This window comes from Lemur catta, chromosome 10, assembly GCF_020740605.2.
Source record: "Lemur catta isolate mLemCat1 chromosome 10, mLemCat1.pri, whole genome shotgun sequence".
Lineage (NCBI taxonomy): Eukaryota > Metazoa > Chordata > Mammalia > Primates > Lemuridae > Lemur > Lemur catta.
In genome coordinates, this window is record NC_059137.1 from 6,675,235 (window position 1) to 6,803,329 (window position 128,095).

General features: G+C 54.7%; 6 protein-coding genes and 2 long non-coding RNA genes across 18 annotated transcripts in view; 4 read left to right on the plus strand and 4 right to left on the minus strand.

Annotated features, from left to right (window-relative positions):
* Window positions 1–6,842: 6,842 nt before the first annotated feature.
* LOC123646370 lies at window positions 6,843–13,794 on the minus strand. The gene is made up of 3 exons (XR_006737884.1): window positions 13,761–13,794; window positions 10,589–10,720; window positions 6,843–6,982 (listed from the first exon to the last, which is right to left on the minus strand). It is a non-coding gene; the product is annotated as an uncharacterized LOC123646370 (long non-coding RNA).
* Window positions 13,795–17,103: 3,309 nt separating this feature from the next.
* On the plus strand, window positions 17,104–19,837 carry IER5L (immediate early response 5 like). The gene has a single exon (XM_045563222.1). The coding sequence runs from the start codon at window positions 17,312–17,314 to the stop codon at window positions 18,545–18,547; it is 1,236 nt and encodes a 411-aa protein (XP_045419178.1). The 5' UTR covers window positions 17,104–17,311; the 3' UTR covers window positions 18,548–19,837.
* A 16,906-nt stretch (window positions 19,838–36,743) lies between these two features.
* Window positions 36,744–66,062, minus strand: PTPA (protein phosphatase 2 phosphatase activator). Of its 4 annotated transcripts, none has more exons than XM_045563223.1 (10): window positions 65,446–65,799; window positions 59,895–59,992; window positions 57,555–57,641; window positions 52,662–52,787; window positions 50,476–50,593; window positions 48,180–48,279; window positions 47,092–47,216; window positions 45,973–46,073; window positions 41,190–41,297; window positions 36,744–37,291 (listed from the first exon to the last, which is right to left on the minus strand). In XM_045563223.1, the coding sequence occupies exons 1-10, from the start codon at window positions 65,474–65,476 to the stop codon at window positions 37,214–37,216; spliced, it is 972 nt and encodes a 323-aa protein (XP_045419179.1). In that variant the 5' UTR covers window positions 65,477–65,799; the 3' UTR covers window positions 36,744–37,213. The 4 variants fall into 4 exon arrangements, with proteins under 4 accessions (XP_045419179.1, XP_045419181.1, XP_045419180.1 ...); XM_045563225.1 differs by lacking the exon at window positions 65,446–65,799 and adding an exon at window positions 65,998–66,062 and having other exon boundaries at window positions 36,815–37,291; XM_045563224.1 differs by lacking the exon at window positions 65,446–65,799 and adding an exon at window positions 65,868–65,886 and having other exon boundaries at window positions 36,815–37,291.
* A 110-nt stretch (window positions 66,063–66,172) lies between these two features.
* On the plus strand, window positions 66,173–79,926 carry CRAT (carnitine O-acetyltransferase). Of its 3 annotated transcripts, XM_045563227.1 has the most exons (15): window positions 66,354–66,427; window positions 68,118–68,258; window positions 68,949–69,212; window positions 71,689–71,807; window positions 72,946–72,999; window positions 73,968–74,133; window positions 74,464–74,638; window positions 75,273–75,451; window positions 75,990–76,090; window positions 76,466–76,585; window positions 76,770–76,892; window positions 76,986–77,121; window positions 77,504–77,566; window positions 78,339–78,476; window positions 79,062–79,926. In XM_045563227.1, the coding sequence occupies exons 2-15, from the start codon at window positions 68,154–68,156 to the stop codon at window positions 79,275–79,277; spliced, it is 1,959 nt and encodes a 652-aa protein (XP_045419183.1). In that variant the 5' UTR covers window positions 66,354–66,427; window positions 68,118–68,153; the 3' UTR covers window positions 79,278–79,926. The 3 variants fall into 3 exon arrangements, with proteins under 3 accessions (XP_045419184.1, XP_045419185.1, XP_045419183.1); XM_045563228.1 differs by lacking the exon at window positions 68,118–68,258 and having other exon boundaries at window positions 66,173–66,427; XM_045563229.1 differs by lacking the exons at window positions 68,118–68,258; window positions 68,949–69,212 and having other exon boundaries at window positions 66,179–66,427.
* Window positions 79,927–82,854: 2,928 nt separating this feature from the next.
* DOLPP1 (dolichyldiphosphatase 1) lies at window positions 82,855–92,012 on the minus strand. The gene is made up of 8 exons (XM_045563230.1): window positions 91,834–92,012; window positions 88,195–88,295; window positions 87,872–87,956; window positions 87,674–87,773; window positions 87,363–87,461; window positions 86,700–86,828; window positions 86,131–86,220; window positions 82,855–84,345 (listed from the first exon to the last, which is right to left on the minus strand). The coding sequence occupies exons 1-8, from the start codon at window positions 91,907–91,909 to the stop codon at window positions 84,309–84,311; spliced, it is 717 nt and encodes a 238-aa protein (XP_045419186.1). The 5' UTR covers window positions 91,910–92,012; the 3' UTR covers window positions 82,855–84,308.
* Window positions 92,013–92,097: 85 nt separating this feature from the next.
* Window positions 92,098–96,143, plus strand: LOC123646376. Its single transcript, XR_006737886.1, has 3 exons — window positions 92,098–92,139; window positions 93,371–93,579; window positions 95,639–96,143. It is a non-coding gene; the product is annotated as an uncharacterized LOC123646376 (long non-coding RNA).
* A 1,617-nt stretch (window positions 96,144–97,760) lies between these two features.
* MIGA2 (mitoguardin 2) lies at window positions 97,761–121,164 on the minus strand. 4 transcript variants are annotated; one of them, XM_045563233.1, is made up of 16 exons: window positions 120,998–121,164; window positions 118,148–118,386; window positions 117,078–117,288; window positions 114,389–114,501; window positions 113,371–113,488; window positions 112,880–113,010; window positions 108,790–108,907; window positions 107,437–107,537; window positions 106,742–106,857; window positions 105,691–105,763; window positions 105,377–105,463; window positions 101,660–101,758; window positions 101,298–101,432; window positions 100,524–100,577; window positions 99,810–99,926; window positions 97,761–99,596 (listed from the first exon to the last, which is right to left on the minus strand). In XM_045563233.1, exons 2-16 carry the CDS (start codon window positions 118,241–118,243, stop codon window positions 99,390–99,392), a joined length of 1,776 nt encoding a protein of 591 aa, XP_045419189.1. In that variant the 5' UTR covers window positions 118,244–118,386; window positions 120,998–121,164; the 3' UTR covers window positions 97,761–99,389. The 4 variants fall into 4 exon arrangements, with proteins under 4 accessions (XP_045419189.1, XP_045419187.1, XP_045419190.1 ...); XM_045563231.1 differs by having other exon boundaries at window positions 97,761–99,635; XM_045563234.1 differs by lacking the exon at window positions 120,998–121,164 and adding an exon at window positions 120,815–120,991.
* Window positions 121,165–124,451: 3,287 nt separating this feature from the next.
* The window catches only part of SH3GLB2 (SH3 domain containing GRB2 like, endophilin B2), a 17,163-nt gene continuing 13,519 nt past the window's right edge, over window positions 124,452–128,095 (plus strand). For 2 of the 3 annotated variants that reach the window (XM_045563237.1, XM_045563238.1), the window contains exon 1: window positions 124,452–124,674. In XM_045563237.1, the coding sequence (XP_045419193.1) occupies window positions 124,612–124,674 (63 nt within the window). In that variant the 5' untranslated portion in view covers window positions 124,452–124,611. The remainder of the gene's footprint in view (window positions 124,675–128,095) is intronic. The other variant, XM_045563239.1, reaches the window with a different exon arrangement.

A 128,095-nucleotide genomic window follows, 5' to 3' on the forward strand; every position in this document is an offset into this window, starting at 1 on the left:
AGGTGCTCACCTCTCTGCGCCTATTTCCCCATCAATGAAAGAAAGTCATAGTATACCCACCTCATGGGGTAGTTCTAGCAGAAAAACCAAAGATGATGGATGTGCAGGGCATTTTACAAGCAGGAGAGGCGCCAGTGTGAGTCACTTTCCATTCCATGCCCTGATGTGACGATGTGGGACAGCCAGGAGCCATCTGTGGGCCGCTGCTGGGTGCCAACCAGGGCACAGGCTGCCAGGGCTGGAGGTGTGCAATACAGGAGAGAGACCCTGGGGGCTGGAGGCCCTTCTCCAAGGAGTTGGGGCTTCGTCTGAGCCCTGTGGACTCCCCAGTCAAGTGTCTGAGGTCACATGGAATGTGCCATCCTCGGCAACATGTCACAGGTGCTCAGTTTAAATAGCAGAGATTCAGTGCAAATCTTTTCACTGCAAATCACCGTTCCTGAAAAGCCATCGTGACTCCCTGCGGCCCTCCAGATGAAGTCCACACTCTTTAGCCTGACCCCTGCCTACTCCTTGGCTTTCTGTCCCCAGAATTCACCAAGATCTTCCCCTCTAGGGGCCTTTGCAGGACTTTGGCCAACACTCCACATTGGCGACCCAAAAGGCATTCCAAGCCCTTCTCCCTTTCCTCCTTCTGCTAGGGAGAGCAGATTTTAAAGCTGGATTTTCCAAGTCTCCTTTATAGGTCAAGGCAGCCATGTAACCCAGTCTGAGCCAACAAGGTAGAACGAAGTCCCCAGGGAGCAACTCCTTTTCTGAGTAAAGGGATGGAGTCCGGCAAGGAAAAGACCTTTCACCCTTTGCTCTTTAGCCTTTTGCTCCTTCCCCTTCTTCCTTCCTGGAACATGGACATGGGGCCTGGAGAGGTCCAGCAGCCACACTGTGACCATGAGGCAGCAAATGCGAGGACAAGGCCTCCATGCTGAGGACAGGGAAAAGCAAGATAGGAAGAGCCAGGGTGCCTGGTGGCATATACATCCACTGCACCAGCCCCTGACTACCCACCCACTTATTATTGGCTAAGTCAAAAATCCCCTGCCTCTTTAAGCCATTGTAGTAGTTTCTTTATTTGCAGTGAACTTAACGCTAGCAACACACAGCCCTTCATGCGGAGCCCTTGCTGAACTTGTATCCTGTTGCTCTCCAGCCGCTGCACTGGCCTCGTTTGGTTCTTTGATCACATTGAACTCATTCCTGCCACAGGTCCTTTGCACTGCCCACGTCTACTTGTGGCTGGCTCCTTCTTATCATTCAGGCCTCAGCTTAAACACTGCCTTGTTGGAAACGCCTTTCCTGTCCACCGCACAATCTGTGGGAGCCTCCCCAGGCACCACTACCTGGTGCTCACCCCTCATTGCTATCTGGTACTTTCTTTTCACTCATTTCTTCATTTGCTTGTCACATCGAATGTGAGCTTCCTGGGAAGCCGGGATTTTTGCCTGTACTATGTGCCTCTTTATCCCCAGCGTCTGGCATATAGTAGGTACTCCGTAAAGATTTGTGGAATTAATTAATTAATTGATGTATTAATTAATGCTACTCTCTCTGCCTGATGTGCTCTCTCCCCCTCTGCCTGGGAGCTGGAAATTCCCACTCTTTCCTCAGAGCCGCCCCCCCCAGGAAAGCCTTCCTGCCACTCCCAGCCCGGGCTGGGACAGCTCTGCATCCAGCGCCTGCGACTTTAGGTGTCTCTCCTCCTCTGCCCTTTCACAATTATAATTGCAGGTGGTTGGCGTCTTCATCTGTTAGATGTCATCTCCCCCTCCAGGCCACACACTCCACAGGACGGGGACCATCTTCTTTGTTCCCGGTTCCTTGGGCAGTGCCTGGCACAGATCGACGTGTTTGTTGAATGAGCAGATGACCAGAGCTACCTCCAGCCAAGACGATCTCAGTCCAGAGGGCAGGGGCCACCCAAGCCCCATCCCTCCCTACCCCCTGCACCCCTCACCCCTATTCTTCTGCCCCACTACCAGAAGAACTGAAGCAAAGCAACGTGTCGCCCAGTTCAGATCTGCCTGGCTCTGAACAAAGGGGCAGCTGGTGCTTCTGCCCAGAAGGAGCCTGCATCAGCACCGAGCAGAGACGGCCTCGCCGTCTGGGGCTGCTCCTCAGCCAGCTTCGCCCCCTTTCCCCCACCCCATCCTCCTCTTCTCCCTCTCCCCCAAATAGCAGCGCACACGCTCAGCCCTCGCGTGGAATTTTTCATCTTCAAAGCACTTTACAAGCATTAGCTCATTAGCAGAGCAGCCCCTTGACACCGGGAGGCTGCTCCCTGGGTGTCTTCTGAGTCATAGAGCCAGAGTTTACCGACAGAAACAAGTTTTTCCCATAGAGCGGATGCGGCGCCACAGCCAAGATCACTGTCTTGGAAAAAAGGAAGAGGGAAGGAGAGAAAGTGCCCCTGGCGAGCACCAGCTGAGTGCTGGGCCGGCGTCAGCTGGAGCGCCAGGAGCGCAGGGGATGCCAGGCTCAGGGCCGGGGCCACCGAGCCCGCCACTGGGGATGACACGTTGGAGCGTGGCCCCAACAGCTGGCACCTGTTTCTGCATCTTCCCCACATCTGGCTTTCCACCACTGGGAATGTTCCCCACCTCCCACCCCATCCCCACCGCCCAAACCTGGCCATGAGCTCGGCGAGCGGGTAACCGTTTGCCACTTCACAAAGCACAGGTGGTACCGGCCGGCCTGGACAGAGGCACTGACTCTGTCCCCATCTGTGGAATGGGGCCATGTTGCACGGCCTCCCTCAGCATCGTTTGTGGGCTTGTGGGGAGGACACAGGGATAGCCCCGGCACCTGGGAGTCAGCGACGTTGTCAGCAAAGGGGGCAGCCCCCGATCTGTCCAGGTCTAGGAGTCACAGAGGGGCTCCCAATTCAGAGGCAGGGCTCAGGGCCCAGTGTGGAGGGCTCAATTCTGTGCGTTATTTAAGGCCCCCACCAAAAGGGCGGGAGGGCTGTAGCCTTCTCCCTGGTCTCAGCCGCCCCTGCCCCACAGCCCACCCTCGCACCCACTGAGGAGGCATTTCACGGAGACCCAGACTTAAAGCCCACGTAAACCAATGCAAGAGCTAGACCGACTCACGGTAAATACACCGGACCTGCTTCCATCTAGAAACTCATCCCCTGAGTCCCAACAAATATTGGATGGGCCCCTGGTATGCGCCAGGCACTGTGCTGGGCACAGAATGCTACCTCCGGATATGGTAAGAGAGGGCTGGAGCTTCCTCCAGGGCACCATTCCAGCAACTTCCTACCCTGTACTACAGCAAAAAGGCCCAAATGTATGTGCTGGCCAGACGTGAGCTCCTTGAGTACAGAAAACCTGCTTGCTGGGTAAGAACACTGCTGGCCAACCGGACGTCTCTTTCATCTTTAGCTTCTTCCCTAACCGAACCCTTGTTTTGTCTGGGCAAATATGCCCAGAAGAAAATATTCACCTCCCAGACTCCTTTGCAGCTAGGTGGGCCACTTGACACAATTCTGGCAATGAGATGAAACTAAAAGTTTCCTACCGAGAACGTCCAAAAACTCAATTGTTTTTCTGACAAAAGGAAAACACCCCTCACCTGGCAGGGGTCTTTTGTCCTTTGCCCTTCACCCTTCCCCAATCTCCATCTCAGTTTTCCTGCTTGGAATGCTGCCATGGTAGCTGGAAGTGAAGCAGCCATTTTGTGCCATGAAGATGAAGGCCACATGCTAGGGAAACCAGAAAGACGTCTTGAGACGCTGCCCCAGCCCCAACAGCCTCCTGCAGGGCTGTGTGCTCCCTGTTAAAGCCATTGTAGTTGGGTTTCTATGACTTTCAGTTAACTACAAATCCTGACTCATCACCAGGCCACCCCGGGGACCCTCATGGTGCTCAGCAGAAGGGCCAGCGCAGAGTAGCTGCTTAACAAGCATGACTGCACCCAGGAGTGACTGCATGGACGAGGCAGACTGGGCCTCTGAGGTGCCCTGCAGCCCCGAGACTCCAGGACCTGAACTGCACGCTCACCCTAAACGGGAAGAGTGCTGGACAGTCCCGTCAGACTCAGGCGATGCCCCGGGCCACACCTTGTGACCCTGAGCAAGTTCCTTCTCCTCTCAGGGCCTCAGTTCTCCCACCTGAAGTTAAGTGTGTGACGTGGTGGTCTGTGAGGGTCTGTGAGGAATGTAGCCAAATTCAGGGTGGTACCTCCCATGATTCTTCCTCCTTCTGTCTCCGATAGGGGACGAGTGGGGCTCCTCTCACCTTCGAACCCACGTGCTGCAGGGAGCCAAATAGAGGAAGACGCTGCCGGGTTGGTCATTGCCCGGGAAGGGCTGGCACTGATGGAGCTGGCCCATGCCAAGCACCGCGTGTCATCTCTCTGCACACCCGTGAACGGGGTGCTCCTCTTTCCCTGTTTAACAAATGAGGAAACTGAGGCTCAGGGGTAAATAACTCAGCCTTGTGGCAGAACCGGGACTAGAGAACGGGAGGTATGAGGTGGGACTGAGCTGCTACCCCAGGTGTGAGGGCGGACGGGGGAGACCTACAAGAGGAGAAATCATTTTTCTCGAGGCCCCAGGGAAAACTGCCAGAGGCAGTCCCAGGACCGCACCAGGGTCTTTCTGCCTCCAAAGTGGGTGCCCCTGACCACTGCATCCCCCTCCCAGGAGGCGCCATGGAGGGGGAGAAGGACAGACACCAATGTCAACCAAGACCCATGGAGTGTTTCCTAAGCAGAGATGTTCAGGGCCACAGGGACAAAGAGCAGTGAAGGATGCTGATAGGGACATCAAGGAAGGCTTCCTGGAGGAAGTGGCATTGGAAAGGTTGGGAACAGAGAGGGGACGGTCTTCCAGTCACTAAGAACCCACAGAAGGACTGGGAGCTCACTGCGGTGTGTCCTCTGAGGTGTGTGGGGGAGGCAGCTCACCGTGACTTTGTCTCCTGTGGCAGACCACAGCTCCTCCAGAGCCATCCTTGGGGCTTGACGTCTGGTCTGCCCTGGCTCAGGGCAGGGAGGGAGGGAGGCTGGAGTCCCACCACACTGGATGTGACAGGGGAGGCAGGAAGTGCTTCCTGGCAGGGAAGGCGAGAGGAAGTCTGGATTAAACTCAAGTTTGGGTCAGTGTGACCTTGCCCTCCCTCCCAAGATTCTGGATGATTAACAAGCCCCGCGGGTGATTCTGAGATGCGGCCAGATTTGAGGACCACCGGCCTAATCTGTGCAGGTCTCCATTTCCTTATCTGGAAAATGGGAGAGTGTAAGCCCTAGTCTTGCAGCATAGCTGTGAAGTTGGTGAGCTGGTGCCTTTAACTTGGGGTGAGAGCCCCGCATATGATGGTGACTATTGTTCCACAAACTCCATTAGCAACTGGCAGAGCTGGGATGTCAAACTACTCATTACACCACAGCAATGAGGCAATTGTCTCTACATAGACCAGGAAATGGCCCAAAGACCATACAAGAAGCTGAAGGATCATTTTATTTGTGAAAAGTTCATTGTGGCCAAATTGTCTTTCAGTATCTCCCAGATCACTTTTAAAATGCAAATTTTATCAACAAAGAGGAAGGTGATAGGAGCGGTAATGCAGTAATTAGCAGAGGGAAAAGCAGAAAAGTGAATAAACCAGAAAACCAAAAATCAGCCTCCTCCACCCACCCCCAAACGTGCCCAGCAGGAGTCAAATATTAATTAACCGCTTCTTCCGTTTGGACCCCCCATTTTCAGGATTCATTCATGTTTGTTATAACAGTGCCGCAGGAGGCAACCAGCAGCCCATCTCTGCAGAATAGTCCAAAGTCACCAGTAGAAACAGACATCTGGCTGGGCTGGACCTTGGGGAATTTTCTCTTAAAACAAATGCACCCCAACTTTCAATTATTTGCATATGATACCAAAGAGCAGAGGGGAGTGATTACATTTACCTGGAATGTAAGTATTTGCAGGTATTTAGAGCTGTCCAAACCTTATACTCTTGAAAACAATAATCCCATTACTATGTTAAATAATGATCATGGTATTAGGGCACAAAGAAAATTTCAACAAGTTCCAAAGTAAAATACATTCTTAACACAGTGAGATGAAATTTTAAAATTAATAGCTAGAGATTTATTTTTAAAAATCTAACTTGGTGGAAATTTGAAAACTGTCTTCCAAGCAACTCTTGAGATAAAGAGAGAATTCAAAAGGAAATTACACACTATTTTGATGTTTCACACTATTTGGACATTAAATAAAATGAGAGTATTGCATACTACAACTTATGGGATGCAGCCAAAGAAATACTGAAAGGAAAATTCATATCCATAAATATACTTACAAGATATTAAGTTCCCAAGAAACAGATTATTTTAACAAAAAGTTGACTGACTTGGTAAATAGCTCTTGATAATGGAAGAAACTGCTGAGAATCTCTAGTTGTCTTGCCAAGCTTCCTTAAAGCACATACAACAGAAAAAATGCTAATATATGGTTTTCTCTCCAAAAACTCTCCATTTCCAAACTTGAATATGTGATGAAATGCCAGGAGTGTTCAGAGATGTGTGGAAGTACACTGGGTTTATTGTCTCCACTGGACAGATAAAGATAGCAAGCTAGAAGAAGTCCTGGATGCCTACAGAAAACCCCCTATTCCCAGTTCTGTTCTCATTATTGGCTGCATTTTCCTAGAGCCTCCAGTTAAGCATTGGATGGGGAGTCCAAGGAGGCCAAAATTCTAGACCCTGGCCCTTCCAGTCATTAGATGTGTGGCCTTAAACAAGTCACTTAACATTTATGTAGCAGTCAGCCTTTGCTGTAACGATGCTGTGTAACAAACAACCTCAAACTCTCAGAGGTTTCCTACACAAACATTTATTCTCACAATTGCAGGTTGACTGCGATTTGCCTGGTCCAGGCTGGGCTCAGCTAGGTAGTTTTGTTTCAGGTTGTAGATCAGCTGAACTGGGTTCCAGGCCATGGGTTGGGTTCAAGTCTGCTCCATGTTCCTCCGTATTCTTTGTGGATCTGAAGTTAAATGGGATATATTTTGTCATAACAGATAACAAATATGCCAGAGGTAGAACAGAAACAGGCAATATCTTCTAAGGCCTCCTCCTAGGAAGTCTGTTGTCTTTTCTACCCACAGTCCGCTGGCCAAAGCAAGTCATATGCCAAGACCTAAGTAAGTAGGATAGAGACATTTACTCTGTCCCACGTAGAAGAGTGAATAATTATTGAACAATATTCCAATCTACCACACTTTATGAGCCTTGGTTTTCTTGTCTGTAAAATGGGGTTGATGACAATTCCTGCTTCACAGGAACCTAATGGTACCTGAACTCTGGCTGGTTGGCTATAGACTTGGGTTATGTCCCACTGCTGCCCGGTGGGGGAATGCGGCTGCCATTCCTGGAACTGGGGGTGGAGCCAGTGCCATCCAAACCACAGGGCTATTCCCCAACAGAGGAGAGTTGGAACCTGTGTGTGGAAGTTCACACAAAGCCCTCTATCAGTGCTATATACATTCTTAGCAATCGAATTTAGTTAGTGGGTTTCCAAAATTGCACAAGGCCACTACAACGTTCACTACAGGGCTCACCTCCCATCACGGCCCCCGCCCCCAAGGCCTGGAAGCAAGGTCAGCATTGCTGATTTTATCAGCTGCCACTTCGGCCTCATCAGAATGTGATTCCTGCTGGGCCAAGGCTGGCCTGGTGGGCATTCTCATCCAGCGCCCTCAAGACGGAGGGGCTGAAACAGACTCTCTTTCCAGGTTCGCTCTCAGGACCTTTGCCCCATCAGTCCAGCCTCATTGTCAAGGCCATGAAGAAGCCAGATAGAGGAGAATAGAGTCATTAGCATTTGGGTTCTGGGGAGTGAAAAACTAGGGCTCAAACCCCAGCTCTGCCACTTTCTCACTTGGTAAATCTAAGCAAAGCAGGTAGGCTCCATGCACCTGAGTTCCCTCACCTGGGAAATGGGGCTGATGGCGACCTCTGGGGTGGGCATCTGCACAGTGTGGTGGAGGGATGACCCAGAAACGGGACTTGGGAACAGGACAGCACTGGGTGGAAGCCCAGCTCTTCCAATGAGGGATTCCAGAAAAGCTTTGGCCTCTAACTCTGTAAAATGGAGATGATACAAGTGCTTGTGAAGTGTTTAAAATCCATGATGTGAACCCTGAGCACACTGCCCAGTACGTACCCAGGTCTCAATAAAGAATTGCTCCCTTCCTTCCTCCACGACCCTAGTAGGCTGCCTTAACCAACATGGGGGCAGAACTAGTCACTCAGTGTGGGACGATGAGGTGCATTGCTTGATGTGCCTGCCTTATAAATGTTAACTAGTCCGAGTGAAACATCCAGAATCTGTCAAATCTAAGGTGCTATTGATGGTAAGACACTTCTCCATTTCAGAGATGTTAGATATGGGGGGAAGGTGGGTGCCTTAGAACAGATTAAATTCAGTGTGCGACATTGCAGGTGAGAATCAAGCTGTGGTTTTATGGACTTAAATATTGTCTGATGTCGTTTACCTTGTTCCTCTGAGTATACTGCATGCCATTGTCCCTTCCCTTTCTCTTATATCCTGGGAAGAGTTTCAGATAGTAGACACTCAACAAATATCTGTCGAAGGGGTGAATCAGTCCATCCCTGCAATCACCAGGGAATCAATGGCTGAATCAACAGTGAATGACACTTGCTGATTAAAGGACTGTGCTTGCCCCTCGTGGAAGGGCAAGACTGACTAAAACTTTTTTTTTAAAGAGGGACTTACATGCTAGACTGATGTTAAAATATATTTTGTACACATCTGTTACGTGCAAACTAAAAAAGTTGTTCACCAAGATCCTTTCTCACAGACAGTGTTCATTCATTGAGAAAACACTAATTGGGCATCTATTATCTGCCAAGGACTAAGGATACTGCCAAGCACAGAGACTTATGGCCCTGCCCTGAGGGAATTTACAGTCTAATGGGGGAGACAGACGGAGAGTTAAAAAAATAAACATTTTCTTAGTAACTGTGTGATGAGAACTCCCCGCCACCAGTGAAGAGCATCATAGCTTATTCTTGGGATCCACAAACCAGTCAAAGCTCCTCTTTCTCATTCTTCACGGCTTTGTGTCAGTAACAAAGCTGTGTATTCACTGAACCAGGACATTCGCCTCCTGAACACACCTGAGGACATTTTCCAGCCTCCCTTGCAGCTAGTTGGTGCCACATGGCCCAGCTCTGGCCAATGGAAGGGAAGAATGCCAGCTATGGCTTCGCCATGAAACATCCTGCATGACTATCCGCACACTTCCCTTGCCCCGTCGGCCAGGCTGGAAGCTAAGAGTTCTGTGAGGTGGAGCCACACAAAAAGGACCAGGTCTGACCCACACTGGACTGAGAGGTGAGAAATGAAACTTGTATTGGATCAAGCCTCTAAGAGTCAGGAATCATTTGTTACTGCTGCAAAGCATAGCCCAACTCGCAGTTCTTCATAGACATCACTCCTGTTTTCTTACGAATGAGGCCATAGGACTAAAGAGGTCTTCGTTACCATGTAGGAAAACCAGGAACTACAGAGAGACCCCGCCACTAGGAAGGATGGAGGCGGCACAAAGGGGAGACAAGACTCCAGGCTGCAGCCACTGCAGCTGTCCCTAGAGGAGCAGCGATGGGCAGAGACTAGAAATCAGTGAAACCAGGCTGGAAAGATGGACCAGAGCAGCATGGAAGGTTGTCAAGTTTACATGGACACTTGTGAACCTCATCTCCAAGAGTTCCAGAGGCCCCTTCTTCTTCCAGCCAAGTGCCTCCCTGGGAGTCGGGGTTTGAAGAGTCGGCTCTGGAGGCAAAGCAGTCTGGACTGCAGTCACTTAACCTCTCTGAGCCTCAGGCTCCCAGTCTGTGAAATGGGCACCATAATAAGAAAACTTCAGTGACAGGTTCTACTGAAAGGACTCAGTGAGATGATTCATGTAAAGCAGCGATCCCTGAGCTTTTTGTCACCAGGGACCCTTTTCATGGAAGATAGTTTTTCCATGGACCGGGCAGGGGGGAAAGGAGGACAGTTTTGGGATGATTCAAGCACATGACATTTACTGTGCACTTCATTTCTATTATTATTACATTGTAATATATAATGAAATAATTATACAGCTCACCACAGGCTGGGAAATCCTGACGTAAAGAACTCAGTGGCTAGTACACAGTAAGTGCTTAATAAGTATGCTAAGGAGAGGGCCCTGGGAGCCACCATGCAGGACACAAGGCAGAGACTCACTTCGCCACATCCTGGGTCAGTTCTGGGAAAGCCCTGCCCCGGCACAAACCACTAGGCTCCGCTCTCCAGCCTGTGCGCTGCCTCCCCTGCTCGGCCCCTCAGAGGTCACAGGTGAGGCTCCCTCCCTCCCTGAGGCCACAGCTGTGACTTTGGGAAGTTTGCTTAGCCCTGAGCATTGTGTGTGTGCTTGTGTGCATGTGTGTGCATGTGTGTGCATGCACGTGTGCGTATGGGCATGTGCGTGCATGTGTGCGTGTGTGTGCGTGCATGTGGGTATGTGAATTCTGCCCCCAACCCACCACTCATTAGTGGGAGGACCCCACCCAGAAGCTTCTTCCTGTGCCTCAGTGTGCTCACCTGTCTGACAAAGGTGGTACCGGTGCCTGAGCTCCCAAGGGGCTGGGCAGGTCGCTGAGGACAGAGATGTCGAGGGCCCTGCCTGGTGCCCTTTCACCAGCACAAAGTCCCAAACCAAAATCCCATCTGGCCCTATTAAAAAACAAAAATTAAACAAGAAAAGGAGCTCAGGAGCTGAACTGAGGGCAGACAAACAGCCCCCACTTGGCTGTCTCTCTCTCTCCCCACACACACACGAGAAATGATTTTTTGAGAAATGTTCTCAACACAGAAACAAAAACTCTGCTTTGTTCCATGTATGCAGCACTAAACATTCGCCAGAGTGGGGAACAAGAGGGACAAGCGCAAACCCGGGCACAGGGCAGCAGCGGGCGCGGACGCCTGGGAGACCAGACACCCTCCTCACTGTCTAGGCCGGGGCGAAGCCCGGCTCGATTCCTTCGTCACCCTCATTGCAAGCTTGTTTGTTTACCTGCTCACTTATTTCGGGTGTATTTCCTGTCCGGAAGGTGAGTAAGGTTCGTGAGGGCAGGGCCTGCAGTGGTTCTGAGAGCTGGCACAGAGCCCAGCACACAGTAGGCACTTAAAGCTTGTGCAAGGATGAAAGGATGAGTGAATAAATGAGCAAATGAATGAATGGCAAAAGAGCCAGGGTGCAGGTGGTCACAAACAGATGCAGCTGGTCCTGGCCTAGCTCAGCTCAGAGGTGGCACCAGGGCCAGGAGAGGTGTGGCCCCAGGAACCGAACTTCCCTTCTCTAGGCCTCAGTTTCCTCAACTGTAAAATGAGGATTGTAGCACCACGCCCCTCGTTAGATTGTTTGGAAGATTAATGAAAATAATTCTTGTTAAATGTAGTGCTGTGTCTGGCACAATGGTGTCTCCAGTTACTATTCACGGAGTAGGGAGGGAGGAAATCAAGAGGTACATATACCAGCTCCCACCACTCAATAAGACCCAAGGAGATTCTCACTCCTTAGAAACTCCCAACTGAGCTGGGGAGGGGACAAAGGTCTATACTAAGTGAGTTATAAAAACAAGTCTGAGCCAGGAACCACTGAGCTGTGCCACATACACACACACACACGTGTGCATGTGCACACACACATGCACACATGTCTACATGAACACACATGCACGCATGTGCACATACACATGAACACAATGCACACATGTATACAGGTGCACATGCACATCTGTACACACATGCATGTGCACACATGCACACGCATGTCCAGGCTCGGCTCAGGATTAACTCTGGGCTGCCCAGTGTGCTCAGCTTCTGGTAGGATTTTGAGAAAGCAGAAAAGAGGGAAATTTCCCGTTTCATTTCATTATGTATCCCATCATAGTGCCCCGCAACTTTCCAAAGCACATTTGAGTCATTTGATGTTCACAGCACCTCCTGGAGGGGTGACAAATTAGGAAACTGAGGCCCAAGAGAGGTGACGTATGTTACCTAGGTATAATAGGGCCAATCTGGAGCTGGAAGCCATTTCTGCTGGCCCCCCGGCCCCCACTCTATCTGAGACCACCCAGATGTCCAAAGTGCTGGGCAGACACTACATCCTCATCCCAGAAACGCTACCCACAAAGGCTCCAGCTGAGCCCTCAGCAGACATCACTAATCAATCGGGGCAGGTGCCAAATCCCTTCCAACCCAGGGCTCCAGGCAGACACTACCAGTCAATCAGATTTGGCCCAAGAGATTAAAAGAATCCCTCAGCCTGGCTCTGAGCAATGAGATCTGCCTGGTGAGATCTGCCTGGAGTTCTCCCCACAGCTCAGCACAGTGCCTGCACCTTGGCCAGCATTCATAGTTACTCTATGAATAAATGAACAAGCGGACACCCAGCTTTTGCCAGGTTCTTGGGCAGAGACCTCAGGTGTGAGAGATCACATCTGCACTCTACACACGTTCCACTGACAAGTAAGAATTTATCCAAAAGACCAGGGAATGGGAGCAGTGGGGCCTCCATTACTCCCCTGCTGCCCAGAGCCCTGGCACTTCTCCTTCCTTGCTCTGTGCCTCACTCAGTTGCTTCATCCGCAAAATGGGGATTATAACTGAACCTGCCTCAAAGGTTGGCGTGGGGATTCAGGGAGATTTGGCCCAGTGCCTGGCAAGAGCAAGAGCTTTATAAGAAGCCAAGCTGCTGTCAGTCTTCCTCGTTACACTGAAGGTCCTTGAAGCAGGGACCACAATGGCTTTCTGGGCTCTAGGCCTGTTGCTCAGGACCACGCTGGGCAAACATAGACGTTGGTGGGTCATAACCTCCACCTGGGCTGGTGACAGGTTGGGGAGGCTGCCCCAGCTCTGGGAACCCAGCCTCCCTCCCCAGCGCCCACCACTACAGAGCAGCTCCTGCCTCCAAATGCCACCGGCTCCTCCTCTACCTCAGAGAGGACTCAACAATGACCTGTGTGGCCAGCCATGCCCTGCCACATTCCCCGACACTGCCCAAAGCCCTGAGGCTCAGTATCACCCCCCACCCTGTCGCCAGCCACAGAGACAGCACCCTGGGACAGCTAGAGGCTGCACGGGGAGGTGGGGTGTGTGGGTTCCGGCGCAGGTCTGGACCGGTGCTCTGAACACATCCCTCCTGCTCTCAGGACCGAAGTTTGCCCATCTGGAAGTTGAGGGTGGGTGTGGCCTGGTCCCTAGAGCCCTTCGTACTCTAACAATATCTTCTGCATACTCACGTGCACCGTATACCAGGCCCTTTGCTGGGCCCCTTGCTGTTCTCTCTGCTGGAAAGCTCCTCCCCCTTCTTGGTCTCCAGGTCTTACTTTCCTGCCTTCTGGGACAAGTTGTGGGATCCTTCTCCCACCCTCCTCCAGCCCTGTATTCCTAATCACAGACCTATCTCTCCATATTGTCTCATCTGTTTATCTTGTCTGCTTCCCCGGAATCATGGCTTTCTGAAGGCAGAATCGGGTCTTACTCCCTGACCCCCACTCCCAGGGACTCCAGAGGAGGTTCTGGAAATATCTCTCAGACAAATGAACAAATGAGTGAATGCACAAATCCCAAATCTCCCTCCTCCTCCCTGCAATGCCATACCCCCAGTTAAGTTTTTTTTGACATTGCACCCTCTTCCCCAAACCAACCCCTGGGAGCCAAGGAGGCAAATCCCACCGCTGGCCCGGAGCCCTCCAACCATGCCACCTACCCGCAAGCCTGGGTGACCAGAAGGTGTCCACAGGCGTATGTGCACTTGTGAGGTGTTAGCTGCTCTGATGTGGGGCTGACAGCACCTGGGGTTTGACGAGCACCCAGGTCCCCAGTGGTTCCAGGCCCTGCTTCGTGCTGTCCCAGCAGACACTCGGTAAATATTGAGGCATTAATTAACTTCCTCCAGGGAGCAGTGACTCAGAGCCAGATATAATCTCCTCAGCCCCGGGGGAAAGGTGAGCGCCCCAACCTTTCTCAGGTGCCCAGAAAAATAAGGCCAGCCCTTTGTCCAGTGAGCCTTGTCTCATTCGTACCTGTCCCCCTTCATGGGGTGCAGATCTGAGGACCCCCTCCTCCCAACACGTGTGCACACAGATACTCATACACACATGCACACACTCGCTGCCCTGGACAGTCTGTGGTCCCCTGCTCTGAACCATCCCATGCATGCATCCCAACAGAAGCCTGGAGTGTGGCTCACCCATTCTGTAAACATTTGTGAATTCCCACTGTGTGCCCCCCAAGCCACACTGCTCCCAAGGCACCAAATAGTTCAGCTGCTCCTTTGCCTCCTTCAGCAAGGGTTTTCTTACAGCAGCTGTGCAACTAACTCCCTCTCCCATGCCACCCCAAACACGATCAAGGGTTTTTATTAAGCTAGACAACTGCTTAGCCCTCCCACCTGCCCACCTCTTGGTTCTTGAGAAAGAGGGGAAGACCACGCGTGGACCCCAACAAGAAGGCGCAGAGAAGGGGCCGCTCAGATGAGGCCGACCACTTCTCAGCCAGCCCCAGAGAGTGAAAGGGCCTTGGTAGACCTCAAAACTCACCTTGTGGCGGAGGTAGACCTCAAAACTCACACTTGGTAGACCTCAAAACTCACACTTCTGGCTGGGATCCACTTCCATCCCTACCCTGACTCCCCATCTGAGCCCCCAGAGTGGTGTTCTGGGGCACAGCTCCAGAAAGGCTGTGCATGACGAGCTGAGCAGGGACAGACACTTGCTTCTTTGTGGGCTCCTGCAGGCCCTGATCCCAGAGCAGTTGGCAGGAAAGTGCTGGGGCCGATCAAATCAAGGTCGCATTCACCATGAGCTGGGCCCTGAAAACTGGACTCCACTGCGCTGACAGCAGGAGCTGATTCTGAGGAACCTGTAACGAGCTCTGGCCCTAGAAACAGACAGGCTCGGGTTCAAATCCCGACTCTAGCCCTTTCTGGTGTGTGACCTCAAGCAAAGCACGAAAACTCTTAGTTTCCCCAGGCAAGGACAGAATGAAGGCCCAAAATCAGCGTTAATAATAATACATTCTGGAGCTTTTGGCTTGCAATATGCCAGACACCATGGGTCCCAGACTTGACTGTCACATACTGAGTCCTCACAGCTGTAAAGTCGGATAAGAACTCCCAGTTCCCTGTGTGTGCTAGTGACATCTCAAAGGTGAACTTCAAACATAAATAAGTGAAGCTTTTGTGGCACCAGGGAAATAAGGGGCAGCATATTTTCAATCCTATGGGCATTATCACATGAGCAAGTTCCACAGCCCTGGATGTCCCTGCCACCGGATCACCAACAGAATGTAGGTAACATGTCCTTTCTCTAAAGTGCCCCTAAAATTTCAATCCTGGCTTCTCTGGGAGGGGGCCGGGAGAGCTGCTCCTGGTCACAGGGGCCCAGAGCAGTTTGAGGTTGTTCGAAGATGCCATGCCAAGAAGGTGGACCTGGACCTGGAGCCCTGGGATCCTGGGCAAGTCTCTCACGTTGCCAGTGCCCAGGTTTCCTCATCTGAAAAATGGGATACACACCCCTTCACTTTGTGACGCCTGGCACTAAGTAGATGCTGAAAAATTGTTTAAGGAAACAAATCTTAGGAAATCTTAGGACTAAAGGGAGACCCAGAAACTGCAGGACAGGTTGGTGGGTCTCACTCCCACAGAGGGACAAAGTTGGTGCTAAGGGCACTCGAAAGGAAGCCTAAGGAAAGGGGAGACTCAAAGATCCCCCAGGAGGAGGTGAAACAGCAGGAGGTCTGCTCATGGAGCCCCCCTCACCAGGCCCTGCCTATCTCTGGGGGTCTCTTGGACCCTTCCAGGGCCACTCACAGGCCCTTCCTCAGGCAAACCTCCTGACCACTTCAAGGAGCCTCTGGAAGGGTCCGGTGTCTGGACCCTGTGCAGGTGCCTGGAGCCCCTCGGAGCAGCAGTCAGCCCCCTCAGGCCTCCGGTCCAGATGGGGAGACCCGAGGAATCGGGATCCTGTCCCTCTCTTCTGCCTTCCTCTCAGCCCCCAGCTGGAAGGAGGTGGCCTGTGAGTGGTTCAGGATAAGAAGGAAAACGGTGTGAACAAAAGTTAAGTTGAGCATTCCTCGGCCCCTGGTATCCACTGGTATCCACGTCCTGTCTGGAGCTCTCAGTGCTACCTGTGTGACCCCCAGGTCACTCCACCTCTCCGAGCCTCAGGCCCTGCTCTGCTACCATGCCCCACAGTGGGCCCATAATAATAGTCCCCATTGTCATGATCATTAGTTAGGCACGAAAGGAAAGGTTACAGAACTGGTGATTTAGGAAACTCAAGTCGGGCTCTCAGGACGCCTTGGGGGCTCAGCTGGTTGCGAGGTCCACGCCTTTCTGGGGCATGTCTTGAACTTTCTCCGTCAGAGGAGATCACAATTCACGATGTATTGGTTTTTCCCGTCAGGCAAATGGGAAGAACAGCCCTCCCGTGAGCATTCCCAGAGGTCCCTCGGCCCAATGACAGGGGATCAGGTCCAACATTCTCTGCAGTGGAGCGTACCCCCAACCTCTCTCCCTTGATGTCCCTCAGTGTCAGGCCGGCGGCCCCACCAGCAGAGGCCTTGGCTCCCGCGGGTCACCTGGGGGCCGGCAGGTGAGAAAGAGGAGGCGCCGCATGGCCGGGAGTGGGGAGCCGAGAGCACCTGCCGCAGGTGAGGCCCAGGCTTGCGGAAGGGGGAGGAGCCGTCGCCACAGCACTCAGGTGAGCCGACCCTCGGCTCCCAGGAGCTAAGCCGAGGGCAGCCGCGGGCTCTGACGTGGCTGCTACGAGGCGGACCCGTGTTGCAGACCGCGGCCCCGGCGGCTCCGAGTCCCGCGCGGCGCGGCGGCCCCGGGAGAACATTCGAGGCAGCGGCGGCGTTGGAGGCCCGGGGTCCGTTCGGTATTTGAATAGCACAAAGGAACCGCCTTGGTCTGATTGGCCAGCCGAGTGGCCCTGGGGCGGGCAGCGCCTGTCACTCGGGAGGCTCTGGGCACTCCTATTGGTTCATCTGATGTAGGGCGGGGCCCGGGCACCCAGCTAAATAGCTGGGGCCGGGGCCGGCCGAGGCTCATTGCTTTGGCGCCGTCTGGGGAGCGCGAGCCTGCGGGTGGCGGGCGGCGCATGGTGGCGGCGCCTCTCGGAGCGCAGCCGACCCGCTGACCCGGGCTCGGTTCCCCCTGCCTGGCGCGCCCAGGCGCCCGGCTGGAGAAAGAAACAGCAGCAGCACTAGCAGCAGCGGCGGCGGCTGCTTGGCCGCCGCCGTCTCTGCGGGAGCATGGAGTGCGCCCTGGACGCCCAGAGCCTGATCAGCATCTCCCTGCGCAAGATCCACAGCTCCCGGACCCAGCGCGGCGGCATCAAGCTGCACAAGAACCTCCTGGTGTCCTACGTGCTCCGCAACGCGCGCCAGCTCTACCTGAGCGAGCGCTACGCTGAGCTCTACCGGCGCCAGCAGCAGCAGCAGCAGCAGCAACAGCAGCAGCCGCCCCACCACCAGCACCAGCACCTCGCGTACGCGGCACCGGGCATGCCGGCCAGCGCGGCTGACTTCGGCCCGCTCCAACTTGGCGGCGGCGGGGACGCGGAGGCGCGCGAGCCGGCCGCCCGGCACCAGCTGCACCAGCTCCACCAGCTCCACCAGCTGCACCTCCAGCAGCAGCTGCACCAGCACCAGCACCCGGCGCCCAGGGGCTGCGCGGCGGCGGCGGCGGCGGCCGGGGCGCCCGCGGGCGGCGCGGGGGCGCTCTCGGAGCTGCCCGGGTGCGCCGCGCTCCAGCCGCCGCACGGCGCGCCCCACCGCGGGCAGCCCTTGGAGCCGCTGCAGCCGGGTCCTGCGCCGCTGCCGCTGCCTCTGCCGCCGCCCGCGCCCGCTGCGCTCTGCCTGCGGGACCCTCGCGCCTCGGCTGCCTGCTCCGCGCCCTCCGCGCCCCCAGGAGCCACCGCTCCGGCCGCCGCCGCCTCCCCGCCCGCTTCCCCGGCACCCGCCTCCTCCCCCGGCTTCTACCGGGGTGCGTACCCGGCCCCCTCGGACTTCGGCGTGCACTGCAGCAGCCAGACCACCGTGCTGGACCTGGACACTCACGTGGTGACTACGGTGGAGAACGGCTACTTGCACCAGGACTGCTGCGCCTCCGCCCACTGCCCCTGCTGTGGCCAGGGCGCTCCGGGACTGGGCCTGGCGTCCACTGCCGGCTGCAAGCGCAAGTATTACCCTGGCCAGGAGGAGGAGGACGAAGACGAGGAGGACGCGGGCGACCTGGGGGCCGAGCCCCCCGGGGGCGCCCCGTTCGCCCCCTGCAAGCGCGCCCGCTTCGAGGACTTCTGCCCGGACTCGTCCCCGGACGCGTCCAACATCTCAAACTTGATCTCCATCTTTGGCTCGGGCTTCTCCGGGCTGGTGAGCCGACAGCCGGACTCCTCGGAGCAGCCGCCGCCGCTCAACGGGCAGCTGTGCGCCAAGCAGGCGCTCGCCAGCCTCGGCGCCTGGACTCGAGCCATTGTCGCCTTCTAGGGACCCCCGAGGGCACAGGGACCCGGGGCCCCGCGGGGCTGGGGCCAGACAAAGACTTGGCCAAGGGGCGAGAGGAGGGAGCGAGCAGGCGCCAGGCCACTCGGGGCAGAGCTGGGGGCAAGCTGAGGGAGGCGGCTGATGTTTTATAAATTGTAAAATAAAAAAAGAGATCTAAAATCTTGGACTTTATTTTTGCAGAGAGAAAAAGCGCCTATTTAAGTATGCTTTGTGTTTCTCCTACTCTTTTTTTTCTTTTTATTGTAGTGATTGCAGTGGTGTTTAGCGAGGAGCCTGCCACGTGAGGGAGGGCTGCTGCCCGGAGGAGGTGCCGGGCAGCCGGGGGCGAGGCAGGGCGCCCGGGCCGCCGGGGCGCGCCGGGGGCGCAGCGCAGGAGGGCGCCGGGCCTGGGACGCCGATTGCAATCAGTTGTCAGACCCGGGAAGCCCAACGTTCCGCTCTCCCGAGTCCCTCCGTGGGGTGAGGAATGGGTCTTGTGAAATCCTGAGCAAAAACAAAGGCAAACTCTATCTCCGAAAGGGACGTTTGGGTCACATTTCCTCTCTGGGGGCGGACTCCAAAGTTCTCAAAATGAGAAGGCAGAAATGAAAACACTTCAACTTTTTTTTTCTTTTCTTCCCGGGGCGGGTGTATTGAACCCCGCTTCTCCCCGCCCCTCTGGCTGGGTTCTCCCCTCCTCCATCCGTCTCCCGGACTCGCGGGTGGCGCCTGACACCCCGAACACTCTCGGACACTGTTTGGGGAAGGGGTGGGGGGCGGGCACAGCGGACTACATTTCCCATCATGCCCAGCACTGCGGTCCTCACTAAACAAAAAAGGAAGTCGATTCCTTCACCTGGATCCCCGGCGGCCCCCGGGGAGGGAGGGGCCGGGACCGCCGACTGCGTTGGAGACTTTTCGCTAAGTTCCTGGTCAGCTGTGGTGTTTGTGTGTGTGTGCTTCCAAATTGCACTGCCCTCGTTCAGCCTTTGGTTGCATTTCACGAAACCAGCATTGTTCGAGCCTGTGAGAACCCTGTCCTGTGTCTTCAGCTCGATAGATTTTGTTTAATTTAAAGCCTTTTGTTGTAAAAAGGTGGGGTTCGTCGGTAGCCCCTGTGGTTCTCTGCCATCAGCACCATGTGGACTCCAAAACAAGTTGCCAACCTTCCTTTTTCGGCCCTTCTCCCTCATTGCCCTGTATTTTTGTGCATACTGAATTGTATATCACCGGGTAAAACTGTTCAGATTATTTGTTTAAATTTATAATCTTAATAAAAAGTCGACTATAGAGGATGGTGGTGCCTTGTTTTGAAATCGGCCTGGGGGCGGCGGGGAGAAATAGAGGGAGGTGGGGAGAGACACCCCCTCATGTAAACCCCAGCTCTCTGGGGCCTGGGTGGGCAGGACCTGCCCACATCCGCTGGGTTGGGGGTGGGAGAGGGAAGGAGGGCGATGGTGGTTGTTGGGGGTCCTGCCCCCCATGGGAACCGGTCGCCCCAGGGGTCTCCAGCAGGAAGCTGAGCCAGCCTTCAACACATTTCCTGCCCATCCAGGGGCGCAGGGCCTGGTCAGCCTCAAGTCTGAGCTCTCTGTGGCCAGGGAGAGCAGCTGGGGGAGGCCGGGGGGCTTCAGGGCCACCCACACTCCCTGCCCTGCGTCTCCACCCGCACGTCCGCACGTCTCGGGCTGCAACTTGGGGAAGTTTTTTTCCTTTTCTTTTTTCCTTTTTTTTTTTTTTAAGTTGAGTTTGTTATCACTGCTCGGTGCCACTTGGTGGTGTGCTGGCGGCGTCTCCCTCCCTCCTCGCGCTCCTCCCCTCTCCCTCCCCTCTCCCTCCCTCCCTCCCCGGTGGATGGAGGCAGGAAGGCTCCAGGCGCGCTCTCCCTCCTGACCACCTACGGAATGACCTCAGAGTGGGAGAATGTGCCAAGGCCCGGGGGAAGCTCGCGTTGTCCCCACTGGAACCAAATTCACATCTGCAGCCGCGACTCGGGCCCGGGGGCGTGCGGGGTGGTTCCAGCTTTGCAAAGAGGGGTTAGGAAAGAAAGAACGGAGGAAAAAAACAGAAAGCAAAGTAGCAGCTTGCTGGCTGTTCGTTTTGATAGTGTTTCTCCCGGCGTCTCCGTCTCTGGCCGCCTCCCCAAAGCTGCCTGGCTCTCGCTTAGCCCTCTCGCCCCCACACCCCACTCTCCGCGCGAGCCTCGCAGCGCCCCGCAGGACGGCTCGCTCCCCCCGGCCGGCCTTCGCGCCTCCTGCAGCGGGAGGAGGGGCTGCCGCCGAGAGGCCCCCAAGCCAGACTCCGAGAGGCGGACGCAAGCCAGTCCCAGGGGACCGCTCGGCTCTGGATCCCGGTGTCGCGCGAGGCGAAGTTCTCAGGGACACTGCAGAACGCGAGGGGCCGCGAAGGTCCGCGATGGGGGTGGGGGGAGGGGGGGCTCTGGAGGCGAGAGTTACGGGGAGGAAAGGCACCTTCACCCCCCAGGGCTGTTTCCTCGGCCTCCCACGGGAAGAGTCTGGAGCTGCTGAGGAGGGGGAACGAGCGTCTCTTCCCTCCCAGTCCCTGCAAGTCCAGGGAAATAGCTGTTGGGGGCTCGGTTCTGACTCAAGCCGCCAAGCCAGTTGCCAGAGCTCCCCCTAGCGCCGCTTCCAGGGCGCTGCAGCGGCTGCGGCTGGGAGTGGGCGAGGCACGGCCGGGGGCGGCGAGGCTGGTGGGGCGCTACTGCGCGCCCCTCGGGGGAGCTGCGCAGCGACGGGATCCAGCCCTGGCCGGAGCCGGGGCGCGGGGCCGTGTGCGTGCCCAGCCTAGACCCGCGTCGAGTAGGGGCACGTGGTCGGCCGCCTTTGTTGGGAGCTGGGCACAGAAAGGGACCAGCTGAAGGGTTTGGGAACTCCCCACCCGTCCTGGATCCCTATGGCAAAGGAGCGTGGGTAGTGGGGTGCGCAGTGAGAGCTCTGCACTCAGCAGGACCCTAGACTAGGGTTCTCCTCCCCTCTGCCAGGTGAGCTTAAGCCGCGCCTGGAGACTCAGGCATATTGAGACCTGGTGAAACCGAGGGCTGGGGATGGGGATGGAAAGCACCCAGAAGAGAGGTGCCCTCCCCCCCCTTATCTGTTCAGGGCCCAGGGACCTGGAGCAGCCACACAAAGGGTTAATGTCCTGAGTATAATATGCAGTGGCCGAAAACGCAGCCCACTGGCAGTCAATGTGGCACACTAAGACATGCCACACAAAACAGTAAGGCACTGGGGGAGGGTGATATTGCACCGTGAGGGCCACACCCAGCCAAAGGCACTGTCTCCAACACGCGGTGCTGTAAGCAGCATCCTCACCCCACGCACAAGGCTGGGGCCACTAGCACAGCAGGCAGCATGCTGCCCAGAACATGCAGAGACTGACACATGATAGCGCAAGGGAAAGGCTGGGGCCAGGAGCTGGGTGGATGGGTTGTCTGGGTGGGGGGATCCTCTGAAAGGGATGGGGTTAGGCAGGCAGCCAGTCGAGAGTCCAACCCAGGTCCACAGACAAGCCCCTCTACCTCCAGTGAAAAGACCAGGCAGGATCCCACAAGAACCCCCAGGCAGGACATGGGGGTGCTACTTGAAAGAGACTGGAGGCCCCAGGGAGGGCCGAGGGAGAACTTCCGGAGAGCAGAAGGTCTGGAGCAAGAACTCCAGCAAGCCCCTGGTCCTCCCAGGTTAACCAGCTCCCCACGCATACTTCCCTGGCTCCTAGGACACCGCGGGTCCGGCTGCCCTTGATATGTGGTGTAGGGCTGAGCCAGGCTCCAGCTGCACTCCGCGCAACGTGGAGCTGGGACGACAGCCCAGAGCCTTGGAGAGCTGCAGCCTGCTCTCCAGAGAAGTCGGGTGGGGATGCCCTGGCCTCCCAGGAGGGCCACTCCACAGGGCACTGCAATTTAGGCGCTTCTGTGTGTGTGTGTGTGTGTGTGTGTGTGTGTGTGTGTGTGTGTGTGTGTGCATACGTGTGCACATTAGAGCAAGGTAGAGAGAGTGTGTGTGTGTGACCGTGTATGTGTCCCTCTGGCACAGGGTATGCACACCGGTTGTGTCCATTCCTTCGTTCACTGGACACACACTTACTAAGCTCCCACTTGGTGCCTCGCCTGTGCAAAGCGCTAAGCTGACCATCATGAACAGTACCAGCAAATGGCAAGAACAAGGATGGTTACGGTGGCTCAGGCCTGTAATCCCAGCACTCTGAGAGGCCGAGGTGGGAGGATTGCTTGAGGCCAGGAGTTCAAGACCAGCCTGAGCAAGAGCAAGACCTATCTCTACAAAAAATATAAAAATTAGCCAGGCATGATGGTGCACGCCTGTAGTCCCAGCTACTCGGGAGGCTGAGACAGGAGGATCCCTTGAACCCAGAAGTTTAAGTCTACAGTGAGCTATGATGACGCCACTGCACTCTAGCCCAGGTGACAGAGAGAGAGACCCTGTCTCTAAATAAATAAATAAATAAAATAGAAATGGCAAGAACAGCAAACCCCTCTATATGGATTAGTTCATTTAATTTTCCTGGCTACCGCCTGAGGTAGGTACTGTTAGCATCCTCATTTGAGAAATGAGAAAACTTGTCCAACGTCACACAGCTAAGGAGTGGCTGGTCTCTACCTGTCCGAGCTCACAGGTAGCGGTAAGAATTTGTAGCGTTACAGTGGGAGCTGGCAAATGACCCTGAGGTTATTCAGTCACATCAATAAGTCCAGCTGGGCCTACACTGGGTTCTGGAATCTGTCATGCCTGAACTAGCAGTGTGGGAGCACACACCCACCCGCTCAATACTTCATGCCCCCTGGGCCAGGGCCGAGGGGTGGGGACACCCAGGACAGTGGAGTCTGTCTCCCACCCCACGCAGGGCAGGGCCTAACCTATTCCTGTTTCCTCAGGCCTCACTACTTGTGAGTCTGGCACCAGCTTGGCAGATGGTGGGATGCTCTTGACTCACGGAGCTCAGATGAGCAGTGAGCAGGGTGCAGCTGGCTTTAGGCACAGCTGGATCCAGACACAGATCTTCTCCCAGACGCTCTCCTTCCTTTCTTCTCACTATAGCCGTAGGAGACAACTCCTAGCCTCCCAGCTCAGAGTTTTGCCACCCAAGAGGGACTGTCCACTTGTTTTCAACTCAGAAAATCCCAGGGAATGACTCTATCATATCCCCGACCTGAGCCCTGTCCCAAACCTACAGCCAGGTCTGAGGGATGGCTGGTAGCTAGCCCCCACTGGAAGTTCATGGGCAGAGAAGGGGTTCTCTTCTCAGAGAAGGGATGTACTAGGTGACAGACCAAAGATACCTCCAGAGAGAAGGGCTGCAAGCCAAGCTAAAGGAGGCATTTTCACGTGGAACTTGGGAAGACGCAGGGCATGGGCACAGCTGCTTCGGGATCTGGGTGATTAAGTGCAGCCTATGCAGTCCTGGAGAATGAACACTGTCCCTGCTCCTGGCCAGGACCCTCTGGTGCCTCCCAGGCTTGCCACTAGGGCATCACCTGGAGAAGGAGGGCTGAAGGGCAGGGGGCAGGATTCTCCTTGCAGGCTCCATGGCAGGGAGAGCAACAAGTCCACCCTCAGGGGATTTAGGGTAGGGACATCTGCAAGGAGGCCAAAGTGGAAGAACTTGGCTGAGCGCTCATATGTGGCTCCTCCAGGGCCTCCCAGATAGAAAGGCCTTGGAGGAAGTCACGGTGCTGTCCAGCAGGACAGAGGGGAGAGGGCCCCCTAAAGGACACGTCACCTTTTTACCCCAGCTGGTGGGGCCTGGGGACGTCTGGGATACAGGTGACTTTGCTATTCACATGTTTAGAGAAAAAAGGGCTGAATACAAGCTTGAAAATGTTGAAATAGTTATCACTAGGTGGGGGGACTACAGATGACCTTTATTTTATCATTCATATATTTCTATATTTTCCAAATTTTCTACAATAAGCATATAACACTTTTACATTTAGAAGAAAAATGAACACTATGTTTTCCAGAGGAAAATGTGACAGGTGCTATCACCGATGAACAGCGTGGAGCACACAGGGCGGGGCAGCTATGTCCAACCTGCCTGGGGCAGGCTCAGCCCCTGAGGAACAGAGCGCTCAACCAAATGCCTCGGGGGACCGAATACACCGTCCTGCGCTCTGTTTTTGTTAAAGGAGATGTGAGACAAAATAACAAGCCCCTGTCCCGGATGATGCTGTGGGTGCTCTGGACGGTGCCTCGTGCCTTCCCGGCTCTCATCTCTGACTCCGTCTCAGCGCTGCCCAGTCCTACCCATCAGTCCTCACAGAATGATTTGCTTGGAGCTGCTGGATGACACGGTGGGTGGGGAGTAAGAGGCAAGCCTGCTTAGGAAATACTTTCAGCTCAGTGGAAAGAGCACTGGACCAGGAGTCCAGAGACCCAGGGACAGGTTATGGCTCAGCCACAAACTCACCTGGGGACCTGGGATGAGTCACTTTCCTAACAGACCCACATTCCCTCACCTGTGAACAGGGCAAGAGGGGAGGAGGAAGGTCCTAAACCAGCTTCGATGCTCTAAAAATCGGAAAAGTAACCACTGCTTCCAGCTTTCTGATGGTCCGAGGTTTTGTGTCCAATCAGAGTAAGAAAAACACAGGCAGCAATATCAAATTCCATGTCTACCTACGAGCGTGGTCATTTGCCTATTTTACTCGCTCATTCAATAAATGCATTTGTTCATTCAGACAGTTATTGAGTACCTAGATATGCCAGGCACTGGGCTGTGTGCCAAGGATGCAGGCGTGACCCAGACAGTCAAAGGGCCCCGCCTTCATGGAGCTTACATTCTAGCGGTAGAGGCAGGCGATAAAGAAGTAAACCAAAAAACAATTAGGTGTTATGGGAAAATAAAAACATGGCAAGAGAGAACTGGTTGGCAGGGGTAGCACCACTTTATATGACTATTCGGTGATCAGAGAAGGTGGTATTTGAGCTGAGACCTGAATGGATCAGCCATATTGGTCAGTATAGATAGGTGATGCTGCAGTAACAAATTAATCCCTAAATCTCAGAGGTTTAGCACAGGACAGGTTTATTTCTTGACCATGCAAAGTCCATCTAAGTCAGACAGCTAAGTCCCCTAGGCTGCTGCCCGCCACGTGGTGACTCGGCGACTCAGCCTGCTTCCATCTCAGCACAAGACTTCCAGAATCACCACCGTGGCGCAGAACGAGAGCTAGATAGTTCTGAAAGGGCTCTTCGTCACCTCGGCCTGGAAGTGATTCTCCTCACTTACACTCAGAGCCCACTGGCCAGAGTTAGTGCCTCTGGGAAGGGGCAGTGCTCCTGGGTGTCTGGGCGGGAAAGACAAAGTCGTGTGGATGAACACTAGAAATCTCTCCCACACCAGCTGAGCGAATGATGGTGGAAGAGCATTCCTGGCAGAAGGAACAGAAAGGGCAAAGACTAAACACAGGAATGGATTTGCAAGTTCACAGGACTGGCTGAGGCAGAGGCAAGAGGGAGAGGTAGGAGGTGGGCCCAGAAAGGAAAGCAGAGATGGGAATCTTTGTCGCACAGGAGGTGGGTTTTTTTGTTTGTTTGTTTGTTTGAGACAGAGTCTCACTCTGATACCAAGGCTAGAGTGCCGTGGTGTCAGCCTAGCTCACAGCAACCTCAAACTCCTGGGCTCCAGCGATCCTCCTGCCTCAGCCTCCCAAGTAGCTGGGATTACAGGTGCGTACCACCACACCTGGCTAATTTTTTCTATTTTTAGTAGAGACGGGGTCTTGCTCTTGGTCAGGCTGGTCTCGAACTCCTGAGCTCAAGCGATCCTACCACCTCGGCCTCCCAGAGTACTAGGATTACAGGCGTGAGCCACTGCGCCCGGCCTCAGGAGGTGTTTAGTTTGTATTCTGAGTATTAATACAGTGGATGAGAGTGTTGTCAGGGCCTCACACAGACCTGGATTCAAACCCCAGCTTTGCCACTGTAGGACTTGAGCGAGCACCGTGACATTTCTGAGACTTAGTCTTCTCAAAGGGTGTTGGGACAATTCAGTTATGACCTATGAAGGACTCCGAGCAGTACCCAGCACATAAGCACTCAAGAAATTGTGGTGGGCTGGGCACAGTGCCTCACGACTCCTATAATTCCAGCACTTTGGGAGGCTGAGGCAGGAGGATCACTTGAGCCCAGGAGTTCAAGACCAGCCTGAGCAACATAGTGAGACCTCATCTCTACAAAAAATTAGGCAGGTGTGGTGGCACATGCCTGTAGTCCCAGCTACTGGGGAGGCTGAGGCAGGAGGATCACTTGTGCCCAGGAGTTCGAGGTTACAGGGAGCTATAATCATGCCACTGCACTCCAGCCTGGGTGACAGAGGGAGACCTCGACTCAAAAAAAAAAAAAAAATTAAGAAAGAAATAGTGGCAATTATTGGTGTCATAGGAATTTCCTTCCTTCCCCAGGTCAGTGGAGGGGAGGGTGCCTGAAGGGCAGAGGGGGTGGGGATGAGCCAATATAAACACAGTCTGGGTCAGCCGCCCCAACCGGTTCTCCTGGCTGTACCAGGCTGAGGCTCCAGACCAATCCAGGGTCTGTCCCTCTTCCCAGCGGACTGAGCCCCATGGACACAGCCGTCCAAGAACCCTTGGCAAAGAGGGAGGGTGGGAGGGGTGACGCAGGCTGTGTGAGGTTCCTTGTGCAGCGCTCCTCGCTGGAAGTTGTTAAGTATCAGATGAGCGATTGTGGACTGTCAGGCACTAGGCCAAGCCCCAGAGGGCTTCCTGGGGCCACCCCCACCCGGGGCGCCCGGCCAAAGCCCCGTTCCAAGCTCAGCCTCCAGAGCCACACAGACCTGAGCACAGGCCGGGCTCTGCCGCTTTCTCGGTGACAGTAAGCTCTTTCCTTCCCCTCTCTGACTGTCAGGTCTATGTCTGCAGAATGAGGAGGGACACGGGACACCCGCCTGCACAGTGAGGCTTCTATAGCGCCAGCCTGGCATACAGTAAGTGCCCAATAAGTGAGAGCTGCTATATTGGCTCCAGTCAGCTCTGCCCACATAGTAACTTTTCCTTGCAAAATGCAGGACACTTCCTACGGACTCCTGTTGAACAAAATTGATGACCTAAGAAGAAAGACACATCTTTTGCAGAGGGACCAATCAAGATCTTTTTACTCTGGGGTTGGAGAGGAGAGAGGAAGAATTGCCCTATCAATTTTGCTGGATTTTTTTGTCTTTCCATAGATTGGCACTGGTGTTTTTAAAAAGGTAGTCCCCAGGAAGGTGTCCGGTTATGTTCAGCATCTGGCTGTGCCTGACAGTCAACATTCAGCGCGTGTTCAAGTTTCATTGAGGATGTGTGCTTGACGATTGAATGGATGAAGGAATGGGTGGATGAATGAATGAATGGACTGTTTGTCCATTCCAGGGAAGCAGTTGGTGAGAGATGGCTCCTCCTATCCTCCCCCCATCACGTCCTTCCTGGGCCTCCAACTCCACCCCCTTCTGCCCCCCCAAACCCAGTCCTGTTGCTTCTTCAACTCTCCCATGCACCTTTCCCACACTCACTCAGCAGCTCCAGGCACCCTCCAGGCACCACGCACACACACGCACACACACGCACACACACACACGTGCACACACACACGCGCACGTGCACACACACACGCGCACACACACACGCACACGCGCGCACACACACACGCGCACGCACACACGCACGCACACACACACGCGCACACACAGGTGCACACACACGCACACACGCGCGCACGTGCACACACACACACGCACACACACACACGCGCGCACGTGCACACACACACGCGCACACACACACACTCACGCACACACACACGCGCGCGCACACACACACACACACGCACACACATACCCTGAGTGAGGAACTCCAGCTCCTCCGACACCCACATCCACCAGCCTGGGGAGAACGGGGAAGACCGAAAGATAAAGCTTTCCTTTGTTTAGACAAAGAAGTGCAAACCTAATGTAGACGAAGAACACGGCCGGAGAGCAGAACAGATCCATGTGGAGAGGGGCAGCTAGACCCCTGTGCGACCTGCAGCCATCTGATGTGACGGACAGCTCTGGGAGCCTTTGCCAAGAAAGGTGTCTAGATTCCCAGGCCTGGGTCCGCTCCTCTGTGGGCCCCGTGTTGTTCAGGCCTCAGAAACTCGACTAAAGTTGGCTCAAGCAAAGGGGGGATTTATTTCTTGGCTTAGAAACTGGAAGTCCACGGGTGTTTTAGCTCAGGCGTAGCTGGATCCAGAGGCTCACATGATGTCATCAGGGCTTGTTTGCTGTCTCTTGGCACTTCCTGTCTCTCCTTGGCCTCTTCTTAGGTTTTCTCTGTGGCACGAACAAGATGGCCACTGGCCAAGGCCACTGCAGTCACACAGGGCTCCGTGTTCAAATGACCCCGTGCGTGCAGTTTAATGCTCTGTGGTGGCTGTCTTGAAATCCATAATCATTTCCTCTTTGAGTTTATTTTGTAAGTGAGGTCTGGAACAATGGAGCTTAAAGCTTCAACTCACGTGCAGCCCTGTCTCCTGCCACCTCCCCCCCTCCCTGCGACAGGGAGGGGCCCTGGGCCCCTGGGCCCCTGGCCCCTGGGCCTGCACAGCCTCTCCCTCTCATCCTTGGCAGGGACCTCGACACAGGCACAGAGAGGGTGGGGGTCAGGCATACCCAGCAGCTTGCAGAGCATGGTGGCAGCCACCGATGCCCTGGGGTGACAGCACCACAGCCCGTCTGGCAGCTAACCAGAGACCATGTCTAGATGTAGGGTGAGCCTCTCACGTACCCCACTCGGGTACTGAGATCCTAGGGACCACCTCTGCTGTAGGTTGAAGTGGGGCCTGTAGGAAGCGGAGGAACCTCGCTGAGGCTCTGACGTCAGTCTGGGACTGGGGAGAGGGTTAATCCAGCAGCTACTGCCAGGCCCAGGGAGAGGGAGCACCCACCAGGGAAGACACAGGGCTAGAGGGGGCCTGGGAGGGTGTGCACTCCCTGGGCAGTGTCCCCCATAAGGAGAAGCACTCCCTGTGGGGCAGGGGAGCGGTGTCCTCTCCTCCTACAACTTCCCTGAGCCTGGCTTATGCGTTTGTCTTTTCTGGCCAGCTCAAGGCAGCCTCAGGGACAAGCCACGAAATTCAAATTGTATAATATCAGTGATTCTGCACACAAATTAAATGCTCTGATGTTTGCACTTAAAATTGGTATTATACAATATAAAGATGAATGGCAAAATTCATGCTAATTATTTAAAATTTTAATTTTTCGTTTTTGTTTTTTTTTTTTTTGAGACAGAGTTTTGCTTTGTTGCCCGGGCTAGAGTGAGTGCCATGGCGTCAGCCTAGCTCACAGCAACCTCAAACTCCTGGGCTTAAGCGATTCTACTGCCTCAGCCTCTCGAGTAGCTGGGACTACAGGCATGTGCCACCATGCCCAGCTAATTTTTTCTATATATATTTTTAGTTGTCCAGATAATTTCTTTCTATTTTTAGTAGAGACGGAGTCTCGCTCAGGCTGGTCTCCAACTCCTGACCTCGAGCGATCCACCAGCCTTGGCCTCCCAGAGTGCTAGGATTACAGGCGTGAGCCACCACACCCAGCCTTAAAATTTTAATTTTTCTGTACTTAGAATGACATTACATAGAAAATTATAAACACCATGACATGGCTGGGCACGGTGGCTCACACCTGTAATCCCAACACTTTGGGAGGCCAAGGTGGGAGGATCACTTGAGCCCAGGAGTTCAAGACCAGCCTGGGCAACATAGCGAGACCCCCATCTTTACAAAAAACTAAAAAACTAGCCGGGCATGGTGGTGCTCACATGTAGTCCCAGCTACTGGGGAGGCTGAGGCAGGACCGCTTGAGCCCAGGAGTTCGAAGCCATAGTAAACTATGATTGCACCACTGCACTCCAGCCTGGGTGACAGAGTGAGACCTTGTCTCTGAAAAAACAAACAAACAAAAACACCATGACAAGCTGAGAGAGAAACCAAGGAAGGAAGAAAAGTATTCTATGTATCTTAAATGGCAATTTTTCCTGCTTTTTGAGCAAAGGACCCTGCATTTCCATTTTGCACTGGGCCCCACAGCTTATGTACGTGGCCCTGCCACCAGCATCCCCAGGATAGCATCAGCCCTGGCAGAAGGGGCACCTTCCCAACTGCTCCAACAGGAAGTACCAGAGCACATGGGTCACATGCGCATCCCTGAACCAAGCACAGTGGATGGGGAGGCAGTGGCGCTCTGATTGGCCAGTTCTGGGTACGTGTCCGTCACTAAGCCCAGGGGCCAGTCAGCCCCATCTCAGCCCTTCTGATGGGTCCTCTGCAGGGCAGAGACTCTGCTGCAGAGGAAAGAGCTGACAGCCACCGGCCCCCACTGTGCTTCCTCCACCCCCCTCACGCTTAGTTTAAAAAGCAAAAAATGAAAATGCCAGCTGGGCAGGAGAAAGCAATTTAGTTCCACTCCCCTGGTTCACATCTCCCCAGACTCCTTTGCTGGGTCCTCCTCCCCTTCCTTTAGATGCTGAGGTGGCCCCGGGCTCCAGCCTTGGGCCCCTTCTCCCTTCCTGCCACCTTCCTCTGGTCCCAGGAATCCACGGACAGCTCTCTCCAGCCAGGACATCTGTGCCAAACATGAGCCTGGGGTCCCAGCCCTGTTTGGCCTCTGTCCTTGGTGTGCTGACAACTCAGAGCTCACGGGTCTGCACCCGAGCCCCTGAGAGCCCCTCAACACTGCTTCTCCCCCGCCTGTCCCATCCCGTCAATGGCGCCACCACCCAGCATGTTGTTCAGGCCAAAATCTTCAGAGCATCTTGACTCCTTCTTTCCCCACAAAGCCAAACCCAGCCCATCACCAAACCCCGTGGGTTCTCTTTGAGGACACACATGAGCCACCTCCTCACTGTCATCACTCCTGCTCTCGCTGGCCCAGCCGCAGCGCCTCTCCCCTGACTGCCCCAGCCTCGCAGCTGGCCTTCTGGCCTCCCTGCTCCCTCTGCTACACTCACTTACCTTTGAGCATGTCGATGCCAGGTCAGGGCACTCCTCAACTCCAAACTTCCCAGTGGCGTAAACCCTTAATACTGGTTGGTGGGTGAAGCTCATTTGTAGCATTTGCCAATTCCTATGGTGTAAATACTCTCACCTCGGGCAATTTCAAGCTACCGGTGTGACATCACTGAACTCAGAGTAGGAAAGATGTGCGCAACCCTCTTGCAAGCTAGTCTGAGTGACTCCAGCACACCACTGCTCCTACCCTGCCCAGAACAAAATACAAAGTCCTTCTGTGGCCTGTGGCCTGCATGCCCCTGCCTGACCCAACCTGGCCACCTCCCCAATTGTCCCCACTCTCCCTGTCACTCAGTGCACTTCAGCCTCCTCCACACTGTTGTCCAACATTTCAAGGCTGTTCCTGTCTCAGGGCCTTAGCATTTGCTGTTCCCTCCACTGCGAATCTTAACTCAGCTCTGTGCATGGTTAACTGTCTCACTTACTCAGGTCTCTGCTCAAATGTCACCCTGAGCCCCCTCTACAATAATTCCCTCTATCACGATCCCCTCATGTTTTCCTTTTTCTTTTCTTTTCTTTTTTTTTTTTTGAGACAGAGTCTCACTTTGTTGCCCGGGCTAGAGTGAGTGCCGTGGCATCAGCCTAGCTCACAGCAACCTCAAACTTCTGGGCTTAAGCAATCCTACTGCCTCAGCCTCCCCAGTAGCTGGGACTACAGGTACCACCATGCCCAGCTAATTTTTTCTATATATATTTTTAATTGTCCAGATAATTTATTTCTATTTTTAGTAGAGACGGGGTCTGGCTCAGGCTGGTCTCGAACTCCTGACCTCGAGCGATCCACCCGCCTCGGCCTCCCAGAGGGTTAGAATTACAGGCATGAGCCACCACGCCTGGCCCCCTTTTTTTTTTTTTTTTGAGACAGAGTCTTGCTCTGTTGCCCTGGGTAGAGTGCAGTGGTGTCATCATAGCCCACTGCAACCTCGAACTCCTGGGCTCGAGTGATCCTCCCTACCTCAGCCTCCCGAGTAGCTGGGACTACAGGAATGTACCACCATGCCCGGCTAATTTTTTCTATTTTTAGTAGAGACGGGGGTCTCACTCTTGCTCAGGCTGGTCTCGAACTCCTGACCTTAAGCGATCCTCCTGCCTTAGCTTCCCATCCCTGGTACTCTTTAGGGAGAAAATCTTTTTAATCAGTTTCCCTTATTTTTCTTATTACAAAAGAAGTGTGTGGTGCAGTTTCATAGGCAACAAGTAAAAAAAAAAAAAGTAGTATGTGAACATTGTGGAAAGATTTAAAAATCAAACATGAAAAACATAAAGCAAAGTTAAAACTTACCCACAATCAGTTTTTCTTTCGTGGTTCATTTTTATAACTATCTTTGGAAGCAGGAAAAGCAAAAAGGGTTTTCCAAAAACGCTCATACCCCACCACTCAGAGGTAAGCATGTCACCACCTGGTCCATGCAGAGGGACAGAGACAGACGGGTAAAGGGTGCAGGCTTCTAGGGACTCACAGAAAGGCTTGTGTTCTACCTACCATCTCTGCAGCTGCTCTCCCCACTGACAAGAGATCGTAAGCATCTTTCCAGAAGAGTGCTGGGTCAGTGCGTCATCTGACAGCCACTGTATGACTGCATCCTCCAGCCTCTACAGTCCCCAGCGGCCGGACACAGAGTGTTTGCAAGGTTTCCTCAGGACAAGTCATGCTAGAAAACACTCCAGGAGGGAGGGCCCTGTCTGTCCCATTCCCTGCAGCATCCTAGCGCCGGGCACAGGGTTGGGAGCAGAGAGGGCTCCACAGTGGGGCTGAGTGACCGAACTCACGCCTCAGCCTCTGCCTCCGCCTTGGGGCTTGCCCGATGCCTCCCTCCTCCCTCCTTCCTGCAGGGCCACCCAACAATGCCACCAGCCTCCCCTTGTCTCTCTGCCATCCTGACTCACCCTGCTTTCTCTTGGCCCTGCTGCTCTTCAGCTTTGGCCCCGCTGCCTTCAGCACTGCACGCCAACCTCCAGTGCAGGCAGCAGTGGCCACTGGGCCTCCCTGCCCCTACGCTGTGCCTGTCCCCAGCCCCCACCAAGGAACCCCAAGTGAAGAGAAGCTGTCCCTGTGGAGCAAACAGCCCCAACCTCCCCATCTTCCAACCCGGTGGCTGCCGCCAGGTGTGCAGAGCACTCAGATGGGGCTGTGTGGCCAGGCAAGCACATCCAGGACACTCTCCCTGGTCTAGGGGACGAGGGAAGGCCTCTCAGCAGAAGTGAGGCCTCAGCTGAGCCCTGAAGAGTGACCAGGGATCCCCCAGTGGGATGGAGGGCTGAGCACGGCATGGGCTAGAGGTGTGAGTCCTCCCATGTCCCATCTCCCAGGGCCTGAGTGGCTTCCTGCCCTTACCAGAAGCCCTTGCCCACGTCCTCAGTGCCCGCACCAAGGGCAGGTAATGGCCTTGTCTCACACTTCCCTGCAAAAGTAAACCCAGTACAACTCACCGATGGGTGCCCGATGGCCCTCCTTCCCTCCAGTCTCTGCCCCCGCCATTATCGCTCTCCGCCTCTCCTGGGTCCTCCCCAGTACAGGGCCTGAACAGGGCCGCCCTTCAGAATGCCAGCCCTTGACCTGAGTCCCACCCACGCTCCCCACTGCAGCAAACTCCTGAGAGAAGCGGGCCTGGGTAAGAGTCTGGCTTGGGAACCAGATGGCCTGCTCCACTTTGCTACTTCCAGGCTGGTGGCTGGGACGAGGACCTCACCTCTGTGCTTCAGCGAGCAGGTTTCACGGGGGCACGCACTGCCCCTGTGTGCTATTCCCATTCTTCCCCTACCACCACCGGAGCAGCCCTCAGCAAGGTGAGACGCAGGGCCACTACGCCACTTCTACCGCTTCTCCTAGGGCTGCGACCTCGGGGTCTCCTGCCCCTTCCCCTCATCCATACGTTATGTTCATGTGGCACTCCTGGGTCTGGTGGCTCCACACCCACAGCCATGCCTGCAGCCCACTCGAGATGAGCACAGCCAGTTGCCCACCCTACACCTCCTCTTACAAGCTAACACGCATCCCCTCGCCCTAACAGCAAAGCGCTCCCCCTCAGTCTTCCCCACCCCAGTAAACGGCATCAAGCAACACAGCCAAGAACTGGGGTCTTCTTGGCTGCCCTTTTCCCACTCGCACCTCCAAATATACCCTGAATCTGACCACTCCCCACCACTCCCACCCTGAACCCTCACCCCAGCCACCACCCTTGTGCCCACCGAGAGCTACAGCCTCCCAAATGCTCCCATCTCCCCTCTTGATCCCCCTACCCCAGGCCCTTCTCACCCACAAAACCCCCCACCATCTTCCCAGGGAACTCTCCAAATCCTGAGTAGAGCCTGTCAGGGCTGCCCTAGGAGCCGGCCCCCTCCCCCCACCCCTCGCCCTCTGGATGCTGAGCTCCCAGCTGCCCGCCCTGCCTGCAGGGAGCGCCTAACTCCAGAGCCAGGGCTCCTGACCACCAGGCTCCCCCAAGGAGGTGCAAGGTGACCGGAGGCTGAGGCTCTCCTGTTCCAGTGCCAGGCCTCTCAGGCCAGGAGAAAGAGCGAGGGCTCTCGTTCTCTGAGCAGGAGCACCTAAGCGTCTCAGAAGTCCTGGGGCACTGCAGCCCCAGACTCTCAACCCCAGCACAGCAGGGACATGAGGGGTGGGAAGGGCAAATGGAGGGCCACCCCCTTAAAAATTGTGGGTGCATGTTTCACCAAGTCCCATCCTAAGACTCCCTCAGGCCAGCATGGGGCTGAACCAGGAGCCCAGAGGGGCTGCTCTCATCAAGAGACCACGGTGACCATGAGGATTTGCTATGTGCTAGGCCATGGGCTAAGGACTTCATATCTGCTGTCCACTCCAGGAAATCACCCTGTGACTGTCCCCATATTATAGATGAGGAAGCGGGGGCTCAGAGAGATTCAGTAACTTATCTACAACCTTGTGGCTAGGATCGAAACCCAAGTCTCTGCTCAGAGCCCACTCTGCCACCTGTCCCACTGCCCAGGGGAGGGGACAGGCTCAGATGCAGGCTTAACCCAAACTGAAACAACTCAAGGGCTAGACCCTGTGGCCCGAGGGAAAGGGACCTGATGGGGGTCAAACAGTCGTGCAGAGATGAGACAAACATGTGGCATGAAAAGACACACCTCACACAGGTGATAGGTGCAAAACAGAGGCTTTAATCCAAACAGCAATGAAGGCGCAAGGGGCCGGGGGCATGGAAGGGCCAGGAAGGCAGTGGTCTGGGTCCTGGGAGGAAGGCAGGCGCGAGGCCTCTCCTGGGAAGCTATGTCTGTGATTCTTGTGGCTCCTGTCCCTAGCCTCAGCCCAGACCGCCAGCCCACCCCAGGTCAAGCCCCTGTGCTGTGCTTCTCTGTGCTCCCCCTTTCCAAAGGGTATGCACACGTAGACTCAGGAGGGGGAGGGGGAGAAGGGCCTGGGCAGTAGAACCCTAAGAGAAACCTCAGGAATTGTCATGCTGCTGCCAGGCCCCTCACCCCTCAGTGGGCCTGCCCAGCCTGCCTGGCCCAGCCCGTCCTCGAGCCAATGCCTGGGCTTGGGGGGCAGTCACTTACCTCATCCCATATAGGCAAAGGGCAGGTTTGGGGAGGTGGGAACAAGGGAGTGAGGCTGCTACCTCTGGGCCCCCCCACTGCCAGCCCACCATGCAGGGGACCAGAGAAGCAGGGCCGAGAGGCCAGGCGAAGCTGCCACAGTGCACAGGGCAGAGGCAGCAGGAGTGGCTGGGCGCAAGATGGCCCAGGGGAATCCAGGTCTTCCAGACACAATGGGCCCAAGCCCCTCCCTGAGTTTCTGCCACCTCTTCTCTGCCAGGGAAAGCTCTGGAAAGACAGGCCTCACCCAGTCAGCCAGGCCCTCCCAGGAGCTCAGTGCCTATCCAAAGGGCAGCTGCCATAGCTAGGCTACTCTTGGGCTGGGGCAGGAGAGAGAGGATGTGTGGCTACGGCCAGGAAACTTCACATAGCCGAGGAGCAGAGAACAGAAAAGCCAGGAAGCTGCTCTGGACACAGGGGCCCTCGGGCCCAGGGAGCAGCGTGAAAAGGAGCCTGGACAGCTAAGGCCTCTCCACCACCCCATCCGACCCCAGCCCACAGCTGGCCATCAGCCTCTGCCTCCAGCCCTAAAGCACATGGACACCCACCCAGACATGGCTTGGAAACTGACCCGCCCTGAGAGGAGCGATTGCTGTAACCCTCAGAAGGCATCGGGCGAGGGAAGGGAAAGCAGTGGAAGCAGAGTACCTTCCCCTCCCCACGAGCTGCAGAACAGCCCCTGCTCTCAAAATAAGACTGTCAGCAGAGAAGGAAGGAGAGGAGGCCAGGACCGGAGAGGGTAGCCCAGGACAGGGCCCAGTGCCTCTCTTCTTGCCCATCCACCACAGGGGAGGTCAGGAAACTGGCCACACTTTGGTCACTTCTCCCAGCTTGGGTCCTTCAGCCTTATGCTCTGAGCCCCTCTCAACCCTGCGCTCCCCACCCGACCCCAATAAAAAGCCTCTCATCAAACAGAAAGAACAGAGGGAGGGGGCAGGGAGGGGGCCATGGCTGGGGCAGGGGAGGCGGGCCCAGGAACTGAGGCCTGGGTGGCTCAGGCTCGGTGGCTTGGCCCCTCCTAGCCTGACGTGACAGGATGGATGGGCAGCAGACTCCCGAACTTGAAGTGCTGGATCACAGGGAACTTCTCCAGGCACTGTGAGGAAGGAGGGGAGAGCAGAGCGGTGAGGCTGCACCACACCAGGGACGCTGACAACAGAGTAGTTCCCAGGAGGTGGCCCATCCAGAGGAGCGACTCTGGGGAAAGGTGAGGCTTCCTACCCAGCACCTTCACCTCACCCCCCATCCAAGGACCACTCCACGGCAGTCAGACCCACCAAACAATGAGAGAGAGAGAGAGAGAGAGAGAGAGAGAGAGAGAGAGAGAAAGAGAGCGCGCGCGAGAGGGGGAGAACGAGAATCCAACCCCACGAAGCAGAAGCCAAAAAGAGAGGCAGCCAAGTGACATCACCCAGCCCAGAAGGGGATGTTGGGGACCAGAGGTGAAGAAAACCCTCCTGATCTTTGGGGTCCCCTAGCTCAGGTCCTGGCCCTGGAGAAGTGATATGGGGACATTTGAACACAAGCCCCAGAAGAGGCCTATTTTCTCTAGTTTTCAGTTCTCTGGACTGAAAAAGCCATCTTGGCACTTCAGAGTGAGACAATAAGAACCAGCTGACATCCTGTGTCCTCCCTCCCCCCCCAGCAATTCCCAGCAGCCCTGGGGGTGGGGGCTGAACAGGGGGATGGCTGAGCAGGGAGTGGCCCAACTCCCTGAGCTCAGCTGACCCAGGCCCCTAGCAGAGGGGAGGCTCTGGAGAGACAGACAGGGTCTATCACAGAAGCTGGAAGCTGGCCTGGTCCGCAGGCCATCCGAACCCAGCTCCGGATCCCCCTGCGCCTGCCCTGCTATGCCCACCACACAGGCAGTGGCTCTGGGCACACGAGGTCAGACCTGCCAGGCTGGTCCAGGGCCTCCTCCCATACCTGGCCACAGTAACAGCCAGAGTGTGCTGGGCACCTCCTGGGAGGGTTGGGGCAACTTACAGCCTCAGCAGGGGTGAGAGGCTCAATCTGTGGCTGTGGTCTTGACCTCCCACTAACTTAGAGGGACAGAGGGGTGAAGTGATTGGCCCAGGTTCCCTCACCTCAAAAACCAGCTGTAAAACCAAGGAGGGGGAGGCACACAAGGTGGGGGACTAAGCTCAGAGAGGGAGCAAAGTGGGGGCCACAGCCAGAATCCTAGGCCTGAGGCAGAGAAAGTGGGGAGCAGGCACTAGTAGGTAGTCTCAGGCGGGAGGAGCAGCAGAGCCAGGCCAGAGGCAAAGGCAGCTGCCATTGTGCTTATGTCATCAGGAAGTGGTGGGAGTTAGTAAAAGCATCCCCCCCCCCAGGGCTCTGGAATTCCAGAAGGGTTCAAAGGTCAACCTGCTTCCAGCTCTCACACAAGACAAGCTGCAAAGACAAGAGGGGGCAGGGGCAGAAGTTCTTTCCACTCCGCCCACAGGACCCCAGAACAAGCTTCCTCTGAGCCTCAAGGGAAGCCGGGAGCTGACCTGAAGGCAAGAGACTGCTTGAGGCACACGAAGGCTAAGGCTCCAGGGCAGAAGGGAGCCTCCAGTCGGGCCTCTCTCCCGGCAAGGCCCGCCCAGCTAACCAAGCCCCAGAGGTCCCACCTGCATATCTGGGCAGAACAGCAGCTCCAGCCTGTCCCTCAGAGAACTTCCAGGTAGACGTCCCATCCCAGAGGCTGGGATCATAGGCCCTTGGAGGTTCCAGTGATTCGAGGGGGAGAAGGGACTCTCTAAGCCCTGACAAGTCCCTTCTGGAAGGCAGCACCAGCATAGCAATGGCCCTTGGGAATGACAAGCCCACCACCCACCACACAAGGCCCCTGAGAGCACTTGGCGCTTCAGTTCAGAAAGGCCAGGACAGGCACCTTGGATATGCAGAGTCAGTCCCAAATCCTGAGGCCACCTCTCCTCCAGCAGCCAACTCGGGCTGGCAACCCAGGTCTTGCTAACTCCTCTGAACTGCAGGACTGACGGGCCTCAAAGGTGCTCCCTGTGGACTGAGAACTGGTCTGAAAAAGCAAGCCTTTCTCTTGGACCTCTGAGCAAGCCACATGCCATCCCACGACTCTCTGGGACCAAGGACTAAGGCCTACTTCCTAGTAACTAACTCATCAGTGAGCACTGAACATCGCAAAGCCAGCGAGTTCCAGCGCTGTCCTACAAAGTCTGCCCCCACCCTTCCCCCACAAAGCGCCTGGCCTGTGCACTCAGAGCTGGAATTTCCCGTTTCCAGGAAGGCCACTTGGTTATCTGCTAGAGCGCCCTCCTTCTGGCCCTGCCTTGGTGGTAGTTTTGTCGCTGTCTTCTTAGTGTTCAACATTCTGTGTTCAACAACCACAGAAATAGTATCAACTTTTACACGGTCAACTGTTTTGTTCTTGCGTTTCTGCTGCACCATCGCCATTGTCCATTTTGAATCTTAATGTACTCCTCCCTCACCCTCTGTCACTGTGGAGTTCTGCCTCTGGATGGGGCAGATAGGATAAGAGGACAGAGTCTCCCGCCCTGCCCTTAGGGGGCCTGGGTGAAGATAAGTTAAGAGACCTGCAGAAAAGACAGTATTTAAAATTCTAAGCAGAAAAGGCAGCCAGAGAGTCCTGTCTTTGACACACAAAGGTCAGGGGTTAGGGGGAGGTTAGAGGGGTGCTGTGTACCCCTCACATGCTGAGACAGCCCCACAATGGGATGACAGAGTTCCCCAGCAGCACCCACTGTGGGACGGGCAGGAGCATCAGGACACCAGAGGGCAGTGACGCAGGTGCTCCCCGGGCTGGGGAGAGCCGGAGTGGAAAGCCCAGGATCAGCAGCTGCAGCCCCACCAACTCCTCTCTGCTTAGAAAGGTGTGTGGGCTGGAACCTAAATACAGGATGTGAAGTCCGGAGGAAAGGGACCTGGAGCAGGAGGAGGAGGGAGAGGGGGCGGAAGGGAGAGAGAGGGCCAGTCCCAATCAGTCAGGCCTTGTTAACCCTTTCGGGGCTGTGCTGAGGGAGCCAGGCCAACTGGAGGCATTTGTGCGCCCAGATCCTGCTGGCCCTCTGACACCCTTCCCCGCGGTCCTGCCTCTGCTGTTGGGATCGAGTGAGCTCTGGGTACACTGAAGACCTGGAACAGCCCCCTCCCAGAAGAGGAGGATGAACAGGAGTCAAGAGATGGGTGACCACAGGACAGTATCTGAGACCATGAACTAGTCGCCAAGGCCAGCCAAAAAGAAGGGACTCAGGGAATCCATCATTCTAGGTGAGGAACTTCACATCTAGACCCTTCCCTGGCCAAGGTCAATCAGTTCCAGGATTATTCTGCTCAAGATATGAAAAGAGCTACTGCAAGGGACAGGGCTGAAGTGACACACGTCCTCCCTACTTGCAAGAGAAAAGGCCACCACCTCCTTGGCTGGGAGAACAATGCCAAGAAGAGAGAGCAGGAGACACCCTCCCAGCCGAAGGGCAGCCGCCTCCCAGCAGGGGGAGCTCCAGGAAACCGCAGGGAAGGATCTGACAGCAGGGGACAGCAGGGAAGCCCACTTGCATCAATATCACCTGAGGTGGTCACTGCAAATGTGAGTTCCTGGCCTCCCCCGGACCTCACCCCACCCAGCAATCATACATACCAAAGTTTGAGAGCACCGCTCTGCATGGTGTCTCCAAAGGATAAGCCCCTTTTCCAAGTGTGCCATGGAGAGACAGACTCAGGCTGCCTGAGCTCAGAGGGGCCCTCGGCCATTTGACAAGTGGGAAGAGAACCCCTCTCCCCCACCACTCCCCAAGCAGCAGGTCCTTGCCACGGCCTCTGCGCTTTTCAGGACAGAACTGGGCCTCAGTCCAATGCTTTTCTGACTGCCCACCTCCCAGATGGGAGACTGAGGTCCCAAGGGTCAGAGTGGTTAGCCTGAGATCCAGAGTGACACAGTGGGGTAGAGAGAAGCAGGAGCCCCAGGACCAAGTGTGGCAGCAGGGCAGGCACGCTGGCAAAGCCCCACTCACCTCAGCCTTATACATGCGGATGAGACCCTGGTTCACTTTGGACCAGGAGGGGACAGCACTGATGTTCCACAGCTGGTTAGAGTGCTCTGCAAATGGGCCAGTCTTCATCTGGAAGAGAGAGTCCCCAAGCTGGAGACAGGTCTGCCTGGGAGCTCATTCCCACTCCCCTGCAGCAAAGTGTCTCTCTCTCTCTCTCTCTCTCACACACACGCACTCTCTCTCTCCCCCTCCCGGATCAAGCCAGGCATCTGCCTGTGGAGCCCACACACAAACAGACACATGTAGAGGGGTCCCCCTTGGCCTTCAAGGCCCACTGGGAAAATGACATCCTTTGCCCATCCCCCCATTACCCATCTTTTTCCCACAGCCAAAGAAAAGGGGTCTGATGCCTACCACCCATCAAACCCAGCAACCGCAGGAAAGTTAAGTTCTGCACCCAAGCTCCTGGTGCAGCTCCCAACAACTCCCAAGGAGCCTCAGAGTGCCTCCAGCACAGGGCCTCACTCCCTCTGAGATAATCAGCAGCAGCAGCCTGGACCCCGCCCCTCAGGACCACCCCTCTCTGCTCTGCCCCCACACACAGGGCACTTCTGCATCTGCCACAGGCAGAGCTAGAAGAGCCAAGGAAAGGGTCAGTTTAGGGGAGGGCCAAAGTGGGTATGACCAATCCCAGGCATCTGACACCCTCTGCGCAGCAGGCAGAGCACAGTGAGGGGAGAAGAGGGACTGGCAGAAGGCAGGTGCCTGCAGCAGAGTCAGGAGGAAGGTCTGTGCAGAAAGCCAGCCCAGCTCGGCCAAGAGGTGGGGAAGGGGTGGCGGCCACAGCAGCGAGCACAGCCAGGAGCAAGGACAGCTCCACTCCTGATCCCTCCTCTGGCCAAAGAGTCTGACCAGTCAGGAAGGAAGAGAAAAATTCTGTAGGAAGTTCAGTGAAGTTCCCATGACATCAGAAACCACAGCAGTGAGAGGGAAGTTGTGTGCCTGAGTGTATCCCTCTGACACCAAGAGGTCAGCATATTTATATTTACTAACCAAGCAGTGTGCAGTCCCCCTAAACACACCACCCCCCCCAAGCTTGCAGGCAGCATTTTAGGGGAAACAGGGCTCAGCACCCTGGGCCCCAGGCTGCAGAAGGAAGACTCTGAAAAGCAAAGAAGCTAAGTCTGGCAAGGAAGCAGAGACTTGGACCCTGAGTGGGTGGAAGTTTCCAGAAGAAGCTGTGCATGGAGGCATGGGAGTGGAGCCTGAGCTGTTCCAGGGAGAAGGGACAGCCTGAAGTGCTCTCTCTCCATTTTGGGGCATCATAATCGTAAAGGCCCTCAGGAGCACATGGGTCCCCCGACGGCCTGGTGACCCACTCCCACAGGTCTGTTCCTTCTCCAATAAGGGCAACTCTGACAAAATTTTTACGACTTAAGTCAAAAAAGCTGTCATTTTATCCCTGTCATCTCCCTCCCCTGGCCCAAGTTCCCAAGAGCCTGTCAATAACCAAGTCTCAGGAGCCAGGACAAAAGGCTCCTCCTATCCATCCCGTTCTATCCTGTCCCAGGTCCCAGGCTCCCCAGCAGCCAGGCACAGACAGAGCCAAAACCCACCCTGGTCCCTGTGAAGCTTTTTTTTGGCCCCTCCCTTCACTCAGAATCATCCAAGTCTCTATCCTCCAGGGTGGCAGCAGGAACCTCCCCCCTATAGGGGCCTCACCTTTATGGCCTCAGCTCCCACAGAACCAGACTCCACCTGACCCCCTCCCCCTCGCTCTGCTCTCCCCGCTCCCTCCAGCTCTCTGCAGGCCCTGGAAGCTGGGGATCACTGGAGTTGTGTACCCAGTTTCACTCTCTGGACAAGGCCCAGTGAGCAACCACCCAGGAGCACCCTGTCAGCTCCGTGCAACAGCAGCAGCTCCAGGGGCCTGCTCAGCAAGGGCTCTGAGGCCAAGGCAGGCAGATGGACACTGGGAAACCAGCAGCTCTGTCTTCCAGGCCAGCCTTGCCCACCAGGGGCACAGAACAGATCCCCAAAAGGCCTTTCGGGCCCACTGGCAGAGCCAGGGTTAGGCCAGTGCTCCGGAGCCCCAGTGGTCCTGGGCCGGTATCGGTGGAAAGCCCAGGGAGGCTGCTTCTCTCGAGGGGCTGCGCCCCTGCCCCCCAGGCCTTCAGTGGCCCAAGGTCTCCCTAAGTCCTTCAGAAAGAGACTCTCTAACTCTGGGAAAGGAAAACTGATGAGGGGAAAAAAGGAATCAGGGGTGAAAAGACAAAAAAAAAAAAAAAATTAGCTCATTCTAGCCACAAAGGGAGAAGAGAAACAGCGAGAAGGAGCAAGCTCACTGCAGTCCGCAGTGACCCCAGGGGAATCGTGTGAGTCAGAGCAGCCATATTGAGCAGGAAATTACTCACAGACGCTGCGTTCCTGCCTCTCCACTCCCCAGAGGATCGGCCTTTTGTAAATGGTTCCTCTGTCAGTAACTGGGGGGGATGGGCGGGGAGGGGGAGGCTCTGCACAGCGCCTTCCTGTCAGCTCCTTCCCTTCCAGCTGAAATCTGATCCCTCCCTTCCCAAAACTCCAAATTTAGAAGCCAGATTGAAACTGAAATTCTTTTCCTGCCTGCCCTAGGCTCTTAAAGGCACCAAGGCTGTATTTCCCAAGGCTGCAGAAGCCCGGCAAGGTGGGCCCGTCATCCAGGAGGCCCAGGGCCACCAGGGCAGTCTTGCCGTGAGACCTGGGAGGAGCACCCGGTTCCATTCCCAACTTGGTGTTCTGTTTAATCTGCTAGCTGCACCGGCCTATGCTGATTCCCAGGTCTCCAGAGGCAACATTGCCCCCTTCCAGACCAAAGAGCGCCACGCAGACCTCTGGGTCCCCAAGTGAGCCAAGCCACTCATCCGCCAACTAGGGGCGGAAGGTGCGGGCGCTCTGGAGAGCTACACCAAGGTGTGCTGTAAGCAGCAACCACACGGGCCTCCTTGAGCCAGCAGGCAGAGCCGGCCCTTGCTACAGTCCCCTCAGCTGCCAGGCACACCCCTCCCAAGCAACCACTGTTTAACACCCACACCCAAGAGCCTAGACCCAAACTGAAAAGTGGGCCTTGCAGAGAAGGTGCAGAACAGCCAAAAACTCTTCGCCTGCCCCCTCCGCCCTGTTCCTGCCTCTCCCTTAATTAAATGTTACCAAAACCTCCTCCAAGCTTAACGTGCCTTTAGTGCCACCTAGTGGCTACTTCAGGATTTCCTCTAGCAGAGGAACCGGGTCCCAAACTTTGGAAGAGCTTTCCGGGTTTTACACCAGCATTACCAATCAAACAAACAAAAATACAAAGTTTCAACATGGACTCAATTCCCTGAGTCCCTAGGCCAGGCACCGCCTGCCTCCTAGCTGGAATTATTGGACAGGGACCCAGGGGCCTGGCCAGCTGCCAGTGAGAGCCAAAACAGCTGGCCCTTTAGCCCTGAGCACCAGCTCAGGGTATGATGTGCACCTCTTCTTCGCGCCCTGCTCCTTCAGCTCATCCTTACGTCTCCTGGGGCTCCGCAGACCCTCGAGTTCCACTCCAAAGAGAGCAGCACGTGACTGGCTTTCAAGGCAGTGAGCCAGGCTGCCCCCGAGTCCTTCTGACCTTGGGCCTGCTACACTGCTGAAGGCAGCAGATCTCTGAGAATTAAGCGGTGGCTGCCCAGACATCAGTCGCAGCTCCATTTGCTGACTTGGAAAAAATGTGTCATTCCCCTCCGGCCTCTGGAGTTTGGCAGAAGCCTGAGCCGAATGCTGACCAGGAAGAGCTGAGCCAAGGCTGCTTAACCAGGCTACTCCACCTCTTCAGGGGGCTCAGAACAGACTGCCAAGAGAGCAGCACCCACAGGTAGGAGTCCACAGGTGTGCCAGGGGCATCACTGAGGCAGCAGACATGCGTGTAGGCAACAGGAAGGGGAGGGAGGACAAGAACCAGCTCCAGACAGGGCACCTTTTGGAAGTTGGCAGGGGCAGGGAGGGTACAGGGCAGGGAGGATGAAAAGTTCTGACACCTCCCAGAAGAGAGGCCTAAGAGCAGTGGGTCCCCCTTTCCTGTGCAGTTGCCTAGAAAGTGTGTTTAAATATAGTCTCCTGGCTCTTGACTCCTAAGATTCTGATTCAATAAGCTGGGGTGGGGCCCAGGAACGTGCATTTTAACAATCTGCTCCCCAGGTGATCTTGAAGAAGTGGTCCCAGGCCCACTGTGAGGAACCCTGCCTTGGTGGGACAAGAGTTTCCAGCTAGAGCCCGGCTAGGCGGGCTGGCAGCCCAGTGACTGCCACCACAGGGCTGCTTGTTTTCACCTCCAGCACTTTGCTCAGGCCCATGTCTTCAGGTACTAAGAGATGTGTCCCTTCAGCTGAAAGTCGTCGGCTCCATCTCCTCCAGCAGTTTTGGTCTACACATTGATAAGCACACAGCCCTACAGACCCTTATGGGCCCCACCTGAGAGATGCGGGCCCTCCCCCACAACACTGCCCACCCTTTCATACCTGCTGCATCAGTCCCCAAGTCCAGCTAGTGACTGAGTCTTAGTCCCTCAGCTCAAGAGTTCTGTGGTGTTCAGTAGAAACCCCAGAGGAGATCCTGGATGGTCAGAAACTGGCTAAGCATTTCAGGAGAGACCCCGTGGGGCTTCCTTTTCAATACCCCACTCTGGTGCCAGCCATGCCATCTTTGAGCAGCATCTCTGGATCCTGTCCCACTCTAAAGCCACCAGCCTTGGTTCGTCTGAGCCTGGAGGTGGCCACGGGCTTCTCCCTCACCCCTTTCTCCTCACCTCGGTGATGAACAGGATACACTCCAGGAACATGTAGTCCTTGTGGTTCTCATTCACGGCCTTCTCATCCACAAAGTGCCTGGGCTCCAGGTACGGATGATCTGGGAAGAGCAAAGAGCCCTGGGGTTCAGACCCAGGCTCTCACACCACCTGGGCACCCCAGCCCACCATAGTCGACCCCCACCCAAGGGCCACAGTTCTGCCCATGGTGCTCTCAACATTTGACCTTGCAGGAGCAGTAAATGGCATGTGTGCGTGTCCTTATGTGCTGAGCTCCACCTCTGCCTCTCTCTAGCTGTGTGATCTTAGATGAATGACTTCAGCCCACCATGGCTCGGTTTCCTTGCCTGGGCAGTGGGGATAAGAACAATACCTCCCTCGGGGCTGTTGACGCCCACATGACCATCACCATGCCCACAGCACTCAGCATGGTGCCTGGCACAGGTGTTAGCGGTGCTGGCCTGATGCTGGCAAAGACCCTTCGCAGGGCCACTGAGAAGATTCACGGAGGCAATGTACCTGAGGCACTTACAGCAGTGCCCGGCACAGAGCAAGTCCTCAACCAATGGTCATTTGTGAATATTATTTTGTAGGCAGTTCATTCTGAATCAAAATAGAGATGATCACCCCATCCATAGCCTAGAAAACAGTTTCAAGAGTGGGGGGCAGTCACCGAAGCAGGCCCACCACCTAGCACTCAGCAGCAGCTCCCTGACAGGCTCCTCTGTACAAAGCTCCATAATAACAGTGGATGACGTTGGTCATTGAATCAAAAGAGCCCCTCATTTTCAACATAAAACCCTGCAGCTGTTGCCAGGAGCTGGGGCACATTTCACACCAGTCCATTATGCACCAGGCAAGCGCCCTTGCTCTAGCCCATGTCACTTCCCATTATCTTGGCAGCGCTCTGCCTCCGCCTCCCCCAGCCTGCCACACGGGCTTGCAGCAGAAGGTCACCAGCAAACAGCCTCCATCAATAGCCAGTCTAATGCCCTGCTTTCCAAGCTGTCACTGTCTGCCCTGGGCAGGAGGAAGAGAAAGAGAGAATGCAGGAGAAGCCAGGGGAGGTACAGAATGCAGCCTGCAGGGGGCAGAGGGATAGACACCCCCCACCAATACCTATCAGCTGCGAACTGCCCCAGATGAAGGGCAGAAACTGGAAGTCATCCAGGCCCCACACTCCCTGGCTGCCGGCTGGCTCCATCCTGTATGTTTTCTGGAGTTTCCGCATAACCTCAAGGTATCTGCACAGGAGAGTGGGGAAAGACAGGGAAGGGAGCAAAACGTAAAAAGACAGTCTCAACCCTCTGCCATTTGGAATACCAGAAGGCCAGAAATAACCACTTAAGATTGTAATGGTCTAGATTTCAGTTAAAACCTCCATGCCTAAGTTGTAGCTGGTACTCTCAAAATAATGTAGCTTTATTTTCCCCCCACACTTGGCCTTCTTTTGGCCCAGGAAATGGACAAACACCGACTCCAAACCTGGGTTTTTGTGCCATCAACTTCTGATAGGAAGCAAGGCCTTGGGCAGGAGCCTCAATTTCTCCAAGCTTGGCTTGTCCATCAGAAAGCTGACAGGAGTCCAGGGAGATTGCTTCTGGCTCCGGCCTTCAATTCTAACAAAGGCTACGCTTCTGTTACCTGTGGAGCTTTAGACACCCATCTGGGCTCCACCACAGGCCCGCTGCATCAGCATCACCACAGAGAGGCCCAGGAATGGACATTCTAAGACTCTCAGGGTGACTCTGACACACACCTGTGCTGCCCAGCAGGCGTTTGGGTGGTGAGGGGCAGCAGGGCAGAGCCTGACTGCCTGCGTTCAGCTGTGTGACCTCACTGAAGAGACCTGATTTCTCTGTGCCTCAGTTTCTTCATCAATAAAATGGAAATAACAGTTGCTACTTCATAGGGTTGTTGTAAGAATTAAATGAGTTACATGTAAAGCACTTAGAATGGTGCCTCCACTTGGTAAACACTGTGTACGCATTAGCAGTCAGAATGTGACAGTCCCGTCACTTGTTTTTACTGGGTGGTGAATTTAAACCTGTCAGAAAAAGGAGTCTTGGACACTCCATCCACAGCCAGAGCTTGACTAAGACAGGAGAAGAGAACCGTGAGCCACTCAGAACCCTCCAGCACCCGGCCCCAGTCTGAGGAGGAAAGAGATCCCTCACTCCCCGTCCTCCTCCCCTCCTCTCCCTCACCGATTGAACACCTTGAAGACAATAGCTATTTGGTCGTCCACCCGGAGCACCCCAATCTTGCAGAGACAGCAGAGGAAAGCAGCAAAGGCTGCTTCATGCCCTGGGAGAGAAAAAACAGTCAAGGTTGATGGTCTTCCAGAAAAAGGACTGGGATTGTTTTTGATCCAAATCACTGCTAAGTGCCCCTCTGAAGAAGAGGACAACATGGAGATAACGGGGCCTCTTTCCAGTCCATAAAAACCCATTACTATTAGGCTCTTTCAAGAAATACCAGAACTATTATTCTATTCCTAAAAGGCCCAGGCTGTTGACTCCTAAAACAGACATTTACATCTTATTTTGTAGATTTAACTCACATAGCAATTTCACCCTATTTATTGAGCACCTATTACATGGGCAACGTCCATGTCAGGCACTAGGGAGATAGTAACAAATAAATCCCTGCACTCAAAGAATTCATGACTCATCAGGGGCGACAGACATTAAATATACAATCACTACTACGATTCTAGCTCTGAAGGAGAAAGATAGGTAATAACTGGAGGATATCACAGGGGGGCCTTGACATAAGCGTTCAAGGTTTCCTCTAAGGAAATAACACTTAATCTGAAATCTGAAAGATGAATGAGAGTTGGCAAGGCAAAGGGGGTAAGGGAAGCAAGAAGTGTATTCTAGCCAGAAGAGAGAGAGCATGTGCAAAGGCCCTGAGGCAAGAAAAGGCTGCATCTGTTTGAAGAACCCTACAAGGGTAAGTATGGCTAGAGCAGCAAGAGCAAGTTAGAAAATAAAGTACAAGGAGATGAGGCTACAGGTCAGATGGGCCTTAACGGCCACAGTAAAGCACTCAGACTTTACCCTAAGAGCAACAGGGAGCCACTGCAGGTTTCTAAGCAGGGAACATGGTCAGACTACAGGGTCAAAGGCACACTCAGTCCCTTCCCAGTAATGTCAAGTAGGACTGGTCAGCACTACAGACCCCACTGACTGAACTTTGCACTGAATCCCATGGTTCCTGGTGTCATAACAAACATATTTGGAGGGAGGAGAGGAGAGAATATTCAGCAACTTCCTGTCCTATTTCTGCAGAATGACGATCCCTTCAGGGCCTGGGAAAGCCTGTGAGCTCAGGTTCCTTCACCTACAATAGTTTCCAAATATGACCAGTCAGAGTCCAAACAACTCTCACTCAGGGGCTCCTGTGCACCTGGGAGCACCACCTCCTGCTGACTTGGCCAGTCTGCTGTCTGAAATCTTTTCCCTGTTGGTCTTAGTCAAAGCCTCACCCTCAAAGGTCAAAACGCTTGATAAACCTGTTCCCCAGCAGCAGGGGGAAGCAGAGGACAAAACTTCCCCAGGATCCTGGTCCAAGAGGGCCCTTCTCCAGAGCCTGCCTCTGTGGCCCGGGCTCCCTCCTGTGGACCACAATCCCCACGATCCACAAAGGGGAGGGCTCTGGGACAGCAGCAGCTCCCCCATTATCCTGCTTTAGGGCAGAAAGGAGAGGGGGGGCCGTACCAAAGCAGGGATCCTCCTTAGACACACAAGCCGCCCGCTGACCTAGAGACCACTTCCCTTTGAATGTGCCCACATACCCCTTCTCATCAAAGTCCATGTCAGCTTGGCCGACATGGACCAAGGATCCAAAGAGCTCAACATAGAGAATGTGGCTAAGAAACAACGGGAGTCAGGGAGAAGGTGTGCTGTGTGCTACAGAGGCTACCGAAAAAGCTCTTTCATGGCCGTGGCTCACGCCTGTAATCCCAACATTCTGGGAGGCCAAGGCAGGAGGATCGCTTGAGCTCAGGAGTTCAAGAACAGCCTCAGCAAGAGCGACACCCCGTCTCTACTAAAAATAGAAAAATTAGCTGGGCATGGTGGCACGTGCCTGTAGTCCCAGCTACTCAGGAGGCTGAGGCAGGAGGATCACTTGAGCCCAGGGGTTTGAGGTTTCAGTGAGCTATGATGACACCATTGCATTCTACAAAGGGCAACAGAGCAAGAGAGACTCTGTCTCAAAAAATAAAAATAAAAAAGGAGCTCTGTGCAAACAAGCACCATGCATGTGGCATCAGCCCCCCCTGGTGGCCATGCTAGAGCTGCAGCATCAGGCCTCCCAACACTACTGCCCCCCCACCACACCCCCACCGGCCCCGGCAACCACCCCACACCCCAGCTGGCCCCAAGGGGCTACAGGAGCTCGGCAAACTCTTGCTTGTTCAGAGAGCCCCAAGACCGTCCAGAGCCCAAGTAAAGCAGTGAAGCCAAATTAGTGCAGAACCCCCCAAGCAGCAGATACCTGTGCCATAGTCAATGCGTGTGGAGTTCCCCACTGACTCCTTTAGGTAAACAGCCACCTCAGGCACAGCAGCTGCCAGATGGGTGGGGACCACTGTGGCCACCAAGTTTTCTGCTTCCTGATAACACAAGAGACACAAAGTGGTGGCAGCAGATTAGGCAGCAGCATCCCAGTGGGCAGGAGCCCAGAGGCAGCACCTGGCTGAGGGCCCCAGCTGCCATGCCAGACCAGCCTGGCTTCCTGTTCTAACTGGTCCCAGAAGAAAGAAGAGGAATAGCATTTATTCTTACACAATGAAAAACTACCCTGGGTGGCTTATCATCTGCTGACCCTTCCTCCAGGGCACAGGGGTCTGGGGGCAAGACAGGACAAATCTGAGTAGGAGCCATTCAACTCTCCCATCTGGTAACTCAATGGAGCCCCATGGAGACTCCAGGAGGTCAGTGCTATGGTCCCCATAGGCGCCATTTCCCTTCACACTTCCAGGGCAGCAAGAGTTTGTGCCATATGTCCACCAGAAGACACGCACAAGAATGTTCCCAGCAGCATTGTTCATAGTAGCCAAAATGGGGAAATGAAACTGAATGTCCATCCACAGTGGAATGAATACTCTGGTATATTCACACAACGGAATACTGCACAGCAAAGAAAAAGATCTGCTGCTACACACGACATGGATGAATCACACAGACACAACATTGAGCAAAAGAAGCTAGACATTTATATGAAGTTTAAAAACAGGCAAAAATCAATTGATGAGATAAAAATCAGCAAAGTCTGGGGGATATCAATTGGGAGGGGGCACAAGGGCCCTGCCAGAGTGCTAGAATGTTCTATAGCTTGACACGGGTGGTCAGTGCATGGCAAAAAACACATGTGCAGATCCATCAAGCTGTAGAGCTGTGATTTATCAGCTTTAAGTTATAATTTTATAAAAATCTTTTTAAAAAACAAGAGCACATGCCACCTTAGAGTGCAGAGGCAGCCCTGGGCTGTTCTTAGGATAGAGCCTTGCTGGGCCCTCAGTAATCCCTTCTGCTCTCTCTGTGAAAACACTGGGCCAGAGGAATTCGGAGCCAAGTTTCTGTAGACAACCTGCATGAGAACTCCTGGCGAGCTGGTGAAAAATCTGGATTCCCAGGCCCTTCCAAACCTACAGACTCTGCTTTTGTAAGGATGTGGCCTGAGATCCTGCATGTTTGTTTTCTGTTTGTTTGAACAGGTGACGCCTCATAAGATTCAAAAACAAAAACATTATAGAAGGGATCCATTGAGAAGTCTCCCTCTACCCCACCCTCCTCTGCCTGGAAAAAGAAACCTCAGCTTTATTAGCCTCATATGTATTCTTCCAGGGATGTTTCTTTTTTTCTTTTTTTTTTTTTTGAGACAGAGTCTCACTCTGTTGCCCAGGCTAGAGTGAGTGCCATGGCGTCAGCCTAGCTCACAGCAACCTCAAACTCCTGGGCTTAAGCGATCCTACTGCCTCAGCCTCCCGAGTAGCTGGGACTACAGACATGAGCCACCATGCCCGGCTAATTTTTTCTATATATATTCTTAGTTGGCCAGATAATTTATTTCTATTTTTAGTAGAGATGGGGTCTCGCTCAGGCTGGTCTCGAACTCCTGACCTCGAGCGATCCACCCACCTTGGCCTCCCAGAGTGCTAGGATTACAGGCGTGAGCCACCGCGCCCGGCCCAGGGATGTTTCTTTATGGAAACACGAGCAACAGGAACATACATTTTTCCCTCTTTCTTAGCAAAAGATACTTTACAATCTACATCATTACAACTGATGCTTCTTTAACCTAAAAATGAGTTAAAGTCCCTTCCACTAAGTCCCTAGACAGCTTCCTTATTCTTTTTTATAGCTGCATAGTACTCCGTGTTGTGAATGGATTAATTTAATTGATCCCCTACAGATGAATACTTGGGACATTTCCAACCTGTTGCTAATACAAACAACGACTTCATAAACAGCCTTGTGCAGAGGACTGTACAGCTGCAATAGCAATTCCCAGAAGACAGCTAGGACAGAGGGTAAACTCATGTGGAATTGGCATTTTAACAACCCCCCTGTGATTCTGATATGTTTGAAAGCTCTAAACATTGCAGGCCCTTTCTTAACTGGTGCCGGAATCACCCTCCCCGCCAGCCCAGCCCCCAGGCCTGTTCTGTGGTGCCTTACCTCGTCGAGTTTGGCATACCAGGTCCTGTAGGCCTTGTTTCCAAATCGAGAGGGCTGGTCCACCGGAGGAGTCTCATCAATCCACCTGTCCAGCGTGTTGAGAAGGGCAACCAGTTTCTCAATGGCCTATGGAGGCAAAACAGAGGGACCAAGCCATGATGACAGGCAAGAGCCACTGAGGGAAGTTCCACTTGCTTCTGGACAATGACCCCTCAGCATGGCACTAACTAGCCGTTTTCCTTGCTGTCCCCCTTTCTTCCTCACTGTCCTGAATACAAAGGAGGGTCAAGGGAGCACAATGAGATTTGCAAAGAGGGAAGAGCACTAGGGTGACAGGACAGGGATGGGGTGGCTTCAACACCTGGTTTCTACAGGCAGGCTACCCAGGAGGAGCTACTGGACAAGCACAAACTCCAGCTCTGACCTTTTTAAAAAGATTTTATTGGGGTCTTTTGTTATATTTTTATTTTTTATTATTACTATTTTTAGAAACAGGGTCTCACTCTGTCACCTAGGCTGGAGTGCAGTGGTGCAACCACAGCTCACCGCAGCCCTGAACTCCTGGGCTCAAGAGACCCTCCTACCTCAGCATCCCAAGTAGCTAGGACTACAGGTGCACGCCACCAGCCTGCCTCTGAGGTCTTTTGTTAAGTACACAGTATTAGCTGGGCATGGTGGTTCATGCCTGTAATCCTAGCACTCTGGGAGGCCAAGGCAGGAAGATGGCTTGAGGTCAGGAGTTCAAGAACAGCCTGAGCAACAGTAAGACCCTGTCTCTACTAAAAAATTAGGAAAATTAGCCGAGCATCGTAGCGTGCATCTGTAGTCCCAGCTACTCAAGAAGCTGAGGCAGGAGGATTGAGCTTGAGCCCTGGAGTTGGAGGTTGCAATGAGCTAGGGTGATGCCACTGCACCCTAGCCAGGAAAACACAGTGAGACTCTGTCTCAAAAAAAAAAAGTACACAATATCTACTCATCATAGAACACAGAAATGTAAAAGGAAGAAAATGAAAATGACCAGTAATCCTGCCACCCAGAAACAAACACTATTAGCATTTTAACATGACCTTCTGTTTTGTCGTTTTATAGTGTTTTCTGTTGTTTAGCATGGTAAGAATTTTGAAGGCAGAGATGCCCCTGGATTCAGATCCCAGCTGAAATATCACTTAGTTGCTGTGAGATCTTGAGCAAGTGACTTTAATTCTCTGAGCCCCAGTTTCTTCATCTCCAAAATAGGGCTGATGATAAACACCCCGAGGGCACAGTGCCCCGCACAGGCTAACAGCATAAATTCACACACACATGCTTGCACAATGGATCGCGGGCACACTCTGCTTTGCAGCCTGCTCCTTTTCCTCGTGAACCTCATTCCACATCAACATGTAAACATAATTTTATAACAGCCTTTACTAAGTGAATGGTACTTCATTGTACCAATCTATCATAATTTATTTAGCTAATTCCTCACTGTTAAATGTTTCGGTTATTTCCAATTGTTTTGGTACCACAAACACCACTATGGTGTTGCACCTCAACTTTTCTGGAAATGCTGGGTCACTGGAATGCTCTATAGGGCCAGCAGGGTTTGGGGAGCCCATCTCCCTACACCTTTCCCACAGAAGACAGGAATCAAGAAGTGAAATCGGAGTCACAGGTGTGGGCAGCATTGGCACACAAAATGTTATTCAATCAGGAAAGCAAGTGGGCCTGTCCATCCAAACCACAGATCTGTGAGGGCGGCTAGAGGGTGCTCCTTCCAAGTGTGGCTTGTGGAAATAGGACAGCACTGGGGCTGGTGGAAAACACCACGCAGAGGCGATTCAAGTCAGGCAGCTCTCAGAAGAGGGTCCCTGCCAGGAAGTGGATCTTGCCTGTGTCAATGGGAACAAACGGTATAAAGAGAAACCTCCAAGAAATCCTGGCACTAGGCAGGAACCAGCAGAGTGATACCCACATGAGAAGTTGTGCCTGGGAGGGCAAGGCACACGAGGCCTGCTGTGGTGTGCAGAGATGCTGCGGAGAGCTGTGTGTACACTGGGAGAGGAGGGTGGGGGGAAGGCAGGCCCGAGCTAACAGAAACAGGCTGGCCCATGTGCCCAGCTACACAGCTCCAGGAAGCACCAATGGCATTGCAGGCTATGTAAATAGTGCCCCCTGGCGCTGTACAAGGTGACAAAGGCCCTGAATGCTGCTCTCCCTCACCTTCCCTTTACTTCTCCTTGGGGCATGGGAGGATAGGAAACATTGACTGTAAGAGGAGAAATTTCCCTTTATACCTGGCTGAGGCAGAGGGCTGGGGTGGCATAAAGCTGCCTTGCTGAAATGTGACAGAATGCTGCCAGAGCCTGGCTTTCTGAAGAACCAGGTCACCAGGAATAGCTGATGAGAACAGGCAAACCTGACCCCACGCAGCAACTGGGGCTGACGACAGACCGCACGGTAATCTTGGCCCCAGGAAGCACCAGCAAGCCCCAGATTCTCTGGGGCTCTCAGTCTCAGGTGAGGCACTGAAGGGGATAGAGAAAGTGGCCTCTGGAGGCCACTGGAGCCAGGATCCAGCTGCTAGCTCGATGAATAATTAAAACATTCCCAGCTCCTCTTTCTGGAGAAGGCTTTTTGAATGCAGGGGGCTGCCTCTTTTGTTTAGGGTGTTGGGAGAGAAGAGTTGGACAGGGAGGGAACTGTGGGCTGGAACTCTTTCGAGACAAAAGAATAACTTCAGCTACCCTCCCTTCTTCCTGGAAAAGGAGTTTTGGATTTCATGGACCAGTAAATTATTCCCTAAAATTTTATCAGTCTATTTTTTTATTTTGCCCCCTTAGTACATTTAAAAAAAAAAACCAACAGAACAAAAATAAATCCCCTATCTACTATCACCTTTACTTTGCAAAACTCGAAAATCTTAAGCCCCAAAGAATAGAGAAGGCACAAGCTCAAAACGAAAGATAGCTTTCTAAACTTGGGTCTAGACAAACTCACTACATCACCCTTGCTGTATTCTTTGCTTCAGGTGGTATGGAAGCCCAGACAGCCATGCCAGATAGGAAGAGAGCCCCTGTGTGTGGTCCCCATGTGCTGAGAGCTGTGCCTTCTGCTGCCCCTCGCAGCTGTGGGCAGAAGTTGGGAGACCTCTGGAGACCAAATCAGCTATCTCTGCCCATCAAGTGAGGCACAGACTACTGCTCTGCTGCTAGGATGAACCCCAGCTCAGAAAGAGCCCTGACAAAAGCAATAACACTATAGAAAATTAAAACTGAATAACACTTAATGATAACAGTAGTTACAATAGATACATTTAGTATGTGCTTAGGTGCTATGCAAAAACACCCAGATGTGAGATCTCAGTGAATCCTCCCCATGGGGCCATGAGTAGGTCTGTTGACTCTTGCCCAACTTCAGATGAGGAAATAGAGGATCAGAAATGACAGGGTCACTAGTTTGAAAGTGACAGGTTACCAAAAGGTCAGCCTGACTCCAAGCATGCAACCACGCTGCAATCCTGCGAAAATAGCTCTCCAGCTAAGACAATATCTGGTTGGTGTGGATGTCTACCATCAAAGCCTCAGGGGCAATTAAGGACCCTGAAAGGGATTTAGCAGCTAAGGATTTGCTGGGGTAATTACAACATTCCCCTTTAATTAGCCCTTCCCCTCAACACTCCTGGCCCACTGAGCACAGCTGAGCATCCCTCCCCACAGGCTCAAGGAAAAGCCCTCTCCCTCCCCAGCCATCCTGCACCCAGAGCCACAGCCCCAGAGCACTGGTGGGGTGAGTCCCAAGTGAAAGCTGTCTATCCCCTGCACGGGCCTGACTCCCCACAAGTGAACAGAACAGGACCTCAGCCACCCAGCAGTCAGATAAGGGCCAAGAAGAGGCAGTTCCAACAAGGGCTGGATAAGAGGGCTAAGGGGACAATGTTAGTCTTGGGAAAAGTAGAGAAATTGAGCTGCGGCAGGGCCAGACCTTTCCCAACGGGCCCCAGGCTGTGGCTAGACAGCTGGGTGGGCCAAGGCACTGAGAGAGGCTGCTCAGGCCCTGGTGTCTGTGATAAGAGACTCAAGGTGGCTCTGGGCCAACTGGGACATGAACCCAAGAGGCCACTGGTGGCCTGGGCCCTAGCCCTGGGAGATGGCAACCCCAGCAAAAGCAAACAACCTGCAAGACCATGCCTTCCAATGGGTATCTGCTTCCCCACGGCTCTTGCCCTCCCTACACCAAGCCTGTCTCTGAAACACCATCCAAAAGGCACCTACCAGGCAGTGTGAACCCAAAGGCAAAAAAAATGTGTGCGCCCTTTGACTCAGCATTTCCAATTATAAGAATGAATCCTTAGGAAACAGATGTATGTGTAGGGATGTTCAGGGCAGCAATGTTTAGGGATAAAACCGAGATCCTAAAGTCAACCCTTGGGGTTGTTCAAATAAACGAGGGTGCAGCTCAGCAAGGCAGCCAATTACACTGCAGGGGAAGAGGTGCTCATGATTTCCTGGGCTGTGTGCTGTCAACACGGGCTGCTGCAGATGTTTGGTATGAGGGGAAACATAGGGAGAGGTCAGTTTTTCTGTTAATGCTATATACACATTTCTATTAGCAAGCTCTCCAGCGAGCACGTTTACTTCTTTTGTAATCTTTTTTAATTTCAAAGGTTATAGAAAACCACCAGTTAGCAAAAATGCAGGCCATAAAACAGCATATTTACGTTGATTCCAATTCTATAAATATCCATCTATTCATAGATTTAAAAAATTAGACATATAGACACCAAAATGTGAAGTGCACATGTGTTTGGGTGATCTTATTTTCTGCACTGGCCTGGTGGTAAGCACTGAGCCCGTGTGACTCTCTGGAGCTATTTTTGGGAAGGCGGCTGCAGCAGGCTTCTCCTGTGCCTACCTCAGAGACTTTGTACTCGAAGGTCAGCTTCTTCCCCTTCACACCTTCGTTGAGGGTGAGGATGAATCCGATGTAGTCAGCATATGCCTACCAAATAGAGGGGAGAATGGGGATGGGGAGAGAGGGGTGGACTCCCCCCAACCAGCCCCTAGCTCCGCCAACTTACCAAAGAGCTCCAAGCTGCCCCTGGATCCCAGCCCAGTAGCAGAAGTAGAAAGGTAATGCCAACACCCCACCCTTGCCCTCCAAAGAAGCTGGCAAGCCAGTGACCATAACAACACCCTGACCTCCAACCAGTGTTTACAGTAGAGTACACATTGGCAGTAAAGAAACTGCCAGCAGCTTCTTTAAACAACAACCCCATGAGGTAGACACTATTGCTGTCTGCATTTTACAGGTGAGGAAACCAAAAGAAGTGATTTTCCCAAGGTCCCCCAAGACTAAGATCTCATTAGACATGGAGCTAGGACCCAGCCAGCCTAACTCCAAAGCTGAACGGCTAAAAACTTGACCATTAGGCCATACAACCAGGAGGAGTTCAAGTAATACCACCAAAGGTCCCTACCCCAGTAAAATTCCAGCCGTCTCTCCCCATCACAGACAGGCCAGGTTGTCTGGTTGCAGTGCAGATGCCTGCTCCCAGGAGAAGAGCTGTTTTCTGCCCACAGAGCAGTCTCCTAGCACACCCATCCCCAGCTGTCAACTGGACACTCTGTTCCCTGCTGGGCCGTAGTTATACCTGGCACAGGGATAAGAAAGCACTGAGGAGCAGGCCCCTGGAGAGGCAGTTGCTGAGAGCAACTGACTCCTGCTCGGTCTTCTTTTTCATCCCTTTTCCCTCTCATTCTCTGCTTGTCCAAGCCATGTGGATGCTGAGGCAGCCATAGCAATCCCTGAGACAAGCCCTGAGAAACACTTAATATCTAGAAGGGAGCATTCCTATACCAGGAGCCTCCTGCCAGCCCATGGAATGACCCCCAACAGGCCAAGGCGGTATCCAGAGCACCTCCCCAACCCAGGGCAAGTCTGAGCCCTTGAACACTATAGCCACTGTTCACAATCATTCCTGTCTGCAAAGCACACTGGAATACAAGGATAGAAAGCAGCAAGGGGATGTGTCATATTTGGATTCAGACAAACAGGTTCAGGGTAGAGCAGTGGTTCTCAATTGGGGCGCTTTGGATCCCAGAGGATATCAGAAAACATGTGGAGACATTTTTGGTTGTGACAACTGGGGGATGGGGTGCTACTGGTATGTAGTGGGCAGAAGCCAGAGATGTTACTGAACATCCTGCAGTGTGCATGACAGCCCCCTACAACAAAGAATTATTCACCCAAAAATGTCAACAGTGCTAAGGTTGAGAAACCCTTAGGTAAAGCAACCAAGATGACAAAAGGACTCAAACCATGTCCTTGAACAGCTGAAGAGACGATGCTATCCCTAAGCTAAACGAACTATTCAATCTGGTAAGACATGATAACCATCTCTAAATATTTAGAGGGCAGGCTTGTGAAAGAGGAATCAGATAAGCTTGGACGGGCTCAAGCCCCAGTGAGGACGAGGCGCAGAACCTGGAGCAATGTAAGCACAGCAGATTCCGCACAGAGAACCTGCCAGGCATGCAAGGAGCTCCTGCCTCCTGCCTGCCTATACAAATGATGCCCTCTGCACAAGTGACACCCGCTAGCCCAGATGACCAGACTGGGGATCGGTGCCCAACTGGAACTGGACCCAAGGCCTTCCCTGAGAATTTGAAATTGATATTCTTTTTCTCAATCTGTCTTTCCACAGCCTATACCAGAAGCATGGGAGGTACAAGCTGTTATCTTCTGCCCACCATTGGGCTGAGCAGCATAGAAAGCCAGTCTGTTCCCAGTGCTCTGAGTCCCGACTCCCAGGTATTTTCACGCTGAGTCACATCCCTGGCCGAGGTTTCCATGAGATAACCTCTTCTCCCCTTGATGCCCTGCCTCCCACACCTCCTGTTATTTGCAGCCAAGAATCAAAGTGACCCACTCTACCATCGAGAACACTCATTTTCAGCCAATAGAGTAACACTCAAGGGGCAATGGTTTATGAGAAACAGGAGCAGAACTCTTCAGAGTTACCCTGGCACTGGCCCCGAGACCTTTAGGATAAAGCATCTCTGAGTGCTGTCCCCGAGGTAGAGGGACACCCAGCTCCCTTGTCACCTCACTCCCTAGCTTCTGACAGCTCAGGTTCCAAAGGCAAGAAGGGCCAGGAGCTCATAGCCCCATTCATGCCTAGAAAACCACTGTCTTTGAAAAAGCCCACGTTTCTCACCCTGTTCCAACCTACAGTGCAGACACCACTGGTACCTGAGAACGCTTCCATTTGCCCATGTCTGGAACTGTGTGGATCTCCTTTTTTGGAATAAGGAAATTCTGAGTGGCTGGAGGGATCTCCTCCGAAGAATCTTGATGAAGAAAATGAAAAAACAAATAGGTAAATGGAATCCTCTCCCCAACACACACACACGCACACACGCACGCACGCACGCACGCGTGCGCCCTCTCTCTCTCTCTCCCCTCTCGCTCACTTTTAAATCAAGAGTCCGACACCCAAGCTCTAGCATAAACCAGACATGCTAAGCCAAACCCACTGGTCCCCTGCCTTTCCTCACCCTGCAAGAAAAAAAGAGCAGGGAAGTATGGACAATCCCTTCAATAACCATGCCCTCCCCTCCCACTCCCCACCCAAGCAGGACAGTTAGAAAAATACAACCAAGTTAACATTTTAGACACACACAGGCAATTCAAAGAAGAAAAAAAATACAAATTGCAACAAACATTTGAACAAAAACACCAACCTCCAGCAAAGACATGTAAATTATATGTGATCTCTTTTCCCAAATAACTTTGACAGATTAAAAACATCTGGCATTAGTTCTGGGAAAGGGAAGGGAAACAGGAACTCTCCTGCACTGTCAGTGGGACTGTTAGTTGGTAGGACCTGCTAAGGAGGCAACTCAGCACTATCTTTTGAAGTAAAAACTGCATGTATCCAATGAGCCAATAGTTCTACTTATAGGAATCTACCCTTCATATGTGCTTATAGAAATAGTCAAAGATATACACAAATGTACTTATTGCATCAAAAAAAATTAGAAACAACCTAAATATCAATTGACAAGACGATGAGTAAATAATGATATGCTCACATAATGGAAATCATCATAGCTTTTTTTTCTTTCAGTTGAAACAGAGTCTCGCTCTGGTGCCCGGGTTAGAGTGCCATGGCGTCAGCCTAGCTCACAGCAACCTCAAACTCCTGGGTTTAAGCGATCCTACTGCCTCAGCCTCCCGAGTAGCTGGGACTACAGGAATGTGCCACCATGCTCGGCTAATTTTTTCTATATAGATTTTTAGCTGTCCAAATCATTTCTTTCTATTTTTAGTAGAGACAGGGGTCTCACTCTTGCTCAGGCTGGTCTCGAACTCCTGACCTCGAGCGATCCTCCCACTTCGGCCTCCCAAAGTGCTAGGATTACAGGCATGAGCCACGGCGTCCGGTCTCATCATAGCTTTTTGTTTTTTTTTTTTTTGAGACACAGTCTCACTCTGTTGCCCGGGCTAGAGTGAGTGCCGTGGCATCAGCCTAGCTCACAGCAACCTCAAACTCCTGGGCTCAAGCAATCCTCCTGCCTCAGCCTCCCGAGTAGCTGGGACTACAGGCATGTGTCACCATACCTGGCTCATTTTTTCTATATATATATATTTTTAGCTGTCCATATAATTTCTTTCTATTTTTAGTAGAGACGGGGTCTTGCTCTTGCAAAGGCTGGTCTTGAACTCCTGAGCTCAAACAATCCGCCCGCCTCAGCCTCCCAGAGTGCTGGGATTACAGGCATGAGCCACTGCGCCTGGCCTCATCACAGCTTTTTAAAAGAATAAAATCTATATTGCTGACATAGGAAAGATGGCTTAGACATTAAAAAGTAAAGAAAGAAAATTGCACTACATTATATATAGTATCATCCCATACTTGTAAAAACAACTATATATACTAACTACAAATAATACATACACATATTAGTACAGCCATGCACTGCATAACAACATTTCCATCGGCTGACAACAGACCACTTACACGACAGTGGTCCCATGAGATTATAATGGAGGACATACAAAAACCTGATATTTGGCAATGATGTTAGCATTGCAGATCAAGTAAGGGAAATGACTGATGTTCAGTAATGGGGCCGGGACATTTAGTTTTTCATATGAAATTATATACATAAATAAAAATATATATACCATCTAGGTTTATGTAAGTACACTCTATGATGTTTGCATGAGAGGAAATCACCTACCGTCACATTCTCAGAACACTGCCCTGTCATTAAGCAATGCATGACTGCATACACAATGCAAAAATTTAAAGGATTTAACACCAAAGTTACTGATGGTAATCTCTAGGGGGTGTGATTTACAAAGGACTTCCATTTTCCAAGTTACATATTATTTTTAAATACAAGTATATAGTACTTTTATAATCAGAAAAAAAGACATAATTTTAAATGTTTTCACATCTTCCAGAAGGTGAGGGAAAGGAAAACCCAGGACAGTTCAATGTGGTGACCTACAGGCAAACTTCATGGCAAAGCTAACTATTAAATACTTACTAGAAGTGGCCTCTCTAGCCAAATATATCTTCCCGATACTTAGGACTCCCTTCACTTTGTCACTTTGTGACACACTGGAAAATACAAGCCCTCAATCCTTTCTTCATAATTCCAAGATCCGAAAAGCTCTGAAAACCTAGTTTTTAAATAAATTTATCATGGCCAGGCAAGGTGGCTCACGCCTGTAATCCTAGCACTCTAGGAGGCCAAGGTGGGAGGATTGCTTGAGGTCAGGAGTTCGAGACCAGCCTGAGCAAGAGTGAGACCCCGGCTCTACTAAAAATAGAAAGAAATTATCTAGACAACTAAAAATATATATAGAAAAAATGAGCCAGGCATGGTGGCGCATGCCTGTAGTCCCAGCTACTCGGGAGGCTGAGGCAGTAGGATTGCTTGAGCCCAGGAGTTTGAGGTTGCTGTGAGCGAGACTGATGCTACGGCACTCTAACCTGGGCAACAGAGTGAGACTCTGTCTCAAAAAAAAAAATTTATCACAAGCTCACTTGGTATAATACCTAAACCTAAATGACATTTATAGGCTTTATGTATCTCACTTAGTGAGGGTATTTATATATTTGCTGAAGTAATTTTGATTATGGAGTTCTGTTTTCTGAGATATGGAAAACTCTGAATTCTAAAACATACCCAGCCCCAAGGGTTTTGGATAGGAAGTTGTAGACCTGAATTTACAATCAGAAAAGTACTTTTGTAATCAGAAAAAAGCCACAATTTTAAATGGAGCTTCTATATTTTCCAGGTGAGGGAAAGAGAAAGAGAGGGAAGAGTAAAGAACTATCAGTCACTCACAGTGCAGTATAAATTTGTCCCACTGCTTTTCTCCTAAAACTTAGCTGAGATTAGCTGCATGGAAAAAAAAGGGACAGAGACCTACGAAAGCTCTGGAACATGTGACATTTAGGGGAATAAAGCCTGCTGGAGAGGTCCTGAGGAAAGGAAAAGTGCCAGGAGTCTTGGAGACCTAAGGAAAAGGATAGAGAATCCAAGATACAAGCAAGACAAAAACCTCTGCACTTAAAAGTCAAACCAGGGCCACAGAAAGAGACCAGAAGCTCTCTTCCTCCTACCACCTGTCCTGCAAGTCCTGTTCCCAGAACCCAAAATCGAGGACCCTGCTATTAGTAAATTGCTACTTTAAGTAAGATGCTAAATAAAAAGCTTTGTAGGCCAGGCTAGTAACCTAACCACACTGCTTTTATGGGAAAATGCATTCCACATTCCAAATAATCAACTTGCAAATGATCTTTGAGAACATAGCCCATTTGTAAGTCTGAGAAAACTGTTCCCTGCCAGGGGACAGGCCTCCTGACATTATTTCACAGGGATATTTCATTGGGAGGAAAGTCCTCAGACCAGATTCTGTTCCCCAACAAAAGACTATGTTCCAAGAAGCACTGTAACAAACTACTGATGAAACACACATAAATTGCCAGAATACACAATCCCAAACAGAAGAAACAAGGCTTCAAAGACAGGACTGTGATAAATGAAGACACACCCACAGTCTCTCTAGTCCCAGATTCTGTCTCTCACAAGGTGCCAAGGGACAGTGGATCCCCTACGAGCTCACAGTACAAGATGGAAACATCCAGAGTTTTAGAGTTGTTCCTAAAAAAAACGCCAAAGAGTAAAATATATAGTATTATCAACTACCATTTGGGAAATGGTCTACATGTTCAACCTGTATAACTTTGAAACTTTGAAAAGGATAACAGCAATCAACATTTACTGACTACCTACCATGTCCCACACTTCTCACAAATCTTCTTATTGAATGAATACACACTACAAACTCTATGAAGAAAGTATAGTAGCCTCATTTTATGAGATAACTGAGGCTCACAGAGGCTGTGACTTGCCAGGCAGAGCCTCACTGGTGTGACTCCAAAATCCAACGTTTTCACAGCTATACTGAGTTAAGAGCTTCTTTACACTTGTTCCAAAAAGTCCTGTCTCAAATTTCAAAGGAGGACCACCTCCAGGGACCTGAATCTTTCCAGGCCTAGATAATCTCCCTGAGCCCTCCCCTCTCTCTCACTGCACAGGTTCTCTCCTCACCTCACCCCTATTCATCTTCAGAGACACATTCATCTCACTGATAATTCTGGTTGCATTATATCTCATATCTCTTGATGTCATTACCAGAACTTCTAAGGGCACTTGAACAGACGTTTTGTACAAAAATATTATAAAATAAATGTCTGATTTTGAATGCACTAACAGACCAAACCTAGCTCTTTGTTCATCTGTTTTGGGGGACATGGTAAGGATACCTCATCTGATTTTCAAAATTTCTCTCTTCTGAGACCTTCCCAGGGATCACAAAATTTGAGACAGGGTAGAAGGACTGTCAAATCCTTTCAAAATACCAGCTGTGTTTGGCCAACTTATTTGCCCCTCGGTCAGAATTTTAAGTTATCTATGGCCACTCCGTCCGTCTGAGCACAAGGGGGGTTAGCAAACAGCCTTCCCCTAGTCCAGGAAACGTCAGGAAAGTCTCCATAACAAGATCCCTCCCTAGTACCTCCATCCCAGTTATGAGATGAACTAAAAAGAGGCCACGGTGTAAATAAAAGTTACAGACGGTGATGCCAGAGAGAGACTCTCATCTCCTTGCACAACCAGCCTTTTTAAATTAGTGGTTTAGATACTGAGCGCTGTTTCTCTCAATAAATTCTCGGCAATTGAAACCCCAGAGCCCAGCCTCCAAGAGGGAGAGAGATCAGGTGGATGAAGAGTGGGGAGGGCGTGGAGGAGGGCTGAAAATGCCGGCGAGGCAGGCACAGATCCAGAGAGCACCGCCTCCCCAGCAGGATCCAATACAGAAGACAGCGATCTGAATCACTTTTCGCCCCCATCCCTGGCAACTTCCCCAGCAGGTCAATGGCTTACTCAAGCACGCGCTGCCCAGATGTGGAAAAGACCTCCCTCTCTGGCCACCGCGCTGCCCATCAGGCATTCCCCAAATCCCAGGGTTGAGACCCACCCACCAGCCCTTTGCAGCCCCTGGCTCTTGCCCTCTCTCCCAGCGACCCGCCACCACCTCTCCCTTAAGGCCCATCGACTCTTGTGCCACCTCGGGGCCCACGAACTTTAGCCCCTCGGGTTCCTCCATCTCCTGAGCCTTCCCAGCCTGAGCCCCCCGACACCACACCCCCTCCCGGCCCCCACGCCTGGCACCGACCTCGCGCCCCCACCCCACCCCGGCCCGGCCCTGCCAGCCCTACCTGGCGGCGACTGCCGTTCGCCCTCAGCCATCTTGATCCCGCCGGGAGCCGGCCCGGATGCCTGCCGTCCCCTCTCACCTTTCAGCCCCCGCACCCACCCTGCCTTCCCCGACTACACCACAGGCTCCGAGCTTTCCGAACAGAAATAAGCGCCGGCCGGCTATAACCGAACACCGAGAATTAAAATCACCCCAGCGACGACGGCCGCCATGTTGGTGCGGGGCACTCAGAGAGCATGCCCACCAACGGCCAGCTCGCGGCTACCGCGCTGCCGGGGGCTGCGGCCACGTTAGTGCGGGGCACTCGGGGAGCATGCGCACCAAAGCTGCCCGGCCGGCTCACGCCCTGCCCTGGCCGCCATGCTTTTGCGGGGCGTCAAGTTTAGTTGGTGCGCAGCCACGTTTTCGCCGGGCAGTTCCCACCTGTCATCTTTGTGGGTGACACTGACATTTTCCGGTCAACATGGTTGTGCCTTCCTACCACTCTGAGAGTTACGCTCAAGGACACCACACGCACTTGGAGGGGTGCACACCACCGCCTCCAACATCTTAGATGGCATTTGGAGGCGGGAGGGAGAGAGCTGGACGGTGACCTCGCCCTGCCCCCTTCTCGGGCACCGGCACCTCGCGGGGTCTCCCGACAGCTAACTCTCCGACAGCCCCGCCCCTCAGGCCCCGCTCCTCAGGCCCCGCCCCCGGCGGTGGCCCCGCCCCGGGCCCGCAGCGAGCCGCCCGGGGTCCGCTAGCCGCCGAGGCCCCGCCCCGCGAGCCCTCCTCCCCGGGCCGCCTGCCCGCCGCGGGCCGGACCCGGTGGGTGGGCGCGGGGCCGCTTCTACCGGCTGGCGGCGGTGACGCGGCGACCTTGGCCCGGAGGCTCCAGCGGAGGCCAACCGAGACCCCAGCGGCCACGACAGCGCGGACTTTGCCCAGCGCGGGAGGCGGAGCGGACTGCAAAGATGTTAGCCTTCGCCGCCAGGGCCGTGGTGAGTGCGGCCGGGCCCGGGTCGGAGGGCCCTGGACGGGAAGGGCGGGCCGCGCAGCTGCGCCCGCGTCGGGAAGCGGGCCGCTAGGGCGGCGCAGCCGGGCGGCCGCTGTCCCACTCGGCCTCCAGCTGGTGAGGTGGGGTCGGCAGGTGGGCGTCCCCGTTTGGCAGAGGAGGGGGTTGAGACGCAAGGTCAGAGGCGGGACGATCCTGCGGCACTCAATTCCAACGACCGGGAAAAGACAGCGGGGACCCTGGCTTCAGTCAGCACCCCACCCTTAGACCCGGACTCAAGGCGGGGAGAGACCAGCCCGGCCTTCAGTCTCCCAGTTATTCTCTGCCTCACACACCCTTCGCGCGCGCGCTCGGGCTGAGTGGTCTCTGCGCTGAGCCAGAGCCACTTCTCTGGCCGAATCCAGTTGGTCTGCCTCCTTGGGTTTGTCAAATGCCCTCTGGGGAATTGTGTGGCCAGAGGAGCTCACGGGGTGGCATCAAGCTAGGCTGCTCAGAAAGGCCTCAGGCTGGCAGGTGGCGGCAGGTGGCAGCCTCCTTCCCCACCCTGTCCACATGTAGCCCTCAACCCTCTCCACGGGGCAGCCTGGAGCGAGCAATGCTGCCATGCTGATCTGGGTTCCTTTCCTCTCTGATCCCTGCATATCCCTGCTTGTGTCTCGCTCTGTCTCAGACAGACACTGTGGGGCCAGAGGGCTGAGAGTACAGGTCCAGGCGCAGACCTGGGGGCTCTGCCAGGTATTCCAGCACCCTGAGCTCCACTCATCCTTGCCACTGCCACCCAAGCTGTGTCCCATCCCACAGCCAGGTCCTCCAGCCAGGACCAGACTGGCCTGGTTACTTCACTGCCAGGGAAACTGAGGCAAGGAGAAACTTGGCCCGAGTCCCCTGGATCTGCTAATTCAAGTCTTGTCCACCCCCCAAACCAGCATCCTTTGGTTTATTTTTTGTTTGGTTGGTTTGGTTTTTTTGAGACAGAGTCTTACTCTGTCGACCAGGCTGGAGTGCAGTGGTACCATCACAGCTCGCTGTAGCCTCGAACCCCTGGGCTCAAGCCATCCTCCTGCCTCAGCCTTCCGAAGTGCTAGGATTATAGGTGTGAGCTACTGTGCCTGGCCATTTGGTTTATTTTTCATAGCAAAAGTCTTCCACTCTTGACCCCCAGCTGAATGAGCCACAGCTCGGAGAAGACAGCCTTCATAGAGGGGTGGCCCAGAAGGGCCCCGAGAGTGTGGGAAAGATAAGGAAATGGGCAGGGCTCTTGGCGGCCCCTGTCTGCTGATGGCCCTTTCCTACTGTCTGCTCCCTTGCACCAACCCTGATTTCAGGGCTGATTTTAGGACTGTGGCATAGCATTCCTGCCAAGTTTTCTTTTGTCAGAAAGACCTACATAGATTCTGACAGGTGGATTTTTTTAATGCTTCTTGGCTTGCCTCCCTGGCACTGAGCCCACCCAGAGAGGAAAGGAGGGAGCGTTCCAGGTTTTCTCATGCTGCACTGCCCACCAGCAGCCTCCTCACTGCTCCCCATTTCTCTACTTCTGGAAGCTCAGGACAGTGGAGCAGCTTCTGGAGTCCAGTAGCTTCCCCTGTCACTGCCACAACCCCAGATGCCACCATAGCCATCACCTCTGCCACCCTGCCTCCCCCTGAACCTTGGCTCTTCTCTTCTCTTTCCAGCCCAGGCAAGTGGCTGTCTCTTGCTAGGTTCTGCTCATGTACTTGGTAGCACAGTTAGGCTTAGAGATCCAGCCAAGGCAGACAGACAGAGCTCAGAACCTCAGTCTTACCATGGAGGAGGACGGGCAGCAGAGAGAGAAGGTATGGAACAGAACGGAGCTTCTGCCGCTTGCCCGCCTACCGTGCCAGCAGCCTCGGAACCCCTGTCTCTCCTTCTGCCCACCTCCAAAGTCTGCTGGGCTCTCTCTCTCTGCCACCTTTCACCCTCCATGCCAGACCACCCAGCTCTCTCTCCCTGCAGCACTGCCCCGCACCATCACCCCCCCACAAGGCAGGAGAAAGCCTGAGGCCCCCTCACCAAGGACGCTGTCATTCTCTGGCTCGCTCTGATTCTCTCTTCTCCCCTCCTTTTCTCAACCTGGAAAGGGTGGGAGAGAAGGAGTTGGGGACCCCTGGGAAGGAGCAGTCTTCCCTCTGCTGACTGGCTTCCCTTCCCAGGGACAGGAAGGCAGGGTCTGGGCATCCAAACAGGTGGGAGGTCCCCCTCACCTCTGTCACCCCAAAGGTGCCATTTATCTTGACTTGGTTCCCCTGAGCTCTGCCAAGACCAGTGGCCACACCCCACCCTCCTCCATCCCTACCTGTGTCTCCGGGCCCCTGAGAGGCGGGGACACCTACAGCTCAAGGGCTGGGAGGCCAGGGAAGGCTCCACCCAAGAGGCCATCTCTGCCCCCAAGGATAGGCACATAAGTGCCCAGAGCTGCGGCTTTGGAATTGCCAGGGCTCCCAGAGCTGGTGAGAGAAAGATACAGGATGTTCTGCTGCCCACAGGTGAAGCCTCTGGGCTTCCTCAAGCCCTCCTCCTTGATGAAGGTGTCAGGCCGCTTCAAGGCACACCAGGATGCGCTGCCGCGGCTGCCCGTGCCCCCTCTCCAGCAGTCGCTGGACCATTACCTCAAGGCACTGCAGCCCATCGTGAGCGAGGAGGAATGGGCCCAAACCAAGAAGCTGGTGGATGAGTTTCAGACTTCAGGAGGCGTAGGGGAACGCCTACAGAAGGGGCTGGAGCGCAGGGCCAGGAAGACAGACAACTGGGTGAGTGGGATGGCACTGGGGCTGTGGCCTGTAGCTAGCTGCACACACAGAATTTTCCAGTATCAGCTGCTCCGGCACATTCATTTGTTTGCTCCACTGAATTTCCTCAACACATACTCTGTGCCTGGCACTCGGCAGGGCTCTGGAAGAGCGAGAAGGACACAGTTTCTGGCCTCTTGGAGCTGACTTTCAAGCAGTGGGGAGAGAAGGTGATGGGCAGGATGCAAGTCAGTGGATGAGGTTGTTTCAGGCAGTGAAGTTCTATGGAAATATAAAGGGTCAAGAGGAAGAGGAGGGCTGGGGACAGCAGTGTCATCATGCTGGGTGTCAGGAAGGGGCAGGGGGTGGGCCTGAGACGTGAGGGTCTCAGACAGAGGGAACAGCAGGGGCAAAGGTGGCAACACCTGTGTGTGCCAGGACAGAGGCAGGAGTAGAAGGTGGGGGCAGGGGCTGCCACGTAGAAGGATCTTGGACTTGAGCTCAGGGGGAGACTTGAGCTCAGGAGGACAGCTTCCGGGGGCAGGGTGTCCTTCAGTGATTGAGTGCCCTGGTTCTGTGTCCGATCTGTTACACAGGTGTGTTTGGTTTGGACACTTGCTTTTCTGTATGCATCTCATACTCCTACACAAAGATGAACAACAGGGCCCTGCTGCTGGGTTGAAGCAAGCATGGGAGGCAGAGGTGAGGGGAAGGCTGATGCCATTGCCCCGAGGTAGATGTGGCAGGCTGGGCCTGGCACTGCCAGGGCAAGCAGGAAAGTCGTTAGGCCCAGGAGTATTTTGGAGGCAGTGCCAATGACACTTGCTGATGGGGTGGAGGGCGGTTGAGTCGGGATGTAAAACGTCAGTGGGGTTTGGGGTGGGGCAGATTTGCCAAGATCCCAATGACCAAGGCAGAAGCTGGCTTGTGGGAGAACAGCAGAGCTGGGTTCTGGCCCTGTGAATACTGTGCTGTAGGAGGTGCCATGGGGTGAGCAGGTTGCACTCCGAGCCTGGGGCTCAGGGGTTGCTGGGAGGTTGCACACCAGAAGGGAGGCATTGGCCCCTTGGGTGGCATTTAATGATCCTCAGCAGGTCAGAGCCTCAGACTCTGGAATTAGGATGCTTGCCCTGCAAGGGCCTGAGAGAGTCTAGAGGTCCACTGGTTTTCCAATTTAGTTTAGCTTTGGGACTCCTTCAACAGAAGCTTCTGGCTAAGGGGGCTCCCTCTCCACTCAGAGGACCCCTGAAGGGCCTCTGCCACCACCTGGCAGATTCTCACTGAGGGAATGCCCATACCTGCAGGGTCTCCCCTTGTCTCCCAAGCTCTGGCCAGAGGCTCAGGGATCCCTAGTGGAATATGAGCCCCTAGCTGAGTCCCCAAGGGGAGGGAGCTCCTGTCTGCTCCTCCCTGATCTACAGTTGAGGAAAGTCCCAGAGAGGTAGCCTAGAAAGCCTAGAGCCACACAGCAACTCTCAGGGAGGCCCTGTGCTACACAGGAAGGTCTGGCTGACTCAGGGGCCCAATCCTTAGGGGCCACCAGTCGCCTGCTGTGCAGCCTGAGACAAGTTGCCTCCTCCTCACCCCTTGCCCAGGGCCCAAGGCCAGTGGCCTGGTGCCACAGGGGAATCTGTACACATCCTGCTGCTGTTTGCAATGGGGTGAGGAAGGCTATTGGGGACCTGGAGTTCTCTGGGGCTTGAGGGACCTGCCAGAGAAAGGTGTACTAGGTGTGTGCTGGGGGGTGTTGCAGTCAGCACAGAAGGCTCAAGGGTGACAGTCACTCGGAGTGTACACAGCCCCAAGATAGGAACCTTTAACACCACACCCAGGGCTGGTCTCCCAGAGAGACCCTCACCCCGGGGCAGAGGACGGACAGCCAGAGTGGAAACTCAGAGTGTGTCACCCACATCTTGTCATGACTTACCCTCTCAGTGAGCTCCCCTCAGGAGTGCCCTGACCTTGAGATCAAAGTGGGTGGCTACTCCCGGGTCTGAGGCCACAGGGAGGCCAGAGTCCCTCAGGCTGCTCTGACACCCTGGTCTCCTGCCTCCCTGGAGAATTCCCAGCTGGTGACAGCCAAAAACTCACTCAGTGGACTTTCTTTTTATGTATCTTTCCCTTTTTTCCTTTCGATCTATTCAGGCATACACTTTTATTTATAAATGTCTTAGAGTCATTGACAGAAAACTTTTAAGATAAAGAAAAATCATTCACCTTGCTGCCCCTTCCACCCCTCCCAGGTTTCCCTCCACCCTTTCTCTCACATCTCTTTCTCAGCAGTGTTGTCGATTTCTCCTGCTAACACTGACTGCCCAGGCTGAGGGCAAGATGCCTGTGGGATAGGGGGCGAGGAGGGTTTCTGGATCTAAGCATTCACTTTGAGAATCTCCACAGAGGGAGCAGAGGGCATGGGGCATGGCTGAGTCCCCTGGCCCTGGGGAGGAAGGGGCCCCAGGTCCCGCCCCGCTCCTGACAGGCTCTGGTCCTTCCCCAGCTGTCTGAGTGGTGGCTCAGGACAGCCTACCTCCAGTACCGCCAGCCTGTGGTCATCTACTCCAGCCCGGGTGTGATGCTGCCCAAGCAGGACTTCGTGGATCTGCAGGGCCAGCTCCGGTGAGCGGCTGGGGCTGGGGGGCCCCGAGGCAGCGGGGGCAGGGCTCTGGGTGCTTCCGGGGCTCTCAAGTCCACTTGCCCCCGGAGATCAGAGGGGCCCTGACCCCCTTCATGGTTCATCCCCACAAACAGCCTTATGGAGGGGGATCAACATCCCCTTTAGCGATGGGGAGACCTCGGCTCAGAGCAGTAAAGGGAGCTGCCCATGTCCCCCGTTCAGGATTGGCTGATCCTGCGCAGGAAGCAGGGTCTGTCCAGCTCCAGAACTTCCTGTTAACCACCAAACCTCAGAAGGAAGGCACGCCCTCGCCCAAGCCTGAGGCTTCCCCACCACCCCAAGCTTGGTGCCTCCTCCCCACTTTGCTCAGCTGGCCTCAGGGTGACCTTTGTACACAGTCTCCTTTTCCACATTCGGCCATGACAACTGCCCTGGCCCCTATTCCAGTCCTACCAGAGATAAAAATACCAGTGACAGGGATCTCCTGCCCAAGGACCAGCCACTTCTGCCACCACCTGCTTCTCTTAAAGGGACCAGGGCACCTGGGGAAGGGCTGGTTCTGGCCCAAGAACTCAAGCCAGGGTCCCCATGTCGGAGGCCGGGGCAGCCCCAGGCATTGGGGCTGATTGATATGGGTCAGAAATCCCATCTTTATTAGCCCAGACAGTCCAGTGAGGAAGACCAGGCTGAGAGAGGTGGCCTGGGGACATGTCAAGCCACTCCCTACCCCTTCACCACCCCCAGGGGCCTGGGTCCCTCTATAGCTGATGCTTCAGGGCAGAATGACGCCCCCTCCAGACTCCAGGCAGTGATTCAGGAACTCGGGCCCTTTGCTGGTGGAACCAGCCCACTGACACCTAATCCAGCCTCGTGCACACGGCGGTTGACTAGCGCCAAGTCCTGCTGGGCTCTTGGCCTCCAGTGGCTCCTTGAGTCCTGACGGCCTCCCTCTAGAGCTTATGAGGAAGCAGGCACAGAGGGGCTAGCTGGGACTCCCAGCCCCTGCCCTGAGCTGCAGGGGCTCTCTGAGCAGTGAGGAATGAGGGAAGACTAGGCCTGCCCCTCACCCAGCAGGTGTCCCTGGCCCAGGGGCCCCCTCACGGAGTCACATAGCTTGTAATCTCTCATTGATCTTTCCAGATTTGCTGCCAAACTCATCGAGGGCGTGTTGGAGTTCAAGGCCATGATTGACAAGTGAGCAGCCCCACCCCTGCCCAGGCCTGCCTAATTACCACAGCCACCGCTGATGGGGGCAGGGGGCCCTGCCCCAAGCCCTGTTACTTTCACTTCCTGTTGGCCCAGCCTCTGGTGGTGTTTGGGAGACTGAGCACTGGGGTTGTCCTCTGCTCCAGCTGCTGGGACCTCTTCCTGGTAATCCTGCCCCATCCTATCCAAAGAGGACCCTGTGGCCAGGCGCAGTGGGTCATGCCTATAATCCCAGCACTCTGGGAGGCCGAGGCAGGAGGATCGCTCGAGGTCAGGAGTTTGAGACCAGCCTGAGCAAGAGCGAGACCCCGTCTCTACTAAAAATACAAAGAAGTGATTTGGACAGCTAAAAATATACATAGAAAAAAATTAGCCAGGCATGGTGGCACATTCCTGTAGTCCCAGCTACTTGGGAGGCTGAGGCAGTAGGATCGCTTAAGCCCAGGAGTTTGAGGTTGCTGTGAGCTAGGCTGACGCCACGGCACTCTAGCCAGGGCAAAAGAGTGAGACTCTGTCTCAAAAAAAAAAAGAAAAGAAAAGAAAAAGCCTAAATGTTAGCTAGGCGTGGTGCACACGCCTACTTGTAGTTCCACCTACTCAGGAGGCTGAGGCAGGAGAATCCCTTAAGCCCAGAAGTCCCAGCCTGCAGTGAGCCATGATTGCACCACTGTACTGCAGCCTGGGTGACAGAGTGAGACCCTGTCTCTTTAAAAAAATAAAAACGGAGGTTGACTCACTGCCTCATCTCCCCCTTGGCAAACTGAAGCCCAGAGAGGGCAAGGGAGGGAATTTCCAGGTGATTTGCCTTGATTGGCCCTCTGCTCATGCTGAGGGGGTCACAGGGACACCAACCGTGAGCCCCCACTTGGCCTGACCCTGCTCCCACCAGGACCTGGCCCTGCCCTCCTCCCCACTTCTGTGCCCAGTGGCCCCTCACTGTCCCTCTGCCCCTGCAGTGAGACTCTGCCCGTGGAGTACCTGGGGGGAAAGCCCCTGTGCATGAACCAGTACTATCAGATCCTGTCCTCTTGCCGCGTGCCGGGCCCCAAGCAGGACTCGGTCAGCAACTTCAGCAAGACCAAGAAACCTCCTTCGCACATCACAGTGGTGCACAACTACCAGGTGGGTAGCCCCGCCCACGGTTGCCAACCCCAACCCTGCTGCAGGGGAGGAGGGGGACAAGACCAGCACCCCCAGCCCACATGCCCATGTGCCGCAGGAACGCCATCCCCTGGCGGCTCCACTGGGTGCCCAGGCAGCCCCAGCCTGAGGGAGGCCAGGAGGGGCTGCAGGCCTGCCCAGCACAGGAGGGCGATCCCAGGGCCTCCTCCCTCTCCCCCTGGCCTGACTCCACCCCCTCGGCTGGGTGTCAGTGGGCAGGGGCAGGGAGAGGCTGCTCTCAGCCTGAGACCCCAGCCAGCCCCCTTCTCTCCACCCACTTGTGCCTGACAGTTTTTTGAGCTGGATGTGTACCACAGCGATGGGACGCCCCTCACCTCCGATCAGATCTTCGTGCAGCTGGAGAAGATCTGGAACTCGTCACTGCAGACCAACAAGGAGCCCGTGGGCATCCTCACCTCCAACCACCGCAACTCCTGGGCCAAGGCGTACAACACCCTCATCAAAGGTGCCTCCAGGGTGGGGGTCCCATGCTGAGGCCACACAGCCAGGCCTCTTCCCACACCTTGGTTAGGCCAGGCACGAGGCCCGGCAGCCGTGTTTCCCCTGGATGCTCTCAGCTCAGAGCAGGTGCTGGCAGTCCCATTTTATGGATGAGGAAACCAAGGCTCAGTTTGGTTAGGACAGTTTCTCTCTGTTAGGTAGCAAGTTGGGCTTAGAGTCCAAGTTCTCTGGCTGAGGAGCCTCCCCGCCTCCACACTCTGCCTGCCCCCCAGGGTCCCCCAAACCTCCAAAGCCTGTATTGGTTGGGGCATTGTCCCCAAAGTCAGACTGCCACACCAGCTCCCTGTGTCACCCTGGGCTTCCATTTCCCGTGTCTAAAGTGGTCCAGGTGTTGGGCCCTGTGTCACAGGGCACTCGCTGTGAGGCTGCAGGGCCCCGTTGGGTGCAAAGCTCTGAACCCAGGCCCAGCACTTAGTGAATTCCGGGGAGGCTCCCTGAGGTGGGGAACTCCCCATCCCCAGAGAGACACAGACAGGCCAGAAGCGCCCCAGGCAGGAGGCCACAGAGGGGCTACACGGCTCCCTCAGGCCCTGAGACTCACCCCCATCTGTGCCCCCACCCCCCTCATGCTGCCAAAGACAAAGTGAACCGGGAGTCAGTGCGCTCCATCCAGAAGAGCATCTTCACCGTGTGCCTGGACGCGCCCGTGCCCCGGGTCTCTGAGGATGTGTACCGCAACCATGTGGCCGGCCAGATGCTGCACGGGGGTGGCAGCAAGCTCAACAGCGGCAACCGCTGGTTCGACAAGACGTTGCAGGTGAGGGCCCAGCAGGGCGGTGGCTCCCACCCACCCACACACACACCTAAACGTGGGCCTCTGCAGCCTCACAACTTCCTGCCCTTCCTAGCCGGCGTCCCTGGCCTCCCAGCTTATAAAGCAGGTGAGAAGCCAGTAGGCTAGACGCCGCTGTAACTACCACACAGCCAGCCTGTCATTACTATCCTGCCCGCTGGCCCGGAAACTGCTGTCACCCTCAGTACGTCATAGTGAGCCTGGCATGTGGGTCAGGCAAAGTGGTATGATCTTTCTTTCCCTCTCTGCACCCATGAAAGGGGGTGGTGAAGACCTTTCCGGTAGGGTAGTTCCGAGGACTCGGGTGTGCGCAGCATGGGATGTGCCTGAGACGGGCCGCCCCGCGCACTGGGTGAGTGTTAGCCATTACTCACAATAATAAGTCAGCATGACCCCCTGAGATGGCTGCAGACAGGCCCTTCTCGGGAGACCCAACTAGAGAGTGGCTGGGTCGGGAGCCACCTCCAGGGACCTGGGGCTGATGGGGTTCCCGCATCCACAGTTCATCGTGGCAGAAGATGGCTCTTGTGGGCTCGTTTATGAGCACGCAGCGGCAGAGGGGCCCCCCATCGTCACCCTTGTGGACTATGTGATCGAGTTCACGTGAGTATGGTAACATCCTGCCCAACTCCTTAGCTCCTGGTGACAGGTGACACACAGGTGACAGACCTGGCTCGTAGGGGAATGTCATTCTCCTTTGCACCTAGGAACTTGCTTTTTCAAAGGAAGCCAGCAGATCTGGGTCTGAATTCTGGCTCTGCCACTTCCCAGCTGTGTGACCTTAGATGAGCCCCTTCCCCTCTCTAGGCCTTCTCCATTGGCCCCCTGAAAGCTGGAGTGAAGGCAGTTTCCAGAAGAGCCAGCCTGAGTCTCCCTGGGCTGCCCTCAGATTCAGGGACCCACCCTCCCCACCCCATTCCCAGCACAGACCCAGGCTCTGGGGCCCCCCACGAGGCTGAGGCCCCGAGTTCTGTGCAGGAAGAAGCCTGAACTCGTTCGGTCTCCCATGGTGCCCCTGCCCATGCCCAAGAAGCTGCGGTTCAACATCACCCCCGAGATCAAGAGCGACATTGAGAAGGCCAAGCAGAACCTCAGCATGTGAGTGCGCACCCCCGCTGCCCCGATGCTGGGTGGGCAAGGCCAGGGCCCTTGAGTCTGAGAGGCTCCTGTGCCAGGTCTGTCATCATACCCTGTCTGGTTCTGAGACTGCTCCCAGGCCTTCCCTGGGGCTGGCAGGGGCTGCCGGCAGCCTGCATCTCACCCGCTCCTCCCACACCCCCAGCATGATCCAGGACCTGGACATCACAGTGACGGTGTTCCACCACTTTGGAAAGGACTTCCCCAAGTCTGAGAAGCTGAGCCCAGATGCCTTCATCCAGATGGCCCTACAGCTGGCCTACTACAGGTGCACCCCACCAGCCCACGAAGGAGGGATAAGGCCTGAGGTCAGGCGTGGGGCAACCTCCAAGGGATGTGCTCAGCTCTGTTTCCCACCCAGGATCTACGGGCAGGCGTGTGCCACCTACGAAAGTGCTTCCCTGCGCATGTTTCACCTGGGCCGCACAGACACCATCCGCTCAGCCTCCGTGGACTCACTGGCCTTCGTCAAGGCCATGGATGACTCTAATGTGACGGTGAGAAGTCTGAGGCAAGAGTGGGTGGGCTAGGCTAGAGCTACCTCCCTTCCTGTTCACTTTGTCAACACACATTTACCTACGGTATTCTAGCTGTGTGATGGGCACTGAGAATCTAACAGAAGATGGATCCATGAATTTAGCTCTGAGCTTCCTGGCAGCCAAAGAGAAAAGGGAGCCACTCAATTGTCCATTCACTTATTCATCAGCAGTAAGCATCTGCTATATGTCAGGCGCTGGCTGAGGACTGAAGAGTTGGCAATTCCAAGACTTGCATTTAAGGAGCTCAGAATCTCATGCTGGGTGGGGAGTGGATTCCTGCGGTGGATGAGGAACAGGGAAGGGACAGTGCTTCAGCTCCCTCTGCCCTTCACCCCTCTAGGAGCATGAGAGGGTAGAGCTGCTACGGAAGGCGGTACAGGCCCACCGAGCCTATGCTGACCGAGTGAGTAAGCCATACCCGTCCCCACCCACTTGTCCCTTAGCATCTCCCACCTGTCCTTCCATTTGCCTGTCCATGCCTGCAGCAAATGGCTGCCAACCCTTAGCTAGGACCACCCCTCCCCTGAGCCTAGAAGCACCTGGAGCAAGGCTGAATATCCCCATTTTAAAGTTGGAGAAACTGATGTTGGGCCCAATAATTGCCCAGTCCCGGGTTCCAGGGTTAGCACAGGCCCCTGGCCCTTGGGTCATGTGCTGCCTGATGCGGAGGGTGCACATGGTCCAGCAGCCTGGGGTTCCTGCCTTCTGGCAGCTTGGGCCACAGTCAGGGAGCCGGTGGCCTGGGTGCCCATCCTGGCCCTGTCTCTGAGCACCTGTGTCCAGGCTCTGACCAAGTTACGTGCAGATGTCCATTTAGATCTCACTGCCACCCTGCAAGGGAAGTTTAGGACTGTCCCCATTGTGCAGATGAAGACACCAAAGCTCTAAACTGTAAGTGACCTGCCAAAGTCCCACAGCCACGATAGGGCTGAGCCATCTGGCTCAGGGCCTGTGCTCTTAAATCCTGCACTGTCCTGCCTCCCTAGGCAGATCTCTGCCCCTCCCTGGGCCTCAGTTTCCCCACCTATGAGCAAGGGCTTTCCTGCCTGGACACTCTGGTCTCATGGGTCCAAGGGGCCAGTGACTGTAAGGGACAGTACTGCCACAAGCTGAGGAGGGCAGGGATGCCCTGTGGGCCTGCAGCCCCTGCTTCTGACAGTCCCCAACCCCCTCAGGCGATCCGCGGGGAAGCCTTCGACCGGCACCTGCTGGGCCTAAAGCTGCAGGCCATCGAGGACCTGGTGAGCATGCCCGACATCTTCATGGACACCTCCTACGCCATTGCCATGCACTTCCACCTCTCCACCAGCCAGGTGGGCCACTGCTCCGGGCGCTCAGGGAGGCGGTGGGGAGAACCCTCTGACAGTTGGACCTTGGGGGTGATGTGGCCCATGCAGGCCACCATGGGCCCACTGCCAAAGCCGCTGAGTTACAGAGGAGGAGCTGGGGGAGGGGGTCTCTCTGCAGCCCAGGCAGCTAGGAAGGCGTCAGGGTCCCCCATGGGAGAATCGGCTTCATTCATTCTCTGGTCAGATGTGAACAAACGTCTGGTCTGTGCCAGCCTGTGCTGGCCTACGGCAGGAGACAGACCACAGTCCCTGCCCCCAAGGGGCTTGTAGTTTAGGCAGCGAGGCAGGGATGGCCCCTGGAAAGTGCTGAAGACTCAGGGGAGTCCCAAGGAGGGAGCACCTAGAGCCCCCAACCCCAGGGAATGTCAAAGAAGGCTCCATAGAGGAGATGACAATAGGACTCCACCCCTAAGGATAAGAGGGAGTAACACACCTTTTAGAGAAGAGGAAGGGGTGTCCCAGGCAGGGTACAGTGGGAGCCGAGACATGGAAGGGCAGGATGGTGCCACCGCAGGGAAGAGATGAGAGCTTTAGTCCTGCCGTCCCCAGGTCCCTGCCAAGACAGACTGCGTCATGTTCTTTGGGCCTGTGGTCCCAGATGGCTACGGTGTCTGCTATAACCCCATGGAGGCCCACATCAACTTCTCCCTGTCCGCCTACAACAGCTGCGCAGAGACCAACGCCGCCCGCCTGGCGCACTACCTGGAGAAGGCACTCCTAGACATGCGGGCCCTGCTGCAGAGCCACCCTCGGGCCAAGCTCTGAGCCCCCCGCCTCAGGCCTGCCAACGCCACAGCCAAGCACACCTTGGGAGGGGCCACCCACGAGGGCGCAACTCCTTTGTTCCCTCTTCCCTGGTCCCCCCCAGATGTGACTGAGCTAGGGACAGCATCCTCTAATGGGCCCTGCAGGCCCAAGCCAAGTGCCTTGCGAGGGTTAACCCCAGCACCTGCTGTGGCCGGAGGCCTGGGCGCTGAGTGAAAAAGCTGAGTAGGATGTGAGACCCAGGCCCCTGCGTGTCATCCACTGAGGCCTCCTCTGGGGAGGGGAACCAGCCTAGCCCATCCCGGCCAGAGCAGGAGACTGGCCAGGGCTCCTTTTCCCGCTGTCTTCGCTCTGGCTGCTCCCAGATGCCACATGTATCTCTTCCAGGCCAGGCCAGGGCTACACTCTGATCCCTGAGCTCCCAAGGACCTATATGTGGGGCCGAGGGGCTCTGGGCCTCCCTGAGGACTTGTCCCAGCCCATGCCACATGGAGGGCGCCATCCCCTGCAGGGCAGCCATGCTCTTCTGGATGATGCGGCCACGAGCCCTGGCCCTCTTGCTTCCACTCAGCTCGGTTCCCGAACCACGTTCGTGGTTGCACAACACCAGCATGCAGGGTGGTTAATAAAGGGGAGATGTGTTGGTGAAGAGGTGTTTCAGCTGAAGGGCAGGAAGGGTGGGCAGGTGCCTGGCCTTGCCTTCTTCCAGCTTTCCCTGCGTCTGGGAGCTGGTGTCTAAGCAGCCTGCGGGCCCTATGGCTCCCAGAGGAGGAGTCCTCGGGCCTGGGTGAGGGAGCCAAGGGTCAGCTCTGACCTCAGGGCACTGGGCCAAGAATGGTGCCAGACCCAGGGCTCTGTTTGTCACCAGCAACTTCCCACCTACCTTTGGCTTGGGCCGTGGACTGTGGGTGGGATCACTCTCCCAGGGGACTTCAGGTGCCAGTAGGCCCAAGTCTGATGGGGTGGGCAGTGTGGCTGCGCCCCACGTGTGCCCAGCAGGAGTTGTAGTAGACTGAGTACGCTTGGCCCAGCCACTGCCTGGGGAGACACTGCTAGGGGTTGTCTGGGGAAGCGGCCACCTGAACAGAGCCATGCACCTGCCCCCAACCACATGCGCCTGGTAGAGGAAGAGTGTCCTGGCAAAGTCAAGTGCTCTGTTTGCAGAGAGAGGAGAATCTCTGTCTCAGAGGGACACTGGCCCTTGAGGACGGCACATGTGAAACCCCAAGGGTGGACACCTGGCCAGTGTGGGGTGGGAGCCGTTGGCCAGCCTGTGAGTGCTTCACGGCCTGCCTGACCTGCAACAGTCATGTGAGGGTGGGACCTGTGCTTTTCTCCATTTTTAAGATGAGGAAACAGGCTTAGGTTAAGGTCACCAGGACACTGAATGGCACAGCAGACGTTTCCAGAGGCCACACTTGTCTCCTTCAGGCCAGGGTCCAGGGAGCCCCTGTAGCCAGGCCCCCAGCCCCAGGTCACATCCACCCAGATGTCCCAGGACACGGGGTGGAGAAAGGGAGGCCATGGGTGGAAACTGCTCCAGTCTCAGGCAGGAGGGAGGACAGGGCCATAGCCTGGGAGGCACAGGAAGAAACAGCCCAGCCTGGGTTTTGATCAGGCACTGGGGCCTGCCAGGCCTGGCCAAGTCTCCTCACGCCACATAAAGGTGGGCGCTGCCCAAAGCCACAGGGAACAAGAGGAGGAGCCTGGACATGGGAGTGGGCGGTGCCCTAGGCAGGAGGAAGGGTAAACAGGCTGACCCAGAAGAGAATCAGGCTCTGCTCTGCTACCCGGAGAGCTTGGGCCTCTGGGTCACTGGTGCCCCCGCTGGGATGACCAGGAGCCCCAAGAGGCAGGGCTCACAGCAGCCGCTGAGGGAGCGGTGTGAGCAGCACTGGGGTGGGCCACACCCAGGCCAGCCTGGGGCAGCAGCAAGGACAGGAGAGGGAGCCACCCCAACAGATTCCTGAAAGTCACCCAAGAACCACACAGGTCTGACTATACATAGGGCAGGACTCTTTTCCCCCAAAATTACTCTTCGTAAATGAGGACATCCCTGGACATCTGAGCTGCCATAGGTCTCATCGTATGGAGGCTCCCCCAGTTCTTTAGAGCCACAGAGTGGTGTTCGGGGAGGACACACTCAGCATCTAAAATGGCACCAGACACTGTTAGATGGAATACTTGGCCCCTAGTGGGAAAAAGAACAGCAAAGAAACAATGAAATTTAGTAATTCCTCCTGACACCTCACACTTTGCAAGTGCTGGATGTGGAATGAGCAAGTGCTTTAAAGGTCTCTGGAAATGCAGCAGGGAGGTGTCGGCTGGGGAGAGTGTCGACATGCTACTACAGGACAGAGCTTAAAAATCCAACGGTCTGAACGTTACGCCAGTGGCGCTGTGCCTTGGGATGAAGTTTCTAGTGCTGGCATCTACTATCCCTTTTCTGCTGGTTCTCAATCATGGTGTCTTATTTCCTTTCATACATGATCATCTTTGTCTATATCTTGTTCACTATAATTTAAAAACTATTTGACAAATAATTTTAAGTCCAGGATGAAAGCTCCTTCCTCCAGAAATTTGTTTGCTTCTGCCACACACTACCAGTCTGAAGTCACCTTAACTGAATGTTAAGGTCCTGTAGACCACTGGGGGGACCTAGACCCAGCCGTCATACCCATAGGAGGATGAGATTACTTCTGACTCACCCTCACCCCCAGGGTGTAGCTGTTGCATAGCTCAGTGGATCAAGGATTAGACTGCCCACCTTGGGTCAGCCCTTGGGTTTGACTTGAGTTCATCTCACTCCTACCAGGCTCTAAAAACCCAGCTTGGTTTACAGTTATTTCTTCCAAAGCAAGATATTCACCCATCTACACACTCAGGAAGTACTGAATTAAAGTAGAGATGTTCATCCTGGCGCCTTAGGAAAGGCAAGCCAGCTGCCCCCGTCCTCAGGCTGTCCTGCACAGGAGCAGCTGGGCTTAGTGCGAGCAGAGAGGGAGATGGAGACTGAAACTTCCTGAGGCTGAAGAACATCCATTATGGGACACGGGGGCCCCTGGAGAGAGGTAACCAGAAGCTGGATAGACCCTGGTGGAAAATGTCAGGAGGTCATTCAAACCCTTGCCAAGGGGATGCAGGAAAATAGGTATCTTTGAGATGGCTACGATTTTTTTTTTTGAGATAGGGTCTCACTCTGTCACCCAGGCTAGAGTGCAGTAGCCTGATCATATAGTTCATTGTAGCCTCAAACTCCTGGGCTCCAGCGATCCTCCTGTCTCAGCTTCCCAAGCAGCTGGGACTATAGGCGTGCACCACCACTCCCAGCTAATTTTTTAATTTTTTGTAGAGAGGGGACCTCACTATGTTGCTCAGGCTGGTCTCGAACTCCTGGCCTCAAGCAATTCTTCTGCCTCAGCCTCCCAGAGAGCTAGGCTTACAGGCATGAGCCACTGTACCAAGCCAAAGGTTATGATTTATGATCTTTACCATGTCATTGCCCATAAGGGTCACATGTCTCCACAGCCACTCCTAGCCTCCTCTCGTGAGCTCAGTCAACATCTGCTCAAGCCGCCAGAGTTTAAGATTTTATTTTAAAACAATAGTAAACAATTTCATTGATTTTTCTTAAATCAAACCACCTCACACTCAACTTGTCTCAGGCAAAAAGTAAAAAATAAAAATAATAAGGGAAGAGGAGGGAAATGTGGGAACTGACCTACCTTCCCTAGAAATAAGCCCCTGGTCCTGGCATCCGGAATGGCTTTTGGACACTGTCTTTAACAAATGAGAAAAGAAAGCACCAAAATATTGTGCTTCAGCAGCAGGTTAGGAAACCTCCACAAAGAAATAAAAAGGGGGGGTAGGATTGGAACACAGATCCCGAGGGGCCTAGTTCCGTTCTCGAAACTTCCGAGAGCCTGGAAGCATCCCCTGTCCACAACTCTGTTTCAGAGCAATTTAGAGCTGGGTTCCTTTAAGAGCCTCCTCTGAACTGGGCTGGCAGGGATCTGTGAGCCCACACCCAGGACACAGGCTCGAGGATGACCCCAAACAGGTTCCCAGCCAGTCAGAGGTGGGTGAGGAGGGACAAGGACATATTCAGAGCACACAGAGGGAAGGGCAGGGGACTTCAGGCACCCACTGCCTCACTCGTCTCCTCCCAGCTTCTGTCCCTTGCACTTTGTTCGAGTGGGATGAGGACTGACTGCTGCTGGATGGCGGGACAGGAAGAGCTGTAAACAGCTTGGGTTTGCTCACCCTCACGTGCAGGCTCTTTTGTCAGAAAAGGACTATTGTTTTGGGGACAGGGAACCAGAGAAAGCCCTTGTGGTGTAGGGTCAACCTGGGGTAGAACACGGTAATAGCAGCCGCCAGACGCGTGCTCGCTCTGGGCCCTGCTCCCAGACAAGGAAACACTGAACGAGGTTCTGGAATGGCAATGGTGGCAGAGAGGGCACAGAGGATGCTCCCCTCCTCCTGACTGCGCCCCCAGGCCACCCCTCAGGCCCAGGGAGAGGCAGTCTGCTCCCTGGGCTCAGGGTGAAGGGCCTGGGGAGCGGACCTGGGCCCCTCTTCACACAGGACAGCCACTGGAGAGCAGCTCTTCCAGCCCCATCTCCAAAATCCTGTCTGCCTTCGAGAAAACCAAAAAATAAATAGTGTGTACTTTTCATGCCACCTGGAATTCCTGGCCCTGAGACCAGAGGCTCGAGCCCTCCTCCTCTGCCCCACAACCAGGTGCCCACACCAAGGACACTTTCCGCCAGGTCGGGGGCTGGCAGCAGCACAGCGAGGGTCTCTGGCCGTGTGGCCCCAGGCAGCAGGCCCTCCATGGTCCTGGCTGAGGGGCTGGCTCGGCCCTTTGGTCCACCTTGTTCATTAAAATTAAAATAAGGAAAAAAAAGGCTCCACTTGGTGACTTGGGTCTGTAGAGGTCTCTGCTTCATCCCTTGTCTGTCATTCTGTCCATCCTGCAAGGCATGGTGCAGGCCAGATCTGGAGGCTGGGCCCAGCCACACCCACCAGTCACTGCAGTTTTGTCCCCAGCTTACGTTGTCTGTTCCTGCAAAATGGCGTGGGGGTCAGATGTAGGGATACCCGGGGTTCAGTGACCTAGCCCCACAAACTGTCCCCACCCACAGTCTCATCTAAGTGGGCAAATGCCCACCCCCAGTAGCCAGTGACTGACCCACATTGGGCTGATCAGAGCTTCTGCTCTGGGACTGGGATCTAGGGAGGGTCACTGTCTCTGGCTGGGCCTGTACCACAGATGTCTCAGCTCTGGAGTCCAGGAAGTGGAGCCAGGAGATTGGGGCAGGGTGGGGACCGGGATGAGACAAGAGAAGCTAGAGTCTCCCTCACAGACAAGCCAGTACACACGGGTTCTGTTCCTATCGACCGAGACAGTCACAAAAGGGTGGTGTGCTCTCCACCGGGATGTATGTGAGCAAAGGCGGGAGAACCACTGATGGCAGCTATAGAGGGGACTTGAGCACCAGGTCTGGGCTGTGGCTGCATCCACAAACGGCCAGGAACCTGGGGGAAGCAGGGATAATCACCCCCATTTTCTAGAGGGGCTCACTGGGGCTCAGTAGGGAGAATGGGGCTTGTCTAGGGTCCCAGTTAAAATCTAGAAACCCAACCATGGCCCACAAGGTCAGGCGCGATCTGGCCCCAGCCTCCCTCACATTCCTCCTCCTCACTCCCTGGGATCCAGCCACGGTGGCTTCTGTCTGCCTTGGGAGCTCTGCACATGCTGTTCCTCTGCTGAGAACTCCCCCTGCCAGCCCCCAGCTTCAACAGCCTTGCTCCTGGGAGCCAGCCCGACCACCCTGCCCGCACATCAGGCTCCTGTCACAAGCTCTCAAGCATCTGAGCTTCACTCCATGGCTCTGACTGATCACACAGGTAGGTACATCGTTTCTTGTGCCTCCACTGCCTGCCGTGAGCACTGCGAGGGTGGACACAGGGCTGTCCCAGTCTGTTACCCCAGCACATGGCCTGGCACCGACAGGTGCACACTGGGGTCTTGGTAAATGAAGGCAGGTGGCAGCTAGTTAGGGCAGGGTAAGGCTGGTCTGGCCTCTCTGGGAGCCAGGTGGAGCACGCAGCCAGGCCAGCTGGGGCCTTTCTGCCACTAATGGGATTGCCCTGCCCTGGCCCTCAAATCCCCTTTCCTCACGGATCCCAGGCTTCAGCCTTAAGCTTGTTAGGATAATTTGGACCGTGATGTACTAAACCCATTTCCTGGCTGCTAGGGCACCCCACCCTGCCCTGCCCATGGGTCCTCTCACCCCTCCTCAGGAAACCTCCCAGGCTTCCTCTAGAGCCTCGGCTGCCCTCTGAACCTGGGGAGGAGCCAGCCTCCCCAACCCTGCAGGTGCCCCACCCAGGATTTGGAGTGAGTGAGTGAAAGAGCATGAGTCAGGAGACTCCAAGCCCAGCTTTGCCCAGACTTGCCGTGCAGGCCAGCCTCCTAACTCAGTGTGCCTCGGTTTACGCAGCTACAGGAAAGTGTCTGGACTAAACAACCCCAAGGAATGTCCGCACACAGGCACCCTGAGCCTCCCCACCGCCTGGCTCTCTGGTTCTGGACCGCAGAGGTTAAGAGTGTGGGCTCTGGGCCAGACAGCCTGTGTTCACAACCCAGCTCCCCCACCCACCATCTGCAAGATCTCAGGCAAGAGACTGCCCTTCTACTCTCTGAGCCTCAGTATTCTCATCTGGAAAACAGGGGCCATAGGAGGGTCTAATGAGGCAATGCAAGAGAAGTGCTTAGGCAAGAGCCTGGGAGCCCTCCAAATACTGAGACAATGGCCGCCTGGGGACTGTGCCCCACTTAACTCACCTGGCTTCTGCCCGGGTTACCGTGTACTCAAACCAGAGTACGTTGGGAATGAGGCTTGTGTCTCGGATTAGGAAGAACTCGGAGATAGGCCTGGAGAGACAGACATCCAGAAAGCCAGGGCTGCATCAGGGCACCAGGCTGTCACCAAGCCAGACACCCCCACCAGTGCCTAGGGCTGGTGCTGCACCCTCCCCCACTGCCTAGAGTTTTGCCTGGCCAGAGACCCCAGAGCCACTGAGAGACCCAGCTGTGTCATCTGTGTCACCTCAGACAGGGGCACTGTCCCAGGACACACACAGCCCAGCAGGACTCAGGCTGCTTTATAAGTCCCTGAGAACCTAGGCAAGGACAGAGGATGGCATTCTGGTGTCTGGGCCTGAAGAACCCTCCCAATGTCCCTGCAGCAAACCCTTTGGGGAGACGGAAGTCAGGCAAGTGGGGCCCAGGCATGGGGCCTCCCAGAGAGACTGAGCTGGAGTCAGGACTCCTGGGTTCTCCCAGTGACAGCCCATGGCAGGAGCGTGCAGAGGCCACAGTGCCAGGAAAGGTGGGAGGGGCCGGGCAGTTACCAGGCTGCTATCCTGGGGAACAGCGGAGTGAGGACCTCCTGGGTGAAGACAAACCAGGCGACAGCCATGAGGCTTCCAGCAATGCCTCCATAGAGCACCTGGCTCCAAGTGTGGTACAGCAGGTAGACCCTGGGCCAAAGCCAGAAGGGAAGTTTGTGAGAGCCAGCCAGAGACAGGCCTGAATAATCCCCCATGCCCAAGTGCCAACTTCCCAGGGACCTGTGCACACGCAAGAGGAGACATACAGATAGGACACAGACTTCCAGGAACACAGTCTCAGATCTACTTCCAGAAGGAGGCAGGGCACTGGACCCCAGTGGCAGCTCTCTTGTCTCTAGAAGTGAAGGGATGGTTTGGCTGGGATTTGCCCCCCCTCTGCCCAGCCCTTGGACTCTGAGTTTGTCTGCAGTGGGCTCCTCCAGAATGCTGGGAACAGACGACCGATACATGGAGGTGTCCTCAGAATCCTGGGCTCAGCTGGGACTGGGCTACAAGGGGCAGCTGGAGGCCGCATCCTTTTAAAACTAGAGGCCAGGGGCCCCTTTCCCAGCCCTGCCCTACAGGCTCTGGCAGTAGGGTCCACGTGGGGTCCAATAGGGACCAATAATCCAGCAGGACCCCAAGGGGCAGGGTACAGGGTGGGGGCTCTCCCTCCCTCCATACCTGCTGTAGGAGACTAGAAAGGCCGCGGTGAGGAGCCCCAGGGAGAGCACGTGCCTCCACAGCAAGTCCAAGAACCTGGCGTTGTTGGTTTGGTGCATTCTGGGAAAACAGGCCCGCCAGATGGCCTCAGCCCACAGCCTGGAGCCCAGGCTTCCCAAACAGTCCCCGGCCCCATTCAAATGGTCCTGGGCGCCTCTGCCTTGGCTGCAGTTCCTCCCACCACAAGGGGTGTCCTAGGGGCAGGCAGTGAGTCCCCAGCAGAGCCCAGCCTGGGCAAGTTCAGGGCTACCCTAGCCGGGGCAAAAGCTCACCTTAAATACAGGAAAAGGAAGGAATAGACGGAGAAGAACCACATAAACTGGGAATGGCTGGAGGGCATCCCGTACTTGGTGCCCACTGCTGCGTGGGGACCTGGGGGAGAGAAGAGACCAAGGCATCATGGGAGGATGTGGCCCTACAGTAATGCCCCGACCTGGGGGACCCCCAGGCCCCCACAGCCTGGGCCCTACCTCCACAGGGCCGCGGCTCCTGGATGACGTGTTTGATCAGCCAGTTGACCCCCTCATTCAGTGCCAGGCCCCCCAGGAACGAGATCTGCTGGGGAAGATGTGTGGTCAGCTGGGCCTCTGTGCACCTGCTGGCCAGCACCCAGGCCCAACTATGGTGGCCACTGACTGAACCTCCCAGCCCAGCCCAACTAGTGAACAATCCAGAAGCAGCCAGAAGGCTCCACACACTTTAAGACAGGTGGGGGCACGGGAGGGAAGGCAAAGCACCTGGGATGAGGGGGACACTGGGGAGCGCTGGAGGGGGCAGGCAGGGACAGACTCACCGTGTGCAGCTCCCGCTTAAATATGATGAGGGTCACAAAACCAACGATGACAAATATAGGGCTAAGGCTCAGATAGGCAAGGAGGTGGCCAGAGAGATCACCTGGAGGAGAAGGGAACAGAATAAGGACCGGGCACAGCATCAGAAGAGGGGCCGGCCCCCTGCAAGTGAGGGCCAAACCCCAGCAAGCCAAGTGGGGCCTGAGCCAGAAAGGAGGTCCCAGCAGGGCCTGGAGCACAGAGGGGCAGCAACGGACGCCTCCGTTTACCAGCTGACCATGCCAACTTAGTCCTGGGGATAATGGACCGTGTCTATTACTGAGCTCTAAAGCTCATTTGTCAGGCATTTGAAGCAGCTGCCTTTACCATCCCCATTTTATAGATGAAGAAACTGAGTCCCAGAGGGGAATGTGACTTGCCCAAAGTCACATAACCAGGAAGAGGTGGGACCTGGACTAACATCCAAGTCTTTGGCCTGGTCCAGACACTATACCCATCACCCCTGCCACAGCAGGAATTTGAACCTGGTCTGACTCCAGAGGCAGGCGTGTGAGAGCCTCTGCAGTACCCTGCTGTGCTGGGCTGCCCCCGTCGAGCCCCGGGCCCCCAGGAGAGTCTGATATTCTCTGCACACCACACAGACTTGGGCCCACACTGAGGACTGCAACAGGGACTCAGCCCAAAGGGCCGCCCATGTGGTAACAGCTTCTCGCTGCTTTGCTACTGGCAAGAAATTGGCTACCTATTGGCTACCTGCTTTTGACACTCCTAACAGGCCTGGGATGGAGGCATCGTGAGGACCACTGGTCCCTTTAAGAGATGTGGACACTGAAGCTAAGAGATGAGAGCCACTTTCTCCCTTGCCCAAGGATAGGGCTGAGGCTGAGTCCAAAGGCCACCCTTGCCATCTGAGACAAGGCAGCTACGTGGCCAATCTGGGGACTGAGGACATGGTTCAGTTCCTGTGCCAGCTTCGAGGCCTGCATGAACTTGGGCAAGGACTTCACCTCCCTGAGCCTCCGCTCTCTCGCCTGTGGAACGGGGACAGTAGTGCCTACCTCCTACAGCTGTGTGAGACTTGATGTGATGGGGCCTGTGAGACACCCAGCTTGGTCCCTGTCACCCAGGACACTGCCACGTTGGGGCAGAGAACCCAGTGCGGGAAGTGACCCAGGCCACCAGCCTGGCCTCACACAAGCAGCAGGGCAGGTGCACACAGAAGGCTGAGCCCAGGTTCCAGGCCCGAAGAGATGGGTGCACACATGCCTGGCCTTGTATGTACCTAGGATCGGGCTGGCTTGGAGTTGGCCTGGGAGAATAGGGCAGCCTGGTTAAGTTAAGCACCTGAGTTCAAGTGCTGGTGCTGCCACAGTCCCACTGGGTGACACTGGATGAGTCCCTTCCCCATCCTGGGCCTCTGTCTCCCCACCCAGACGAAGAGGATGGCCTTCATCAGCCCTGAGATTCTGGGTCTCTCTGCTGATACCCGCAGCCCTGGGCTATGAGGACAAGGAGTGGCTGGTGCCCCCAAACCTTTGGCCATCACCATGGCCTGTGCCACAGCCAGCACTACCCTGCGGCCCTCCTATAGATGCTGCCACGGACTCTGGCCTTGCCACTCTCTGATCCAAGACCCCCATGACTCCCACTGCCCTTGGGACAAAGCCAGCTTACCTGGCCCTACAGAGTCCTGGCCCCGCTCCCCTCCCACCCTCTGCTATCCAGTTCCAGGGACCAAACTCTAGTTCCCCGAATGCACCATGCTTTGTCCTATTTCTGGACTTTTGCATACAGTTTCCCCCACCTGGGATGCTGTCTGGATTAACTGAGCAAACATAAATTAAGTACCCACCACAGTGGTAAAAAAAGATAGACACACCCCTGCTAGTGCAGAGCTCTCAGTCTGGCAGAGGAATCTGTCATTAGGATACAGTTCATGATTCACTAGTTAGGGTAGATATCGGGAAAGTGTCTGCTCTCCCTCTACACTGAAGGTTCCGTGGGAGTAGGGATGGGGTCTCTTCACACTCCACTCTATCACTGGAGCCCAACAGCCCAACACAGTGCCTGGCCTTTAACTGGGCTAAAAAATGATGTCAAATGAATGGATGAAGGAGGCAAGCATCAGTCTGATAAGGGGTATGAAGAAGAGGTAGTGCAGGGGACCACAGAAGTGTTTACAGGACTAGGCCTCACCAGATGACCCCAGGCTCAGCTACGTCTCTCATTACAGCCTGCACCATGCTGCTCACAACTGCCTGAGCCTTCTTACTTGTTCGATTGTGAGCACTCCGAGAAGCTACTCTGAGGCCAGGGAGTGGCAGTCATGAAGGTGCACTGGCCTCAGCCAAATCTTTCTCCCTCTCTAGGCTTTGGTTTCCCTCCTACAAAGTAGGAGTTTTTCACAGTGCAGGAGTGCAGGGACATATCAAGCCTATTGACCATGCTAAACCCAGGGCCAGCTGAGGGCCAGCCAAGGGCCTAGCACTCAGGAGGTACTCAGTGGATACTGGCTGAATGAATGGATGGATGAATGGTGGGTAGCCAGGTGGGTAGGGCCCTGCACCTGGCAGGGCTGCCCCACCTCCAGAACACACAGGAGCAAAGTTCTCTGGCATCCAGCCCTGGGGCCCTCAGCAGGGCCAGGTTCTCACAGCTCTGCCCGAGAGCAGCATGAGCAGGCTCTTAGTGGGGCAGCCAGGGCTCATGTACAGCCAGCCTTACCTGGCACTCCATCATCTACCCAGGGAGGTAGGATAACATTGGGTGCAGGTATTCACTGAATGCTTACTGTGTGCCAGGCACTGTGCTCCGCCCTTCTCATTACTCCTGTTACTCGATTCTCACACCAACACCAGAAAGGAGGCACTGTAATTAGTCCCACTCTAGAGATGAAGCAACCGAGGCACAGGAGGCACTTGCACAAGGCCTCAGCCTCAACTGGAGCCCAGACAGGTCCGACCCCACGGCCCACGACGGCACCACTGTACTAGACCGCCTCCAGAACGGTTACTAATGGACCTCCCAACTGGAAAACCCTGTGCTTAGAGAGGTGTGTCTGATGGGGAGTTCCAGAAGTCAGGATCCCGGAGGCTGCCTGCCCCCATACAGGGTCCCCTCTGTTGTGGAGTTGTGCCCTGTTCAGGGCGTGGCACCACAAGTACTCAAAAGCCTGGCCTCAGCTTACACACTCCCTGCAACCGGGAGCTCTTTCTCTTACAGACAACCCAAAGCGCCGTTTGAAGGAAACAGGCACTCCCTACACGCCGGGGAGGGGGTGCGGCCTCTCCGGCTCCGGAGAGGGCGGGGAAGAAGGGCCAAGGTCCAGGCCAGTGATCCTCTCCCGCCTCACACAGACCCCCGCCCCATTTCAGCCCACCCGCGCCCCGGGACCCAATAGAGCACCCCGGCCGCGCAGCCGCAGAGCGCGCGAGCGAGCGGCTCACAATTTCGCCCAGCTCATCCCCGCGCCACTGCGCCTGCGCGGCGCGCGCGCCGGCCGAGCCCCTCCATGGCTCACCATTTGACAGTTCCCACCCCGGTCCCCCGGCACCCCCTCCGCGGGCTCGCACAGGCCGGAGCACCCGAGGCTGAGGGGCTGGCCCCGGGAAGGCGTCCTCGGAGCCGGGGCCGCCTTTTACCTGCAGGATACTCGACGTGGGTGAGGGTCACCGGCCGCCATGAAGCGGGGAGCGAGCACTGTCCGTCCGCTGCCATCTTACCCGGAGACCGGGCTTCGCCGAGCAGCCAATCGGGAACCAGGGGGGCGGTGGTCCTGACCTATCACGCCGGGGAAGCGCTGTGCACCCAATCGGAGGCCGATACAGGTAGCGGCGCAGCCATTCAGCGTGCAGGCCTTGGGGCTGGCCCGAGCGGCGAATCAGAGAGGGGGGGCCCTGGGAACCAGAGAGCCGACCCAGCCGGCGCCCAATCTGGGACGAGCACAGGTAGGTGTCTGGCCAGTCAGGGAAGGGGAGGGTTCTAGCACAGAACAGGGAGCATAACAGCCAATCGGAAGGCGAGGCTGGCTCAAAGTGTGGACAGGGCGGACCAATCAGGCACTAGCTTGGGGGGCGTGTTGAACTTTGGTGGGAGCTTTGGTTCTGCTGGGACGTGCTCCCGGAGTGAAGGCTTCCCTGGTCCCCTGACGGGACCTGCGCGCCCAGGAGGGCGTATGCTTGATGCCGAAATGCAACCTAGGCACCAGGGGGTTTGGAGCGACCCACTTTTAGTTATGAGTAAGTTGAGGCCAGAAACCCGGGGGGGGGTTCATTTTCCTCTTCCCTATACTGAGCGGCGAAAGGGCGAGTAGACGACCTTTTGGTTGAAGTGTATGGGGTGGGGGAGGGAACTCCTGGGTCGGGTCCCACAGTGGCGCCCTAAACGCTGTACAGAACGGAAGCTTAATTGAAGTTAAGGATTCCTTCCTTCTTTCATTCATTTAACAAAGATTTATTGATTCAGTCACATTTATGCTACATTGAAGCATCTTGGGAGCATTTGAAACAAGAAGTCGGTTTCCCACCTACCCCTCAATTTTCCCAAAACATTCCTGTGTAAACAGCGACACCCTCCCACCCACTTCTCCCTCTCGTACCCCTATTCTGTCTCCAGTTAGATAGAATCTGTCTAGGTGAGGCGCGGACGCGGGGGAGGATCGGCCTCATCTCGGTCTCCTAGCCTTTGTTTATGCCTTTCCGCTGCCTGGAACACACCACCCCTCCTGCCCTACTTTGCCGGGCCAAATCTGGCTCAAGTGTCTGTTCCCACTTACACTTCTCCACGGCCAAGTGACGGGCCTCCACTGGGTTCCCACGGTTGCATCCCCTTTCCTGAGTGGGCTGGGGAGATGATGGCAACTCAGACCCACCAGCGAGCCAGGAAGGTTTCCTGCCCTTAGCTCAGCTGTGCTCACTCCCAACCTGGCCCAGCCTGGGCTTGTCTGGGTCAGCTGGCCCCTCTTCCCTGTCACCTGCCCTCACCTTCCTCAGGCACTGCCATTATTAGCCTCTGAGAAACAGGAGGTGTGAGGAGTGGGCCATGAGCTTCCCAGAACAGTTCTCTGGGGCAGGGCCGCTATCCTGGGTCTGGGCTGCATTGCCTCTCCCAAATAGGCCTGGAGAGGCAAAGTCCCTGAAACACAGGCCTGTCAGACCATGGAGTCCTGTTGCCTTACAGGGAGTGTGTTCCTGAGGAAGCAAAGAGGATGAGGAACTACAAAATGAGCGGGATTATCCAAGGTGGGGTTTTCCTGGCAGAAGGAACAGCATAAGCAAGTGTCCTGAGGCTGAAGTGTGGCTCAATGAAATGTGCGACACACCTGTGATCCCAGCACTCTGGAAGGCCGAGGCAGGAGGATCCCTTGAGCCCAGGAGTTCAAGACCAGTGTGGGTAACCTAGAGAGATGGCTGTCTCTTCAAAAAATTTTTAAAAATTAGCCAGGCATGGTGGCACATGCCTGTAGTGCCAGCTACTTAGGAGGCTGAGGCAGGAGGTCAAGACTGCAGTGAGCTATGATTGAGCCACTGCACTCCCGCCTGGGCAATAGAACGAGACCCTGTCTCTAAAACAATAAAAAAGAAATGCCCAAGAGGGAGGGGGCAGGTGTAGGGAAGGCAGAGGTTGGCAGGGGCCTGGCCACCTGAATCTTTGAGGGCACTGTTGGTGGTGAGGACAGAGGGGAGCTCAGAAGGATGGGCTGGTTGTTTGGTTTGCTTTTTTGCTTAAATTGAAGTATAACATTCATAAAGAAAATTCCAGAAATCAAACGTGTACAGCTTGATGTAGTTTCACAAACTAAACACACTTTAAGCAATTCACAACCCATTCTACTAAGCAAAGTATCCCAAGAATGGAAAAATAAGCACCACATGTACTCACCATCAAATTGGTTTCACTGATCATCACCTAAGAGCACATTTAGGAATAACATTAATTGGGTGTCGAGCAGATGTGGTGGGGGATGGGTGTACACATACTTAATGAGTGCGATGTGCACTGTCTGGGAGATGGACACGCTTGAAGCTCTGACTCGGGGGGGGCAGTGGGGGGGCAAGGGCAATATACGTAACCTAAACTTATGTACCCCCATAATATGCTGAAATAAAAAAAAGCAGTTCCTAGATCAAAAACCAGGACCTCAGGAGCCCCCAACACCCCCTCCCGTCACCCCAGGTGACTTCTAACTTCTAACACTGCACGTTAGGTCTGCCTGGATTTCCTGCTTCCTACAAGCAGAATCCTACAGTATGTGCTTTTGGATGTGTGGCTTCTTTCACTCAGTATTATGGCTGTGAGGGTCAGCCGTGCTGGGGCCTCTAGTTGAAATTTGTTCCCTCTCATTGCTGTGTGATATTCCATGGTGTGAACACCACAGTTGACTTCCCATTCTACTTTGATGGACATTTGGGGTGTTGCCAGGTTTAGGGTGTTACCAATAGTGCTGTCTTGAGCATCCTTGTGCACATATTTGGTGTACCTGTGGGTTCATTTCTGACGGAGATGTGCCTATGAGCCATTGCAGGGTCCTTTAAGATGGAAGAAATGACATAGTCAGACCTACTGCACGGAGGACGAGGGCTGGGCAGTGCGGGCACGAGGAGCCCCAGGGGAGGCTACAGGAGCCGCCTGCCTCCTCCCTCTGAGCTGAGGTTAGACCAGGGTCTTCCTGACATCCCTCTGTGTAGCCTGTGAGGTGCTGTATCCTTAGTCCTTCATGTTGTGTTCACAATAGCCCTGCAAGGCAGCTCTTAATGCTCCCAGTTTATAGCTGAGGACAGTAAGGCACAGAGTGGCCAACTATTTGCCGCAGGCACCTGGCTAGTAGGTGGCAGGGCTGGGGTTTGAATCAGGTCTGCCTGATTGGCAGGCCCAGGTTCAGAACCAGCCTGCGTCTCATGAACCAAACTGCTGGCCATCTCCTCCCACTGTCCCAAGTGTCCTCAGACAAGCCCCCAGACCCCAGCTCTTCTAGAGCCCCAGCTGTCCTAGGGCAGGGTCTGGCCTTACACCTCTGGCCTCTCCTCTGACAGGGAGTTCACAGACAGGGGGTCCCCGAGATTAGAGGCACAGATCTAACTCTGCACTGCACCCTGGCCACACTGGTCTGTGCTCAGAGTCCCAGCAAGCCCCTAGGAAATTCTCTTCCCCTCTCTGGGCCTGTTTCCCCAAAACATAGCAGATGCTGCCCTCTAGACTAGAGGTACATACATTCATTTCAGGAAATATTTGAGTTCCTCAGCCATGCCAGACCGTGTGTGGGAGTCAGGGATGAAGAGGGAACACAGCCAGCTGTGCACTGCCCTCACGAAACTGTCGTTCCGGTGGAGGCTGTAGAACTCTTGGATCCTGAAGGTGCTAGTTAGAGAGACAGATGGACTCAAACCGGAAGTGATAGTTTTGGTTGTCAAAACTTCTGAGAGAAACTATTCATTATCTTTGTCTTAGAAGCTCCTGGAGGGCAGGACCCGGAGTTCCACACACCATGGGGCCAAATGCCTGAGACAGAAATGGTCAGACTCATCCCCTGGGCTGCCTGGAGCATTTGCTGATTTCTGTCATGTAAGTACTCTCTCCGGGGTCCTCCTCAAGCTGCTGTCACGTTACTCGGGAGAGAGCTGGGAAGAGCCTCACAGCCCCCTCTGGAAAGCGGGGTGGTGCAAGCTCCAGCACACTCCACCCCGGCCTGGGCAGCACCTCACACGAGGTGTGGCACACAGTAAGTGCACAATAAATAGTCATTCTCCAACTGTCCTGTCACATTTGTGCCTGCGTCCTGGAAGCCATTTGTATTGTAATTCAAACCACTGCTCATTGAGCACTTGGTGTGGGCCTGTCACGGACCAAAGACTCAGTGCTAGGAGAACCTACCGTACAACCGCATGAGTCAGCCGGGGATGCCAGTGAAGCCCCATGGCTGCTCGTGACCGTGCTCACACCACGGGGCAGCGGATAGCGCATTGGGCTGGGGTTCAGGGGACCTGGGTGTCCAGCCTGGGGCTGCTGTGCGCGTGCTGTGTGCACTGCCAGGGCCCCCACCCCTCAGGATCTCTCCTTTCCTCAACAGGGGGCTGGTCTCAGTTACCTGCCCTTGCGTAACCACCATCCCCATTTTATGCCCAAGATCTGCAGTCTTGGCTCGGCTGGGCAGCTCGGCTGGGGTCCTCCTGCAGCTGGGTACTCAGCTGGGGCTCTGGGGCCCAAGAAGGCCTCCCTCAAGTCTGGCAGTGAGCTGAGGCTGCTGGCCAGGGCGCCTCTGTTAACTGACTGGAAAGTACCAAATAATTAAAAACCCATGAGTCCATAGAGGGATTGAAAAAGAAGGGAAGAACTCACTTGCAGAAAACTATGCAGCAACAAAGAAATAAAATACTGATACATGCCATAAAATGGATGAACCTCAAAAACATTATTCTACCTGAAGAAACCCAAGCACAAAATACCACGTATCGTATGATTCCATTTATAGGAAATGTTCAGAAAAGGAAGTCTAGAGAGAATAGAGAGTGACCTGGAAGATTTACTGCACATGGCACACAGGGTCTTTTCTGGGTGATGGAAATGTTCTAAAACCGTATTGTGGTAATTGGCACACACTTGTTAATTTACTAAAAGTCATTCAAGCAGGTGAATTTATGCTATACAAATTATACAAAACAAACCAAAACACACACTTGTTTTCCAGCATTGGAGGTGAGTACTGTATTAGTTCATGTCTCTAATCAGTAAAGATTCGAGCATTTATCTTTTTTAGGTGGAATTGGAGTCCATCCCCAGTTGATTGGAAAAAGTTCTTTTCAGAATCCCAGCAAAGACATTAGAGAATGACCCATAGTTTCTTTAGGCATGATTATGGTATTGTGGTTATGCCAGAGAACTACCTTATTTTTAACATCTGTTTAGGAGTGAAGTACATGTCTGAAACTTCTCTAAAACATTTTGGAAAAGAAATATGTGAAATAAATATGACAAAATGTTAACTGCTGACTGGAGGTGTTGGTTTTATGGGTGTTCTTTATATGTTTTTTTCCAACTTTTCTGTACATTTCAAACAGTTTTCTTTAATGACCTTTCAAGTAAAACTTGTGCTTTCCAACTGCCCATGAAGACATCTGAAGACTGGGCAGGCCCGGACCTGCTAGCTCCCACCCGTGCCGGCCTCTCCCCCGGCTCTCACAGCCCAGGCGGTTACAGTAACAGCCTTTAGGCCTGTGAATCTGTACCCCTGGCCCAGTCCAATGCCTACATTTTACAGATGTGGAAACTGAGGCCCAGAGAGAAGCAATGTTCCTAAGGTGGTGCCTGGGCTGGATCCATACCCAGGCTGCCCACCTTGCATCTGTGCCCTGAGTGCAGCGCCGGCCACTCTCCCTTCTGCACCCCCACCACCAGGGCCCTCCCTGCCTAGCGACACATGGACCCTGTCAGGCTGCCAAGTAGGCTCAGTCCCGACCAGGCTCCTCCTGACCTTTGTCCTCCTAGAGCCTCCACCCTCTGCACCCCAGAGAACAGGTCCCCTGCTCTGGCCTAGAAGCAAACGGCCACCCACATAACCAACAACATGGCCAAATGGAAAGAAATTGTTCAAATCATTTATTTGACTCGCAGCCGATGCACACGCTCTTTCGTACAAAAGGTGGAAGCTGCAACAAATCGAGTGCTGTAGGCAGTGCATGACGTGTAAACAAGGACAAGACAAAAATACCATTTCTGTGCGATCTGGGAGCAAATCAGGGTGGGCCAGGCCCAATATTACATTCAGAGCGCGGGGTAAGTGCAAATGAACAGAATGTCTGGATGGAGGGGAGGAGGGTGCGGGGTCCCTACTGCTCAGTCAGTAGGCTGCTCCCTCTGGGCACTGGTCTTGGAGGTGCCAGTGGGTCCTGTGGCCTGGGGACCTGGCCCCAAGATGATGAGCCAGACCCAGCATCCCCCCTCATCCCCTCCCCTGGTGTGCCCGCCCTCTCGCCCCTGGGAAGCCTTGCCCATTCGGGGCAGAGGGACTGAGGTGCGAGGAGCCTGCCCTCTAACTCCAGGGTATGGAGAGCCAGGACGGGGAGTCTGTTTCTCCTGCAGGTCTCAACCTGGCAAGGGGCAGAACCTCAAAATAAAGTGTTAAGGCAATAAATAAAATCCCAGCTCGGGGAGAAAACCCTCTAAGAGGAGTGAGTCTGCAGGGGTGATGGGAACCCTGCGGCGTGGGGACATGGCTGCGGGGACAAATGCTAACTAGACTCTGTCAGCAGGACCAGCAGAGGCTCCGCACCTCTGCATGGCTCCGAGTTCACTTGTGCGTCGAAGGCAAAATCCCAGGCAAAGTTTCTTGTCCTCCTGTGGGGCGGGGAGCTGGTCCAGCCACATACATCCTCTGACCTCCCCAACGTGGTCCCTGGCCTGGGTGACCCCTGGTCAGAGCCCCCAGCTCAGAGCCTAGCACTGCCCAGGGAGTTCCAGGCTCACGGAGGGAGGTGGAGGGGGACGGGCGCGTCCACCCCACCTCCTCTCGCCTTTGGTGGTGGCAGAGGTGGGAGAGGAAATGACAGTCTTTGGCAGGGTAAGGGAATGTTTGAAGGTCCCTGTTTGGTGCTTGGCTTTGTCAAAGGCCCAGTCCCGGAGCAGACATGAGCACAGGGAGAAGGCCCACCTCTGTCCCACCTCGGGATGGCCCAGGCCTGCTGCCCACCAAAGCACCCCCACTCTGCCTCTCTGGACTTGCAAACTCTCTAGGGAGGTGGCCGGGGTGCAGAGGCCACCAAGACTGGTGAGCCGGGTGCCTGGATTCTGAGGCTGTGCAGCCGCGGGTGGCTTCTAGCTCAGGACACCATGGCCTTCACCACAGAGCTGTGGCCCCATCCTTCACCTCCACCCTCCCAGGCCCCTCGTAGCAGCCCTCAGGTGATGGGAGCCAGTGAGTTGGGGCCCGAGCCCAGGGCATCCCAGCTCTGCCTGCCTCAGCTACCCACAACACCTTCCTCTCCCTCAGGCCCTGCTGGCCACTGGCCTGGCCTCTGCTTCCCCCAGGGACCTCTGAGGGCAGTCAGGCTGGCCCCTAGGGGCTCCGTGCCTCTCAACGGAAATCCGTCCCCTGGGCCTTGGGGCTTCCCAGATGATGGGGATCAGGGCAAGGTCAGAACAAGTGCCCTTGGTCACTGCAGCTGGATGCCACCCCAAAAGAAGGGAGGCAGCCTTCTCTGTGCCTCTACTGCAGCTCCCCCAGGGGCCCGTTCTCTCGGGGCAGCTCCCCATTCGGGCCAGTGCTGCTGGCCACCGGGGCCCCCAAGTAGCCCAGTAGGATCTCACTGCGGCGCCGGGACAGCTGCAGGATGTCGTCTGCCAGTGCCGGCACCGACGTGTAGCGCACGTTGTCCAGGTCAAACATGTCCCTCAGGTACTGCACAATCTGGTGCTGGGGGTGCAGGGCTGGCATTGGGCCTGGCCCAAGCTCCTGTTGCCCCATAAAGTCCCTGAGATCCTCAGAGCCCCAACCCATCCTCGAGCTCCTCCCCTCCTGGGGCTTCCCCTGGACCCACCTGGGCCCCCACTGCACTCCTGGCATCTGCCAGGGCACCCGAGCCCGGGACAGGGCAGGGCCGGGAAGAATGGGAGCCACCGAGTTTACCTTGAAGAAAGCACAGACTTCAGTGAGCTGGGGCTTGGGTCCAAGGAAGCCAAAGGCTAGAACAGGGCTCACATGCTCCGATACGGAGTAGAAATGGGAGATGAAGCCATCGGGCACCTGTGGTGGGTGGCAAGACTAAGGGACCAGCTGCGGCCCGGGGAGGCCGAGGTCCACCAGGCTCTGGGGGTCATATAAACCGGAGGCTTTGGAGGTAGACCCTGCTGGTTCACGTTCTTGCTAGATGACCCTAGGTAATGACTCAATTCAAAGGCCCTGTTTTCACATCTACAGACAGGGTAACCGCAGGGCTGCAGTGACAACTACGAAACCATGATGGGCTCAGCAGGAAGTGCCTGGAGCACAGGGCAGCGGCAGCAGCCGCACAGCCCAGATAGTGCAGCCACGGCTACCTGGGAGCACAGATAGCAGCGACTGACAGGAAGGGCAAAGGGCGGGAGGGGTGGTCTCTGCCTGCCAAGGGGCATCCTGCCACCCAGCCAGACGCCTCCAACCCATGGCCGTGCCCCTCCTCCCTCTTCTTCCTCCTCCCTCGGAGGATGGCCTTTCCCCTATTCTGACTCCTCAGACATTTCCCGACAGCCCCCTCCTGTGCTGGGCATGGAGGGAGCTCCTGGCTGAGGGAGAGGCAGGTCAGGCAGCCCTGCCGTGAGTGATGGAAGGTGCCAGGGGCCGGGGCTGAGCAAGGCCACTCACCATCAGCAGCCTCCTCTTGGCTTTCAGGACCGACCAGCAAGCAGTGGCCAGGGCCTAAAACAAAGATGGGCCCCCACCCTGATGTCAGCACAGGCTAGGCCCACAGCCCCTCCCCCTCCACCAGCCCAGGACCAAGCCCTTCTCCCCAGCTCAGCCCCCAGCAGGAAGATGGGGCTGGTGCCGGAGCTCTGCTGCTACCCTCCCCCAAATTTGAATCTCGACTCCAACTCTCACTGCTGTGTGTCCCTAGCCATGGGTCTTCTCAGAGCCTCAGTTTCCTCCTCTGTAAAATGGCCATGACACAGCACTCCCACCTCATTTGGAGGTTGTGGGAAGCAGTGCGTACCACCTGTATACTCCCCAGCAGAAGCCCCGCCCTGGCTGCACAGCGCGGCTGCTGAGTATCCCTGCGCTGGGCTCTCTCCTGCTCTGTGCCTGATTTTTTGTTCTGTGTATTTTAACTTGACTTAATAGGATGCATTAAAATTGAATAGAATTAATACCAGCACAGGATGAGCAGAAACCCTCTTCCTGGGGAGGAAGAAAATGCAAACCATTGTGTTGGTTCTAAACCAGGGCTGAGGGCAGCAACGGAGCACCCTGGTGGCCTGTCCAGAGCAGGAGCCCGTCCCCCAGGCCCAGCAGCCCCAGAGCTGGGGCGGGGGACAGGCTGTGGGGCAGCCCTGGTGCCGGAGCTAGGGATGGGGGAGCGGGGCCAGGTGAGCATGCAGGGTTACATGTGCGTGCGTGTCTGGGATCAGGGCAGTGACCCACCGTCTCCTTGAAGCTATCCGATAGCCAGCGGTTCCTCAGAACAGCAAGCACCGAGGACGGGGGATTCTCCAGGTCCTCGAAGGCATCCATGAGGATGAAGTCAAGCACGATGTCAAAGAAGCTCATGCACACGACCTGCAAGAGATGGGATGCCTGTGCTGTGGGGCCACTATGCGGCGGGGGTGGGGCATTTCCCAAGCCTGGCCCTGGGCCAGGGCAGGAACCAGGTGACTTGAGCAGCAATAGAGGCCTCTCAGCTGCTCAGAATTGAGGTAGAGCTCAGCGCGGGAGCCCCCTCCCTGCTCGACAATCTCATGTGCAAGGGAGCACAGGACGCCGGGGTTCTGTACAAACCAACTTACCCCGCGGCCCTCCAGCTCCAGCCGCGTGCTAGCCCAGGTCTCGGGCCGCAGGGCGTAGCTCAGCATCTCCTCATAGCTCTCCAGGAAGCCCTTGGGGCTCTGTGAGGAGAAACATAGCCTGTGTTGGTCACAGGAGAGGCCCTAAGACCCACAGGGACAAGCTGGCCTGCGGGTGGGGGACACGCAACACACAGCTGGGCCCTATCCCAGCAGCCACAGAGAAAACGAGGCAAGTAAGCATCTCCTGCCCACCACCATGAGCTTCTGCAGAGAGCCAGGGCACCCAGCCACGTCCCAGGCTGGTTACGTATGGAGCACCTACTGCCTTCCAGGACATCTCACTTTGGAGGGATGCATGAGAACGTGAGGTTTAGAGTCAGGCAGCCAAAGATTCAAACCTCTGTGACCTTGGGCCTCAGTGGTGATATGGAAGAAGCCACGGCCCCATCCTCATAAGGCCATTCTGGGGCAGCTGATGAGCTCACGAATGTAATGCAATCAGTCCAGTCCTTGTACCTGAGCATTGAATAGGGCATGAGGGCCAGGTGCACTGGCTCACAACTGTAATCCCAGCACTTCGGGAGGCTGAGGCAGAGGATCATGTGAGCCCAGGAGTTCAAGACCAGCCTGGGCAACAAAGCAAGACCCCCATCTCCAGAAAGAATTTTAAAAATTAACCAGGTGTGGTGGCATATGCCTGTAGTCCCAGCTATTCGGGAGGCTGAGGCAGGAGGACTGCCTGGGCCCAGGAGTTGGAGGTTACAGTGAGCCGTGATCGCGCCAGTGTACTCCAGCCTGGGCAACAGAGTGAGGCCCGGTCTCAAAAAAAAAAATGCATGTGACTGCTTGACTGCTGCTGCTAAGCCAGACTCTGCACAGTTCTTCACTCAGTGGGACCCTGAGAGACAGCTGGGGCTCAAGACACAGTTTGCAGATATGTCTGCATTCATGGACGTGGAAAAGCGTCAAGTGTCAGCACAGATGCTGTGTGCTGAGCACGCATCGACTCACTGGATTCTTACAGTCCCGTGACGGAGTTCTGTTATTATGCCCACTCCACAGGTAGAAATATGGAGGCTCTGGGAGATCAGTGATGTTCCTGAGAATCAGGCAGGGTGGAGCTGACACAGAACAGCACGGGCAGATTGATGCCTTTTATGAAGCACTAGAGGCAGAGGAGATGTCAAATGGATATTCACCAAAATGCGAACAGGGTGGCAACAGGGACTACTTTTCTTTTTTGTTCTTTTGGCTTTTTTGTATGGTCTTAGTTTTTTCTACAATGAGTATGTATCATTTTATAATCTTTTTTTAAAAATTATTTTCATTAAGGTGTTTTCCTGTTTTTTTCTGGTTTTTTTTTTTGAGACAGGGTCTCACTCTGTTGCCAGGTGCAGTGGTGCGTCATGATAGCTCACAGCAACCTCAAACTCCTGGGCTCAAATGATTCTCCTGTCTCAGCCTCCTGAGTAGCTCAGCCTACAGGTGTGAACCACCACACTTGGCTAATTTTTTCTATTTTTTGTAGAGACAAGGTCTCACTCTTGCGCAGGCTGGTCTCCAACTCCTGGCCTCAGGCAATCCTCCTGCCTCAGCCTCCCAAAATACTGGGATTAGAGGTGTCAGCTACCTTGCCTGGCCTATTTTCATTAAGTTTTAAAGAAAATTTACTGGGATGACTTGGGTTGTCCCTTTAACCTCCCTGAGCCTGTCTCCTCACCTGTAAACAGTGACAATCATGAAGATAAGGAATGGCCCCTGACACCTGAGCCCGTCTGACATTATCGCACAACATCCCCGGGGCACACCCATTTACAGAGAGAGTTGGAGAGCTTTCAGGAGGGGCCCAGTGACACAAAGTGAGAGAGTGACCTAATGCTACAGCCCCAGAGGCTGGTCACTTCCCATGGGGCCTGCATCTTCCCAGACCAGGGCCCAGCCCCCACTCCACCTGCCTGGCAAGCCCTGCTAGGGCCACATCAGCTACTGCTCCAGTCCCGGAGCTCAGGAGCTGCTACACAGCCTCTTTCATTTCTTAATAAAACAGTCTTACGCTGGGGCGGAGGCTGGAGAGATGAGTGCCCTGGACAGTGGGCCCAACTTTTCAGGCCCTGGTACCACCTTCACCCTCCTTCCCTTGCTCACTCACTCATCCTACTGGGGAGGCCCACAGACGCCAGGCCAAGGGCCCAGGCTGGGTCAGGCGGATCTGGCTTCCAATCCCGGTTCCACCCATCACTTGCTCAGTGACCCGGACAGCCCCTTTGCCTCTCCAGGCTTGGCTTCCTCATCTGCCAAGTGGAGACTGCAGTGAGGCTCCAATGAGCTCCTGGAGGTAGAGAACCACCAGCAAAGCACCGAGCTCACTGCTAGGGAAATGGCAGCAGCTGGGAGAACGTTTCTGGAGCACCCGCCCTGTGCTGGGCCCTGGACCGGCCACACACCTGTGACAGGACAGTTCTGGCCCTGGTCCTCACGGAGCTCAGGAAGTGACAGGGAGATGGACAGGGCAACTCAGGCAGGGGGGACGCAGGGTGAGCCCAAGGGCTCTCAGGCCTTAGGGGATGAGTTAGGTGAAGATCTCCTGGGGAAAGCAACGGTCGCCAGGCACTCGGTGGACAAGTGACCAAGGAGGAGGGAGAGGGAGGGGCACTGGGGACCCTTCCAGATTCCGGTGTATGTTCCACTTCCTAACCTGGGTGCTGCCCAAACCTGGGGACACAGGGTTTGTCTTTTCATCCATTAAATCCTACAGATAGTTTTTTATACTCTCTTCTATGTGTATGTCACACTACAGCTGTCTTTAAAAAGAAAAAGGGATTGAGGAACAGTGTTGCAGGTGCCGAGACCAGCACACACAAAGGCCCAGATCGGCAGCAGGTCTGGTGTGCGCTAGAAGCCCCAGGTCCTTCAGTCGGATGGGCCAAAGCTCGGACTTTACACCAAGGGCAGCAAGGGGGGGAGGGTTTTAAGTAGCTGGATGGAGAGTCATATGTGTGTTTTACAACCACTGCTCCGGCATGAGAGGAGAAAGGATGCAGAGGGGAAAGGATGTTCAAAAGCTTCACTCAAACTTGTTTAAGAAAAAAAAAAACACAAGTAGTCAAGAAACATGAAAAATTATTCAACCTCACCAACAATAAGAACCATAAAGCAATGGATAAAATAAGAAAGATTCAAAAGGTTACTAATATCTGGTATTGGCCAAGATGTGAGGCAACATTCTCACGCCGCTGGTGGGCCGTGCATCGTTACGGCCTTGCAGAGGGCCAGCTGGCAAGACCCGCCACGTCCAGGCTTGGCCCACAGAAAACCGCATGAGGACCTAAAGAGCTGTGTGAAGGCCATTACAGCAGTGACGTCTGTGACGGTTAAAAATGAGACCCAGCCCAGATGTCCACCCATCGGGGAACTGGATAAATAACCTGACGTCTTCCACACCATGGAACCCTGCGCAGTCAGTAAGAGCAACTCCTTGCACCGACACGGACGGACGGATGAGATATACTGTCACGCCACAAAGCAAAGCGGCGGGACGGTAAGTAGGGCACAAAGGTTTAGACATTCGATAACAATGGTCAAGGGCCAGAGTCTACAGAATGGGGTAGGAGGAACACATATAGGACCACGGACAGCAGCCATCTCTGGCAGGTGGGGTTCAGGGGGACCCTCTGTGGTTTGCATTTCATAATTGGGCCCTACCCCTACCCCAGCTACCTTCTCAGCCTTGGTCATCAGGCCTGTCACCATCTGCCGGCCAACCTTCCCGAAGAAAAGCTGGTTACTCTTGTCTTCCAGAAGCCCCTAAGGAGTGAGGAAGGGAGGGGAATGAGCTGCCGGGCACGGCAGTCCCCCAAATGCCATGGACAGGGCAGCACGATGGGCTGGGTAGGTGACTCCATCCACCACAGAGGAGCCTGGTGTGGAGCAGGCCCGGCTGGAGACAGGGAAGCCAAATGCATGTGCCATGGTTGTGGCCGCCCCTCGCCACCAGCTCCATCCCCGCCAAGGGGCTCCTGAACCACACTCACCTCAAAGGCCTGCCGCACACAGTGCAGCTTGGCCAAAAAGTCCTGGTCACTGTAGCAGCCCAGCAGCTCCGTCCTGAGGGAAGGACAGATAGTGTCACACCGCAGGTCCCTGCCCAGCAATGCCCTGTGGGGTCAGGTGGTGCCCTGGGTGGGGAAGTGGGAGGCTCTGGCTCCAGCCCTGGCCCTGCCTGCCCAGCAGTGTGACCTCTGGCTGGCGCCTGCCTCCCCCAAGGCCTCAGTCTCCCCCAAGCCAAAGGATGAGACCGACCAGATGCCCTGAGGACGTGCTGGCCTCCCTGGCACTGGGTGCGGGGGCAGGTCTGGTCATGGGGCAGGCCAACCAAGGGCTCCTTGAGGCCATGACCAGCCCTAAACCTTCACTGGCAAAGGACAAATGGCCAAATTGCTCCCGGATGACAGAGCACCCAGGCAGGGTTGCCACCCCCTCTGGCACCCCTTTATCCAAATCACCACAGCTTCAACCAGAACTTTCAGGCATTTTTGGTCAGTGAACTTTTAAACACACATACTTAAATCTGCAAGCCAGGATCGAAAAGCCAAGTTCTGAGTTTCGTACCGCACAGCAAGTTAACTGCACATGGCTAAGAGACCTGAGGTAACCACAGATGAGGGAACTGCGGCTGAGAGAAGTTTGGCGACTTGTTCGGGGCCACACACGACAAATTGGCAGAACCTGGAGAGAATCCAGGCCGTCTGTCCCCAGAACTTGGGTTCTTGACCTTGGCTGTGATGGGGCTGTGTCCTGACACTGGGCTTAGGAACAGTGCCCGCTGTGTGGCTGTGGCTGGGCCCCTCTGCGAACTTAGCACAGGTATTAACTATTGCTATTGTATTAACTGCAGTCATTTGTTACTGTTATTATCGAGGGCCCTGAGACCCTCCACGGCGGGGGTCAGAGCTGTCGCCGGCTCGCCACAGTCCCCAGGCAGCCTGGACTCACCCCAGCCACATCCTCACTGAGCACCGCTGCTCCTCCACCTCCCCAGGGGGCCGGGGCTCACCCACTGCTTCCTGCGCCCCCACCGCTCACCTGAGGGTCCGGCAGGGCACTTTCCCCTCCTTCACCAGCTGCAGGGCCTCCTCGTAGGCGGCAGCGGGTCTGGAGAGTGGGGTTGGGTAATCTCCCACCTGCAGGGACTCAAAGAGCTGGGGGAGGGTGCAGAGGAACCTAAGTGAGCAGCGTGCCATGGGGTGGGGCAGCGTGCCATGGGGTGGGGCACCTGCCATCAGTCCCTGGCAAGGGCCCCTCCCACAGGGAATGTCAGAAGGAACACTGGCCCAAGAGACAGGAAACCCAGGTCTAGTCCAGCTCTGGCCCTCAGCATCCCCATCTCCAGGGACCCTTCCCAAAGAGGCCATCTACCGGACACATGCCCATGTCCTCCCGTTCCAGAGAAGGACACCATGCCTGACACACGTGCTCACAGCAGGAGACTAGTGGCAAGCAGCAGGCACAGCGTCTGCAGAAGGGAGTGGTCAGCGTGTGCTGGAGCCATTAGGGCTGGGACCTCCACTCTCACCCACAGGCTCCACAACGCCCCATTTCTCAGGCCTCCCCATTCCCAGCAACTTCTCCGAGTCTCCAAGGAGCAGTACTCAGTAACCGCCACATTCTGCTACGATGGAAGGCAATGCCTTCACTTTCCCATGACCTCGCACTTGCCCCCTGGGTATCCACAGGAGCCCCGGCACCCACCCCACACCCAGCTTGGTCTCCTACATCACCTCAGTAGCAGAGAAGAAGGAATCCTCCGAGGTCAGGCTGTCTTCATCATCCGCCCGTAGCCGCAGCGAGCCCTCGGTCAAGGGCAGCATGAGGGTCCTCTCTGGGAAGAGTGGCACGAGGGCAGAGCTGAGACTCCGCACGGAGCTGCAGGAAGCCTGGGGCACAGAGCCGCCAACAGAGGCTCCGTCTGGGGCCCGTGGTGCCGACAGTGGCAAAGCTCCTACTTGCTGAGCACGTCTGTGTGAGATGCTGGGCTCACTGCCTCAAGCAATCGCCTCCTGCAGTCCTCACAGCATCCTCAGGGGTGGGCAGCATTAGGTGTAGACACGAGGCTGGCAAGGGGACTCACCTAGGGTCACACCACCAGATCCGAAGCCTGATGGCCCCAGCGCTCTGCAGGGGGAGGACTGTCATGCTGTGTGGCCCTGAGCAAGTCACTTCTCCCCGACAAGCTGAAACTTAGCCACTGATACGGAGGGCTCAAGGGAGTCCATGGGCTACTCACTGGGTATTCCCATCCCACTGGCTCAAGGGCTGAGGGTTCTGGACCTTTGAGGACACTTACGAAAGGTCTGTCGGACAAATAAGCAAAAGCCACAGATCTGTGACAAGCCCTGAAGGCCCTATCAGCCCGCTCTGCCATGTGGGGAGGCCAGAAGGGGCAGGATTCCTCAGACAGGCAAAGCCACGTTGAGGGCACATGGGGAGGTGCCAGGGGATGCATAGCCTTAGCCAAGCCTCTCTGGTTCCCAGTGTTCCACTGCTAGAGCCAGGGAGCCTGACATTTGGGAGTCTAATAATGCCCCCAGCAAGGGCTGAGCACGCCCAGCGAAGGACCTGGGGGTGTCATTCACCACAAGGGTCTGGCACACAGCAGGCCCAAAGAGGACACTGGTTTTTGGCTGGACAACTTGTGACTCCCTCTCAGTGATGTCACTTCACCTTGAGGGAGCCATAGCAGATGTCCATTCTTGGGCCTTTGGCCTGCTTTGGCTCAACCTCCACGTGAGTCATCCTGCCCACCCACCACACTGAGCCTGCAGGGAAGGGCTCAAACCAGAAGCCTGGAAGAGATGTCAGGAAGACGATGACACATGAGCCCAAGTCCTACTCCCATGGGGATGGGACAAAGTGGGGCTGTGGACTCCTGGGGGCCTTGTGCCAGCTCTGCTCCTGCCTGCCACATATAAAGGACTGCCTCAGTTTCCCCCCTGTGCACTGAGGTGCTAGAATGGATGATTCTGGTTTGTCTGACGCACTGTGGGAACCATGCCCTGGTTCTCTCACCTCTGCCCCGTGTCTATTCCAGCCACCCTTGACAACCGTCCCAGCCTGCCTCAACCCCAGCTTACCAAGATCTAGCAGCGCACCATCGGGGGGGAAGGTGGAGCCAAACTCCTCCTGCAGGTGGTAGGCCCGGTGCAGCAGGGACTCTAGCTTCTCCGCAAACTCCCTTCGCTGTGACTCCGGCTACCGGAAACACAATGACCATCAACCCAGACCCTTCAAACTCCCCATACAATTGGCCCCTTTCCCCACCACTGATGGGGCCCCCAGGCCCTGCAGAAAGGGGAGAAGGCTCTGGGGCCCAGCAGTAAGTGTGCATGCTCCAGACCTTCGCTGCCCAAGACAGGAACCAACAGCCACGTGTGCTGACTGAGCACCTGAAACCTGGCCAGTCCCAGCTGAGAGGTGCCATGAGCATAAACACACAACAATTTCAAACACTTAGCATCAAAAGAAAATGTAAAAACATCTCAGGAATATTTTATGTCAATTACATGTTGAAATGGTCATATTTTGGATATACCAACTTACATAAAGTACAGCTGACTCTTGAAAAATGTGTGGGTTAGGGACATCAATCCCCCCAGTTCATTTGTGCATACAACTTCTGACTCCCCCAAAACTTCACTACAAGTAGTCTACTGTTGACCAGAAGCCTTACTGATAACAAAAACTCAATTAACACATATTTTGTATATGTATCATATAATGCTTACGTACAATAAAGCTAAAGAAAAAAAAATGTTATTAAGGGCTGGGCACAGTGGCTCACGCCTGTAATCCCAGCACTCTGGGAGGCTGAGGCGGGAGGATGGCTTGAGGAGTTCAAGACCAGCCTGAGCAGGAGTGAGACCCTGTCTCTACTAAAAATAGAAAAAAAATTAGCCAGTCAACTAAAAATAGAAACAAAAAATTAGCTGGGCATGGTGGCTCGTGCCTATAGTCCCAGCTACTCAGGAGGCTGAGGCAAGAGGATCGCTTGAGCCTAGGATTTGAGGTTGCTGTGAGCTAGGCTGATGCCACAGCACTCTAGCCCAGGCAACAGAGCGAGTCTCTGTATAAAAAAAGAAAAAAGAAAAAGAAAAGAAATTATAGCAACAGAAAAATTCCTCAAAGAATACAAAGTAGTTATACCTGGGCTGGCTCATACCTGTAATCCCAACACTTTAGGAGGGCAAAGTGGGAGGATCACTTGAGGCCAGGAATTGAAGACTAGCCTGGGAAACAAAGTGAGTCCCCATCTCTACAAAAAGTTAAAAAATTAGCCAGGCACAGTGGTGCACGCCTATAGTCCAGCTACTCGGGAGGCTGAGGCAGGAGAATCACTTGAACCTGACAGTTCAAGGCTGCAGTAAGCTATGATTGTGCCACTGTACTCTAGCCTGTAGGACAGGTGAGACCCTATCTCTATAAACAAAAACCCAAAGTGGTTATGTCTGGATGAAGGGTTAAAGGCATCAATGATACTGATGACAGATCATTTACCCACTATGGGCCAGGCCTGAATATCTGGTCCTGGAGCTCCACCCAGAGCACCAGCACTCCCGGAGCCTGAGGGCCCCTGCCCCCCACCGGCACACAACCATGAGCTATTTGATCAGGACTCTTGGCTCTTCCTCCTCTTCTCTATTTCTGTAGTTTTCACTATTTTATAAGGAATATTTAATTGCTTTCACAATAAGGACAACAAGGAAAGTTCTGTAGTTTTCGGATATAGTTTTGGCAATAAATGCACCTTGGGAAATAAGGCTGCCTCCCTTGGCGCCCCTTCCCTAGCACGCTCTGGTAGGCGCCACCTCTGTCCACATGCAGACAGGGCTTGGTGTAGCTGCAACCGCAGGCCCAGGCGGGTTTGTAGCACGTGGGGTCCTATACCTCATACCCCAGGGGTTTCCCCAACCTTCATGCCCCCACAGTTACAGCACTCAAGCCTCTGAGCTCACGTCCAGCTGCAGTGGAGGACAGGGGCACCTTCAACTTGTTACTGGTTGTGCCAGGCACGTCTTCACCCTTGTTCTGCAAACTGCTTCCCAGGCGCCCAGCCACAGGGAGAGGCAGGTAGAGGAAGAAAGGCAGGTGGAGGGAGTGGGCAGAGAAATCCCCCCTTGTTCTGCCTCAGACTGCACCCCACCCCTCAAAGTGGGCGCATCCCCTGCTGGTCAGCCCCCTGCCGTAGTTCTAGCTCCCACAAGACGGTGCTGGCCTGAGCTCTGGGCTTACTCCCTCCTCCACACCTCTCTCCGGCTCCTCCCTCACCTGTACAACCAACTCCTGGATGCAAGTCCCTCTGTTTTTTTTTTTTGTTTTTTGTTTTTTGAGACAGAGTGTCACTTTGTTGCCCTGGCTAGAGTGAGTGCCATGGCGTCAGCCTAGCTCACAGCAACCTCAAACTCCTGAAGTCCCTCTGTTTTTAACACCTGAAGTTGTTCCCATTTCCTGGCTAGGACCTGGCTGATTCTCCACATATTGTCAAGCAGCCAAAGAGGAGGCCCCCACCTGGCCTTGCACCAGCAGGGGTCAGGAGCTCAGGAGCTCAGGAGCTCAGAGGAGTTTGGGATTATTTTCTATTTTTTCCCAATACAGAAAAGCATCAAGAATAAAACAAAAACAGTCCACAATACTGTCAACTACATAAGCCCTACCCATAAGCAAATGCTCAAAAATTATAAAAATCAAACAGAAAAGAACGGTACTGAAAAGTAGAGAAAAGTTAAATAAAAGCCTTTTCCACCTTTCCCTCCAGACCTTCTCCCCATAGACACCTGTTAATTCCTGTGTCCATCCAGAGAAAAATAATAATAATGCACGTATACACCAGCACTATCTACTAAGTGTACACACGTGTCTCTAAAATTTAAACACAAGGGCCAGGGCTGTACACACTGCTCTCCACCCTGCTTTTGTCACTCAGTTACACAGCCTGGAGATGACCCAGCAGTCCCGACAGCTTTCCTCACTCCTCCTAATAGCTGCAGAGAATGCCAGGCCCCAACTGACGGGCATTTAGTTCCCAGTTTCTTAAGTTTTTGTGTTTTTTTAACTATTATACAAATAATGCTTCAATAAGCATCCATCCTAGAACATACATTTGGTGTGCTCTTTAAAAAAATTTATAATCTTGGCTGAGCACGGTGGCTCACGCCTGTAACCCTAGCACTCTGGGAGGTGGAGGCGGGAGGATCACTTGAGGCCAGGAGTTCAAAACCAGCCTGAGCAAGAGTGAGATGCCGTCTCTACTAAAAATAGAAAAATTAGCTGGGCGTGCTGGTGTGTTCCTGTAGTCCCTGCTACGAGGGAGGCTGAGGCAGGAGAATCGCTTGAGACAGTTTGAGGTTGCTGTGAGCTATGATGACACCACTGCACTCTAGCCAGGGCGACAGAGCAAGACTGTCTCCAGAAAAATAAAATTTTAATTTTAGCCTTTTAACTTTATTTTTCTTTCCTGATATTGAAATAATAAATATTCAGTTGGATGGTCCCAAAAACAAAGTATACAGAAAAAACAAAGGCCCCACCATCCAATCCGCTCTGCACAGTCCTCCTCCCTCCAGTCTTTCAGGAATGCACATGTCCTTCCAGAGTCGACATGAGGGCATCACTATCCTCACACCTTTGTTTACTGAGGAATTCCCAAGTGCCAGGCACTGTGCTAAGCATGTGACACAAATTGTTGTATTTAATTTGGGGTTTTTTTTGTTTTTTAAAAGACAGGGTTTCACTCTGTCATCCAGGCTGGAGTGCAGTGGCGTCACTACAGCTCACGGCAGCGTCTAACTCCTGGGCTCAAGCAATTCTCCTGCCTCAGCCTCCAGAGTAGCTAGGACTCTAGGTGTGCACTGCCACACCTGGCTAATTTTTTCTATTTTTAGTAGAGACAGGGTCTCGTTCTTGCTCAGCCTGCTCTCGAACTCCTGACCTCAATCAAGCAGTCCTCCCCACTCAGCGTCCCAAAGTGCTAGGATTACAGGCATGAGCCATTGCGCCTGCCCTGTTTTACTTAATTTAAATAATAGCCTTGTAGAGGGAAACATGACAGTCCCAGGGCACAAGAGGCTTGCTAGTAGCAGCAAGGGCTGGCTGCCCCCTCTTCCAAGCTACCAACCTTCTCCCACGGCGTGGGGGCTGGGGCAGGAAACACAGGGGAAGACCACCTACCTCAGAGAATGGCTCTGATGCAGTCTCCGGGTTCCTGAGGCTGTCCCCGGGGGTAGGTGTGCTGTCCCCTCTCTGGCCCACGCTCAGCGCCTGCTCCCACTTCTGCAGAGCCTCCTCGAACAGCTCCATGCCTGAGCACAGGCAGGGAGAGAAGAGAGAGTCAGGCCCCTCCAGTCTCACTCGAGAGAGGGGCTTAGAATGTGAGGAGGCAGGAGGGCCCTGAAGGACAAGAACGGGACAGGACCGTGTAGCAGGGGCTGGATCACTTTTTCAGGGCTGGTCAGTTTTCAGGCCTTCATTCAGACCAGATTTGTTCCTGGATACTATCCGCTGTCCAGAAATGGCTAAAAACCACTGAATAAGGGGTTTAGGGCAGAACAGGGGGCGGGGAGCAAAGCAGCATCCGGAGAAGTCACCTGAGCTCAGGCTCCCGGGAGGAAGCCATTCCTGCTGCCCACCCTGCCCGAGGCCGGGGCGTCTCCTGTCCGCACCTTGCATGTAGAGGCTCTCAGCGTTGCCCTCGCTGGTGGTCAAAGACTCCTCCATCCCTCTGGCATCCCAGGGTCCCGAGCACGCAGCCGTGGGGCTGGATGAGTTCGCAGCCACCATCTGGGCACGGATCGGTGCAGGGACAAAGATTGAAGCTGTCCCAGATTCTCTGCAGGATCCCCTAAGACCTCCCCACTGCCTGATCATACGCCTGGCGCCCTCTCCACATGCCATCCCTGAGCTAGCCCTGGCCACAGAGGCCACACCCTAAGAACCGCCTGGACCTACAAACTCCAAGTAAGTGCCCATGCCTCACGGAAGAAACACCAAAGCCAATGCCAGGCCAGGAAGCAGCAGCCCCCTACAAACCCACCCTGAGCCCCTCTCCTGGCCAGTGTTCTCTGCTCCCGGCTGTGAGACTCCCTACTGGTCAGGCAAAAGAGACAAACAGCTCTCGTTATGTGCGGGCCGGGCAGGGCCCTGGCTGTCCCCCACGCCTCTCATCCACCATCAACCACGCTGTGCGCTCTTCTAGGACAAGAACCATCTCTTGCTTGCCCCTGTGTCCCCAGGGCAGGGCCTGGCTCAGAGCTGGGACTCAGTGCTTGCTGAATGAACTAATAACTACACGAGAGAATGAACCGAAAACCACTCCCTAGGAAAAGACAACCTTCTCTGCGTCACAGTTATCTCCACGTCCCCAGCGCCCGGCAGAGGCCCTGACACAACTCAGGAGCATAGAACAAATGAATATGTACTTTCACAGACACGTAACTTCCCCAGGAGACCCGCAGTGAGTGTCTCTCTTCTGCCCCATCCACCTTGCTCCCCCCAATGCCTGGCACAGGAAGGAATCAGGGACAATCTGAGAGCCTGCATGGATGGATGAATGAATGAGAATGAAGGAATGAATGAAACCTCTTCTCCGCTCTCCCTACCAGTCCATAAGCTTCCCAAGGGCAGGGTCCTCAGGAGGGGCTGGGCCCAGCACCCCGCTCCCCGCTGCTCCCTGCTGCTCACCGAGGCCACGCTGTGGGAGGAGCCTGAATGCTTGCTGGGCTCGATGGAGGAAATGCCACTGAGTGTGTCGTTGCTCTTGCTGCTGGGGCTCTGCACCCTCCGGCTGGAGTAGCCTGTGGGGACAATGGAGGGCAGGGTCACACAGATGTCTCATCTGGCCATTGTACAGATGACCCAGCCACCTTCCCTTCCTCCTTATCTGGGAACCTGTCCTAAGTCGGGGTAACAGCAGAGCCCCCTGAGTAGGTGCACGGAGCCCCTCCTTACTGTCCTGCTCCCTGCCACATCTCTGTCACCCAATACAAGGCCGAGTCCAGAAGAGAGACCCAGATCTGCCAGATAGGCCGAGAATGAGGTCCGGCTACTTCCTTGCCTCCTTAGCCTCCCTGGGCTGTTGACTGAGGAGCTGGTTTCGGATTCTCCTTCCAAAAGAGATTTGAGGCAACAACTTTTTAAAATACACAAAAGAAAGCCAGGCAAGGTAGCTCATGCCTGTAATCCCAGCACTTTGGGAGGCTGAGGTGGGAGGATCACTTGAGGCCAGGAGTTTGAGACCAGCCTCTGCAACATAGTGAGACCTCATCTCTACAAAAAATAATTTAAAACATTGGCCAGGCATGGTGGCGCATGCCTGTAGTCTTAGCTACTTGGGAGGTTGGGGTGGGAGGATTCCTTGAGCCCAGGAGTTTGAGGTTACAGTGAGCTATGATCACACCACTGCACTCCAGCCTGGGCAACACAGTGAGACCCTATTTCTAAAAAAATTCACTAATTATGGCCAAGTGTGGTGGCTCACACTTTGTAATCTGAGCATGTTGAGGAGGGAAGATTGCTTCAGGCCAGGAGTTCGAACCCAGCTTGGGTAACATAACGAGACCCCGGCTCTACACAAAAAAAATTTTTTTAAATACACAAAAGATTTTTTTTAAGTGAGAAAAGCAGGGAAGAGAAAATAGGTGAGATGAGAGATATGGGGGGAGAACCGCACACACAGCTGGAGGCTGGGCAGAATGGCTCCGGGTTTCCCAGGGGCCAACTCAGTGGGAAAGTCAGCTGCCTGAACATTGCTCAGTCTTATTCCACATTCATCTTCTTTTTTCCCTTTTTTTTTTTTTTTAACAAAGCACTGATAGAGTGAGCACTTTAGTCTAAAGACTTCTTTTTCTAAGTGTAAAGATAAAACTTCCCTTTTGCAATGATAATTCACAATTAGAATTTATTTTCACAGGAGACTTTGCTTCTTTTTTTTTTTTTTTTGAGACAGAGTCTCACTCTGTTGCCCAGGCTAGAGTGCCGTGGCGTCAGCCTCGCTCACAGCAACCTCAAACTCCTGGGCTCAAGCGATCCTCTTGCCTCAGCCTCCTGAGTAACTGGGACTATAGGCATGCACCACCATGCCTGGCTAATTTTTTTTTTTTGTATATATTTTTAGTTGTCCAGCTAATTTCTTTCTATCTTTAGTAGAGACGGGGTCTTGCTCTTGCTCAGGCTGGTCTCGAACTCCTGAGCTCAAACAATACTCCCACCTCAGCCTCCCAGAGTGCTAGGATTACAGGCATGAGCCACTGTGCCCAGCCAGACTTTTGCTTCTTAAAACAAGTTTGTCGGCCGGGCGCGGTGGCTCACGCCTGTAATCCTAGCTCTGGGAGGCCGAGGCGGGTGGATCGCTCAAGGTCAGGAGTTCGAGACCAGCCTGAGCAAGAGTGAGACCCCGTCTCTACTAAAAATAGAAAGAAATTATCTGGCCAACTAAAAAAATATATATACAAAAAAAAAAAAAAAAAAATTAGCCGGGCATGGTGGCTCATGCCTGTAGTCCCAGCTACTCGGGAGGCTGAGGCAGTAGGATCGCTTAAGCCCAGGAGTTTGAGGTTGCTGTGAGCTAGGCTGATGCCACGGCACTCACTCTAGCCCGGGCAACAAAGTGAGACTCTGTCTCAAAAAAAAAAAAAAAAAAACAAGTTTGTCCCAAGATGAGAGCCTGGCAAGGCAAGAGCTCCTTGCCTTGGAAAGAAATTGAGACAACATCCAATGTGACACATACTGGGTGTCTGCATTGCAAGATTAACAGGAGCTGTAAGTTTTTTAAAATCACACCAGCAGCCACAAAACAGATTAGTGGCGGCCAGGAGTGGGGGCAGAAGAGAGGGGCTGACAACAAAAGGACACAGTGGGACTTAGCGGGTGATAGAACGGTTCTTGATTATGGGGGTGGTTACATGACTACATGTGTGTCAAAGCTCATAGAACTGTACATTAAAAAGCATGACTCTTACTGCATGCAAATTAAACCTCAATTTCTAAAAGAGAAGGGGATAAAAGGAATGCTGTGTGGTTCAAGAACTACATGGCCCTTCCATTCCTTAGTCTAGGAGAACGTCCTTCCCCGGAACAAGGAGCCTCCCCTACCAGCCCCTCGAGGACCTGGATACCCCCAAAGGGTGCTCAGATAATGAGAACAACCAGAACCACCACCCCCCACCCCCCACCCCACCCCCCGGGCATCCAGCTGTATCACCCACCAAATCCTTACAAGGACTCAAGGAAGGTGGTTGTACTGTCATCCTGCTCCCAGATGTGGGGAAATTGGCTCTGAGACAGGAAGTGACTAGCCCAGGATCCCATAGTTGATAGTGGCCCAGCTGAACGTGACCCCAGGTAAGGCCCATCCCCCCAACCTCACACCTACCTTTCTTCACCGAAGGGACCTTCCTGGCCATGAGGATAGGGAGGGGTACTGTGCCCAGCTGCTCACCTCCCCTCTCGGGGCCAACCTGCTTCTTCCTCCGCCGACGCCTCTTCAGCTGGTGGGCAGCCAGGGCCAAGGCCACGGTCCCCAGAGCTGTGGCAAAGAGGACCTTGCGCAGGCCTGGTGTCAACCGCAGCTGCGAGAATGCTGACTGCGGGAAAGAGGGAGCAGCCAGGTCACATCTCCCTAGGGAAGGACCGAGGCAGCAGAGCTGCCCCAAGGGCACCCAGGGTGCAGGACACACACTGGGTGCTCAGAGTACATTTGCTGACCAGAGGCGTGACTGAGAGGCAGCCATCTCTAGAGACAGAACCTGACCAGCCTCTCTGAAATGGGGACCACAGAGATACAAAGACGGCAAAATGCCTATGCCCAGGAGATAAGCTGGGGTCCAGCAGGTGTCCCTAGCACCGCTGCTCATGATTATAACAGCTGCAGTGAGTGAGCGCTTGCTGTGCCAGGTGCTGCACTAGGACTTGACCTGTGGCACCTGCCTCAATCCATATGCTTTCCCAGATGCGGAACCTGAGGCTCACACAGGTTAAGACACATGCTCAAGGTGACAGAAAGAAATTGAACCCAGGTCTGTTGACCCCCATTTATTAACAACTCCTCGAGGATAATGACATTCACTCCACCCAACCACCCTCTCTGCCCACTGGACTGGGTGCCCCTTGGGTGGGACTGCATCCCACAGGGCAGAGCTTTAGGAAGCATCAAGAGTCCCAGTCAGCTGCAAACACTTGAGGTTGTCAGGGAAGGCATTACTGATCCCTTTTACAGACTGAGAAACTAAAGTGAAGAGTTCACATAGTCTTAGGGCAAAGACCAGGTTCAGGCCCCAGACTCCTAAACCAGTCCTTACTCTGCTCAAAGAAACGCCAGATGCCTGGGACAGCAATAACGAGGGCACGGCTTTCCTGGACGATGAGAGACCCTGCATGGAGTGTCTCAGTGTTTCATGGACCAGACAGGTAAAGAACAGGACCACAGTCCGTCCCAATCCTCACCTGCCCAAACGTCGTATATAGGAACACAGGGATCTCAGCCACTGTCATGGCCAAGGCCTGGATCATGGACATGCCCTCGGTCCTCCTGAATGCCATGGCAGGGCCAGCACCCCAGGAAAGATCCCCGGGGCCAAGAGCTTCCAAGGAGAATGTCTTCAACTGGTTGCTGGCTGGGTCCCGGGCACCGTCCACACCCCAGAAGGACAGGGACACACATACCAGACAGTCCCTCCACGGAGCTAAAAGATAGATACAGACACAGAACATGAGCATGTAAGCGCCCAGAAATGCGCACAAGAGTGCCCTTGGGTGAGCAAGGAGGAGGAGGGTGAGCAAGGCAGGAGCAATGCCTACCTCAGGAATACTAGGCCTGGAATCAGGCTCCACCCTCCACACTCGCCACAAGGCAGGCGCCCAAATGCCCCACAGACCCTTTACCGCCATGAGCCCTGGGAGTGGAAACAGTTCTGGCTTGCTGGCCCAAGAAGATGCAGGGCTTGGGAGATAGACAGGTCACTCTCAAACTTGGGGCTTTATGTCACATTTGCCTTTTTAAACCAATGGGCCATTTGCTAAACAAAAATCTCAGGCCCCAGACTAAGAATTTTTTTTTTCCACCTCCCACAAAGCCAAGAATGTTGTATTTCCTGTGCACTGTATTATGAAAACAGCAGTGCATTTCCCCAGATAATAATAGCTACTATGCTTTATCTGTGTATTTCATGTTGAGTTCTTTACATACATTTTCTCACTGAATCATTGCAATTCTGTGAAGTAAATGCCTTCCTCCCTAGCCCTAGTCCCAATTTCCAGTGAGGAAACTGAGTCTCAGGGAGGCTGTCAGGAGTCCACAGTGACACAGCTGGTATGTGGTGGGGTGAGGATTTGGACCAAAGTTTATCGGACTCTAGACTCTGTGTTCAATGCAACCCTTTGGCACCATTTGACATGGAGCAAGAAACAGCAGCCCCAGCAGAACCAAGGGCAGCATACCACCCCCATACTCCATTGCCCCATTCCAAGGCCAGGGAATAAGTGGCTTGATCACACATAGCACAGACCCCAAGACCCTACAGGGTGCTCCCCAACTGCCAGCACCAAGCCTAAGGATGCCTTCAAGGTCCCCTGGGACCTCAAGTGGAAGGAACATGCAGGCCAGGACAGACCCTATCTTCCTGGGATGGCAGCCAAAGTCACTGAGCCAGCACAAGAAACAGCTTATCCCCAGTGAGTGGGAAGGACAGACGATCCTATCAGTCTAGCTCTAGGGCTGGGAGTGTGTGTGAGAGGAGGGGCAGGCAGAGTAATGATCTAGGGCTAAGAGAATTGCCATGTTGCCAGGACTAGGAGACATCCTGCCAGGAGGCTAGGAATTGAGCTACATGACCTCCAGTGGTCAGGGCCCGAGTTAATACTGTAAGTCACTCTGCTGACCCCCCACCCCCACCACTCCCCCCACCCCAGCCCAGCTCAGGCCTCAGAATGAGGGAAGACAAGAACTTCAGAGGATCAGCAGCTACTATTTCCCAAGCACTTACTCCAGGCCAGACTTGGAACGGGCTCTCCCCTAAAGGCTGTCAGTCTAGCCACCCACAGAACCCTCACAATGACCCATGTTTATCTCAAGGATGGGGAACTATATGGCTCTGAGAGTGGAGCAACCTGCCCGAGGTCACTGAGCAAGTGGCCAAGCTGGGATGTGACCCCAGCTCTGGGGGATTCCCAAGGCTGTAGTGGTGTTTCCCAGCTGCTGCCTACAACTGTCACTGCTCCCTCCCGGCCACACCTGCAGGACTTCTGGGCCCCCAGGTGGAGTTACAAAGATGAGCCTGAACACATGCTCCAAGGGAGAGACAGGGCTGAGAGAGGGGTACTGAGGCCTGGTGTTCACAAGAGAGTCCAAGGCATCCCCTGCTGTCTTCACTGAGAGGAAGAGTGGCAGGTGCGAGGTAACACCACCAGCCCCCAAGACTGTTTCACTCCAAAGATGGATCCAAATGCAGCCCACCCACACCCTGTCCCTCCTCCTGGTGCGACCCAGGGTCTCCACCTCTTCTCCACAATAAAAGCCTATGGCAATTACCCCCACCAAGCAGACACTTCTAATGCAGTGCAGGGCCTAGCCCTACCTGGGCAGCCACTTCTGCCCTACAACCTCAAGTGGACACCTCATTGCATCCCCACCACAGCATTTACAACCTGTGCATTTACAATTCTCAGCCTGGATTCTCAGGCTTTCCACCCCAGGCAATGCTCCCCGCCCCTGGACAAGCCAACTTATGACTGTGGCCTGAGCACCCGCTCATTTCGCCTTGACCCCAGCAGTGTCCCCGGCCAGGCACTTCCCTGGGCCTTCGCTGCCCCGTCGCCTGTTCTTCCTATCTTGGACACCTCACCCGTCCCACTTGCCGGGCATTGGGCATTCCCGCAAGTTACTCATTCCACCCCGGACATCTTCTTGCGCAGCCCCGGGTCAGGCCCCTTGCTTTCTTGCCTCGACCCCGTAACAACCTTGAGGATCACCCAAGTACCCTCTGACATTGCCCACAGCCGGCACACCTGCTCCTTCCATCCCGGGTACTTTCCCAGCCCGGGTTCCGGTACCTGAACCCTGCTCCAAGCCTCGCAACGTTCCAGGCCGGGGCATCTCCTCCCGGATCCACGTACCTTCTCATTCCACTCCGAAGAAAGGCATCCTCGCGCGCCGCCCTCAGCCCGGGCAGCTACTCATTCCAACCCTGGCACTTTCCGGGTCCAGTTGGCCCGGACACCTGCACCCGCCCAGTGCCCTGCGCAAACCTCAGTCTCAGGCCCCGCCGCCTGAGGGGCTCAGCCCGGGCCGCCACTCACCCAGGATCCCATCGCTGCGGAAGGACAGCGTCTCCTTCCCCCCGCGGCCGCGCAACCAAACCCGCGGCCGCCGGAGGGCGTGACCTCGCGCCGGGCCTACCCTTCTCTGGCCAATGAACGTCGCCGAACTTCTCCGTGCCTCTACCGCCTCTGGCTGATCGAGCTGGTCACGTGACCAAGCTGTCCCGCCCCCTAGTGCGGTTGAGGCGCGGAGGTGGTCTCTCGCCTTCTACGATTGGCCATCGGGATTAGATTGACACGAGGGGCTGAGTGAGGCGGGGCCGCTCTTAAACAGGCTGAGGCGGAGCAGTCAGGCTTCCAAAGGGCTTTCTGAAAGGATGCTCAGCGGTGTGAGCTGTCACCTTTGCCTCCCTTGCCCCTAACGGTCCCCACACGGACAAATCCTTCCCGCTCTCCAAGTGCCCATTTTCAGATGCCTCCGCCTCTGACTTCCCACAGCATCCTCTCAAGCAGTTGCCATTCTCCTCCGTGTTCTGGAGTTGGCGAAAGCGCGGGGTCGCCCCTACCAGACATTGCTTCCCGGAGAGCCCGAGTCCAGGGCGTTCGATTCTCACCACCGAGCTGTGCCCGGCACCAAGTACTGGGCTTGGGATCGGGGAGACCTGCGGTGGAATCAGGTTCTGCCACTTCAGCTCTCTGGAACTCACCCTCCTGCAAGGTGAGGGTGGAACGGTGTGGCAGCCCTTTCGTAACTGCAAAGGGCTGGGCACAACCGCGTTTTAAAAGTATACTTATCGTAAAGTCACTGAGAAAAGAAAAATAGCTCAGAGCAGTCTGAGCTATGTGAGGTATGCAAAACTTCTCATGCCCAGAGAGACAGGGCAATGGGACTTCAGTCACGCTCCTGTGCCAAGGGACAAGAGTTTAAAGGCATTTTGTTCCTGGCTAGCTGCCTCGCCCCTTATGTTCATGTTCCTGGAATTTGTTGTTTTTGTTTTTTAAGTAGAGACAGGGTCTTGCTCTGTTGCTGGGCCTGTCATGGGCTCAGGACATTTTGGCTGTTGCTTTTATTTTATTTTTATTTTTTTTCCTATGGAATATATTGAATATTGATGGCTGTTGCTTTTAGAAAAACTGCAATAGCCAAGTGGAGAAAGGTAGCTAAATAGGTGAATATTTGAACTGGTATAGCTATTAGATCAGTGCTACCTAGCACCTACTGTTGCACTCTGTGTCCCCTTTATCTTGGGACTCATCACCTAATATGTTATATATCTGTCTGTCCATGAGGGGAGGAGCCCTTGTTTTGTTCACCGCTGCATCCTTGGTGCCTATCACAGTGCCTGGCACATAAGAGGTACTCAGTGTGGGTTACTGAATTAATAAATGACTGAACATAGAACTATATTGATATATGGTTGTTGGAAAGGATATGGCTGGATGCTGGCTAAATGACTGATATGGTCAGCTATAGACAGGTACTGGTAAATAAGTCAATGATCGATACAGACAAATACAAACACATAATGAACACATAGAAACACAAAGAGAAACATAGAGTTGATGGATTTCAGGTGTGAGAATGACATGAAAGTCGATGACTCCATAAACATCATAAATCACCAGTGGTTCTGAACTGGTCGGTGGTTCTGACATTAAATCACCTGGGAGCTTTCAAAACCCCACCTGCCCAGCCACTACCTGCACTGAGAGAACCAGGGCTGGGAGAGGGACCGGACTCTGGGTTTTGAACAAGCCCCCAGTGACTTGAAGCTCACCCTGCACAGAAGGCTGGGATGGGTGATGGAGAACTGGGGTAAGTATAGGGAGATGAACAAAGCCAGGGAGGAGCAGGTACCAGCTCAGGAGCAGAGCTCTCCACTGGGTTAAGAGAGGAAGGCCAGAGGTGGAGAGCAAGGAGAGGTGAAAACTAGTAAAAAAAAAGTCCCCTCCCAAGCCACAAGGGAAGGTGGTGGAGGCCGGAAGTATCTACAGATCATCCCTAGCATGTTTAGGGCTCTGAAGAGCTGGGTTCAAGGTCAGCACATATCTATACCCCCAGGGCAGCTCATTCCCTCCACTCTGGCACCAACCTGCCCTTTGACCTCCTCTGCCCAGACCCAGAACCCCCTTCCTTCCCCTGACCCCTCTGCATGCCCTCCCCCAACTTTGAGAAGTCAGAGGGGTTCCCAGGGTGACAAAGAGCCCTTCCAGTGGTGGAGGGTGCATCCCCAGCTGACCTGTCTCAGGTTCAGTTGTGTCACCAGGGTCAGGGGCAGAAGTAGAGGGAGAGAGGTCAGGGAGGGAGCCCCAGGGAAATAGAGGCAGAGAGGCAGGGAGAGGAGGGAGGAGGGTGCAGATAAAGGGAGAGGGAGCTGAAGTGGCACAAACAGGGAGAGGCAGGGGGACATGGCTCAGGGAGGAGCAGGCCAGAGAGGCCATGTAGAGACCTACTCCACAGCAGGGCGACTGTAGTTAACAGGAATGTATATTTCAAAATTGCTGAGAGGGTAGATTTGAAATGTTCTCACTGCCAGGCGAGGTGGCTCATGCCTATAATCCTAGCACTCTGGGAGGCTGAGGCAGGAGGATCGTTTGAGCTCAGGAGTTCGAGACTAGCCTGAGCAAGAGCGAGACCCCCGTCTCTACTAAAAAAATAGAAAGAAATTACCTGGACAACTAAAAATATATAGAAAAAAATTAGCCGGGCATGGTGGTGCGTACCTGCAGTCCCAGCTACTTGGAAGGCTGAGGCAAGAGGATCGCTTGAGCCCAGGAGTTTGAGGTTGCTGTGAGCTAGGCTGACGCCACGGCGCTCACTCTAGCCTGGGCAACAGAGTGAGACTCTGTCTCAAAAAAAAAAAAAAAATTAATGTTCTCACCACAAAAACATTGATAAGTAGGTGAGGTGATGAATATGTTAAGTAGCTTTCTTTCTTTCTTGATAATGTAAACATATATCAAAACATCACCTTGTATCCCATAAATATATACAATTCTTAATTGTCAATTAAAAATAAAAATTTATAACCAGACACAGTGGCGCGTGCCTGTGGTCCCAGCTACTCTGGAGGCAGAGGTTGGAGGATCTCTTGAGCACACGAGTTCAAGACCAGCCTGGGCAAACCAGCAAGACCCCTGTCTCAAAAAAGAAATTCTTTTAACAAATAAAAAATAAAAATTTGAAAAAGCATTAGCAAGATGACAAATAATATGTAATTATGGTGTGTACCTACAATAATTTAAGAGGACATGTGTTTTCAGTTTCAATAATAACTTCAGTAAAAGAGAAAAAGGAGAGATCCTCCCACAGTCCCGGGTGCAGGGGGCAGCAGAGAGCACTCGCAGGACCGCCCCCGCCTACGAGCTCCGCCCCGCCCCGCCCGCGAGCTCCGCCCGCCCCGCGAGCTCCGCCCCCCCCCGCCGCGTCGGCCCCGCCTCCGCCCGCCGGCCCCGCCCCCGCTCCGCGAGCTCCGCCCCGTCGCCGCCGCGCCCCGCCCTGCGCGCTCGGGGTGGCTCGGCAGCTGCGGGTGGCGGACAAGCGGAGAGCCGTCGCCCGGCAGCAGGTGGGCGGGGTGCGGGCGGGTGGCGGCGGCCGGGCCTGGGGCTGCCGGCTGCGCTCGGGCCGGGCGCGGCGGCCGTGCGGGCGCGCCATGGACTTCAACATGAAGAAGCTGGCGTCGGACGCGGGCATCTTCTTCACCCGCGCCGTGCAGGTGAGGCCTGGCGCCGCGCCTTGCGCCCGGGGCCCGGATGTGGGGCGGGCGGGGAGCTCACCCTGCGGCAGAAGCCCGAGGGAGCGGGAGAGCCCTTCCCGTGCTGCTGCCACCCAGCTCAGCCCCACTGAGCCTCTGCTCCTTATGCGCTGTCCAGAAAGAGAAAGCTCGGGCGGCCCAGAGCCGGGGTCGAGCGAGGCCTTGGCCCTGTTGCCTGGGGCGAGGTACCAGTGCTCACCGTATGGACTGGCTGGGTTACCCCGCCGCCCTGGCGCCTGTCCAGGGGAGAGGGCACCGGGTGGCTCCTGCCTCCCTGCCCTTGTCCAACCGTGATTCTGACTCCTGGAGGGGCATCTGGAGGCCTGGGTCCCAGGCCTAAGGGTTCGTGCATCCGCCACAACCCCTTCTCCGAGCCTCAGTCTCTGCACCTGTGCAATGGGCAGGTGGTACTGTGATCCCTCAGGTCCATTTTACCCGCTGGATAGTCGGGCTGGAAGCCAGGAACTGTTTCCTTTCGGCTCCATGGGAGTTTGTTTCCTCTTATTCCCTGGGCTTGGGGGATGGGGAGAGGGGTGGGGTGTGGCTGGGTGCCCTCCTTGGGGAGCTGTCCAGGCCAGTAATGCTGAGATTGGAACAAGTCCTATCCATTTGGGGGCAGGGAGAGAAACTGAGGCAGCTTAATGTCATGGGGAAGACTTAGAGTCAGGTATGGGTGGGAACTCACTCTCCTCGTCACCTTGCTGGGCCTCAGTTTCTCAATCTGCAAAATGGGATCAGTGTCTTTCCCTCCCAGGATGGATGTGAAGATTCTGTGGCACTCTGCATGTACGTGCTCACTGAAGGAAAGCTCATTATTGGTGGATAATGTGGTTAATATTGCACCTGTGCAGCATGTGACCTTGGGCAAGTCACTTGTCTCTGAGCTTCAGTCTCTCCTTCTGTAAATCAGATGTGACACTGTGCCTGCCTTCAAGGGTGGCTGTGGGATTCATTGAGATTCTGCAGACCCAGAGCTGGCCCATCTCAGTGCTCTGGGAACAGGTCCTGCTGTGTTGTCCTTGTCCACATTGTTGTTGGCTCTGCTGAGCACAGTCCTCCCTCCACAGAGGAGCCCAGCCCCAGCCAGTCTCTTGGAAGCCCATGTGGCCATGTTTACTAGAAAGCGCTGTGTCCTGTTGAGGATTAGTGTCCCAGTGAGAATTCGCTGCTCTGTGTTCCAAGCCTGGTGTGCATCCCCAGCCCTAGTGGGGATACCAGCACCCCAGAGCCCCTTGGATAGCCCCAGTCCATCTGGGAGGTGGTATGGCAGTCCCCAGGGTTGGTATGGCAACCACACTATCTCCCACATCTGGGAAGAACCTGATCTGCCAGTTTCCTGCTACCACTGGGGCCCACAGAGCCTAGGTGTAGGGAGGCTTGGCCTCAGGGCTGGGCGCAAGGGGGCATTGCTCCGCCTGGTGGGGGCCCAGCCCGCAGGGTCACTTGTACCAGAGTGGGAGCCAGCACTCAGGCCCCAGCCTCCAGGATGGAGGAGGGAGGTGGGTTGGGAGCTTTATAAATAGAGGCTTTCTCTACTCTGCACGCCCACCCCCCTGCTGCTGTTGTCTTGCAGGGAGCAGCCTCAGACTCAAGCACCAAGCCCCTTGCCCTTGGCAGGAGTGGACAGGATGGCAGGCCAGAGGAGAGAGGGGCCTGAAATGTGACCTGGCAGGAAAGGCCACAGAAGGAACCTGCCTGAGGACAGGCTGCCTTGGGGTGGGAGTCCATCAGGAGGGATGGGAGGGAGGTTCTTTATTATTAATACGTGTGTGTAGATGCCACCTCACCAGGTACCAGGACGTGCTGGCTAAGCTCCCAGCCCCTGCATGTATTAAGGACAACTTGAAGAGCCTCTCCCCACCCCCATCTGGCAGGGAATGAGGCGCTGGCCCTGAGATGAGACTCCAGAGGGCAGGATCTCTTTTGCTTGGAGGATTCTGGGATGCTTCCTGCATGGAGGGCCCCTGAGCTGTGCCTGAAAGTAAGGAGGGGCTTGTCACGTTGGTCCAGGTGGCAGGAATAGCCCACATAAGGGCACCAGGGCAGGAAAACCTCAAGTGTATTTGGACAAGATGCCAGTGGGAGTGGGAGTTGCTAGCACTGATACCATTAGTAGTAATAGCAGAGTAGAGTAATAATCATACAAGCCAGAGAGGCAATGGCACCGCCATCATCCAAGCCGGGCAGGCTGCAGTGGACGGGGAGAGATGCCCAGGAGGTCAGGAAAGCCTGGTGGAACTTCGAACCTGCGTGGATGTGGGGTGCCAGGCCACAGGGTGGGCGGTGCTGCTCTCAGCCTTGGTACCAAGGGGAGGTGCTGAGGTGCACATTTACGGTGACACCCTGGTGCCTTCAGGGCAGCCTCTGACAGCTGAGGTGGAACATGAGGCTATATTATTGTTAATGATGACGGTGATAAGACCAGCTAACATCAGCCCCATACTGCATGCCAGCCAAATCTTCTGTGAAATAGATCCTGTTACCCACATTCTCCAGGGGGCACTGAGGCCCAGAGAGGTGACTTTGACTCTCTGATCCTTGGTTTCCCTATCTCGAAAATGGGGTAAATGCCACCCTGCTCAAAGGGCTGGGTGAGGTGAGGCCTTTTCAGGGCCTGGCTGCTAGTGTGCCATAGAGCCACAGCCACAGGAAAGTGGTGCAGGGAGGGGGACAAGCCTGAGGCCCACCCTGGAAGGCCTCAGTTTGGGGAACGTGAGAAGGAAGAGGAGGCTGGGCCGCCCAGGGTGGGGGAGGGAGGAGGAAGCCAGGAGCAGCGGCCCCAGGTGGAAGCTAGAGGCTACAACCTCCGCCTGGCCCCCCAGCCCTGCGGGGAGAAACCCAAGCCCTGCTAAATAATTGATGGCTGCTGAGCCGCCTGGTGGCTCCTGGCAGCCTCTCGCTCCTCACCCTGTAGCTGGAGCTGTCTGGGGCCTCTGGGTGATTCATTACTACCAAGTGGTTCTGGGAAGGGCCTTCAGCCCCTGCCCTGGACCATGCTGACGCTGACTCCAGCACAGGCCTGCCCTTGGCTCAGCCTCAGTGGCAGCATCTGCAAAATGGGCAGCTTGACTGTACCTGCGCTGGAGGTCATGAGTGTAAAGCCCCTAGGGCAGGGTTGGTCAGCAATATCTGTTGTTCCTCATCTTACTCCTGCAGGGCTTCACTCTTTTGCTGTTTGGCGATGACCTTGGGCAAGTCCTTTCCGGTAGCTGGAGAAGGCCTTGGTGTCCCTGTTCGGAAAATGGGGACATTTGTTCCAGGGCTCTTCTAGATCAGAGGGGGCAGGACTTGGGCCAGTTTCTGGTTGTTCCTAGGCGGCCCCCATGGCTCCTGCCAGCTCTGGTGGGGGACACATGTGATATCCTAGGCCTTGGGGAGGCTC

Excerpts from the sequence above, each read along its gene's own strand:
- IER5L (XM_045563222.1), top strand. The coding sequence starts at position 17,312 with ATGGAGTGCGCCCTGGACGCCCAGAGCCTGATCAGCATCTCCCTGCGC.
- CRAT (XM_045563227.1), top strand. The coding sequence starts at position 68,154 with ATGTACTTGGTAGCACAGTTAGGCTTAGAGATCCAGCCAAGGCAGACA. Across the intron at positions 75,452-75,989 it reads GGTTCGACAAGACGTTGCAG|TTCATCGTGGCAGAAGATGG; the intron begins GTGAGGGCCCAG and ends CCGCATCCACAG. Across the intron at positions 76,893-76,985 it reads CTACAGCTGGCCTACTACAG|GATCTACGGGCAGGCGTGTG; the intron begins GTGCACCCCACC and ends TTTCCCACCCAG.
- DOLPP1 (XM_045563230.1), bottom strand. The coding sequence starts at position 91,909 with ATGGCAGCGGACGGACAGTGCTCGCTCCCCGCTTCATGGCGGCCGGTG. Across the intron at positions 88,296-91,833 it reads CCACGTCGAGTATCCTGCAG|GTGATCTCTCTGGCCACCTC; the intron begins GTAAAAGGCGGC and ends CTTCTCCTCCAG. Across the intron at positions 84,346-86,130 it reads GTAACCCGGGCAGAAGCCAG|GAACAGACAACGTAAGCTGG; the intron begins GTGAGTTAAGTG and ends GCCATTTTGCAG.
- MIGA2 (XM_045563231.1), bottom strand. The coding sequence starts at position 118,243 with ATGGCATTCAGGAGGACCGAGGGCATGTCCATGATCCAGGCCTTGGCC. Across the intron at positions 113,489-114,388 it reads CCTCCCACAGCGTGGCCTCG|ATGGTGGCTGCGAACTCATC; the intron begins GTGAGCAGCAGG and ends ATCCGTGCCCAG. Across the intron at positions 99,927-100,523 it reads CCAAGAGGAGGCTGCTGATG|GTGCCCGATGGCTTCATCTC; the intron begins GTGAGTGGCCTT and ends CACCCACCACAG.
- PTPA (XM_045563223.1), bottom strand. The coding sequence starts at position 65,476 with ATGGCTGAGGGCGAACGGCAGTCGCCGCCAG. Across the intron at positions 50,594-52,661 it reads GGTATGCCAAACTCGACGAG|GAAGCAGAAAACTTGGTGGC; the intron begins GTAAGGCACCAC and ends TTGTGTTATCAG. Across the intron at positions 37,292-41,189 it reads TCCGCATGTATAAGGCTGAG|TGCCTGGAGAAGTTCCCTGT; the intron begins GTGAGTGGGGCT and ends CCTTCCTCACAG.